We start from the raw sequence: 138,583 nt of genomic DNA on the forward strand, positions 1-138,583 counted from the left end.
TGACTCTATCTTGTGTCAACTTGACATCACACTAGACAGCACACAAGCCCTAGCTAACCTGGAACTCCCTATGTCGATCAGGCTGGCCTCAAACTCAAGTGCTGGGACCAGAGGCAGTCACCACCACAGGAAACCTGACTTTTTTTTTTCTTTTTTCTTTTTTGGATTTTATTTATTTATTTATTTATTTATTTATTTCCTGGTTGTCACTCTATGGACTGTAGTGAGTATGGTCTTGAGCTCACAGAGATCCACCTGCTTCTGCCTCTCCACTGGAATTGGAAACAAGTGGTTTCCATAAGAGGAATCATCCCTAAATCTAAATGAAAACTTAATTCTTCACAAGGTCCCCACCTCTGCAACTATGTGTGTTGAATTGTCCTTGGGCACAGGGACAGTGATGTGCCAATGAGGAAGCCCGACTTTTAAAAGCCTGTCTCCTTCTCTCCAGATCTCTCCACTTTCCTCTCAGCTTCAGGACATCCCTAACCACGAAAATACTCACTTCCATGTTTCTCTCCACAGCACCGGCCAAAACATTGACCAGGCTAGAATCAGGATCAGAGCTCTGGCGTAGTGAGACGGGGCTTCCTCTGGTCACCACTAACCACTAAGTGATACACCTCACGGCACCACCTCCACACAGCTCTCCACTTGGCTGCACCCATCATCAGGAGCTGTCAGATGCCCTGATGGAGAACAGATGGGCACAGAGCAACCCCATGCCCAGGGCCATGGCTGCCAGAGTAGGAAGTGACTTGTGCAGGCAGTGACTGTCACAGCGTACTCTCCCTAGATCTTCCACTAAGTACAGTGGAGAGAGAGATGACTTCAAACTAGTTCTGAATTCAAAATGACACTTAGCTCCCTTAGTGCTGCATATAAAGAATTAGAAGAGCAGGGTCCCACCGTCAGGTCTGCTTTTGTATTCATGATCAGGTCCGCTCTTGTATGCCTTCAGGGGCACAGGAGCTCACTTGGTTTCCTATAAACAGCACAAGCTCCATATCTGTTCTGTGTCTCTGACTTAGGGTGGGCAACAATGGAGCTGAGCTAAAGAGCCTGCACGTTGGGGACCTCCCTCCAGCACTGGGTGTGAGGCAACCAGAGCGCCATCCCAGCACACCTGCCATGGCGCCAGCTCTTCCATATGCCACATATCTGCGGGCAAAGTGTGAGACAATACTAATCAAAATAACTTCCCTGGGTCCTGGGGGTGGTGGAGGGAGGCATTGTGGGTGGAAATGACCAAAATACATTGGACACAGGCATGGGAATTTCAAAGAATAAATAATTTTTTAAGTACGCCTGTCATATACGGTCAGTTTTGAGGTTACAATGCAAATGGTTGCCAACGGTATGCAGCTAGCTGATCTTGAGATAGCTCCAGTCCCAAAGTTCTATACTTCACAGCTCAAATTACTTTTAGGAAAGTGTTTCCATTATGGCTCTTGTATTTGGGGAGAGTTTTTTTCAAAGAAAAAAGTTATCCAGTGACATTGACAGGGCATCTATGATTACTTCCTTCATGCTCAGGCCTGCACTCAAAGCTGTGGTGTGAGCTGAAACTGTGTCCATGGTCTCCAGAACACATGGTGGGGGAATCTCCCGAGTGGGCAGTCACACCTGCAAGTCTATGCTGCTCAAAACCAAGAACAGAAGCAGCACTTGGTGAGGCTGTGTTTCCTCAGCCTTCCTCTGACCACACAGAGTGGCTGTTGGAGATCGGGTGATGTGTAAATTCCTCTCTCTGAGTCTGCCTCCCTGTGTCTGTCTCTCTTTGTCTGTCTGTCTCTGCCCCCCCTCACATGTGCAGCCTTGACAAAGGCAGCCCAAGTCTCTCAGAACTTGGTTCCTCCTCCTGTGGAGTGGGCTTACTGTGCGCTCCTCACCACCTTACCTCACTGCACCGTCTTCCCTTTGTGCCCTTTCATGGGCCTGCTGGGAAGTAAAAGGAAATAATGCATGTGAAATTGCCAACCCAATGCCAAAGCTAGACAGCAGGGTTTCCGTGACAAACATAGCAACAGATACTTTCCTGGAGATGAGTCATGACTAATTTATCCAAGACAAGTTTCTGAGATGGCTGCAAGAGGCTTTGGATCTCAAGCTTAGCATTTGTTATGGGGTCACTACTCTCTTGGTCATGAAGTCCGTCCAGGGTTTATGGGCCACAGTTAAAATCTTGTTTAGTACATCATTGCTTGGGAATAATAAGTGGGAGTTGTCCAGATTCCCAGAAATAAAATTCTCAAAATGAAAATATATCATTTAAAAGTAGGGACCAGCAGAATGGCCTTGGCCAATCAGACTTTAGAACTGAGTTTATTCTCCAGGACCCACAAGGTAGAATGAAAAAATTGATGCCTGCAAACTGTCCTGACTTCCAGACACAGGTGCAGTAGCATGTGCACACCCATCAAACGCTGTGCTTGGGTACACACACACACACACACACACACACACACACACACACACACACTGGCATATACAGAGAGAGAGATGTGATGATGCCACTTACTCTTTTTTTTAAGTGTAAGTGTTTATATGTATGTGCACATATATTTTTAAAGGGTTATATATGTGGGTGCACCACATGTATGCAGTGTCCAAAGAGGCCAGAAGAGCATATTGGATCTCCTGAAACTGGAGTTACAGTTGTGTACTGCCATGTGGGTGCTGGGAACCAATCATGGGTTTTCTGTCCAAGCAATGGGTGCTATTAACCACTGAGCCACTGCTCTAGCTCCAAGAGAGATCCCCACCCTTTCTCTACTTCATTTTATAATTATTACTATTTTATGCATATATGCTTTTTCCTGTACTATGTCTGTGCACCACGTGCATGCCTGCTGACTGTGGAGGCCAGAAGAGGGCATTAGAGCCCCTGGAGTTAGAGTTACCAACAACTGTGAGCCACCATATGGGTGTGGAGTCAATGCTGAATCCCCTTGAAGAGCAGCTAGTGCTTTTAACCACTGGGCAATCTCTCTAGCCCTAAGTCAGTCTGTCTTAAACTAAAGACACTAAGTAACAAGTGCACAGCAGTTTCCAGCCCCACTGTCAATATTTCTAGAACCTTCCATAATAAAGTGTTGGGCAGTGTGGTGGCAGATGTGTGACTAAGCACAGATGAGCGGTGGATTGAAGGATGAACTGAGCTTGAGCTAAGAAAGCAAGGACTTGACACCTGGGTTACTAAGAGTTCTATTAGAACCCGCTGAGAGACATCAGAAGGGGCTGACCCTATCTGAGGTTATGTGCCTACAGGGGAAACATAAACAGAAAAACTCACCAAAAACAGGCAACTGGGTATTAATATTCGTTATTCACACTTCTTGAAGGTTTTCCCTAGGTGATGAGAACTGTGAGATGACATCAGTTTAGTAGTGCTGTGCACTTGCTAACAACAGAAGACTCTGGTGCCTGGCCCTTCCTCTGGTATGCCTCCTCTGTGACACCTGTTTGGCTGTTTGTGGCATTGAAGCCTGTGGCCCGACCTAACCCAAGCACCCTTAGTGAGGCTCACGAGAACCCCACGGGCTGAAGCAGAGTGGTCCTGGTAATCCGGGGACACCTGGCTGCTAAGACTTTTCCTTGGCTAGTCCATCTCCATTCTATGCTGACATAATCTGCCAGAAAGGTTGATGTCCCCTGACTCTGGAGTTCAAGGAGGTAAGAGCTTCATGCTTGGGAGATTCCAGGACAGGGACTCTGAGAGATTCCATGCCAGTGCCATTTCTCTGAACACCAGCAACTGGCTTGGGTTGGATGTGAGTAATAGGTCCTGCCAAACAAGGGAATTAGCACCATCCCAGTGAGGCATCCCTATATCCAGCTGATGAAAACCAGCTGCTGCTGCAGGCCACCCTGCTATTTTTAGCATCCTTACTACCACGCTGGCAGAAGCTCCCGCTCAATGGCAGGCAAAGGGCTCCACACGTGCAGACTGAAATGCCAAGACAGAAACACCCCCAGAGGGAGGGCCCAGCGCCTGCTTCCTTAAAAGGCACGGGACAGTCTGTGGACTGACTGTGAGAATATGGACCCCAGATGGGGACATGTTTCCATTCTCAAGAGTTCCTTGGGATAACAACATCCCCCCCCCCAAGAACCTCCCGTGGACAGGCTTCTAAAGGAAAACAGGATTTTGCTTTGAAGCCTCAATAGGGACAACAATTAGAAGCCATAGCTGTGATGTGCTCTGGCCAAAGGCAGGGAACCTGGATAAATTTCTCTAGGCATTTACTTTTTAAATCAAAGCTGTGTAGCCAGTTGGTCACAGTTTACAGCTAAACAGATTCAGTCCTCGGTGCCAGATTTCCCCAGGGCAGCCCCACAGAAAGAAAACATTTTGAATACATTCTGAAGGAAGGGTAGAACAGAATAATGGAACTAGAATAGAATTAAACTAGGTCTTCACTGGGGACCCCAGTTCTGAGCAAATGCAATGGGTGTGGACGTGCTATTTCCAGAAACGGCCAATCTTTTATTTTTGTCTTGAAGCTGCATCCTTACCCTAAGTATTTATCCCTTGAAATGGGAGATTTAACAAACTATTGGGCAGAGATGACAGGCAGGCACCTTTTTGCCAAAGCCTTCTTCGGCTTTAAAGAAAAACAGAAGTTGGGGGGTTTTTCGTTTTGTTTTTGAGACAGGATCTCACTATGTAGCCCTGGCTGTACTAGAACCCACTATGTAGACCTTGCTTGCCCACTTGTGTCTTCCACTCCATCAAGGGTTAGATCTCTCTAGAGAATAGTGAAGACCATCAGAAAGTGAACAGAGGACAAAGTGTGTCTGGAGGGTGGAGACAGTTCCTCTGGTACCCAGCTCCAGGGGTCCATCAATGTTTGAGTTCAGCCGAGACAGTTGGTTGATAGTCACATAAGGACTGGGTTCTCCCAGTCCCTGCGGAGGAAAACAGGAGACTCCAAAAGTCCTCAAATCCCATATCTCAGGTGTTCCTTTGACCAAAAATTGTGAAGTTATGTTTCTGATATTTTTATTTCTTTGAGGACTATCAAGATCATCAGCAGGGAAGACTACATCTTGGCCCACTGGATAGGTTAGCACAGTTTGTTAAATGACATGAATTGCTCTGTCACTAGTGTGCACCCACATTTTCACAGCAGTGAGGTCATGGACACCCTCAGCCTAACTCTCTTTTCAGAGCCCTGCTGGTTTCCAGAGTTATCCCAGGATTCAGGCTCTCTTGATCAAAGAAAACTACAAATCATGGGGGTGTTTTCAGATTTACTTATTTCTTCATATGTGTGTTGATATTTGCCTGTATGTATATATGTGTACCATGTGTATATCTCTTACCCAGTGAGTTCAGAAGAGGGTGTTGGATCCTCTGGAATTGGAGTTAGAGATGTTTGTGAGCCACCATGTGTTGGGAGCTGAACCCAAGTCCTCTGCAAAGAACAGCAAGTGCTCTTAACCTCTGAGATGACTCTGCCCCCTGGCCCCAGTCATCTTTTCTAATGCCTGGCTTAGGAAAGACCATGGGACCCAATCTAGGGTATCAGAATGCCACATCCTTGCTTCCAACTTCCCATGACTTTCCATCACATGGGAGTAGAACCTGTCAGTTCCTTCCTGTGGTTGGAAAATATGTGAAAACTGTTGCAAAGCTTTCAGCAGCAATAGAAATGCTTGAAAACCAGGTCTAGCTCCAAAACTGGATGGGAAATAAGAACATAAGCATCCAGAGCCACTGCCATAGTTCACATCACAGACAGGCTCTGGGCTCAGTTGCTACATCTGACATAAATGCGGCTTCTTGACAGTGAATTTCACCAATCACAAGGGATAGGGTGCCAGGCATACAGCAGGCTTTTGTGCCTGCTCAGAATATTTTCACCACCAGGGAACCCAGGACAGTCTTCTACAGGATGGACAATGTGGTCTCTCGTCATCTTGATTCTGTCTCCACTACTGTTTCTCTAGGTTCATGTCCCATGTGACTGATCCATCCCATTTGTGCCTCTGTCCTCAGCTCACCACAAGTTCCCTTGTGGCTGTGGTGGATGTCTCCGTTGTGCTGCATGGTTCACACCCCTGCTTCTCCTCCTAAGCACCTTCCTTAACAGAGTTGTGTGGGTCCTCCACCAGATGGAAAGCGTTAGCACACTCAGGTTAACCCTCAACCAAAGAACTGAGAGCAAACTGATAAGCATTCAGATTCCTGTTCCTCACCACATGTCCCCAGCTCGGCAATGGTTCAGTGCGGTCAAGTCCCAGCTGTTCACAATGCGCCTGTGTTGGCTTTCTCACACTGTGTTCTTGCTTCCCTGTGGTCTGTTTTTGTTTTGTTTTTTGTTTTTGTTTTTGTTTTTTGCATTCCCTATAGTTTTTTGCATCCCCAAACAGCTATGTGTGTTCAAAACAGGATGAGGGGTCTGTTTCAAGTAACCTGTTCTACACACGGCCTCTCTACTCACTGGACTAGATAGAGCAGATAGATACCAGACACACACGCTCTATCTAACTTTAGCCTCCAAAAGCAGAAATAACTTTTTCTCAGGTATATCAGCTCCACCAATGTTTTTGTGTTGTTGTGCTATTTCTGTTTCCAAGTCTCTGGAAATTTTTTTGCAAATACTGGAAATCCATCATTCTTTTGAAATCAAACATGTGCGGCTAGTTCCCTCTGCAGATGTCCAAACATCTTCCATGAGATGACTGCAATGCCACATGAAGGCTTTCCCAGACACTTCTGACTCAGGGCAAGAGCACGGTGTCTATTTTCCAGGCTGAATGTCGCTTAAACGGTGAACTCATTATGCAGCATCGCTTTCACAGCTCATCACTCACTACCCGGTGCCACAACTGGATTGTACAAGACCTCCCCACTAGTGTCAGCTCCATAGCAACTGAGCGCCCACACATAGGCTACAGAATTAATAATATATGAACTGAATCTATGTGTGGCCTCAGGAGCTCAGGACAATGCAACACTTGTGCAAGATTCCAAGCAAGTAGCAAAGATGTCAAGGGAATGCAATGGAACTTAGAGCAGCTACCAGTCCCTGGCAGCAGGGAAGGATGGGCCCACAGGCAGCATGGAAACTCAGACCTGTAAGGAAACAGAGAAGGAGCAGAGCAAAGAGCCTGTCCAGCACCATGATCCACAAGTGTTGCAACACACACACATACCACCAACCCTGCACCAGGCCTCACCAGCCCTGAACCAGGCCCCACCAGCCCCGCACCAGGCCTCACCATCCCTGCACCAGGCCCCACCAGCCCTGCACCAGGCCCCACCAGCCCTGCACCAGGCCCCACCAGCCCTGCACCAGGCCTCACCAGCCCTGCACCAGGCCCCACCAGTCCTGTACGAGGGCCCACCATCCCAGCACTATGACTCAGCATAGTCAGACATAGCAGCTCTCAAGTTCCCAGAAGTCACACCCAGCTACGTGGAATCCTGACACCCTGACTTCCAGGGAGCTGCAGGGCCAGCTGGAAAGCTCACCAGGTAAATCTGACATGAAACTATGAGCCAGTCCTTCCAAAGAAATCACTATGAGGAATAAATTCCAAATGAATCTCAATGGATCCAGATATTACCTTCCCACAAAAAAGGCTGGCCCCCTCTCATATGAAGTGTGACTTCTTTTTAATTGAGTACAAAATTGTAAAGATGAATAAAAAATAGAACACACTTGAAAGTCCTGCAGAGTTGTTGAAGGCAAGGTTGAGGCAGGCTTGTGCTCACACACAGAGGAGGACAGCCTGCAGGGCTGCAAGAGGTCCTCAGCCCAGGTCCTCACTTCCCCACAAGCCAGAGACACATTCCAGACCAGCCTGCTTCCCCAGGGCCTTCTGAAGGAAAGCCAGGGCAGCTCAGATAGCAAATGGCAATGGACAAGGGAGGATAGTGATGCTCTGTCAGAGAGAAGAATGAAAGGCCCAAGCAGAACTGGGAAAGGGGGGTGAACTTGGCTCTGGGAGAAGATACAAGATTCTCTGGCCTCAGGATGACAGCCAAGGACTCTGAAGAGCAGCAGTTGGGACCAATATTCTGGGATTTGGGGAGAGCTGCTGGGTTTTAATGCCTTCTGTGTTATATCATAGCTGGGTGAACTGGGCCAGCCTGACATTCCGACTAATCATCTGTACAACTAAAGTGAAGGCTTGCCCTGAGGGCTTCGAGAAGGTGCGTGTGAGGCACCCATGGCCATGGAGACTACAGTGCTACCAATGAGGGCAACTTGTGTGTCCTGAGCTCCTAGGACAACCCATGGTTTCAGTGACTCAACACAGTAGACACCCATTTCTTAAACACACACACACACACACACACACACACACACACACACACACACACACACACGGTACTCTTTGTTGCCAAGCCAGACCAGAAGCTGCCCCAAAGAGACTGAGGGGATGCTAGTGTCATGAACATGTCAGGGATCAAGAAAAGACAAAGCTCACATGGTCTAGTGAAGAACAGTTCTTGAGAGTGGAGCATGGCAAGAGGTCAAGGATCAGGAGGGACTGTGCAGCTCAAATCACATTGTCCCCAGCCCTAGCCAGCAAAAACAACCCCACAGATGACATGGGTCTCTTTGCTGTGTGGGAACTTATGTCACTCTGCTTCTGTTGGGTCAGAATGAACCCAGAAGCTACCACCAGTGTTTCATCAACTGTCACTATGGTCTTCCCTGAATTTCTGCAGTGGCTTCATGGCTGTCCCTGATTGTGCCTGGCAGTCCTGGCATACATCGCAGCCTGGGCATCCTTCAGTGTTCATTGGCTTCTCCAAGCTTCTAGGCAGATCCCATTTCATAAGCAAAACTAGCCTTCTTCCACCACCTCAGTGAACACTGTGCACTCCCACCAGTTGCCCAGACCACCCACGGACCTATCCAGTCTTGTCACTCCTTTGTGTATCTTCAGTCTTGGGTTTCCTGTTGTGAAGAACTCTGACCTTACATTTCCTTCTTGTCTGCCTCCCTTACCTCCTTCAGTATTATATCAAAGTTACCTCAGTGAGGCTGACAGTGATCCCTATAGAGATCTGATGACACAGTGATGACATCACAGCCTAGTGCTGCCACCCCTTCCGTTTCCATTCACAGTCCCCACAGTTACCATCATCATCCTCCCAGCAGCCTGTGTATGCATTTGAGGGGACAGATCCAGGGCTCATGGGTCCACTCATTTACCCTTCAATCCCAGGACAGCACGGGATGTGCTCCGCACCTGTTGAATAGATTGTATCAGCTGCTGATTATCTTTATTGGGCCAAACAACTATATGGGTTTGGAAGTTCCACAGAGACTTCAAAGTCTGGGGTGGCTAAGCCCTCCACTCTAGTTCAGAATGTGCACTATATGCAATGCAAGTTTGGTATAGGTTCCCAGAAGAGGTCAGCTGCTGGTCAAGGAGGCATTTCCAATACCTAAGGAGTGTTCTATGGCAAAGGGGTTCTCCTTCAGCAGCCTGCAGCTCTGAGCATCCCTGGGTAGATAGAAGGTCTATAATGGTAGTCAAGGTTTCCCTCCCATGAGAACACCGGGTCCTAACTACATAAGAACAGGAGATGAGCAAGGAAAACAAGCCTGCTGTAGTTATTATCCTCAGCACTTCCCATGTGCCAGCACTTTACAGAGGTATCTGTTTTCTATGTTCGCATGAGAACTGTATTTATAGTGCCCATCATGTAGTTAATGCTTCAGATGCATGTGGATGGATGGATGGATGGATGGATAGTGGGATGGATGGTGGGATGGATGGTGTGATGGATGGATGGTGTGATGGATGGATGGTGTGATGGATGGATGGTGTGATGGATGGATGGATGGATGGATAGATGGTGTGATGGTGTGATGGATAGATGGATGGTGTGATGGATGGATGGATGGATGGATGGATGGATGGATGGATGGTGTGATGGATGGATGGATGGATGGATGGATGGTGTGATGGTGTGATGGATAGATGGATGGTGTGATGGATGGATGGATGGATGGATGGATGGATGGTGTGATGGATGGATGGATGGATGGATGGATGGATGGATGGATGGTGTGATGGTGTGATGGATAGATGGATGGTGTGATGGATAGATGGATGGTGTGATGGATAGATGGATGGATGGATGGATGGATGGATGGATGGATGGATGGATGGTGTGATGGATGGATGGATGGATGGATGGATGGATGGATGGTATGATGGATGGATGGATGGATGGTGTGATGGATAGATGGATGGTGTGATGGATGGATGGATGGATGGATGGTGTGATGGATAGATGGATGGATGGATGGATGGTGTGATGGATGGATGGATGGTGTGATGGATAGATGGATGGATGGATGGATGGTGTGATGGATGGATGGATGGTGTGATGGATGGATGGATGGATGGATGGATGGATGGTGTGATGGATAGATGGATGGTGTGATGGATGGATGGATGGATGGATGGATGGTGTGATGGATAGATGGATGGTGTGATGGATAGATGGATGGTGTGATGGATGGATGGATGGATGGATGGTGTGATGGATAGATGGATGGTGTGATGGATAGATGGATGGTGTGATGGATAGATGGATGGATGGATGGATGGATGGATGGAGTGATGGATGGATGGATGGATGGATGGATGGATGGATGGTGTGATGGATGGATGGATGGATGGATGGATGGTGTGATGGATGGATGGATGGATGGTGTGATGGATAGATGGATGGATGGATGGATGGATGGATGGATGGATGGATGGTGTGATGGATGGATGGATGTGTGATGGATGGATGGTGTGATGGATGGATGGATGGTGTGATGGATGGATGGTGAGATGGATGGATGGATGGTGTGATGGATAGATGGATGGTGTGATGGATGGTGTGATGGATGGTGTGATGGATGGATGGATGGATGGTGTGATGGATGGATGGTGTGATGGATGGTGTGATGTATGTATGTATGGATGGATGGTGTGATGGATGGTGTGATGTATGTATGTATGGATGGATGGTGTGATGGATGGATGGATGGATGGATGGATGGATGGATGGATGAGTGAGTGGATGGATAGATGGATGGTGATGTGATGAATGGATGAATGGATAGAATGGATGATGTGACAGCTAGCTTTAAGCTTTAATTGTCAACTTGACATGACCCAGAATCCTTTGGGAAGAGCATCTCAATTGAAGGATTATTTACATTGGGTTGGTATATATGCACATTTATGGAGGACTATCTTAAGTCAACTGATGTGGGGAACTCCCCACTGTGGGCAGCACCGTTCCTTTAACCAGCAGTTCTCAAACCGGGGCTGCAACCCCTTTGGTGTCATATAGCAGACATCCAGCATATCAGATATTTGCATTACAATTCATAACAGTAGTGAAATTACAGTTGTGAAGTAGTAGTCAAATAATTTTGTGGTTGGGGTCACCACAACAAAAGAACTGTATTAAAGAGCACAGCATTAGGAAGGTTGGAGACAGGGAGCCCTGAAATATGTAAGAGTGGACAAATCAAGCTGAGCACAAAGAAGTGAATAGTTAGCAGGCATTCATTCGTTTCTCTCTACACATCTTGACTGGAGATGTGAACAGCTAGCCGTTTGAGGTCCCTGCCTTGACTTCTCCACAATGATGGACTATCACCTGAAATCACAAGCAGAAACAAACTCCTTTCTCCATAGGTTAGGTTGGTTTTTGTCGACGTATTTCCTTACAGCATTAGACATGAAACTATGACAGGTGCATGGCGATGTGTATCCACACAGCTATGTATATCCACACAGCAATGTATGTCCACATGGCTATGTATGTCCACATAACTCTCTGTCATGCATTTTTGACAAATTTTCATCTTGCTGAAGGCTTTTTGAGGGAGGAAGAGCACCATTGCCCGCTCTATGCTTTGAATCTGTCTACTCACCCCTGTAGCAGGCTTTGTCATCTCTGAAGTTCCGCTACCCAACAACAGTCTCAGGTCCTACTCAGTGTTTGTCTCTCAGAGGCTTATATGCCCTCTGCTTGTACAAGCAGCTGAACCCTGCCTCTTGTCTGGACCACTGCTCCTGAGAGAACAATGAATCCACAAAAAGCGAGTGGCTGCCATTTCCCCATCTTGCTTCCTGGGAGCCATATCAATTCCTGAGTTTCTCTTGCTCCTTGTACTGTACATGTGAGATGCATCTATCTCATTTCATTAAAAAGTAAGTTTATTTATATCCATTGAGATAAAATACTACATGGTCCCCTGGAGATAGGGAAAAGATCAAGATCCCCTGAGCAAATTAAGAGCACAGGATGAGGGGGGAGGGAGCTACGAGAATGAGAAGGGAAGAAGAGGAGGGATACAGAGGTCATGAGGGAGCAGGAAGTTTGAGTCAGGGGAAGAATAGAAGAAAGGATAAGTGATAGGTAGGGTTTTAGTTGAGGGGGGTGGTAGGAGAGGAAGGGAGGGAGAAGGGAACTGGAATTGTCATGTAAATCAATCTTGTTTCTAATTCAAATGAAAAATGATTTAAAAAAATACTTTACACATAAGGCATTCCTTTATGTATACTGACCGGTAGTTTTTTATTTTCATTTTTATTCATGTTTACTCTCTGGTAAGAATTAATATACACCAAATTCTGACATTTTCACCCTTCATTACCCTCTCTCACCTCCTCCTCCTTTCCCACTGAAATCTTTATTCTTTTTAACAATCCTTTTATTTTGATGTACTTTTTTTTTTAATGTGTGACTCACAGAATTTGATTTTGGTCAAGTGCATGAACATGAATGTCCCTCCTCTAGCACCATTAACTGCCTATAGTCCTTTCTGAAGGGTGGGATCTCACGACCCCCCCCTTATAATAGAGACTTATGACAGTATGTGGGGCTGCCTTGGTGTGCTGTCTTCCTTCAAAATCATCAAGGAACAAAAAAGAAGGTCTGTGGTCAAGTAAACACATCTGAGAGAAATGGTGCCTTGGGCCTTGCCTCTTCATTCATGAACCATCAATCCATGGGACAAATTTTATGGGACAAAACCAGCTGTCGGTTTATACCAGGCAACAGGGAGAATTTTAAATGGGAGAAGAACTTGATCTGCCTGAACCAACCCTTCTATGACAGTAACCAAACCTCTTGAAAGTGGGGAGTTGCCCACAGACCCCGATGCTCCTGGGAGCAGGGAAGCCCAGGGTGAGCATGGCTGGGCCTCAGCCAACCACCTGAATCTCTGTGGTCTGATTTTGTTGTTGTTGTTGTTGTTTTGTTTTGTTTTTCGAGACAGGGTTTCACTGCATTACAGCTCTAGCTGCCCTGGAACTATCTCTGTAGAACAGGCTGGCTGCAAACTCATAGAGATCCACTCTGCCTCCCAGTGCTGAGACTAAAGACATGCACCACCTCTTCCCAGCATAATCTGTTCTTCTAACTCTGGAAAAGTAGTGGGTGTAATTTTTCTCAGCAACCTTAAGCAGCCCAGGTGCAGAAAAGCAGCACACAGATGCAGGCGAGCAAATCTGAGTGGTGGGGTGGGAGTGCTGGCCGCAGCAGACAGGAAGAGCAGAGAGGGCCTCTCTGCAGTAGGGAATGACTCTCCAAGTAATGGACATCACCCAGATAATTTGTAGCTTACTTGGAACAGACCTTTCAAGGATGTCAGAAATATAGGGATCCCTTCCACATACCTTTGGTTCAACCATTGCCCTGTGCTCTGTAAATACAATATTGTCTATGGGTGATTTCCAGAACACTACCCACAGGCCTGGTGGCCAGTGGGTATACTGTAGGGGAAGCTGTAGCCATGTCTACTTAGGGGCTGGCTACAGGTGTGCCTGACCATGCTTGCGAGGACATGGTCAGGGTGACGTAGAGTGATACTTACATGGACTGCGTTTCTCTTTCGGTTTCACTTTGGTACTTGCTGGACAGACACTGCTGCCGGGCCGGCTGGCTAGGTCACTCTGTAAGTAAGGCTTTTCCCTATTAAATACCCTTATATTTCTACCTGACTCCATATTGGTAATTTCCCACTATAGTATACAGCAGGAATGACCAGTAGGCTCACTCTCCAGAAGAGACAGTCAGCCACCCCCGGGAGTTGGTATAAGATATCCCTGCTCCTTCACTCCACAGCAAGGCTGCAAGGTTCACAAGCTAAAGTGGTCCTCAGAATTCCCTTGTAGAATCAAACTCATGACCCTCACAGTGGGCTCTGTCTGACTAACAACTTTTAACCCTGGTCTCAGCTCCGCCTAATTTCCCACTCCCTTCGACTCTCTAAGAACCAGTCACACCTAACTCCTCAGGGCTGCTTCTAGAGGAACCCAAAATATGACACTGGATCATGATAACCCGTTTTAGGTCCACATCACATAAATCAAGAAGGAAGATGCAGAGCTCAGCCTGACAACTGGGCTCCAAAGTTCTCTGTTACTGGGGGTCCTTTTGGGGCTGGGGTTGAGTGTCTGGCAGTCTCATTTTGGCAAAGCCATTAGTCACCAGTGCTCCAATCAGAGCACTGATCTGAATCCACCAAGGTCTCTGCTGAGACAGCAGAGGACCAGGAAACAAGGTCCCGGTGACCTCATGAGGACAAAGCAGGACTTCTGCAAAGAACTATGTGCTTCCCTCATCTGTGCAGAAAGGAGGGCATTCAGCTGATCCTTCCACAAACCCAAGGTCCCCTCCAGTAAAACCAGAGACCAGGCCTGAGTCAAAAGTCCTTGGTCTTGGGAAATCTTGACAGTGAGCACTATAGACACAAGAGAACCAAGAACACAAAACCCATGACACATTCAATATACTTTATTAAAAAGTTTCTTTGTATAAATTTCCTAAAATTTAAACATTAAATCCCACCTCCAAACTCCAAGACAACAACAATAAAAAAAACAACCCACATTAGAGGAATGCCAAAAAAATATTCTCTATTACAACTTTCTTTTAATTCTTTAATCGAGGCATTTGTCCCAACAGTGCACACAGATGAAAGGGGTCAGATTTCTTCTAATTAGATCATTTTTCAGAGAATTTAGAAGAAGAAAATTGCTTAAGGTCTAATCCAGGAAATTGGGGGCATAAAAAGGTTAGACTCTTGTTTCTCCGTCTAAGCCATGCAACTACAGGGGAATGAACCAAGCAGAAATGAACAGAGTAGCTGTGACATTGAGGCTATCTATGTCCTAGACATTGCATTTGCCTGGCACAGGCATGGAATGAAACTCCAGAGGGAATTTGAATTTATAGGAATGTTCACATAAACACCAGCAGTGGCTAGCTGTTACATAACGGTCCAAGTATACGGTAGAACTGCCTGGAGCCGGAGAGCGGGGTCCACAGACACGTTTAGCACCATATTGACAGGTCACGTGCAGAGGCTTTCCTCCCGAGGTTGAGTGTCAATCAAAGCATGAAAAGGCACCGTGCTGGGGCATCTACCCAGAGCTTCTATAAAAAATGAGTTGGAAATGGCCGCCTCCTTCTTCTCCCAGAGGTACGTATCGCCCAAAGGCCATGCTTAGGTTCTGGTCAGGCTGATAAATCTGGGTGTGGGACGCATTGAGTGTGGAAGGAGGGAGAGAAGGAGAGAGAAGGAAATGAAGAGGTCACAGACATAAAAGACATTGTATTCACTATGGTACAACCCCACAGCCTCCAGTCTCTATCCCTTCCTCAGTGGTCCCTGACCTTTGTAGTTTCAGATTTGAGTAATCTGAAATCGGAACCCACCCTGACAGAGGCCAGCCTCACCTCCACTTTGTGCACTGGCCCTCCCTCGACTCTGACCCCAGGCCCCGTGCCATTACTTATTGAATTGTCCACTATGACACTAGACAGCCCAAGTGTCAACATGATTATTTATGGGAAGCAAAATTAGTTTATCATTGGTTTTCGGTTGTTGATCATTATTCTTTTCTAACAATCATGTATAGTGTGACGTTTCTAAGGAGACAAGGATGTAGTAATGCTTCTGATATACTTAGCTCTGGGTTTCCTAACTGCCAAAAATACACCTACTTTCAGGAAACAAGCCAGCCATTCCAATAACTAATTTCGTGTGTGTGTGTGTGTGTGTGTGTGTGTGTGTGTGTGTGTGTGTGTGTGTGTGTGTGTAAAATTAAAAATTGTATCTCTTTTTAGTGTTTCCCTGGCACATCTTATCTGAGGATACAGGTTTATACATACAGGTTTTCCAAAGTCACTGTAATTCAAGTATTTCCCGGTGGTGAGGTTATTAACCTGGATCTCTTCTCTTACAGAGAAAACAGAACACGAGGGACAGCCACTTACCAGGACTGCACATCTTTTCACATTCTCCCTGGGTCTTGAATCTGTTCTCATTGCCCCCACAGCCTCCATACCAGAATCTCTTGCAACCTTTGTCATTCAGGTCGTAGTACCATAGTAACTTAAATTCAGCACAGGTGCCGCTGTCTTTGGGCAGCTTGCAAATATCTACAAACCAAGACGAGAAAGGAGCATCAAAGGGACTGTGCCAGCAACTCAGCCCCCAGAGTCCGTATCGGAGCCTGTGGTCTGATCTCAATGCTATAGTAGAGAAGGGTTTCATGGCGGGAAGGTTTCAACCTACCGAAGCCTCGGTTTCCTTGCTATTGTACTGACTGACATACGAGTCACTCTCAGGTTTGCAAAGAATAAATAAAATCACACCAAGAATCTCAAATATGAGCCATCATTGAATAGCAAAAATAAAATGACTAACTTCCCCCACCCCACCCCCATTTCATTCTCCCAGCCATTTGCTTTCCAGTTCTTTCTATCTTCAGCGTCCAGAGAAGAAACTGAATTTTCAGACCATGGGCTTTTCTACTCCTTGGTAAAATGGCATTAAATTCTGTTAGAATGTACTTCAAAAGTAAGGTTGCACATTTCACAAAAAACATAGATTGAAAATTTAGATAGAATATAAGTGAGCATTTGTTTTTCTTTAAAAAATATTGTATTTTATGTGTGTGTGTGTGTGTGTGTGTGTGTGTGTGTGTGTGTGTGTGTGTGTGTGTGCGCGCGCATCAGATCCCCTGGAACTGGAGTCATTGGCAGTTGTGAGCAGGCAGACTTGGGTGCTGGGAACTGAACTCTGGGCTTAGACAAGAGGAGCAACCACTTTTCAACACTGGACCTCCTCTCCAGGCCCTCAACAGGTGTTCTTTATGATAGGTGTGCACACAACACACACACACACACACACACACACACACACACACACACACACACACACACACATGTGTAACCAGGTATCATTGCAGCCTCTCACATAAAATTAACTCAGAAAAGAAACTTCTCACCACAGCAGAAATGCCCCAAGGCAAGACTGTGTGGGAGCAGGAATTTTTTTCCCTCCAGTTAAGGAAGTTCATGTTTTGAATGTATTTGTCTGTTGTAGCCCAGCTGCAAAGGATGGCCAGATCTCCTGGATGCCTACAGAGGTAAGTTTACAGTTTGAAAACAGTGAGGCTTCTGTTTACAGAACTTTCTGGCAAACTCTGGAGTTCTCTGGGAATGATGTGTGCATGTGAAGTGCTTTAATCTAAAAGTCTGGAAGGCTAAGCCTTCTTTCAACAAAAGTCCTGGAGCAGATAATGTGCATGTCTGTGCGAGCGTCTACCAGCCCGACTCACAGCTCTCCCACCAAGTGCCACTTCCATTTAACCCTGAGCAAACCAGAATGCCATTGTTGTAGTTAGTACTTCTTTGAGCAAGATCAAGGGAGCTCATTCAGAAGTACTCAAAACACGACTGGAAGTGTGTTCCTTGGCATTTCTGTGGTTTTAAGAACACGAATTTGATCACCTTGGATACCAGCAGTGTTGATACAAGATTCTGCCAAACCTACAAGGCAGGAGTAAGTTTCTGAAGCCAGAGCCCCAGGTCTACAATGGAGGCTTAATGTTCCCCTGAAGTTTTCAGTGTGATTGTGACTAAGTTTTGGACCCTCCCTTTTAGTGTTTGTAAATCAAACACTGCAACCAGTTAAGTCACCTTCTCACAAGACATCAACAGCCTTGAGGACAAATGAAGAAAGCATCCGTACCTACTCATCTCAAGGTGCAGAGTTTAGCTCTTTAAATTGTCATTGACATAAATTTCCCCCATTACATCATCTTGTTCCAATCAGTGATAGATAGAAGACAGATAGACAGACAGACAGACAGACAGACAGATGGATGATAGATAGATAGATAGATAGATAGAAAGAAAGATAGATAGATAGATAGATAGATAGATAGATAGATCTATCCATAGTGGCATATGGCTAACCAAATGATGTATTGCCATTTTACATTTTAAATTTACTGTCTACCATACCAACACAAAACACTACCAACAACAACAACAACAAAAACACAGCATGTACCAACTGTAAGTCATATTTTTGGTATCAGAAGTGATCTTAGAATCAGTACAACAATAAAATGTTGTCAAGCATGGGATAACCATTCATTTGGAGCTGTATAATCGACCCAGTGGCACGTCCTCTGATAAAATACAATCAGCCCTAGAGACTGGTCATTTTCTAGGATAAGTAACAATTGTTACCAAACACATGATGAGTTCTTTTGGCTAGCTCTGGCGTTGACAGTTTTCTTTCACAAATATATTTACACTATTGATTTGTGTTTCATTTAGTAATATTGAAAAAAATCAATGCTCTTAGTTAGACTTGCTTTATTTAGAAATTTTCACTTTGGGAACGTGGATGTCAATTTGGAGGTCTGGTTAATCTATGGGGCCTCTGGTAGTGGATCAATATTTATCCCTAGTGCAAGAATGGAGTTTGGGAGCCCACTCCACATAGAGGGATACTCTCAGCCTAGACACATGGGGGAGGGTCTAGGCCCTGCTCCAAATGATATGACAGACTTTGAAGATTCCCCCATGGAAGGCCTCATCCTCCCTGGGGAGCAGAAAGGGGATGGGATAGGGGTTAGTGTGGGGGCAGGGGAGGAGGAGAGGGAGAAGGATTGACATGTAAAACAAGCTTGTTTCTAATTTAAATTTAGAAAAGGAAAAAAAGAAAGAAACTTTCACTTTAAGATGCATAGAAAGTATTCACCCCAGGGCTCCACCAGCCAAAACTGAGATGAGAATAGTTACTTACAACATTCTAAACCCAAAATTAACAGCCAGTGCACAGTCCCTGCTGTAACAAGCCTGTGGCTGTCAACACGGCACACTCAACCTCTCCCTGCTGTGTATTCTGTTCGAAACTCTTTTATTAGCTTTTGCCTCTCTGTTTGTGGAAAATGCAAAATTTCTAGAAAATTCTTGTTTCATCGAGAGAACATGGCTTGGAAGAACTCCTAGACAGCAAGATTTGGGGGTGATTTTTGCTTCCCTCATTTGTGTCTCAGAAGGCTATGTAAACAATAAAATCTTCACTCACGAATCTGGGTCAGGCTGTTCTGTGTTTCAGAGTGTAGCTGTGCCTTTGAAGCATGTGCATACTGGGTCTTCTTTGGCTGCTCTTTTTTTCTTCCTAAATTTTATTATTAGTGGTGTGTGTGTGTGTGTGTGTGTGTGTGTGTGTGTGTGTGTGTGTGTGACAGGAGGGGGGATGCCATGGCAAGAGTATTAAAGTCAAAGGAAACTATGGAGTAGGTTCTCTCCTTCCATGTTTTTATGGGTTGGGGCAGGGGATGAGAAAGTTGGGTTGTTACTGAGTCATCTCTCTGCCCCATAACCAGTATCTTGAAGGAAAATCTGGGAAACCCCAACCACAGAGATGTGGTTTCTTTTTGAGGTCAGTTAGTTCTCTTGTTGGGACACCCTTACCAGGGCACCCTAAGAATATAGCAGAATAGCTATGAGCCAGGCAGTAGACAAAAGTCTGTCTGCAGTCTTCGATACGGGCAGCAGAAACTGCTAACCAGCAGAGTCAAGGGTCTCTGCCTTCCCCTCCCCCAACCTGCATTGCACCTACCTACTTCAGCCTTCCAGTTTGAGCTTACATCATAGCATTAAATTCCTTCAAGGCGTTTTATACGGTCTCTCAGCAGCTGCAGTTGCATTGTCACAATCTGTATGGATTCCTGCCCTGTTTTCATAAGGTTCTATTGAGAAAATTCCCTAGTCTTCTGCCAGTTCTCTGGGAAGGCTAGGGACATTGAACACCATACCTCCGTTTGCATGTTAAATGACCATGGTGGCTCTTCAATCTAGCACAGTTACAAAGGCAGCTACAAATGCTTCTTAGGATAATGAAGAAAAGCACATGGTGAGAAGTTGCTCCCAATTGGCCAGAAAGCATCAAACCATCTCTGCACTAAGCTGACACATGCTCTTTGAGGACTATGAAACAACACCACACCTAAGTCCTCTCGGGTTTTTGAGTTCTTATGTTAGTGCTGGCATCTTTGGCTGACCCATCCTAAGTCAAATACGTTGAGCACTGCAGTAGTCACTTCCTCAAAGCTAATGAGCAAAGTCTCCATTCTGCTAATTGGGAGTGATTGAATGAGAATGGCTCCCATTGGCTCCTGTGTTTGGACATTTGGTCCCTGTGCTGGCTAGTTTATGAAAATTTGGCACAAGCTAAAGTCATCTGGGAGGAGGGATCCTCGGTTAAGAAAATGTCTCCATAAGATCATAAGCAAACCTATAGGGCATTTTCTTAATTAGTGATTGATGGGGGAGGGCCCAGCCCATTGAGGGTAGTGCCATCCCTGGGCTGGTGATACTGGGTTCTATGAGAAAGCAAGCTGAGCAAGCCTTGAGGAACAAGCCAGGAAGTAGTTCCCCTCCATGGCCTCTGAATCAGCTCCTGCCCCCAGGTTCCTGCCCTGTTTGAGTTCCTGTCCTGACTTCCTTTAGTGATGAACTGTATCTATAAGTGTAAGCCAAATAATCCATTTCCTCCATAAGTTGCTTTTTGGTCATGGCGTTTCATCACAACAACAGTAACCCTACCTAAGACAGTCCCCAGTTGCTTGAACAGTTCTAGAAAGATTAGAGCTTTGGTTTTGTTGGAGGAAGTGTGTCACAGGTAGGAGTTGAGGCTTTAAAAGCCCCCCACCATCCCCAGTGAGTTCTCAGCCTCCTGTTTGTGGATCAAGAGATGAGCTCTCCAATACTCCCGCTGCAGCAGCCTGCTACCTCTGCTCAACCATCATGAATACACTCTTATTCCTCTGGAACTGAAAGCCCCAAATAAATTCTTTCTTCCATAAGTTGCCTTGGTCATGGTGTCAATCACAGCAACAGAAAAGTAACTAATACAGGTGGTTATGGGTTCTCAGACTCGTATTCCAAGGATATAAGTCATGCCTGTCACTAACAGACACACTCTGTGCTCAAGTACCCAAGAGAGTGGTCTACAAGAGCAAGCCACAATGTGTTGTTTCAGGAACTAGGAACACATCAGAATCCTCGTGTTCTGTGGGGTCTAATCCAGTTGTCTTGTGTTTCCTAAGCAGTTTCTTACAGCTAATTCAATGAGTGAATGAAACCCTATTCTTTGCAGCACCACAGACCACAAGCCAACCCTACTCTCAACCTAAGACAGAGAGGATGTGACTAATAGAGCTGTGCATGCTACCCACGGGCTCAGAAGCAGCTCCATCTGGCTTCTTCCAACAGTCCAACAGTATGGTGACAAGCATTGTTCCTCTGCATTTGAAACAGACAACATGCAGAATGGTATGGAACTCAGCAGCTGAGAGCCCCTTTGGAACTTACCGCCATGGAAGTTGTCTGAATTACTCTCAGGCAGGTGACCTCAATTTCAAAGGATTTGCCATTCCTGAGAGAATACTTCCTGAGATCCATAGTGACTCACCTGTTTTAGTGAGGAACAATGGCTCTGTGTTCACCATGAGATTGATGGTTGAACTAGATGCTGGTCGTGCTGGCTGAAGAGCTGGAGGCTGAGTTTTCTCTATAAGAAAAAACAAATTGTAGGTGACTACTAGTTGACTCAAAACTAAAATGGATGGAGAATGCTAAGCTGCAGATGGACACTTGCCTTCTGGATTAATCTCTTAGGTAATGGGGTGCTGTTGAAACATAGAAGTCTGCCCTCACTATAGATGCTGCAATATACATGTTAAATGCATCTGTTAGCAGCAGGTGGAGGAAGCCCCTGACCCAGGAGAATGGTGTCCTGGAGTTAGGTGGGTCTTCAGACTCCCTAACCTGGAGCTACCGGTGGAATTCCTTTCTTCAAGAATGATTCCAGCTGGGCGTTGGTGGTCCGAGCCTTTAATCCCAGCACTTGGGAGGCAGAGAGGCAGGTAAATCTCTGTGAGTTCGAGGCCAGCCTGGTCTACAGAGCAAGTTTCAGGACAGGCTCCAAAACAATACAGAGAAACCCTGTCTCCAAAAAAGAAAGAACGATTCCACCATATGAACCATGCTGCACTGAGGAGAGATACTCTGCCCACAAGCTTGAGAAGAGGGGTTAAGAATAGAGGTATAAGAACTCAGAAAGACTCAGAAAGAAGAAAGATATGGTCTTGAGTGGTTCAAAGGGGCTGGACATTAAGGACGTGGTGGTGTGTGCATGGCCGTAGTTCCAGTCACTTGGGAAGTGAAGTAGGAAGATCATCGGAACCCAAGATTCCAGGACAGCCTAAGCAACTTAGAGACCCAGTTCTAATGATGGTGATGGTGATGATGATGATAAAAGGAATGTGAGCAAAGTGGACCACCCAGCTGAGTACAGGTGGGTAGGGCCAGGGAGGGAGAGACTGGTAGCCCACCCACTCTGTGTCAGACCCTTGAGTCAGATACCTCATGACTATGCACATAAAGAGCTCCTAAACTCTTCCCTGGCTCCCTAGGGATTGGCTTCACTGAACTTGGAAACAGCGTCTCTACCACCAAGATTCAAGCCCTGTTTCCCTAGGCGCCACCCTGGATGAGATGGGCTAAGGGTGAGCAAATCTGGTTTCCCCCATAAAGTATCCCAGGAGCCAAGGATGAGGGCATATTGCACAGGGAACTCGGTCTTCCCTGCTGTTGCGGTGTTTTAGACTTGCAGGGTGCAACCCAAGTGCCCAGGATGGACAGGTTTTACTTTTTAATTGGTTCAGTGCTTCACAATAGACTCTGTACATCATTGTTTTACATCCTATTTGGTGTGCCATGTAGAAATCAAGAACCAAGTACCCTCAAATCAACGGTGCACTTACCTGTATTGAAACTTCCATGGTAGACGGCTCTGACCTGAGACTGCAGATAGGAGACCACCACCACGTGGTACGTCTGTCCAGGCAGCAGGCCACTGATGACACGGTCAGTGACAGTGAGGTTTTGCCTTAGAACCAAGGACTGGTCGTGGGCTGAGGTTACAGTGAGGTCATAAAAATAGGAGCTAGAGGGCTCCAGCCTCTCCCAGTGGAGTCTGGCACTGTTCTCTGTGACTTCAGAGACCTGCACTTCTCGGGACACTCTTGCTGGAAGGGCAGAGCAGAGTGCAGAGTTAACAAGTAAAATTCCTCATGACACAGGACACTTCACACAGATACACAGGAGCTTCAGAAGAGGTCTGGAAGATGTCAGAAGACAGCTGTCCCAAAGCTTCCCAAGAAAGAGAACTAATGTCCCATTCATCAGTCATATCCTCCATCGGCTCACATAGCATGTAACCACACAGTAACAATGCCCTCCCTTATTCGTCAACAAGGTACATAAACAACTACTTTCGTTTTTCTATCAAAAAATCACTTATTAGGATGATAATAAGCCAGGCAATGGTGGTGCACACCTTTAATCCCAGCTCTTGAGAGGCAGAGGCAGGCACGTCTCTGAGAGTTCGAGGCCAGCCTGGACTACAGAGTTCCAGGATAAGCTCCAAAGCTACACAGAGAAACCCTGCCTCAAACAAACAAACAAAAGATGATACTTTGAAATGTAAGTTCCAGGGTGCTAGCAGAAAGTTAGATATACAGTACAAACCAGCCCTGGGATTTCAAATGTGAAAAGTCATAACGTTTTAGGATGTGAAAACAACTGGTTGTCAAGAGGTCTCTGCTTTCCCTCTGCTCACAAAATGAAGATAGTTTCTTCTTTATGGAGAGCACATATATTCTAGACTCATCTTCCTTTATAGCAAGTGAAATGCTGTAGAATCTTCCTACATCTTCTTTGGAAAAAAAGGTAACAATAATACTCCCTGGGTCTGGTTGACTAACCCATCCCTCATTAACAAAGTCAGGAATGAAAGAGATTGCTGGTCAGACTCTGAGGACAAGTGTCTGAGGTGTGATTTCTCAGCTTACTGAACTAACTCCTGATATTGCCACAGAACTCAGTGTGGGACCCCTTTCTGTGGCCACATCCCTTTTGGAAGGAACGGAGTGATTATCACTAAGCTCCAGCTTAGATCTTTCCAAGTCATATTAGAAGGGGAGTAAGTTTGGTTCCAGAAAGAAAGAGGAAAAGAAAGAAGGGAGGGAGGGAGGGAGGGAGGGAAAAGTAAAAAGAAAAGAAGGAAAGAAAGAGAGGAAGGAAGGAAGGAAGGAAGGAAGGAAGGAAGGAAGGAAGGAAGGAAGGAAGGGAAAGGAGGGAAGGAGGTAGGGAGGTAGGAAGGAGGAAGCCACTCTGCTGCCTGAGCAAAGCAACAACAGCAGGCTTTTCCTTCCTCTCCCACTCAGAGTGCCAGGACCCACATTCCACATGTGACCAAGGATAGCTACAGATATGGCCCAACACAAAATCATAAACTTACTTGAAATATTGCAAAATGTTTCTTGTGTAACTCGATTACATAGTTCTCAGGCTTGAACTTTGTAGATAACAGCGTCATGTGGCAATGTCAAAAAGTTGGACAGATTCCTGACCAATTACCCATGGGAGGTGAGGCCATGGGACCCAGAGAAGAAGCTACTGCTCTGTGGTCCTAGTCCAGTGTGATGCCTAACTGCATTCTATGTGCTCATCTTTACATCCTCAGGCAAGTGTAGCTCTCACCCTCTTCAAAGATGCTGCCTTTGCAACAGACAGAGACCATTGCAAGAAATTGCTCAAAATGCAGAGAACAACTGATAGTGTGGTACCCAGCCCTAACTGATGTATCTACAACACAACCTCTGCACCTAAGGCTCACGGAACATTATGGAAGACGGGGACGGAATACTGTAAGAGCCAGAGAAACCAGGCCTCTATAGCAGGGAAACTACACCCAGGGAAGCAGGGCTGGCAGTAAAGGAAGGAGTTGCCTTCATCAGGACCCCAGCAGCCTTGAGAGGCTGTAAGAGGAAAAACTGCTTCATAATACAGAGAAAAGCAAAAGCGATGTGTGGACAATCCTATGAAACAGCTAGTATCTCCTAAAGTCATCAGCTATGACAACCTCAGACCAGCAGCTACCCTGTAAACAGACTTCCCAGGCCATGATCTCGAAGCGGTAAATTCATACATAGAAGATGGTTCTCTAATGAGGTTTTCTTACCCATGGGCTTAGTAGTGGCCGGCTTGGTGGCAGCTGGTTTGGCCTGTGGCCTGGGGGTCTCTGGCTTAGTAGCAATTGTCCTTGAAGCAGCAGCAAGGGGTCTCGCTGCTGCAGGCTTGGCTGCTGCTGTCTTTGCTGCTACCGCAGGTCTGACTGTGGCTGTATTCGCCGCCACAGGCTTGGCTGCCACATGCTTGTTGGCAGAAACTGGCTTCACAGCGGCTGGTTTAGCAAGGGAAGGCTGAGCTGGGACTGGCTGAGCTGGGGCTGGCTGAGTATGTACTGGCTGAGCAGGGGCTGGCTTAGCAGGAGTTGCTGGCTGAGCAGGGCCTGGTTTAGCAGGGGTTGCTGGCTGAGCAGGGGCTTGTTTAGCAGGGGTTGCTGGTTGAGCAGAGACTGGCTTAGCAGAGATTGCTGGTTGAGCAGGGGCTGGTTTAGCAGGAGCTGCTGATTTAGCAGGGACTGATTTAGCAGGAGCTGCTGGTTTAGCAGGGGCTGGTTTAACAGGGGCTGCTGGCTGAGCAAGGACTGGTTTAGCAGGGGCTAACTGAACAGTGGCTGGCCTAGCTGGGGCTGGCTTAGCAGATGGCAGATTTACAATTGCTGTTGGTTTGGTTGTTGTCACTGGCTTCATTGTGGTCACAACTTTGGATGTAAGACTTGAATTAACATTATATGGAGTGTTTCTGTTAAAAACAAATCAAGCATTACCTGTACCCATACTTCTGCATGTTATATGAAATAGAGAGTCATAGCCCTATGATCTATAGGAAAGTTGTGGTTTTATCAACATGTAGGTACTGGTTTCTATACATCTTACATAATACTGCATATACCACATTTCTTACTTTTAGAATCTACCACTAAGAAAATATTGAATGGCATACTAAATAGAATTGTTCAAAATTATTGTAATTGCATCAATGATAAATAAATATAATATCCTAATTTCAATTGATAAGAAAAGGTGGAAAGTAAAAGGGAGTATACATGTTCAGCAATGTTTTAATTTAAACATTAACTGAGTCATGTATGTCAAAATCAGTACTATTTGTTTGCACTATAAATTATTCATTAGTGAGGTAGCTCGCACTATCAATCCTAGAACACTGAAAAGATGAGACAGGAGAACTGCTGTAAGTTTGAGATCAGCCTTGGCTACAAAGTAAGGTCCAGGCCAGCATGGACTGCATAGCAAGACCATGTCTAAAAAAGTCAAAAAGAACAGAGAGGGAGATTGGGGAGAGGAAGAGGAGGAAAAGGAACGGGTAACACAATGCAGCAGACCCTCAACTCGGCTCACACTGGCCACACTTAAATCTAGTGTGGCCATATTTTGACACATAAAAAATGGTTTTAAAAAAGTAACAATGTGCTAGGACTGACTTAGGTCTCAAGAGACCTTATACTTAATCCTTTTTCTCATGAAAACCCTCCTGGTCAATTTTCTAATAAGCCCAGGCTAGGCCACTGAAAGATGAGAGGTCATGTGGAGCGAAGATGGATCTTCCCATCGAAGACCAGGCTAGAACAGCCTGTCCACAGCTGAGAAGCATATGATCACAAACATAAAGGCGGACAGTAGATAAAAACCACTCAGCTGAACCCAGTCAGAAATTTCTAACCCACAGGACTGAAAATTCTTGTTTTAAATGTCTAAGTTCTGGCCACTTTGTTTTGCAGCACAAGCTAACCAATACAAAAGAATGCTTAAGAACTCACATTACTTTAGGGAAGTCATACTTCCATATTTCATTGTCTCCATCCACGAAAGCCTGGGATTGGTTGGAGACCTCTACTCTACAGCTACTCTTGTGCTACGATATTTGGTGTGACAATTATAATTACTTACACATGTTTGTGACCAAACTTCACACCATTCTTCATTGGTTGGTCCCCTTGGAACCAATCACACTGTTTCCTGATATCTGGAGGCAGGTAAAACGCATTTTCACCTAGAGGGGGGAAAAATCAAACCATAGAAATGAAAATTAGTGTGTTAATGAGTTAGTTATATAAATACTTGAGTGACTCAGTTGAAGATAGTGGGTCCTCGATGTGAGAAAGTAGACCAGAATAAATGAAACTTTAAGTAGAAAGTATAATAGGTTCCATACATTAACATCAAATTATAATCCAGATATGTTGGTGTTCTCTAAATGTTTTATTGGGTTCACTCTTGTTTCTCCCTGGGTAAAGCTGAGGGTTGCCTGTGCTTCATATTTTCCCCTGAATGTTTTTTGGCATAGGCATTCCTAATGTGAAGAGGGTCTTGTTCATGGACTTCAATTTTCTCTTCAGTGATGAACATTCAGCATTGACAGGCTTTCTTGTATTTTATAGATAACCCTCTTTGTTCAATATGTGGCCTGTGCTAATTCACTGTGAACTACCCCAGGCCCTGGCAAATACAACAAATTATTTGTCCCCATGTAGGACGCAGTCTCCAGAGATTACAGATCTAGAAACAAATGACCCATAAGTCACATAACTGATGCCTTAAGTCCAGTGTCCAAAGGTGGGAACTTTTGGAAATTAGTTTTTAAGATAAATGCAGAGCAGTCACTGAGATAATGAAAAGGAAATGAGAGGGAGGGTGTGTCCCACTCAGAGGCAAGCATGGGCTAGGCAGCAAATCTAAAATCAATGAGACCCCTTCTAGAAGCTTCCCTCAGTCCCCCCAACAGGATAGACTTCCTATGGCACACCAACATACTAGGTCACCCATAGTCAATGTGTGTTTGGTCCATTTGCAAACTAATTGTGAACTCTTTGGAACACCATCAATGCCTCATGAATAGAAAGTACCAGTCAAACAGGCAGAATAAGTGAGCAAAGGAGACTAGAGTTGTTGCCTATGTGTGCCTTGTGGACTCTAGCTCCTAACTCAAGGCATAGGGTAGTCACACACACACACATGCACAGGCACACACACACACACACACACACACACACGCACACACACACACACACACACTATATCTGTATATAGTATGTGTGTATATGTATATATACATATGTGTATTGAATGAATATATATACACACACACACATACATACATACATACATACACACACACACACACACTATATCTGTATATAGTATGTGTGTATATGTATATATACATATGTGTGTTGAATGAATATATATGCACACACACACATACATACACACACATATATAATATATATATATACATATGTATATATATATATATATATATTTATTGAATGAATGAACAACCTCATGCCAACACATAGGTGTGTATATGTGTTTTCTGTGACTGTTCTTCCAGCCTTGTAACCAAAGTATGGGCCAGAGTATACTACATGTGGTATAGGACTTACTGCTGACAAAGGATGGGAGCAGCCTCCCAAAGCGCATCAGAGGCTCCTCGTTGAGCTCCGTTGATTTGTCCACAAGTTTGAAGAAGACATCATTGGGCTCACTGGCAAAGCTGTACACCTCCTTGACATTTACCTTCCTGCCAATGCCCAGAACCACGAAGAAGTAACCCTTGCACTTGGCCTGCAGGATGACTCTCTGGGCCTCTTCCAGCTGCTGCCTCTGCATATCACCAGTCAGCATCAGCACCACAATTTTGAGGTCCCGTGGGTTTGGTGCACTTTCAAAGACGTTCTCTATAGTGTATTCAATGGCATTGCCCAGGGCCATGGTTCCCTGCAGCTGGGTCATCCTCCTGCTCAGGAAGTCTAGCAGCTTTTCCTTGGCACCATAGTCCGTCAGTGAGAATTCCACCTTCACAGGGGGCACACTAGCATTGTCCACAGACTCATAGGTTGCCTGCTGCACGACAGCCACTCTGGTAAAGTGCTGGGAGGCTTTGGGGTCTGGACTCAGGTCCAGCTGCCTGACCACATAACTTATGTACTTCTTCATCTCATTGAACTGGAACAGAGTGGTAGCCTCTGAGCTGTCCAAGATGAAAGCCAGGTCTATGTCCACATCACTGCCTGCTGCCCTCCGGTCCCTGAAGGAAGGCCTCCAGCTGCCAAATCCACAAGATGGGTCAATATTGCAAATGTCTAGGAAAAAAGCACAGTGGCATATTATCTCTTGGTTCCACGAAGCATCCTCACCTTCTGGGAGTCAGGTGACTACTCTCATCACATAAGACAGAAACTTTGCCGGGAAGGATGGTGCACATCTATAACCCTGGCACTTGGGAGTCTGAGGCAGCAGAATCACCAGGCTGAGGCAGCCTGGGATACATACTAAGACTATGCCTTACTGCCCTAATCATGGCCATATCTCAGTTTCTGTCCCCTCATTTCACTAGATGAAACTTGCCAATGACCTAAAGTCTTCGTAGTGCTCTGTGAAACTAAAGCACTCCTGTCACTTGCCATTCCTTTTAAAGACATGTGTTCTAAAAATACTTTTGAGCCAAACATGTAGGCTCTAGATTCCAAGATGAGAACATCCTTGCATGGCCTTTACATTAGTAAATATAACAAGGCTTCATCAACTAAGCTCGGCATCATCATTCTTCATCCATATGTCCCTCTGTGGTCATAACTTTAGTGGCTGTGGCTGGACAGATCCCCAAGCCCAGAAGAACAGCTTACCCAAGCAAACATGGCAGGTGAGGACATTCTTCAGGAAGTCTGTGAGGTCACCCCTTGCAGGTAGAACCAGGGCGTGTCCCACCGCTGTGTTATTGATCTAGTTCAGACAAGAGAAGATGTCGGGATGGACACAAGTGTATGGAACCATTATGCAAACGGGGAGTACAAAAGCAATGAGATAGCTTCCCCTTGGCCCAGCACCTTATTATCTGGACTCTGGGAACTTAGATAACTGTTTAGGCATTAAGTAAAGGATCTGGTACATCCCTGATAAATGGTGGGAGCTAAAATATTATGGTGGTGATTTTAGCAGTGGCAGAATCTAGCAAACACTGATCCATCCCTTCCCTGTTCCCTCCAGTGTAGACAGTGACAATGAGAATACCACTCCTAGGAGATACGAAAGGCCCCGCCTATCCTAGTGGCGGGCATGTGACATCCATGTAATTGGTCATGGATGTAATGAGTGAGGGCATTCCTGTCTGATCTATGGAAACCATAGGAATTTCACATGCTTGTGGGTCACTCAGCTCACACTAAGTAAGATGAACAAAAAAAGTTCCTTCATAAGAACTCATGGCCCAAGTTTAATGTTGAACTCCAAACCCAGTGTCTGACGCCAAGCCAGCCTACTTTGGCAGAATAAACCCTGAGGGATGCTGGCACTGATGGAGCTGTAGCTTGCTGACACAGGATGTGGTGATCTCATCTGGCAAGACACAAGAGTCCATATCACCCAGCCTCACTTCCCAAGAGAGACACTCAAGGAGACGCAGAGAGGGGTAACATGCCATGGCTGTAAGGCAGTGACAATGAGGACTAAGGACACCTAATTCTGGTCAGGGGCTCCCGGCCTTTGTATCTATCGTCCATGTGTCTTGACTGGTATCACTAGAAGTGGCTCTGAATGAGCACTACTTGTCAGTTACAATTAAACACCAAAGTGAGAATAGTGTGTGTCTTCTCCATAGGCTGGCCTAGAGGCCTAGCTAAGGAAAGGTTTTCACAGTGGTGGGGATCTTGAGGCCACTCACTGAGAGGCTTTTGGCCCCCATGACCAGCTCTGGGATAGTCTCCTCCAGAACAGAGTGGAGTGAGCTGTATCCAGTCCATGGGCCTCAGAGTCTGGTGGCCCAGCAGACTGAACTTGAGGCCCTCACTAACTCCAAGATCTTCTTATCCAATGAGTGGGGGTGAAAGTACAAAGCTTAGCATTGTGTTATAGGAAGCAAATGCCTACAACAGGGTCATATGAAACTCAAATTGAGCCATGTGGTGAAGAGCCAGAACTGTCCCCCTCTGGTGAGTGACAGAGTTCACCCACACCAACAACCTCTACTTGCCCAGTAAGGATGCATAGCCTTGCTACCTAGCCAGAACGATCAGCATGTGTGACGGGACCTGAGGGAGTAAGTCCAGTCCTCTGGATATTGCTCTAGTGCTGACGCCATAGGCTGTTCTGTTGACCCAGCCCCACTAGGATCTTTTAGAAGCCATAGAACACAAATCCTTCATGGAGAACATGGCATTCCAGAGAGCCTTCTCAGGAATAAGAGGGAGAGGTACCAAAGCATGGAGCACAGACCTGCAAGGCATTGGTGAGCGCTTGGTCCTCCTGGCTTGTAAGGAACAGGGGTGTGATCCCTGCATCTGAAAGCTTGAGCACAGCCTCCCGGAGCTGGGGGGTTGCTCTTGTGGGCTTATTGCTGAAGAAAACGGCCACTTTTCTCATCAGAAATCCACTCCTCACGCGTTTAAATGTGTTCCTGGCCACGAATGACATTGCAGTCTCCAGGCTCTGCTGCTTAGATGTCAAGGCCACTTGGAGATTCTGAATACTGTCTAACAGAGCAGACTTCTTCTTGGAGTCAGCAAACCGAATCTCTGTGGTCACCTCATTGTTATAGGTGACCACAGCCACTCGGGCACCCCTCGGACAGTTGCTCTCAGCAATGGTCAAATCTCCCACAATTCTCAGGAGCACGTCTCGCATCCGGCTGAAGGTGTCCTGAGTGACCCCCTCAGAGGTGTCCAAGGCAAAGGCAAGTTCTGTTGGGAATACAGGGCACTCCAGGGGCCCTGTGGGAAACGGGGGTTTCAGAGAACAAACTTTACTCACACAACGAAGCCTTCTGTCCTCAGAAGAATGTGAAATTACCGATACTCACCATAGCAACAAGCTACAAAGGAAACAAAGAGGAGAGACGATGGAAGTCAGGTCTGCTGGGCGAGTGTGAAAACATGATGTGCGTGCATAGGCAACAGAAGAGCGAATACTTACGGCATTTGTCTTTGATGTTTTGAATGAGGGCGCATTGCTTTGAAGGAAAATGAGAGTGTTAGAGAGAGCCGTTGACAGGTGAGTAAGACAACAGTTCACTCTGAACACTTGCTACTTACATCCACAGAGTCGCCTCGGTTGCCCTTGTGACCCTGTAAAACCAAGCAAGGACAGTCTGAGGGAAGGGGACAGGAGAGGGGAGTGGGAACACAATTGAATCATGAAATGTACACATATGAGAATGGCCTGCACAGTGACAATGTGCTAAGAATTATAATAAAGAGAAAAAGGAAAATAAAAGTTCACTCCTTAGCCATAGGAACATGATGGGAAGCAATGGATACTGCATAACCTTGAGCTTTTACAGCCCCTCTGCTAAATTAGATCCTATCGTTTGAGTAAAGGAAGACACTTTTTTTTAAGACACAGTGTTCTCCCTAGGAAGCCAGCTGGCTTTGTAGAAGCACCCCTCACACCTGGAAGCTTGCTGTCCATCCGTGTAACTCATGAATCTAGCCACTTGGGCTTCTCTCAGTTGCTCTTGGCAACAAACAGCTTCTCCTGAGAACACAGCTTCCTCTCCTATGCATGTTCTACACAGCCTGGTCCCTGTGAAAAGTACCTCACCTCTGCAGGATTCTACCGTTGGGCTCTAGGGACAGACTCACAACTGCCCTCTGTGTTTTATCCCCATGTTTTGTCAACCTGATGGTCAAGCTTTGCTGGCTCCTTGACTGTCTTTTCCTAAAGCAGTTTCTCTTGGCTAATGACCTAAAATAACTGTGAGCCACCCCATTAAGTGTGTCAGTCCTTAGTCTTGCACCCATCACACCCACAGGCTCAGCCTTCTTCCCTTGTCTTCAAGCAACCCAATCCCTCAGAGTTTCCCCCTAGGAGTGCTTATCCAGCTGCTGGTTTATCTTGTCCGTTCTTCCTTGAACCTCATGAATTTCAATAGAGGAACACACTAAATAGTGGTATCAGTCACAAAGAGTCCTCCTGGGCCCTGGGGTTGGATTCTAAACAATGAGTCAGTGGCCCCCTTGCGAATTTTATACCCAACAGAAATGTTCCCCAAACCCAGATTTGGTCTAATTGTGCAACTTGTGCAGCTTCTACAAGATATAAGCAAATGTGTTGCGACTTGTTCTCTCTGAACAAGCCTAGAGTGAGAAATTATAAAGGCCATTATTATAATATTGTCTGGATCAAAGTGGCATACAAAACAAATTTATAGCTCATTGGTAGAGTGCTGCCTGGTATGAATGGGGCCTTGGGTTTAATTCCCAGTACAAGAAAACATTATTTGTTTTCTTGTTTATGGTTCTAGTAACAAATCCAGGATCGTGCTCATGACAGGCACGTGCTCTGTCACTCAGATACATTCCCAGGCCCCAGAACACATTTTTCAAAGTGTATTATTTCAAAACTTCAATGTACTTTTCTCCATCATGCTATTAGAAGGGAAGAAGTTAAGAGGTTTAGTTAGCAGATCTTCACACAAATACAGAGGACTTTTTGGAGGCAAGAAGATGACTGGAAATTTCCGAGATCAGACACACCCGCCACCCTTCCTTCCACCCAGTGACTTGTTAGGAATTGAATGGATACTTACAGATGGCCCTGGGTAGCCAGGGTCTCCCTTCTGTCCGACTATCCCTGGAGGTCCTGAATTTCCCTACAGGAGGTAGAAGATGGAATGTTCTTAGCTCCTAGGGGTGGGAGGGTGGGAGGAGGAATCCATTCCAACCTTCCCCTGTGAGAAGTCTTTCACTTCAACAGGGCTCAATGGTCTCCAAACTTTAGGGGTAAAGGACAAATGACCCCAAGAAGCTCCTTTGATCCCTTACACTGTATGTTCTGGCAGGTTTGGCATCCCTTTCTGTTGCCACGAGTCTGCTTATTCCCACCTGCAGCAAGGTGTGGCCAAACTTACCCTTCGGCCTCTGATGCCTTTAGGTCCTGGTGGTCCATCTGCCCCTGGCTCACCAGGGGTACCCTGGGAAGACAGCCAAGAAGTGACACATCAATGTCTGCCACAGAAGGTCCTGCTGAGGGTCCTTGGGGCAGGACTCCAACAGGACATCTAAACCATACTTCCCAAATATTTCACAGGTTCTCTTCTACAATGGCTCCAGTGTATTGGCACAATTTGTAGAGAGCCTGGATTTACTCCACCACTGGGGTCTCTGCCACATGGTTTATGGCATTTACAGGTCCCCAATTCTTCCACTGTTCACATAGCCTTAAGCACCATGGACAACGAGCACTGCCACATCCATCCGTACAAAAGGGAACGTGTTAGAGAGCTCAGACACTTTCCAGTGTGGCCCTGTCGTAAGTGGCTGACCCAAGACTAAAGCTGAGATACTCTGACTTCAGCTCATGGGAAACCCCAAGCCTATCCAGAAGCACTGGTTATGTATGCTCCATCGCCCAGGGCACTCACCTTTGGTCCTGGATACCCAGGGAATCCTCTTTCTCCCTGTAAAAGACAATAAATGCCTCAGTATAGGGTCCCAACTTAAAGCCACTAAAGTCGATTTTGATACAAGATCTGAGAAGCCATCCTTGGTGACTCTCAACAACAGGGTTTCCCCAGGAGCTCAGCAGAAACATACCTTTTTGCCTCTCCGTCCTTCACTGCCAACCCCGTCTCTCCCATCATCTCCCTAAGGGAAACAGAGAGAATGTTACTACAAGCCATTGCACCAGGCACCTCACAACTACCATGTCACACCATCCACACCCTCAACAGAGGGTGAGTGCATGAATGTTTTCAGACCAAAGGGACTAGAGAAGAAAGCTTTCCATCTCTGTGCACTCCACCACAGGTATGAGCAAGGTCTATAGAGATGCTTGGATCTATGTGACCATTTATCTGTGAGGCTCTTTCAAATAAAAAATGCTGACCTTGACTTCTTGGACCTTCTGTTTTATTCTCCGGTCCCCAAGCCCTTTGTGTCCTAGCCTGCCACCCATTCTGGACAGCCCTTCTCCAAACACCTGAGCACTGTGTCTCCAGGTCTGTGCTCTCCATCATGTGAGACACTAGGCGTGAACACTGTTAATTATCCCACAACAAGAAGAATGCGTTGGAAAGACAAGAAGAATGCATTAGGAAGACATATTGATTCTTTAGAGCTTGGGACTTTAATCATCTGGTGGCTGGCCCTTTCACAGAGTCTTCAAAAAGAATGACTCATTTTACAAAACTCCCCAATGGCCTCTAGACTTCCTTCTTCATCCACAAAGCTGCCAATGAAACAAAACTCACTTTGCAATGAGCAGCTTTCATGATTTTTACCCACATTCCCACTAACTCAAGCAGGGAACCACAAGCCTCTCTGGGGCCTGGCTTTCTGCACCTGTCTTCACTATCAGTGAGCCCTGAAAGGCACTGGGGTGGCCTTACCGTCTCCCCACGGGGTCCACGGTTCCCGATGCCTCCCTTCGGTCCTGGCTCTCCTGGCTCACCCTACACAGGAAGAAAGGATGACACACTGAGTGGAGGCTGGCTCATGGGGACCCATGCCCCACAACTGCTGCACTGATGTACTGAGGGGGGTGCCTCATAATTCACCTTTTACATTTCCATGAGATCTATTTTTAGTTGTAACAAGCCAGGCACAGCAAGACAAGGGCCACACGCTGTCTCACGCATGAAGCAACAAAGGTTGACGTCATGATAGAGTGGAGGCCCATGATCAGTAGGGATACAGGGGTGGGGGACAGAACATAAATGAGTAAAAGGTGCCAGCATGCAGTTAGGCAGGAGTGGAATGTTCTAGTGGGCACTATGGGATGACTGCAGTTTAGATAACTCTCTCAGCAGAGAGAGTTTCAAGGGTCCCAAGACAAAGAAATGACCATTTCTCTGACCTTATCATCATATGTATGTATGAAATTATCACATTGTGCCCTATAAATAGGTACTGTTACATTCATAATTTTAAGATGCTAAGTGCAGTGACTGATGAAAAGGCTCAAGAAGTAAAATGCTTTTGCTACCAAGCCTGACAACCTGAGTTCAAACCCTGAATTCCATGTGGTGGAACAAGAAAACCAAATCCCACCACACTGTCCAGTGACTTCCATGTACCCACTGTGGTATGTACACTACCACACACATGATGGATGGATGGATGGATAGATAGATAGATAGATAGATAGATAGATAGATAGATAGACAGACAGATGGGTGGATACATACATACATATGATTTTAAAAATCTTTTAAAATTTCAATAAAATACTGACTATATATACTTTTTTTTTGCATGATCTCACTAGATAGACTAGGCTGACCTGAAACTTACAGTAATCCTCCTGCCCTGCATTCCCACCAATATAGTACTGAGACTATAGGCATATCCACCATAAGTGGTCATGTATCTACCTTTTTCTCATTTTGGGGGATTGTTTTGAGACCTCTATATAGTCCTGGCTGTCCTTGAACTCACTATTTAGACAAAGCTGGTCTCAAATTCACAGAGATTTCACCTGCCTCTGCCTCCTGCACACTAGGATTAAAAAGTGTGCCCCGCCGCTAATGTAACATTCAGGGGGAACTGGGGTAGGGTATTTGTGTTTGTGACCGCTGATGCACAAGGGTCAGGCTGAAGGGGAAGCGGTGGGGGTGGGCAGGCAGCAGGGAGGTGGCAGCATCCAGTTCAACACCGGCCTGTCCTCAGCCAAGCGATAGGGTTCTACACACACCTTCCTCCCCAGCGGGCCAGTTCTGCCACGCTCTCCAGGAGCCCCAGCAGTACCTCCACTTCCCTGTAAGGCAAGGAGAGGGGTGAACATGAAGCACCAGCCATCCAGACCAAGGTTCCTGGCTGTCCCCTGTCAGAGGTCACGGGTGACCTGTCTCATCCACAAATCCCAAGCACTCAGTGACATTCAGCACTGCCCACTGAAGCCCAAGGAATCACAGAGCGGCTCCTGCGGACTCCACACTGTCAGCCACTCGTGCATCAGCTCCACCAGTCAGCACACACTCCCGTTGTCACACCCAGATGCTTACCCGAGGTCCAGGAATTCCTTGCTCCCCAATCAGGCCTGGGGGACCAATGGGACCAGGAGGGCCCTGGAGAGTAAAAGGCCATGTCACAGGTGAGTGCTATTAGCTGAGCCTATGAAATCCTACGAATTCTCCGTAACCAAAGAGTAATAACAACACAAATGCTAAGCAACCAATGAATGGAAAAGTGGTTCTTCATCCATGTGGTGGAATATTACTCAGCCATTGAAAGGAATAAAATTCTGGCACGCACTAGAACACATCCGGAGTTCAGGGTGACGGGTGTGTGGGTCTATAAGAGTGAGGGAAATGACAAAGGTGGAGGGTGACAGGTGGGGTTGATAGGGTAAGGGGCAACAAAGGTAGAGAGCAATAAGGAGGGGGTAACCACAACATGCCTCCTTTGCGAGGCATTTTATTTAAAATAAACTGTTTTGAAGTTCTTACACAATATGGTGAACGCTCTAAGTGCTGCGGAATTGTTAGTAAAGGTCGAATCTGTGTTAAATGACCATCATTTAAAACCAAGGGACAAGGGAAATACTACAAGGCATGGGTCACACCAGGGTACTGACCTGTGAGCCTCGGGTACCCTGCTCTCCCTCGAAGCCTGGCTGGCCAGGACCGCCCCTGTTGCCCTTGGAGACAAGACAAGCAGGTAAATAACCCAACTCTCTGTTCTGGACTGGGCAAAGGGTACAGATGGCTGGCGACAGTAGCAACGAGAACCTGCTCGAGGGGCAGTGGCTGTCTCTCTGAGCCTACACGGTTGACTTGCCTGTTCCACAGGACAGTTTTAAGAAATAAGGATATTTTGGACTGAATCCTCTCTGGCACAGGCACGAAGACCAGACACAGGGGCGAACGGGGCAGAGGGCTGCCCAGAGTTCCACCTGTCAGCCATTTCCCTTCCTTCCACCCACTCTGGAAATCACTCGAAACACTGTCTCTTGTAGAAGAGGCTGAGTTTGAGACCATGATGGGGAAGAAAGCAGAGACTTTGGGACTGTTGGCCAGGGAGAATATCTTAATCCCTGGGTTGACAGTATCCAGGAGTCTCCTGGGAAACTGGGTGACAGAGAGACAAGAGACATGGCAATCCAGTCCAGTGACTCACCTTAGCTCCTGCAGGTCCCCTTCGGCCAGAGCCACCCTGCGGGAGAAGCCATACGACTTTGAGGAGGCAATGGGGGACGTTGGGTCCTAACAAATGTATCCCCCCCGCACTGTAGTGCAAGCCCCATGCCAGCAACAAGCCCCTGAGTCTAGGAGGCTGGCAAGCTCACACTCAGACCTTCCATCCTTCCTTCCTCCCCCACCTACAGCAGGGTCTACTGCTATGCTGTGCCTGCTCGTTACTCCAGTGGAAGTTTGGTAATGACTGCTGGCCTGCCAAGGAAAATAATGGCTTCTGGCTGCAGAATCCCAGCCAGTTCCCAGAGAAGAATGGCAAGCAGGAATTTGAACCTGCCCATGGCACTAACTTAGCAGTGCTGGGATGCTTCACTGTGGTGGAGGGAGTCCTGGGTTCCCAACCCTCCTGGCCAAACACAACAACAACAGCCCCAGTGCACACATGTGAACCTAAAAGTTGGGCTCATGTCTTGGCAGCTTCTCCCTGGGTATTCCAGAGGTGAGCCTTAGTTTAAAAAAAAAAATGTGGGCTCACTGCAGAGGGACCCAGGGTTTCCCCATCAGGAGACTGATCCAGTGGAGGTTGTGGGAGGAGGTCTGTGGGTGCCCTAGGCTATCTTTGCAAGGCCAAGAGTTTGGTCAACCTAGGAGCCACATTCTCCACCCCCACCCCCGGGGCAGGGCAGGGGAGGGAATCAGCCCTGGAATCCACAGTTCCCACTCTGTAGTCACTACAGTGCTGTCCTCCTTCTTTGGGTAAGTGTGAATATGAGGACCACTCCTGCCCCACATAGAGTAGCAATCCAGTCTGCTCCTCCTGAAGGAACATGCTATTCATCAGAGTAGGTGTTTCACTGCTCACTGGCAGCCTGCAGAGGCCAGAGGAGGAGGCTGAGGAGTGCTCTGACTCCATGGAGCCATCTTGGTCTGTGTTTGGCATAGCAGGGTCCTCAGGGAAGGGACAAAAGGCCTCTCTATTGGTCCTCACCCTGAGGCAAATTTACTGTGTTCCATCTCCTGCCACTCAGTGGACCCTGAGTTGAGACTAAAAAAGGCCCTAAATTCCCACAGGAGTTGAATATGACTCTACCCCCGCCCCAGTGAACTTTCAGTCATGTCCTAAAATCCTTTTGAGAATTGGGTTACAAAAGCTGATTGCAACAGCTCTTGTCCCTGTGTGGCTCAACCATATCAACCAACCACCACACCCAGACTTTTACACTTTTACTTGCAAGCTCAAGTTCACAAGCCTGTATGGTAAACATTGGTGGACTGAGCTAGCTCTCCAGTCGAAAATGTTTTAAAACTTTTTAAGGTAACAATTTAATTTTTGTTTTAGAAACTTATAAGCCATTTGAGTGCAAGGTTGTCACCCCTCAGGAAAGCCCCATGCCTCAGAAACTCCTGTGACTGTCAGCTGCTGGGCTCAGATATGCTGGGGACCCTGCCCTGCTCTGCCCAGGCCAGGCCCACCACCCCCACTAACTTCCTGGGCTCCCTGAGGACTGCGACCTCCTGACCACTGCCTCCTCCTCAACCAGGATTCATTCCTCTTCTCCCAGCTACCCAGCTATGGGGACCCTGCTCTCTGCTCGCCTGGGCCCAGGAAGCTTTCAAGTGGCTGGCTTCACCTCAGCTTCCACATGTCTTCAGTGACTGAATAGGCAATGAGCTATTCAGGGACACACATTCCAGAAATGTATCAAAAATACAGTGTGGTAGACGCTGCATATTGCACCTAGTTTCCTTATGTGAGTAGAAAAAAAAAAAAAAAGCAACAAGTATCTGTTTCTTCAGCCTTCTTCCCCTTGGGCCCTCACCAGCCAGCATTAGCATTTCTGTTTGGATGTTTTAGCTACTTAATGGGTAAGAGTTGACCAAATACCTGAAAACAGCAAAGACCTTGTGTCTTATAAGCATTTAGTGTTTTCTATGAAAGGAACAAACAAAAGACTGGAGGAGGGAGAAAGGGCAGAGGGAAGGAGAAGCGACTGGTGACAGAGGAAACTAAAAATGAAATTTTTCTATAAGCAACAAATTTGGTGGAAAGATCATGTCTCGCCTCCTACTTTCCCCCACAGGAACACAAGCATGAAGGCCCTTGCTAGCTATGCTCCATGAAGTCCTGGGGCCTCCCTGACACCTCCAGAACTGTGAGCCAAGCAAACAGTCTAGGGCACAGCCACATTAAATCAAAAGCCAAAACCTACTCATTTTACATTGCTGCAAATCGTGATGTTTTTAGTGCTGTGTCTGTACAGTACAAAATATAGATGGTTTCAGAAATAGCTCTAACACACTCCCGACTAAAGAGCTGCTCCATTAGTAGAGCATCAGGCACTATGCATCAGTCTCTTGCCACTGAGCAGCCTGAGCAGTGCACAGCATCCTAAGATACTCACATCCTTCCCAGGATCTCCCGGCCTTCCCGGGATGCCGTCTCTGCCTGGAAGACCCTGGTATGGGAGAAAAAAAAACAGCATGAGTTCTCACCTACAGAGAACATTACACCCCAGAGTATGTTGCTGGAGACACTGAGGGGGTCTATTCCCAAGGAGGGGTCTGTCTACAGGAGGACAGACCTCCAGACACTCTTGGGAAGCATCAGGCTTAGGTTCAGAATCACTCCTTCAAGACTTTGGCTTCACCAGTGTCCACTGCACAAGGCTTCAGGGCACAACCGCTGCCTGGGAGCCCCTCTGGTGCCCAGTTCTGCAGGGTCTTCCTTCCCAGGCACACAGGTGCCAGCCTTGGGGGACAATGCTGTTGGTCTCACAGACTCTCTACAGCTTATGGGGGCTGCAGTTGGTGTGGTGTGAATCACCCTGAGGTTTTCTGCCCTGTGCACAGAGGGTCTGTGGGTATGGATCACTGTACCATGGGGCCGATGTCACCCGTCTCTCCTTTGGGTCCTCTCTGCTGGCTGTCCCGTCCTGAGTCACCCTGAAAACAACAGGGGTTGGGGAATGAGTTCCATATGAGGGAAGCTGCAGCCATTGGAATTCTTAGCAGCAGCATGAAGGGAAGTTTCTCCAAAACAGTCCTTGAAGCTACATCCTGCCCAGCTAACACCCAGAGCCTAACCATGGCCCTGATTGGGAGGCACAAGTTCTTCCCTACTAAGGAGAACATTCAATTTCACTTTCCATCCTCTACCATAGAGGTAGGTGACCTGTAGAACAGGCCATCGCAGCAGTGGCCCTTTGCTTACAGGGTTTACAAACCATGAACCACAGAGAGCTACATAGGTCCATTTTCCAAAGCAAGTGCAAAGTATCCAGAGGGCATCTTAGGAAGAATCTTGGACACACACCTACCAAGTGACTTACTTATAAATGCTTGTTGTAATAGAAACATATCATCCCCAATGACCCCCAAAATTGAAAGGAAATGATAAATTTCATATTTGATCAGCACATTTTAAAGCAATTTCAAAATGTAAACCACTCCTTTCTTTTCCCATAAGCCTTCTCCCATGAAGTCCACAATAGAGAATCCTCTTACCGGGTCACCTCTAATTCCAACATCTCCTCTCTCTCCTTTGTCTCCTTTGGGTCCTTTGTCTCCCTAAATCAATTACACAGTGGAAGTTAAAAACTAGTTGTTTCTGGTAGAATTATTAGAAAGGTATTTTGGTGAGTGTTTGAGATTTATAACATGATGCTATAAGATGTATATAAGCATGGGACAATTGCTATGGTGACGAGAACGATTGTAATTATTGCCCTACCTCTGTGATCAAAGCAGCTGATGTGTCCTACTCTGACCAGAATCTCTAATACAGCAGAGTTTATTAATTATAACCTTCATGCTATTATATATTAGACCTCTGGATCATTCATCAAAAGCACATTCCCTGTTTTGTAAGTCTCATAACACCTGTTGCCATTTCCCACTTAGCATGAAGCTGGAAAAAGTCACTTTTTTCTAAGATATATTTTCTTTCTAGGTGTGTATGTGTGTCTATCTGTGTGTGCACCTGAGTGCGCTGTCTGCAGGGGTCGGAAGGGTGCATCACATCCCCCAGAGCAGAAATTGTAATATGAAACACCCAACCTGAGTCCTAGGACCTGAACTGGGGTCCTCTGGAAGATTAATGCGTATTTTTAACCACTGAGTCATCTCTTCAGCTCCCAAATCACATCAAAATAGTTCTCATGGGTTTGGCTAGTCCACAAATGTTTCCTGAGGAGCCGCTCAGGGCCAGGCATTAGGACTCAGTCTCCACCCTGTGGAACATGTCTTCCAACAAGGATATAGCATATATGGTGTCACAGCTGAGAGGGGACATCACTCTTACATCTACACGCAAACCCATAGAAAGAATATTAACTGGTCCCCGGAGAAGGGCATTATGTCTTCCCCCGCCCCTGGAAACAGTGAGATAAGGCGACACCTACCCTTCTTCCAGGACTCCCCTTTTCTCCAGATGAACCAGGTAACCCCTTGTCTCCCTGTAAAGACAATGAGAGTGTGTCATGAGAAGTGACGGCTCCTACAGACTCAGCTGCCGGTAACTGGAACCTCAGGAATAGACGCAGCTGGGACTTGGGAAGTGAAATTGCTCACCTCTTCACCATCCAGACCATCCAAGCCAATCTCTCCCAGTTCACCCTGAGGAGAAAGAGGCAGATGACAAGTGGAATGAGTTATTCCGGAAAGGGAAAAGAAGAAGTATTGCGAGCGTTTCATTAAAACCAACAAACTTTACTACCTTCTCTCCTGGGAATCCTCGAGAACCCTGGAAGGGAAGGGAACAAAGGGAACATGAGTGATACAGGGCCAGTCCTCAGGACAGAAGCCAAAGGATGCCCCCACCACCTGCATCCGAAAGCCCCTGGCACTGAGAGTTCTATATTAAACATGCATTCTGGCTTCCTCTGTCATCACCAAGTGGGGTGTTATAAAGTGAATTTGCCTAGAGGTGAACACTTGGGTGGTCTTCATCTCTGGGAAGGAGAGGTAAATCTGCAGACACAAGGCCAGCTTCATAACTTGCAGTATGCTAGCCCTTCCCTCCCACCCCTGCTGTGCTTGTCAGCAAGCGGCTGGCCCTGAAATCCTATGCAGTTCCTTGCTGCACCTCTTTCCCAGGCTCCTCCCAGCCAGCCTGCTGCACCTCATGACTGGCTCCCAGCTGCTAAATGCTTCCATAGGAAACCACTCCTCCACTCAGACTCCCTCCCAGCCATAGCCTGTGCTCTGGACTCCTGACCCACACAATGCAGAGCTGCCTTCAGTAAGAGACCCTGGCTGGAGAAAGCCCAGCCCACAAAACTCCCTCCCCAAGGCACATGGAGAGGTCCTCCCTGCATGCACTCCCCTGACTTTCCTACACCCCAATCCATTCTGTACCTTGACTCCTCTCTGGCCTGGGCAGCCCTGGAAACCTTGTGTCCCATTCACACCAGGTGGGCCTCGCTCACCCTGCAAAGAAAACAAAGGCATTTTGCAAGTTGGAGTCTCTTGTCTGGTGTCCCTCTGACTCTGTCTCGGAGAATGGCATGCAACATGGAGAGGGCTTCACTGTAACCAGGCTGTATGTGCCAACATCCTCAGTCTCCTAGCTCCTGGCTGAGAAAGAACCCACAACTTTCTGGGGGAAAATAGGCTCTGGGATGGTAGCAGCACCCAGGGGCTACTGCCTGCCTGGTTGAATATTGGTGACCCTGATATCCAGTATGGGTGCTGGGTCCCATAGACATTCTTCCCCTACACCCCCCGACCATTCCTCTGTGTTGCCATGGTTTCTAGCTGTGCCATGGCAACAGGGACTCCCTTATCTAGGCTGGATACCTGGAGGCCTCTTACTCTCCCAGAAGCCCCTCCATCCATATCCCAGAGATGGGTCTTATTCTAGGGTCCCAAAGACTTGCCAAAGCCTTGCTACAAAATAGCTCAGACTGCCCATCATCCCTCTGCCTCAGTCTCTCAAAAGCTGGGATGAGGGGTGCTTACCACAGTTTCTGCTCCTCTTTGTTCAAGTGGCACTGGGCACACCACACTTGGTGGCCTCTGTCTAACCTTCCTGCACAGTTCAAGTCTCCACCTGTACTCCATGCCTTAGAACCTCACTGCTCATAGCACAGAAACGCAAGGAAAATGGTTCCGTACGTTAGGAAATCATTTTTTCCATAAGGAGAAAGGCCCTGTCCACCAGAAAGGTTACAAAATCCACGGTCCGTTCCCAAGTTGGGAATGATGGGAGCCAGTAAAAACTTGAGGGAAATGGGAGCTTTTACTCACAGGTCCTCCTTCATCGCCAGGGTAGCCTCGGTAGCCATCTTCCCCAGAGATACCCTGAAATAAAGCACATGGGTCCCCATGTCACCTATGTTCTGCCTAAAGTGCCTCAACAGTCTCTTCACTGGACAGGGCTGTTCTGCCACTCAGCATGGCAGTAGGGCAGTAGGCGTTGCCCAGAGCTGAGAGTGCTGTGCACTGTCTATTCAGTGTTGATTCTTTCCATCGGAATATTTCAGTCTCTTTCTTTACCAAGAGAGCAGGTGGCACTCCATCAAAGCAAACATTCAGGGTCCCACTGACCCACATTGTGAGGCTGTGAGTGGGTATGCATGGGTTTTCACACTGTTTTATGAAATGACAAATTCAGTTGTCAAAGAGCAGATTCCCCCACCCAGTGGAAAAAGGGAATGTGGCTGGTGCTTGGGCCTTCTCCATCGCCAGCAAGACACACCATTGGGATACCAGTACCTGGGAGCACAGAATTGGCAGCCCGGGACCCTTCTCCCTCTCTCATGTCCATACATGATATTGGAGAAGTCACACAGCCCAGTAGTGTCCGAGCCTGCAGTCTAGCCCTGGTGTGAAGAGTACAGCCACCATACCTTTGGCCCAATGCTTCCGATGGGCCCTCTGTCCCCTCTCTCTCCAGAGCACTTGCATGGAACCCCACAGCAAGCTTTCTCAGCAATGTTGTCCTGCCAAGAAAAAAAAATAGATAAATATGAAGAAGAGAAAACAGAAAACCACCAATGTGCTGGTAATAGTCCCAATCTGAAGCACATGAGATGAAGCTGCCTAATGCCACTTGCTAAGGCTGGCTGCTGCTGAGGGCTCAGCTCACGGCATAGGGGGGATGCCCTTGTTGAAAGAGAGAAGCACAAACAACTGTGATCATTCTTAGCCACGGTGTCCTAGACTAGGCCCAGTTTCCAGACTTTTCCAATACAGATACTCAAGATTTGTGTTTTCAGTATAACCTCCGTATATCTAAACCTCAGATATAAAATCCAACAAATACATTGAAGCTGACTGAAGTAGAAGATTCATAATTAGAAATCCATGGCCTGCCTTCTCTGAGCCAAGGTCAGACTCATGGAAATCAGTACTTACTTGCCTGGAGGAGTCCCTGAGCAGCCATGGGTGGCAGCATGTGGGAACTTGGGCTCTGAGCCACAACCACCGCAGTGTGGGTCACCAGTGTCTCTAAAGCCACCAGCCACCCTGCACCCCTTTCCACCCAGCCCGTGACCTTACGCATCCCAATGTGTTTATATTTCCATCACTGAACTAGTGCTGATCTTGCTTGCTCTTGCAATGAGCTCCCCACAGCTTTCTTTCTGCCCTGTTCTAGGCTGAACTGCTTCCACTCAATAAAAACAACCTAACTTTTTTATGACAGAAAGAAGTGGAGGGGAAGAAGGGACAGAGCTGGTCCCTCCCACTCTTACAGCATTAGTCACTATCTGAGACCCTTCCCCCACCACCACCACTCCCCATCCCAAGAGGCACCTGTTCTCACTGAGAGAGGAGCCCAGAAGGGGAGGCAAGAAGAGGACTTTCCCACTTGGAAGTGGTCTCCATCTCTCCTTCCCTGTGTATTCTTGATTCCATCATGTAGATACGGCAATAAAACAGGTCTCGAGTGAATCAAATGGCACTGGCATGTACCCTTCCCCCAGTCACCAGGCCATCAAGACATCCCTCTTTACTGTCTTGAGATGCCAAAAGTCTAAATTAGTCTGTGTGTAAAACTGTTTAAAAGAAACAAAGACTCACAAGCTGCTCTGCTAGTTCATAATCCAAGTCAAGCAAGTTGAGTCTCAGAGGCCTGTCATACATGAAGCCCCGCCCAAACTCCAACTGCTGCGTCAGCCGCTCCAGGTTGGCCACACGTTCAAGGCCCACCAAGATCAGAGCTCGGACACCTGCGAGAAAAGAACCATTTAGAACACCTGGCTTAGGTGTTAGGGAGCCAGATGTCATTTTCTCCTGACTCTGGTTTTGCTCTGTTATCCCATTTGGGGGAGTTTGTTGTTGTTGTTCAATTTACATTTGTTTATTTTGGGAAGGTGAATACAAGCACCACATTCACACCAAGACCTAGCACTAAAGTGTCCCTTGCTCAAAAATAACTTCAGTTCCCTTATGTTATAGCCTAAAAGCAGAGAATGAAGGGCCAAGATGCCATGACGAGAGCCTCTGAAAGCCCACACCCCCAGGACTCTGTTGACAGCTTTCTCTCAGCAAAGTGGCAGGTCTGCCTTGGGCAGTGGGGAGGGGCTCACTTCTCACACTCAGGAAGCCTGGCACTTACCTTCTTGCCGGAGTTCCTCTGATGCTCTGTGTAAGTCAGCCAGGTCTCCGTCTGCTCCATCCGTGAAGTGAATGACTACCTGTAAGCAACAAAGGAGTTCACCCTACTTCCAGGGAGCATCACAGACAGTCGGAAGAGAACTGAAGTGAGTTCGAATCCCTAATCTCAGTTGAGGAGACTGTAGGCCAAGGTTAATGGCTGTGTGCTGTCAGTGTGTAACATAAAGGAATGTGCATCCATTCTGATTTGTCTTTAAAAACTATTAACAATGACAATGAAAGTTTATCTCATTCTCATACCTACGAGATAGTTCCTAGAAATTGCGTGTGTGTGTGTGTGTGTGTGTGTGTGTGTGTGTGTGTGTGTGTGTGTGTGTGTGTGCTGGAATGAACTGTGTTGAAATTCTGATTTCCAGTACCTTAGAATGTGACTGTACTTGCAGGCAGAACTAAGCTGAGTAAGACAGCTGGGTGGCCCCTAATCAGGTCTGACTGGTGACCTCCTAGCAGGAGATGATTGAGCCACAAACAGCCAGAGGGATGAGCCTGTGAGGACCCAAGGAGAGGCTGCCACTTACAAGTCAAGCTGAGAGGGCTCAGAGCAGGGCAGCCCTGCCCTGGTCTTAGCTCAGGCCTTCCAGCCTCCAACACTGTGAGAAAGAAATTCTTGTGGTTTAAGGCACTATGCCTGTGGTATTTTGTTTGGCAGCCTTAGCAAGCAAATACAACATAAGTACACATAATATATGTGTCTGTGTGTGTCTCTCTGTGTGTATTGTGTGTATGTGTAGTGGTATATATGTGTGTGTTGGGTATATGTGCAGTGGTGTGTGTGTGTGTGTAGTGTGGTGAGTGTGTTATGTGTATTGTGTAGTGTGTATATGTGTGTGATTGTGTTATGTGTGTTTGGTGTGTTATGTGAGGTATGGTGTGTGTATGTGTGTGTGTTATGTGTATGTGCAATGTGGTGAGTATGTGTGCTATGTGTATTGTGGTGTGGGGATCTGTATGTGGTGTGATGTATATGTTTGTGTGTGTGAGAGAGATGTGTGTATGGAGAGAGAATACAAACAGACAGCATATCTTATCTAACAGGGCTATAACTAAAAATGAATCCATCACAAATCCAAATCTTCTCAGCTGAGCTACTAATTTCTAGGACATTATGAGCTTAACAGGATCTAAAAGTGGAAGAAGACATGGGGAATTATGGTCAGTCTATAAGAGAGTAACTCTCCTCCCATACACTAACAACCCTGTCTCACCCATAGTGATACACATCAATCACTCAGGACTGGTTTCCAGAAGTGTGAGGAGCTTTCAGTGCTGCACACGGAGCTCCTAGCCCTGGGCTGCTCACCTTCACGCTGTCAGGCGAGGAGGACTGCCTGAACTTGTTCTGGTACAGCTTCAGCGTGTCAGCTGTGAGGATGTATGGGTGCTGGCTGCGCATGTTTCGAAACTTCTCAAACAGCTCTGGCTGATACTCAGCAAAGTCAAAGGCCTCCACTGGCCCGGAGGGTGTGTTGGCCACCACCGACACCCGCACGGTGGGCAGCTGGTTGCCACTGCAGCTGATCCTTTGCATCTGGCTGATTCGATTTAAGATGGTGTCCACCTTGGACTCAAGGCCCTTCTGACTCACAAATACATTCTGATCTCTAGATCCATCAAACCCCAGGATGACTTCCAGATTACAGGCTGGGAAGGAGAGATGCAGATAGGGAACAAAATGAGATCTTCCACGTGTGAGCTCAGAGAGGCAACTAGTTCTGACTCCCTCTGCACCTCTGTGGTCACTGTCAGTAACCAAAGTTGTGGCCACTTGGATATATGTTTGCTCTTTGGGGAAGTGTTAGTTATTTGGACACAATAATGTACATTTGGTATTTAAGTATGTCTCAAATTTGTGTTTTAAATGGAAAGTATCATAGAATACAAATGCCCCAACACAGGCAGCTGATCCAATAAACATATAACTGCAAATCAGAGGCACAACTATAACCCTAGCACCAGTCCACCTGGGAGTTTTGTGAGTTCCGGGTCAATCTAGGTTCCAAAGCAAGCTATGTCGGAGAAAAACAAAAACAAAAACAAAAAAAACGTGTTTTTAAAGATAAGTGAGCCTAAACTATCTAGGAAATTAAATAGTGGGAGAAAAAGTGAAATTGATGAGACTTTGACTCTTATCCTGGGAGAACCTTCTAGAACAGTGGGTAGGTAAGCACAGGGTCCTAAGTAAATGTCTAAAGCAACCATGAGCCTGAGAACCCACAGAACAGTACCAGGGACACTCAGTGTCAGCAGGAAGGGTGAAGTTATACACCTGTTTATTACCTTTGGAAACATCCGTCACTCCAGGACAGAGAGTTTCATGCATGGCGTCGTGCAAAGTCTCCAGAACCGTCTCACTGAGTTCGGATAGCTCCTGCACGCTGCCCACCCGGAAGGCTGTGGCACTGTTGGAAGCTATCTTCCCCACCTCCTCAGAGTCGATGTTTCTCACGCCAATAGCAAACACCTTGACACCTTTCTGGGTGAGGGCCAGGCTGGCATCCTGAGCATCCTCCACTGACTTCCCTCCCGTGATCACGAAGGCGATCTGAGGGACTCGCTCATCCAGGCGGCTGCCTGCGCCAGGCACAAAGTGATTGAGCCGCAGGTGCTGGATGCCCACCTTGGTGTTGGCATGCCTCCCTCCCTTGTAGACCACTTTGTTGATGGCATCAATGATCTGCCTTTTAGTGGAATAGTCCTTCAGGAAGAATTCATCCGTGGGGTCTGAGTTGTACTGGACCAGACCCACTCTGATGGAATCGCCCTCTTCATAGACAGTGTCCACAATTTCAGATGCAAAACGGAGCACTTCCTGGAAGCTCTCCCTCCTAAAATTGATGGAACCATCCAGCAGGAACACGATGTCTGCCTTTTTCTTCTCTATAAGCGAGTACAAGGAAGATAAGGGGAGTTCAGGTCTCTAAACTCAGAGTATGAGCACGCAATACAAATCAAAATAACCAACATTTCCACTACTTAATTTGTTAGGAGAATTTTCACTCTATCCCATGCCCCAGCAGCTCCATCCTGCAGCCAGTACTCTAAAAACTGGAAGATAAACGGCAAGCCACCTAAATGAAAGGGAAAGGAGGCATAGGAACTCATGAAACCAGACCTGGTCACCTGACTACATGGACTTATGCTGAGAGTTTAATAGGGACCTGCAAGCCCAGGTGTTTCCAGGAGTGCCACTGATTCTTCTGTCCTCTGGCGGGAATGAGGAGAGATGATTTGGGGGCAGAGCAACGAATGGCTGGGGGAAGCCTGCTAGAACATAGGAAGGAGACCCTCTAGACTTCAGAAGGATAGTAGCAGGAGGGGCCACTTCCTGGTTTTAGCCAACTAATCCAGAATAGACCAAAACAGGATATTGGAGTCAGTGTGAGGATCGCAGGATGTGCCCACCCAGCTCAGAAGGAGACAATCGAAGAAGAAACGGGGACTGTGGCTCCCTCAGAAAAGCCACCCCTGTTTGAGTGCAGTGAGTGTCTGAAAGACTATCACCCATAAGAGGAGCAAGGCAAGGGGTCTGCAGGGGTTGGATTAGAGTCGTACAGGTGAGAACTTGGAACGGAACATGGAGAGACTGCTGTAAGTAGGCAAGTCCTGGTGACCATACCATTCCAAGGAAGGAAGTGTACCTAGACCACAATAGGTAACCCACCATGAGAGATGACCTGACTCCAAAGCCGTGTGCAGTGGAGCACTGGCTGACTCCAGCAGCCCTACGGTTAATCTCAGGAAAGACAGAGGATTGATGACCATTTGCTTTTGGGGACATGTTTCCCTCTCCAATTTCAAATGAATTATTTCCCCAATATTTAATTTCTAATACATCTGTAGATACAACCCTGAGAAAATCATTGCAAAGAAAGCTAGTTATCATTTCATTTAAAACAGCTGACACCACAGTCTGCAACCAAGCATCAAACAGCTCGTACCTGGCCGTGAAGGAGGAACTATTTCTACGCTGGGAGGCCGAGGAGTGGCCCCAGATGTTCCAAATGAAAACATGACCCTCTCTTCTATGTTGGGCAGCTCTCTGAATTCCCGAACCGTGAAGACCATTTTTGGGTCATTGGTGATGGTTTGCAAGTCTGCCCTATCAATGTTTCGGTCTCCTATCCCTAAACTCATGATCCCTGACGAGCTTATGATTTGGGCATGCCTAGACACGTCATCCTGGGACTTCCCACCCAGGAATAAGACCAGGTGTTGAGGCACCCCATCTTCTATCCGGCTCCCAGCAGACTTCACAAAGAGGTTTCTTGCCACAAACTCCAGGGCTTTGCCAGTGTTCAAGGGAGACCCTCCTTTGAACCTCAGACGCCGTATGGCATCGAGCACAAGCGACTGTGACTTGTGGGTCTTCAGGTAGAACTCGGGGAAGACATCATTGCTGAACTGCACAACCCCAATCCTCACTTTACTGGGGCCGATATTGAGTCTTCGAACAATCCTGCTGATAAAGTCTCGAATATGAGCAATGCCATCAGCCTTGACGGCATCGGAGCTGTCAATCAGGAAGACGATATCAGCAGCATCACTTTCAGTCACTACAGACAAAAGGAAAAGCAGAGTTCAATTCCTGTACAGTCCTGCTCTGACTTTCTCACTACCTCAGCTTCTGGAGCTGGTGCTTGTCACACCCCAAGCAACCCAACACTAAAGTTACATTCCAACACATGTGTTGGGCTTTTGAGACTTAATCATTAAAAGTTGTGTTTTCCAAGTTATGCTTGCCAGCATACCTGATGATCTGAGTTCAAGATCCCACAGAAGGAGAGCAACCACTCTCAAAAGTTGTCCTCTGACCTACACACACACACACACACACACACACACACACACACACACACTTTTTAACAAAATAAAATGCCATTCTAAATGCAGGTAATCACTACTTCTTCAAGTATTTTAAGTCATTCAAAAACTTTATTTCGGTTTTGGCCTTGTGGCTTGGGTTACTACTAATTTAAAACCTATGGGGAGTGTTGAGAAACTAATCCTATATTACCATAGCAACTGAATCATGAATCATGAGCAGAAACCACCAAAGAGACTGTAATCATTGAGGGCAACATTTTGTCATATGAAAAGAGAGAGACACCTGAGGTCAACTCTTCTCACTTGTCCACAGTGTACACAACAAAGATGAATCCTCTGTGGCTTCCCGGCATTCACTGCTGCTCTGCCTCCATCCATGGGGAAAGGGTTACCACAATGTGAGGCTGCATGCCTGCCCAGAGCCATGTTAACTCTCCCCAGATATTGGCTTTCTTGTATTCCTTGATTCTTGTTAAACTGTATTTTAATGAGTCTATAGCATTCAATAATTTTTTTCTTTTTACTATTATTTTCTCTTTTCTCCAGAACTTGGTTTTTAACTAGTGGAAAACTCTGTACTGTAAAGTTTTACTTCGTGCTGTTTTTTTGTTTGTTTGTTTGTTTGTTTGTTTGCTTGTTTTGTTTTGGTTTTTTGTTTTGTTTTGTTTTTTGAGACAGGGTTACTCTGTGTAGCTTTGGAGCCTAGCCTGGCACTCACTCTAGAAACCAGGCTGGTCTCAAACTCACAGAGATCCACCTGCCTCTGCCTGCTGAGTGCTGGGATTAAAGGCATGTGCCACCAACGCCTGGCTCTGTGTTGTTTTGTTTTTTGTTTTGTTTTTAATTTAACAAAATTACCTGAAGACTGTTGGATTAGATTTATAAGAAACAGAAGTAATTTTGTGTCTAGGTTTAGGTCCCATGCCCATGTTAGCTCATTACAAATATGCAAATATTCCAAACTAGAAATAAATCCAAAATCTGAAGCAATCCTAGTCCCAAGCATTTTTAATTAAAGAAAGTCAACTTGTATAAAATCAATCAAAATATCTTGGGAAGGATGAGTTGAAATTCCAGATGCCTCTCAGATACCCTTTAACTAAACTGCATTGCCCCTCAGTGAGTTTTGGCCTGGTTTTTGCCTCAATTCCAGGCTTTTACAGTGCAATATTACAAAATGAAGTGTTGAGCTAATTATGAAATGAGGCCATTCACTGAGAAATAGGAAATTGGGGAACTGGCCTGGGCCAAAGTCTTGGGCTCCCCTGCTAAGCACAGCCCCCCAGGACCTGAGCATCAGACAGAGTCTGACTGTGATGAAGGTGAAAACTCCATGCCAACTATGTCAAACATAAGTATTGTCTAAACCCCAAGGACAGCCCACAGCCCCTATTCTGGCAAGAAAAGTGGCAGCTACACATTTCCAGTCTTCCCCAAGACCTTCGTCCTTCCAGACAAGACTGATGACAGCAGCCATCTGCAGAATTACCTCTAACTTCTGTGTAGCCCCAGATCCAGGCCAAAGTATCCTTTGCCTTAAGCCTTTCACAAAATTCTCTTCAACAAGCTCAGACCCTGTATGTCCTTTAGCACCACCCTCCCTGTGCCACACTGAGGGACAGAGCCACCTTGCTAACAGTATGTCCTGGTCTTCCCAGGATGGTTGGAAAGACTTCATGAAAGCAAAGAAAGACCTCTCCATTGTCAATCCCCATGTGCTTTTTGTCAAGCTGACATAAACTAGAATAACTCTGGGAGGAGGGAATCTCAAGTGAGGAATTCCCTCTATCAGACTGGTCTGTGGGCAACTCTGTAGGAGCATTTTCTCCATTGGTGATTGATTCGAGAGAACCCAGCCCACTGCGAGTGGTCCCACCCCTAGGCAATTTTTCCTGGATGGTATACAAAAGCAAGATGAGCAAGCCATGGAGAGCCAGTCAGTAAGCAGCGCTCCTCTATGATTCCTGCCTCTTCTTCTTGCTTTTCTGCCTGACTTCTCTCAACTGTGATCCAAGTTGCTTTTTGGTCATGGTGTTTATTTATCACAGCAACAGAAGGCAAACTAGGACACATTACTACAAGTGGCCTGGTATATTTTATAACAAAACTAGTGCAGGAGGTACACCACACTTTCTTTTTCCATTCCTGTCACTGGACACATAGGTTGGTCCCTTAACTCTCTATTTCACAGAGTGCTGAAGTATACACTGTGATGTGTTGATCTAGAGTCCTTCAAATAAGCACCCAGAAGTAGTATATCTGGATTGATTACAGACTTCTCTTCAGTTTTTTTGAGGAACCTCCATACAGGCTTCCATAGTAGCTAAACCAGTTTGCCTCCCACCAGCCATGCTCAAGGGTGCCATTGTGTCTATATCCACACCAGCACGGGTGGTTATTCATTTTTTGTTTGTTTGTTCATTTTGTTTTAGTGGCCATTCTGTCTGAAATAAAATGGAATCTCAAGAAAATGTGGTTTACATACACAATGGAATTTTTTTCAGCCATAAAGAACAAAGTTACATTGTTTTCAGGAAAGTAGATGCATCTAGCGATAAAAAAAATGAATTAAGCTAGTCTCAGAAAAATTATTATTATTATGTTTTCTCTCACTTGTGGTTTCTGGGTTTTATAAACATATATAAAATCATGCAGGCAGGTCTATATAACGTGAAACTACTAGAAGTTAAATTGTCTCAGACAGCTTTTCTCAACCTGGGGGTCCCAACCCCTTTGGTGGTCAAATGACTCTTTCACAAGGGTCAACTAAGACCATCAGAAAACACAAATATTTACGTTATGATTCATAATAGTGGCAAAATTGCAGTTAAGAAGCAGCCACAGAAATAATTTTATGGGTGGGGTCACCACAACATGAAGAACTGTGTTAAAGGGTGCAATATCTCCTGGTGTGAAAACTTTATTTTTAGAAAGTCATGTTAGGAGAGCAGCCCTGGCTCCTGAAGGGGTCTTACCTGAAGGGGCATACTGAGCACTGGCCAGGATCTGCTGGATCTGCTGGGAGGTCAGAGTGGTGATGGGCGTCAGCAGTTTCTGCTCCAATCTGGGGAGCTCCCTGAAGGTGCTCACCGAGAACACATACTCGGGGCTCAGGGAGATCTTCACCAGCTCTTCCTGGTTTGTGTGCCTGGCTATGGTGATTGGGGCCACACCAAACTGCTTGAGTTCCGCAGCTGAGTCATCCACCTCGTCATCAGACTTCCCTGATGACAGCAGGACCAGGAACTGCGGGACGCCCTCCTCTATGCGGCTCCCCAGCGGCCTCTGGAAGATGTTCTTCAGCACGTACTCTAGAGCATTTCCGATGTAGATCTGTCTCCCGCCCTTGGGCCTCAGCCGGCGGACAGCACTCTGCACTTCGTCCTTGCTGAAGTGGGCATTCAGAGGAAACTCCATCTTGGGGTCCTCACTGAACTGGATGACCGCTACCCGGGTGGTGTCAAAGCCTATGTCCAGGTACTCAACCAGCCTCTCAATCAGGGTGCGGATGTGCTGGAACTCTGGGCTGGCGTTTTGGGACCCGTCGATGAGAAAGACTACATCCTTCTTGCTGCCTGCACCTGCAAAGCAGACAGGACCGTGGCCTTCAGCTTCAGGGGCACCAGACTTCAAGCACTCTGAGCCACTCCCTAGTCTGTCATCAAATCTGTGTTCAATGGGCAAGAGATCCTAGTACCAGGCGCGATAGTGGAAACACCCGTCCAAAGAGCCAGTCCTGTGTGTTTTTACATCTAAATGTCCGGTGAAAGAGAAACCAGCAAGGGACTTGGGAGGGTGAGCCTAACGGAAGCAGAAACCAAACAGCTGTACCAACACCAGGGTGGGGGTGGTGCTTTGGGAAGGAGGCATCAACTGTGACAAGAACTGTCCACAGGCCCCATACAATGGTACTGAGAAGGAGAGGGCAGGAGAGACCTGCACAGGGCATATGTAAGTCTTTCAAAGGTGAGGAGCTGCGGGAGGGCAGTGGGGCACTGAGAGAGCTGGCCTGAGTAACACACATTTATCACGAGAAGAATCGTCTGGTACAGTGGAGATGGAGCAGGGTGAGTGAGACGGGAAGGGGGTACACTGAGCAGGTGTAAACAGAAGGGCAGGGGAAGCAGAGATGGGCCATCCTAGAAAATCAAGATCACTCTGACGTGTGGGGAAATCACTGGGAAGGACCAAGCAGAGCCTCTGAACACTCTTTCCAATTCTCTGTAATTTCCCTAGGAAATGGGACGCAAGGTCTGAATCTGGGAGTAAGGCATGGGGGAGAGAAGGGTGGAGGAAGCAGGATGGGAGGGGGAGTGGAGGAGGGGTCACTCTGATTGCGGAGAATGAATAAAGCAGGAGCCAAGCTGCGTGGAAACGTACGTCTGGATTCATAAGAGAGGGACTCTGTACACACACACACATGTACTCACGTGTGCACTCTCACTCACAAGAGCCCTAGGGCCTCGAGGGACAACCTAACACTCCTGTGTCCAGCAGAGTGTGGAAATGGCTGCATTTCCCTACTATGTCAGAGAGAGAGAGAGAGAGAGAGAGAGAGAGAGAGAGAGAGAGAGAGAGCTTTCCACAAATGTACATGAGTGTGAACATCTTCAAACATTTCATGTAAGAACACAGGGCACATAGCTCTCACCTGAACCCCAAGGAGAAGCTGACCCCTCAGGGCACACAGGAGGCAAATCCAGCCTCTGACTTTCTTTTGCACACATTACTCCCCCTTTCTTCCCTGGCCCCTCATTCCCCCCTCTCCACACCATGAAAACACAAGGCCACATCTGCCTCCTTCTGCCCTGTGGCCACCCTGCCTGAGTGCCCAGGAAGCACAGGCCCTGGGCCAACATAGACTGAGGATGAGGGCATCTTGGCTTCTTCCCATCTTAGCTGCCATGGCTCAGACCTTGTCCAGGGTCATTGCACAGAGAACGGGAAGGCCTCTCCACAGTTGGGACACCTCTCAGCCCCAAGCAAATTTCACCCATTGGTGCTATAGATAAAAATATAGACTCCACCCCTCTCAAGAGAGTGAGCTTCTCCTGATGGCAGAAGGCTACTGCTTTCAGGTGCCACTTAGGCTAGACACTCAGCAAGGGTCGCCCCCAACCTCCTCTGTAGAGCCTGGATCCACATCAGAGCTTGCCCTCTTTGATTCTTTAATTTGGCCACAAACATGAATCTTAGCTTCACTATTTGATGCCTTAAAAATAATAATAATAACAATAAGGCTCCTAGTTTTTCATACAGCTCTACACTCCGTGGCAGCAGAGACGAGACTGAAGATGCTTTGTAGCACACAGTCCGAGCAAGTAGCCAAGGTGATTATAGGGAAGAGAAATTCACAGAAAGCAAGCCCAACCCCCTCACCTGCACTCGGCGAGGGCAGAAACACTGGTTTCAAGGTGCTCAGCTCTTCACGATTGAGCTGGATCACCCTCTCAGAGACGACCTGTTGGACCGTCCCAAGCTCCCTGAAGGTGGGGATGGCCACAGCGAAGTCCGGGATGAAGGAGATGGTCTGCATCTCAGAGATGTCAGCGTTCCCGATGCCAATGCCAATGGGCACTGCCCCTCCCTGCTTCAGGACCACCGAGGGGCCTCTCACATCATCCCCTGACCTTTCGGCTGTGAGCACAATCAACAGCTGGGGAACACCTTCTGCTATCCTGCTCCCTGTGGAACTGGTCAGGATATTCCTCAACACAAAGTCCAGCGCCGCCCCTGTGTTGGGGATCCGGCCACCCAGCAGTGTCAACCTTCGGATGGCATTGATGACACCCTGTTGGTCCATGTAGGAATTCAGGTAGAATTCAGACCTGGGCTGGTCACTGTACTGTACCAGGGCCACACGCACCCGGTCAGGACCTATGTCCAGGCTCTCCACTACCCTCTGCACAAACTCCTTTAGCAGGGGGAAGCCACTCCGGACACCCTCGGAGCCGTCAATCAGAAACACCACATCCTTTTCACCTGAAATTGGAGGAAAACACCTAGTGACTCACACAGGACTGGACACTATAGACCACCATGTTGGGTGACATAACAGACCCCCAGGAAGGTACACTCCCAAATCCTTCTTTCTGTGAAGAAGACTTTGAGAAGGTGATTAAGTGACAAGTTAGAGATGAAGAGGTGTACTCCCCAAACAGGCACAAGGTCATTACAGGAGGGCGGAGGGGACTAGGGTGGGTACCATTCTGAACATCTACAGGATGGAGAAGGGGTCATGAGCCAGAGAATTTGAAGGATTTCTGGAATCTGGAAAAAGGAGAGAAATGGGTCCTCTCCCAGGCCCTCCAGCTAGAAGGCAGCCTTCCCCGACAACACCTTGACTTTAGCTCAGGGAGGAGGGATGGTCAGGAAGGAATTCCTTCTGTTGTAAGCCATGATGTGTGTGGGAAAGCTCTGAGGCAACAGTGGACGATGAATGTGCCCATAGAAAAGGCTCCTTGCTTTAACTTTCTTAACTGCAAACAGAATTGCAAGGTCGGGTGTGGTGACCTTTATGTCAGGGCTTAAGAGATAGAGACAGGAGGATCTCTGTGAATTTGAGGCTAACCTGATCTGCATAGCAAGTTCCAGGCCAGCTAAGGTTATGTATGAGACCCTGTCGTAATCAATCAATAACTCTTAACCTTGAAAGATAAACTCAAGGAAGTAGCTGGGAACAGGAAATAGTTGAGCCAGCAGGGCCAAGCATTTTGCAGTTGTGAAGACTTCAAGTGCTCACTGCAAAGCACAAGAGAATCTGCGGAAGGAATGAGTGTGAGAGAGTCCCTGCATCAGAAAAGAGCCCGAGTCTCAGGTCTCAATCACAAGGGACATATGATCAGTATGTGTATAGACATGCATGCTCCAGTGGCGCAATCGGTTGTTAGTGCTCGGCACTTATACAGTGGTGTGTGTATAGACATAGAGTGTGTGTGTGTGTGTGTGTGTGTGTGTGTGTGTGTGTGTGTGTGTGTGTGTGTGTTCATTCTATCAACAGGGCAGGCTGCCTTCTAGCTGGGAAATAACCCATTTCTCCTATAATATACATATATATCATGGGATATATTTTATGACCAAATGAAGCATAGTTAAATACCAACTTAAGGGACTATGCATTCAGTCAGAAATTTTAATGCCTCCTCCATGGTGGAATTGAATTTGTCTGCCTTCTCTAATTTGTCTTTACTTTTTGACAAATGTAATTAAAAGACTTACATCAATGATATTCACTTAAAGCATGTCACTTGACACTTGATGTCAAGATGAAGGCTGTTTTAGCTATAACTATTGTTATCTAAACCTCTATAATACATCTTATTATGAAATATTCTAGTGCCTTTAAAAAGCATTCGCCCATATCCTTCCAAGGCACAGCTAGAAAATGAGAGAATACTCCTATTCTTTTGTTCCCCCCGGAAATGGCCTGTAATTTCTATGTCTTCTGTAAACCCTGGGAGGACTTCATCTGAGAACCTGGATCCAACAGCCTCTGCTAACATTTTGAAGCTAGGGACTGGGCCTCAGGGGGCGGGGTTACATGGATGCACCATACCTGATACAGGCCCTGCACTCTGTGCTGCTTTCAGAAGGCTCACAATCTGTGGCTGGAGGTCCCCAATCTTAGGAAGCGACTCTGCCACCAGGATGAACGCAGGGGATGGCACAATCAGCTCCAACTCATCAGGATTAGCGTTCTTGGCTTGAAAGATGAATGGTATCACTCCTCTCTGCTTCAGGGAGTTTGCTGGCCCTGCCACAGCATCTGTCGACCGACCAGCCACTAGCAGGACCAGAAACTGCTGCACGCTCTCCTCGATGCGGCTGCCGGCGGACCTCACAAAGATATTTCTCAGTGCGTAGTCTAGAGCATAGCCCAGGTTGAGAGATTTGCCCGTCTTTAACTTCATCCTTTTCAGGAGATTCAGGATTTCAGCCTTACTCTGGTGGTCATTGAAGCGTGACTCCACCTTGACGTCATCACTGAACTGAGCTATCGCTACTCGGGTCCCCTCTGGCTTCACATCAAGTTCCTCAATGATCTTGTAGAGAAAGTCTCTGATGGTAGGGAACTGGCCCACGACATTGGCTGAGCCATCAAAGAGGAAAAGAATGTCCCGCTTGCCCTCTACAAGGAAAGCAGATGGACACAGTAAGTGAAGAGACCCTGACACATGGTGTGGGGGTTCACCAGATTCATCTGGCATCACTTGGGAGGAGGATGAAGACCCTGCCGTGGCCTCTGCTGTTCCAGAGCAGCACAAATTTGCAAAGGAACAGCCCTGGGCTGGCCATTCTAAAAGCAGACATTCTTGACAAAGCAAGCTGTTGGAAAGCCTGCCTGTCCTGTTCTTGCAGCAGGTTAGACCACTGAGAACAGCCGGTGTTTTCACGTTGTCACAAAGGGAACTATCAAAACTGTGTTTTGTTCTATATTTCTGCTGAAAACTAACCTCCATCTCCTGTGACATAGACTGGTTACAGACTAACTTTCCATGGACACCTGGGTTGACAGGGATCTGCTCAAACTCAATCATGTTTTCCGTAACCTTATGGTCAAGAGTTAAGACCCAAAATACTGTCAATGCTTTTGGGGGAGGAAGGTGTCAAATCTCTAATAACATTTCCAATCTACCAAAACTGAACCACAGAAAACGTGAGTGACAGCCAAAAGAGGGCTGTACCACACCATGTAAATATCATCTTCAACTGTTCAGAGAGAGACTTCAGTGATGCAGCCATAGGTTCAGGCTTGCTACCCATCTGGGTGACAAAGAAGGAAAATTGGTGGGGTCTTGTGTGCATCACTGAGGGCCGTACTGATCTGTCACAGTAACAGTAACATGAACTCACTGTTGCATAAAAATGCACAGATAGCTTTTGGCACATGGCAGAGTCTGAATGTAGAATGTCACCTAAAGGAAGGATTCGAATTTTAAAGGCTGCCAAGGCATTTTCATGTAATAGAGTCAACCAATCAACCCCTCTTTCTCTGTCTCCTTCCTTCTCACCTTTCTCGTGGATTTTCACTCTAGAACAGTGATTCTCAATCTGTGGGTCACAACCCACTTGCTGGGTCACCTAAGACCACCCTGCATATCAGATCTTTACATTATGATCCATAACAGAAGCAAAATTACACTTATGAAGTAGCAACGAGGTAACTTTGTGGCTGGGAGGGGTCACCCAACATGAGGAACTACATTAAAGGGTTACAGCATTAGGAAGACTGAGAACCATTGACCTAGAATGTTCGCTTTGTTCAACTTCCAAATAAATCCGAGACAGCATGAACAGGGCACAGCTGAGTGCTCTACACTTAGAGTCTAAGTTTTCTACAGCAGTGTCTTCAACTGGTCCAACCAAAGTGAACCCACTTGCCATCCTTCCCCTCTGGGGTGGCATTGGTCACTGCTGCCGGGAGGACATCTGAGGAGGGGGAGGGGCCCACACTGGCGGGAGGTTTACCTGGCTGGGTTAGTGGAACTTCCTGCACACCTCCGCTAATATATGTGGTTAGGGGCTGGATCAGCTGTTGAGGCAAATCTGGAAGGGAGCTGAAATCGCCCATGAGATACACCAGGCTCGGATTAAAAGCAATGTGCTCTAGCTCAGCCTTATCCGCCCGGCTGGCCCCCACACAGAAGGTCAGCACGCCCTCGCGCACCAGGGCATTGGCAGCTTGCAAATAGGCATCGTCAGAAGGGCCCGCCAGAAGCAGGAGCAGCAGCTGAGGCACACGTTCCTGGATCCTGCTGCCGCCTGCCTCCGTGAAGTGATTGGCATGGACATAGCTCAAGGCAGAGCCTGTGTTCAGGCCCGAGCCCCCCTTGAGCTGCAAGCGCCTCAGGTGAGCAAGCATCTCTGACTTGGTCTGGTAAGTGTCTAGAGAGAACTCTGTGACGGGAGTGTCACTAAATTGCACTAAGCCGACACGGATATTGTCACTTCCAACATCGAGGCTGTTAACTAGGTTGGTTACAAAGTCACGCACGTAAGGAAAATTGTTTTTTCCAACGTTGTCGGATCCATCCAAAAGGAAGATGATATCCCGTTTGTTTACGTGAACTGCAGTGAAGCACAGAGAACACAGTGAGACACACCCCTGACAGGGCTTCCCCATGTGTGCCCTTCCCTCGAGGGCACGCATGGCACAAACAGAACACAGAGGAAGTCAACGTGGCAGAGCGTGTCATCCTGGTAAAATATGGCAAGCAGCTGCATATTTTCCTCTTGTAGTGGCTGGAGCTTGTGAGGCACACTGATAGCCGAGTGTGTGAAACCGAGATTGCTCACGGACAGACAAAGCACTGGAGTTAGAATGTGTACAACCAACAAAATCACCAGACTCCTGAAGCAGCATTCCCTCCCTGAACTGAGCTCCACGAGGATGCTGTCCTGTCTGTGTCACTGTCTCCAGGTGCCTGCTCACAGGATGGTTGCCCATGCATGCTGAGCCCTCTGGGACTCACTTGACTGCACAAAGAGGGCTCTTTCCACCCAAAGCTCAAGAAACACCAGTCCATACGGCCCTGGGAACATTGACTTCCTGCCAATCAACATACATGGTCCTCTGACTGGGGTCCTCATCCCCCTGCCACTCTCTACTGCTCTCCTGTCTTATTAAGGGTCATATTGGTACTGGACAATAGGGTACCCAGGGCAGATACTCCAAGGAGGTGTGGCAGGGTCATAGGCGTGATAGCTAATACAGTGTCAACTTGACAGAATCTAAAAATTGCCTAGGAGGCAAACTTCTGTGCATGTCCATCAGGGAGTTTTTCTAGGGCCTTTGAGATGGGAAGATTCACCCTAAATGGAGATGGCATCAGTCTGTGGGCTGGGGTCCTGGACAGAATACAAAGGAGAAAGTCCGGCTGAGAAGCAGTATCCGTCTGTCTCTGTTCTTGACTGTGCACATGACCAGCTACCTCAAGCTCCTGCTGCCCTGCCTCCCCCACCATAGTGGACAGCACCCTCAAACTGTGAGCCCGAATCAACTCTTCATCCTCCAATACATTGTTTTCGTCATGTGTTTCGTCACGGATATCAGAGACAGTTAGGTGACAGTAAAATGCAAAGAGATTATATGCCGTGTTAGGTGAAAATTCTTTGCATGAAGAAAAGTTTATCCGTGGGTCCATATGTAGGTATTCAACTAAGGCTCAAAAACACTTGGAAAAAATGTACTGAATATGATTATGCCCCGTCAGCATTTCTTCCGATTGGCCATAATGCTATATATAAGAGGTTGTACACAAATTGCATTTGAGCATTTCACCATCGTAACCAAGGCATTTGAGCATCTGTGGACTTCTGTATCCATGGGTAGAGGGAACTGACCCATCCGCTATGTATCCTGAAGGACACAGTTAGAGCTTGCTACTCCCCACCCATGCCTCACTTAATTCAGACTAACTGGATCCTGTGTTCATTCATCAAATTTAACTTTGGCTATAAAACAGAGGATTCGGGAGAAACAGACAGAGAGAGGGAGAGAGAGAAAAAGAGAGAGAGAAGGAGAGAGAAGGGGGAGCTTGAGAACTCTCAAGACAAGTGGTCTGAGAAGCAAGCAGGCACCCATGCAATAGGTTCATGCACTGTCCAGTCCTTCAGTGTGAGGTCTGTGAGGAGGGCAAGCTGGATTCCAGGATATTCATCTTCTCTTCGTTGCGGACGGAGGTTTGTGTTTCCCTAGTTCACAGGCTGAGCTTTACGGTGTCTTTAGGAATAGCTCTGCACTGTCAGTCATATAAAGTGAGGGACCTGAAGGACCATGGGCTTGGTCTTCACTCCCACCTATCAGTACACTTTCCTGTTGAAGGGAACCCCTCATCCAGAGAGGAAAGAGGGGTTAAACACTGAGGGTACTACATCTCCTGTGAGCAGAGACACTGTCATCTCAGGAAGGGAAGGTCCTTGACTGAAGGGAGGTGTCTAGAAAGGGTCAATAATGAAACAGAAGGGATGTCAATCACAGGACACAGAGTGACTTCTGTGGCCACAATCCCTGGTGGGTGGCCTTGTGGTGCTATAGCTTCAAGTCATATGCATGCATTTACAGAGTGACATTTCAACTCTACAGTTTCAACCCTGCAGTACTCTGTCAATTTAACATCAGTATCCCATTGGGCATTTCTCAAAGGTTCTGCCTTCCAGCCCCCTCCTGCATGTAGAGAGCCCAGCTACCATACCTTCTGTGGTTCCAGTGAGGGTCCTGAGGGGCGCCAGCAGATTGGGTAGCATGCTTAGCAAAGGAGCAGGGCGGAACTCAGCAGGAGTGAAGACCAGGGAGGAGTCAAAAGCGATCTCTTTCAGCTCGTCCTCATCAGCGGCCCTGCTGCCCACGGCAAAGGCCATGATGCTGCCCCGCTTCAGCTCCTGGGCCGGCTGGCTGACCTCATCGAGGGACTTACCACCCGTCATCAGCACCAGGAGCTTAGGGACCCCCTCAGCTGCCCTATGGCCAGCTGAGCTAGTGAACAGGTTATTTCGAACAAAGTCCAGAGCCGAGCCCGTGTAGAGGGCTGAGCCTTCCAGGGCCTTCATCCTCTTCACAACCGCTATGGCATCCCTTTTGGTGTGGTAGGTATTTAAATAGAACTCGGGCTTGACAGTATCTGCATACTGAGCCACTGACACCTGAACCAGGTCTTGTCCGATTTCCAGCCTCTGGATGACTTTGGTAATGAAGTCTTTGATGGCATTGAAGTTGGACTGCCCCAGGCTGGAGGAACCATCCACCAGGAAGACTATGTCCCTCTTGTTGACTTCCATGACTGTAGATAGCAACAATAAGAGGTGAGCAGAACGGCCTCAGTGATCAGGTTCAACAGTGACACTGCAAAGCCTCCTATGCACACACAGCTCTCCCTTGCTCTGGTCAAAGTCTCAGGGGGGAACTGTCACATATGAGTGATGGGCTCTCCTCCAACCCTGCCTACGTGCAATGTGTTTAAGACATAGCTTCAGAAAAGAAAGTTACTTTTAGTTTCACACGCCACCGCTAAAGAGGTAATTGGCTCTTTACCGCTACAAACATGGATGAGTAAAGCCCAGGTCTGCTCAGAAAACTCTTTGTATCACTAATATGATCTCAAACCCACACACTGCCAAATGCAAATTCTGAAAGAGAATGGGCATTCCTCCCCTACACACATGCTTTTTTCCTTGGTTCTGTATTATGTGGCTTCCTTTGGCAGGCAAAAACAAATGTTTAGTGGCTTTTCATAAACCATGGGAAAAGAAGCCAGTGTCCAATCCCACCAAGGGCAGCCATAGGTTTTCACAACACAGCCCAGGGTAGAAATGGTAGTCAGTGGCATACCATGACCTGAGTGACTTAGCCAAAGCACAAAAACAAGCGCCTTGGCCAGAACTCCATTGGCAATGACTGTGACTTTGCCCAGCCACTGTCATAAAATATGTACAGCCTACCCAAGGGATGGGACAAGTCTCTACCAGACTCAATGCCCACTCCTGATGTCTCAGGATGCTGCTAGACTGTGAAAATACTAGCTGAGCTGAGTTGGAGTAGGAATGTTTACATACAGCCCCTGGTATCCCTTGTACCAGACATCTGCTATGACAAACTAATTTTATAATACCCAGCAGAAGAAAGAAGGTTGGGAATAAGGGCAAGGATCAAGGAAGAGCTTCCTGAGAACTAAGACACCTCTCATGATGTATCCTAAAACACAGCTCATTCCTAGTCACGGGGACCAGAGACTGGGATTATGGTGGAGGGGTCACTGGCATTGCCGTAAGGAATGGTTTTAGTATGACTGTGCCTCCTGTATATGTGCCTTTAGTATATATGACTGTGATACATATATACATATATATATATATATGTATATATGTATCACACATGTTTGCCACACATCTCTCACCCAGCAGACTGGTAGACAAATATCCAAGGAAGGGAACCTCTGAGAAGTGTCATTCTGCTCCACAAGTACACCTCCAGGTTGTGTGGCAAGTCACACTTGCTACCTCCCAAGTTTCAACACCTCGCTATACATTTTACCAGTGGTCCATGGGAAAGACAGATGTCCATATGTGGGGGTCATGGAAACTGTGGAGCATGGGCTCGGCTTTGTGGATTTTACAGTGTGCCTTGGGGCTCCCAGTTTCTTTGACACAAGTTCTCTTTGATTACAGAAGAGGTCACCTGGTTTGTGTTTAAAGTTCTAGAAGCTGATAACCTGGGGACCCCTGGAATGGCACTTTGCAAATATAATAATCACTTCGGGGGGAAGGTCCCAAGCCACTCAAAGAACGATAGGGTTCCTGTTTGTCACATGCTTCTGACACCAGCTGATGAACCTTTGCAGGCTGTGTCCTTGCTCTGGACTCCTATTTCTGTGAGTTGGGAGTGGGGGCTGCTTTATGGGCCATCTTACACACAGTTCTTAAAACTCATGATTCTCGGGCCTCTTGGGATTCTCGGGCTTCCTGTTTGGGATCCATCTCAAGGGTGCACCAAGGCTTCCTTTGCTGATCTGACAAGGCCAGGTTTTCTCTCCCCCAGAGCTCTGATGAGCCATTTTCTCTTAGGGAGTGACCTTGAAGGTCCTGCTAATCTCAGCCATGAATGATCTTCTTCAGCACTCACTCTTGGGGCTGACAACAGGACAACCCCAGAATCCCTTATCTCTCCCTCAAAATATTAGGAGTTGGGAAAAGACATCCTCAGTCTCCCAATTAATATCATCAACCAGATCCTCTCAAGAGCCGCCCTTTCCCACCATTGACTCCTGCCCCCTGTCCTTGGGGCATCAGTTTACCCTCTTGCCTCTCTCTTTCAAGCTCTCTGAAGGACTTGGGAACCCTGTCATCTGAAGTCCCCAATGCTCACAATGCTTGTGTCCTCCCATCCACCCCACCCCTGCTTCTAGGGTCACAGCTTATGATCATCTATAGAGCACACACACCCCGGAAATCTTGCACAACCTGCCACCTGCGTCTTCTCTTCCAGACAAATGACACCCCCACTTCCTCATCCAACAAGTTCTCAAATCTGACCTTCAACCCTTCCTCTCCCTTGGTCAACCCTTCTCCATCTCACAACCCTCACCTTGAGCTAGTCTCTGATTCACTAGCCCTCACTTTCCATGCACCCCACCCCTCCCCCATCAAACCCTCCTGGCAAAGCCTCCATGGTGCTCTTCTCCCCTGTCACCCAAGCACACGTGTATTCCAATCGCCCAAGCGGAAGTCTGTGTTCTACCCATGGGTGGCAGCACCAGCATGCTGCAATGGAATACTCCCAGGAAATTGGCCTCCCATTCTCCAAGAGGACCACCTCATGACACTGCTCTCTGCTCAGTTCCCCTCCACTGCCAGGGGAGAGTCTCAACTCCCACCTACAACTGTAGTAACTGCTGGCTCTCCCTCCCGCAAGCCAGTTGCTTCTCCAGCCAGTCATGACACTCTGTTTCTAAAACACAGAGCAGTGGTCTGCTTCCAGTGCAAGAAGCTCAGAAGACCAGAACTTTCCCCTTCATTGTTTCCTTAATCACCAGAGCCACTGCAAGGCAGTCTGAGGCACAGCTGCAGCTCAGACCGCAGCCAGGCAGGAGTCTCAGACATGCAGTCACCCTTTCTTCAATGTTTCTCTCAGAGCATCCAGCTCAGGCTCCTGCACCCTGTCCTATCAAAATAGGAGGAACAGGAGCGAAAGCGGGCACAACAAGCTGCAGCCTGATTGGCTTCTGAACCCACGGATACCAAGAGATTTCCCGGGAAGAAGTTCTTATGTATGGTTAGTTCTGGTGCCAAAGTCAGGTGAAGATGTTGTGGCCCTGAGCTTTCTGTCACAACTGGGTTATCACCAGATCTCTGTCTGAAATTTATCTGAAGGAAGCTGTCCTAATTCTGGCTGGATTTCACACTGAGGAAGTGTGATGAGTTTTCCTCCACCTCTACTCTATGATTAGGCCTGCTAGTTAGCAAAGCACAGAGGTCAACACCATACATGAGCCATTAAGGAAGCTTTTCATTGAGACTTTAAAGTGTTCTGCTGTTAATTTCATACAATGGCATGTTGACCAAAACATTTATTTGTGAAAACACCATTATCCCTTTTGCTAAGAAAAATTAGCCAGGAATCCCAGGGATACAATGGGTACAGCTACTTATGACAACCATCATTTCAAAGGTCCAGGCTCTCTCTCTGTGTTATATATCAGATAGTTATATATCAAACATAACTAGCCAGACAAATATTTTCACTCAGAAAAATTAGGATCACAGACTACAGATGCCAGCCAGAGTCTCCCATGAGCCTTGGCCAGGTGTTCATCTTCACTGTCTGCATGCTGTTGAAGAACAATGAGGAACAGGGTCTTGTGTTTAAGGACTGATCTGAGAGCATCCCTGTGTGAAGGCAACACGGGGACGTGGACTGAGTGCTTGGGGATAATGAAGCCTTTGGTAGTGTGTCGCCACTTGCTGGATGGTTTCCAACTGGCCTGTCTAGGGTCATAAAACTGACACCATCTGAAAGAGATGGACTCTCGGACGATCAGCCTTTCTGGTGTCCCCACACCTCCTGTGTTGAGTGTGTCTCTCTCACATGATGTTGATCGGCTGGCATTCTTCAAATGACTGCAGGTGGCTGTGCTGCTGTAGGCCCGCGATTTGAGCATACATGATAAACCTGTCACTCAAAACAACTCCTAACTTGGAAGCACAGGACCACAATGGTCTATGAATCCAATAGGTGCTCAACTGAGCCTTACCTTCAGAAATGTCCCTCTTGTGTTTACCACACTGACACAGGAGCAGACACTGCTCCCCTTTGTCACTTTTGGGAAGACACTATTGACGAGTGTACTTTTAACACACCAATAATGCCTTTACCCTGGAGTCGCGTTCTCAAAACTGTGGTGAATCCCTCAAGCCCTTTTCAAGGTGACTGGATAATAAATAGGTAAAACATTGATGCCCAGTAGTTGAAAGCAGCAGATCTGTTACATTAGCCTAAAGAGCACATTTTGCTTACAGCCCATGTTCTAAGCGAGCCTTTCATTCATTCTTCCATCTTTAGATTTTTCTGAACAATGCAATGACCATGCATGGCCCATACAACACTCAGCACATTACAGAATGACTGACTGGCTTGACTGGCTGTGGTACTTACGGGTTCTCCCAAGGTGAATCACTCCAGTGCCCACCTTCCTTTTATGACAATCACCATACAACACACCCCCATTCCTGTAAAGATGGCAAGAAAGGCATACATACCTTGTGTGACAATAGTTGGCGGTTGCAAGACAATGTGCCTTTGGGCCACACCAACAAGGTACGGCAGTAATTGCTCCTGGAGGTCCCCAAAGCTACGGATATCCGGGACAGTAAACACCAAGCTGTCATCGGTAGCTATGTGTTGAAGCTCTGCCCTGGAGGCAGCCTGGGCTCCAAGGCCAAATGAGAACACACTAGCCTGCTTCAGAGCTAACACCCCATCCCGGATCTCATCACTAGAAGGCCCGGCACTTATGAGAACCAGCACCTGGGGGACCCCTTCCTCTGCCCGGCTGCCACCTGTCCGAGTGAAGTGATTCTCCACCACAAAGTCAAGGGCCAGGCCTATGTTGGCCAACTCCCCCCCAGCAAAGCCGAGCCTTTTCACAGCATCCAGAACCATGGCCTTGGAGGGGTAGGCATCCAAGGAGAAAATGGTTCTGGGTTCATCACTATACTGGACCACCCCCACTCGGATCTGCTGATTTCCAACTGAGAGTCTCTCAAGGACATTTACAAGGAAGTCTCGAATGACAGCAAAATTGGCACTTCCGGTGTTGTCTGAGTCATCAATAAGGAAAACAATGTCGGCTGAGTCTTGTGCTTTAAAAGAAAGAAATGCAAAAAAAAAAAAAAAAAAAAAGTGAAAGCATTAGAACAAGTGACCACATGCATCGTCTGACGTGTTTCCTTGGAAACCAATAAGAAACACGAAACACAGACAAACAAAACACAATGTCGGTGAAGGAGTGTGGAGTCTGGTTTAGTTCTGCATTCTGAGTGGATAAGAGGCAACTACTTAGGAATCGTGGTTGAAATAGGGCAGTCAGAACAAATTTTCATCCATGATACCTTCAGGTTTAAACTTCAAAACATCATACTCCAAGGGAGAAAGCAATATTTTTGACTTTTCTTCTAAATTTGGAGGGAAGTATAATTGCATCTGATTGCAGGAGAGACGATTAGGTTGTCACAAATCCAAAGGTTATTTCTAATTTGTGCTCATTTCTCATCAAAATAAAAATTTTGGTGCAAATGCACAGCTTAGGAAACAAAAGCCCGAGTTTGTGACCAAGTGACTGATAGCTCCACAAATGTATTTAATTCCTTAGATAACTATTGTTCATTTTGATTCTTGAAAATCAAAATGGATGACTGCGCACGTCTGGGACCCAAAACTCAGACACAGTTAAAAATCCCTTGACATGCGATGGCTCCTGTGCTCGTCTCTCCAGTGCATGGCTGTGTGGGATCCAAACATGGGGCTGGGGTCAGAAATGCTTGTTTTGCATTGCCTCTATATTCAGTCAAATAATGAAGAACGATGTTAAGCAGAGTGACATGAAACCAGTCATGACATAATTATCCAGTCTCATTTTATGACATCCTAGTGGATTACCTGGCAGGACCAAGATTGGCTAAACCAAAATGAGTTGTCATCGCTGAAGGACATAAAAATGGCTGCCAAAGACCTCTTTTTCCCATTGATGGGAACTTGAGCCTTCTATTGCATTACTGAAATGGGGACTACACAGGGGTAAAGGGGAGTGATGGGTGAGTCTACAAGCCAGGGCAGGGAAGTCCAACACTTTAACTTGAGCACTTAAATCAAACTGTTCCCCAGCAAATGTGTTCATGCTTAAGGGTGTTCTGAGGCCAAGAAGAGCCTCTGTGTGAACATGAATATTCATACTCCGGGGCCCTGGAGCATAATTATTACACTGTAATACAAGAAAAGACCATTCATTTGGATTTCTGAGTGCCAGTGAGTGTTTTATATTTAAATTTAATTTTTCCTTATGCCAGAAAATCTGTTTATGTTCTCACTGGGGAAAGGCCCACAAAGCTCATTTCACAAAACCAACGGGTTTTTCTCTCAGGCAGCTTTCTTGTGAGAGCTGAAGCAGGGAGTGCCAGGCTTCAGTGCGATCTGCCTTAAAACTTAAAACTCCTTGACCACACAATCAGGGGATAATCCTGAGAGATTTAATCCCGGCAGATGCAGTAATTTGGAATGTTGCTATCATTGTCCTCCCTGCAAAATACAAGAGGACAATCACTTTCTTCCTATCAGATACAAGAGGACAATGGCTTTGTCACAGTGACTGAGATCTTATGTGTTAGCAACTGTCATACAATATCAGCATAAGACTAGACCTTGGTTTGAACTCCAAAGTATTCAATCTTCAGCCAAAATACAAGATTCCTGAAGGATCTTGGGAGGATGCAGAGCCAGGGAATGTGAGTTACACAGACCATAAAAATGGCTCTCACCATTGCATGGAGGACACCATAAAAGGTTTCCAGGTCTAAGCCAGTGACCTCAAGGGACACAGAAGGACCTGTCTCTAATAATTCTATCTACACAATAAAAGAGAGTTAATTATGATCAAGATCTCCAGTCATAGCAGAGCACAATTCTATCTTCCTTACTTCCACTCCCAGTATTCCATACTCTTTGGGAGCCATTTCTAAGGTTGTAAATACCACAAAAGAACTCTCTGGATGGGAAAGCAGGCTGAACATCGTCAGCAGTTGGTCATAAAATGGTGGATAATTTGTCATCACTGAGTCAAAAACCGTGATCCTCTTACACACACAATAATGGAACACACAGAGCATGCTTTGTTAGCCGCGAGAGCCGAAGCCTCACAGAGACCCAGGAGCCCCGGGTTCTTGTGTGCAGCAAGGCGCACCAACGGCCAACACCAAGTCCACGAGAAATCAGACTGGGGGCTGTATGGCTCTCTGTTTCATGTCTCATGGGTCACACCCTCCGTGGCACCTTCTATGGAAAGTGTTCGAGATGTCCAAGGAAAAGCCCTAAGCCTCAGTAGCCTGAGTGCCCAGGAAACATCCTGCTCCTATTTCCTATGAAAAACACAAATTTTGAAGAAAATATGTGCTGGACTCCTCAGAATCACCTTCAGCTTCTGATTTAGACTCAAGGTCTCATATCTCAGTTGCAGTCACTTTCAAAGGGTAACACGGGGACATCTTAAAACACAGCCAAGACTAACAAGAAGAGCAGGGTGCATTCAGAATGGTGGCCCTTAATGCTTTCCGTGCATGGGCTCTTGCTTTAGAATCAAGAAGAGACTACAGGGCAGCGGTCCCTGCAGCAACCTTAGTCAGACCACAGACGTGCCTTTTCCTAAACTTTATCCAGGGCTCTCGATTAGGAGCCTGGCTACTCATTTTATCTTATGTTAGTCTTGCTATGGGACACGCAGTGAGACATGGTGTGAAGGAATTGCAGAGTGAGGTTAATCAGGAAAGAGGACACACTCATTCTCCACCCTGGTGCTGCCAGTGGCTAAGACATAAAAGACAGAGATGTTCTCTTGCCATAAAAACAAAGGTTTTAGCTGTACAGAAATATGCAGTTGGTAGACTCTTCGCTCTTGCAATGGTCATTTTGGGTTTTATCCATACATGATGGCTGCGTCATCTGTTCCTGTTCATTAGTTTGCCAAGGCCTTGACTTTGGAAATGTGCCTTTGTCTACTCATCACGTCTTTGAGTGAGTGAGTTACCACACCCGTATCCTAAAAGGGGTGTGTTAGAGAATCTTGGTGGACACAGACAGCTGCCCTGGGTTCCCCCTTGTCCTTTCCCCACATAGGAATGTGATGGGGGGCGGGGAGATTTCTAGAACACACCTTTGTATCCTATAACCTGGCAGGATGACACAATGCTGGAGGAGAAGTCCCCTCACTGAAAACAGGGAACCCCAGTAGTATGGATAAATGGGCCAAGTTGTCTTCTTCCTGTCTTTGGGTGGACCTTGGTGACCCCAATCCTCTCTCATACCAGTGCTTTCTGAGCTCTCTGCTCCTAGGTGGATGCCTGCCCATCTGGAGGAGGCTTTCTCCTTAAGGAAGGTAAAGTAACTCTGGGATAGTGTCAGAATATGAGTTTTAAAGTTCAACTGTCAGCTCTTTCAGAAACAGTCTCCTGGGTACAGGTGGAGGCTGTGTCTGAAGGAGACTGAAGAAGGATAGTCAAGCCTTTGTTTTTAAACTTGAGAACATCTCTTCCCTAAGCCCGCAGAATCTCTTAGGCACTATGTTGCTTTAGGCCAGTATTTGCTAAGCTCATAGGCACAGAGCAGCAGGGCAGGGAGCAGTCTGGCAGTGTAGACATTACCTGTGATGTCTTTAAGGCTTTCCGTATCCCCAGCCCTCTCTGAATTCACGGAGGAGTGTATACAGGACACTAAGTTCCCTACTATATCATGAAGTGAGGTAACGTTCTCTAGGTTGAAAACATGCATACTGAGCGGTTCGCTGGCTATTTCTCTTAAGGCTCTTTCATCTGCATCCTCAACTCCAACTGCAAACACGTTAACGTCCGCAGACTTAAGTTCCGCTGAGGGCAGAGCGAAGCCGTCCTCTGATTGTCCATCGGTTAACACTATGATAACCTGAGGGACTCCAGCAGCGGCCCGGCTTCCAGAAGCCTCGGTGAGGTGGCTGTGAATTATGTATTCTAATCCTTTTCCCGTATGACTGCTTCCCCCAATGTAAGACATGTTCAGAATATGAGAGAGGACTTCTTGCTTAGTGTGGTACGTATTTAACAGGAACTCGGTATGTGGGTTTCCGTTGAGCCGGACCAGAGCAAAATGGAAATCATTGTCTCCCACAGCTAAAGACTCTACAACATCAGACAGAAACTCTTGAACGAGCAGGAAACGGTCCTTCCCAGCACTCCAAGAGGAATCCACTAGAAACACTATGTCAGCAGCCGCACCGTTTCTGACATCTTTAAAAAAAGACATTGGTTCAGGTTTTCTCACTGGCACAAACAATGACCTCCTACAGATGCACTTCCTCCTAGATAAGCTAAGCAGATCCTCTGCTACTGCCAAGTAGTACACCAGGCTTGCAATGAAGGAGGACTTACCTTCAGAGCAGAGCCAAGAAAGGGGATACAGCTGCTGCTACACCCAGCAGTAGTCCAAGTCCCATAGTGAGTAGTCCCAAATCAGGGGCCAGCAGAATATTCCAGAACAGGAGAAACAGCTCAGCATGCCTTTGAGCTGAGACATGACTGTTTGTGACAATCTGACTGCCCCCCCACCCCACGTCCACCTGACCAGACCAAAGGGATTTCATGTCATTGGCAAACAACCATCACTGGCAGCTCGCTCTTCCGTGTGGGGTAGAAAGTGACCCCGATAGGGATAGAAATAGCCCATTGGTTCAAATGTGACAAGCAGTTCTATAAGTGGAGAAAATCATGGCTACTTAGAAGGAGAAGTCTTGTTTTTCTTGGATTTTTGAACGTGAAGAGGAGCTCTCTAGCCAGTTACTATATTTTCAGAGCATAGCAGACTGCCTATACTCTGAGCAGTAACACACTTGGTCAAGGCTGATCATTTCCCCCACATTTATAGGAACCCTGGGGCCAAGCCATCAGTGGCCCTGGGAGGAACCTTCAGAAGCTGCGGTCAGGCTGCCTCTGAGACTCTACTTACCTTAGGTTTCCCTGGGAGGCCCTAAGTCTTGCTGGTCTCCCACTGAGGAAGGCTACCTTCCCCTCCATCTAAGGAACCCAGCCCTGTCGAAGGCCCAGTACCCCTTGGCTATGACAAGGAGGCTCCCAACCCATCAAGGACTCCTGGGTCCAACACAGGAAGCTTATCTTGCTACCCTAAAATTTTGAAAGCAAATTCTTGATGGGGCATTAGGGTCTGTTGTTTAAAGCTGTTTAGGGAAACATCGTTTTTAAAGAAACAATAGTTCCATGTATACCGTCATTCTGTGTCTGGAGTTAGAGATGGGAAAGGATGGGTGTTGTTTTGTTTTGTTTCTTAAGAAAATAATTCTTATCACAATGATTGTCTTCTTCCTGCAAACCAGTACCAGGGATGTGGAGAAGTCCCCCAGATGGTGAGCCATGGGATGGAGACACTGCTAAGACCCAATGTAAAGATAATTCTGCTCTCAAGCAACTCAGGATTTGAAACTGGAGTTTTAAAGTCACCTTGCCCTGACACAGCGTCTGAAAGGCCTGCAAAGCCTGTCCACACCCAGTGACATGCACTGCTCTGTCTGTCATGACTCTCGACACTCCCAGGCCTTATGTCAAGCTCTGGGTGGCTAAGATCTAGAATCAAGCAATCAACACTAGTATTTTTTTTTTAGTAAATTTAAACCTTACCTGATTGTTGTTGGGCATGAGTCATGGCAATGCCTGAGAGGAGGAGGCTAAAGAGGGCCACTAAGGGCAAATGCCGGTGTTTCCTCATTTTGAATGTCTTAGCACCAACCGTGAACCTAAAGGAAAGGACAGGGTGAAAAGAAAGATCAGTGTTTAGCTCTCAGACTGCAAAATTTCCCAAAATCCGTTGCTTTCTGTGTCATGTTAGGCTTCTGAACAGGTTCGTGTGTGATTCATTCTTTGAACAAGCAGCAAATGGATAGATGATAAGAAGAAGGGAGTAGGGACAGACAGGAAGACACAGACAGACACATCATAATGACATCCTGTTGGCAAAAGCCTACAGACAGCAGTAGTCCCTCAAGGTTTATTATCTAGTAATGTTACAGTTCTCTTATGATGGACTCTGATGCTCCCACAAGGATGGAGCCACATAGTACAATTCTCAGAATGTGTCCCCATCATTGAGTGACACATGACTGCATACCACACACACACACACACACACACACACAGACACACACACACAGACACACGCACACACACACACAGACACACACACACAGACACACACACAGACACACACACACACACACACAGACACACACACATACACAGACACACACACACACACACACACACACACACACACAGACACACACACACGCTGCAGACTCCGCTACTGCAGACTAAAGTAGAAAGATTAGAAATTTACAAACACAACAACACTCTGAATAAGTCCAAGGCCAACTTGAGCAATTCACTGAGATCCTTTGTCAAAATGAAAAATGAAAAGAGAGCCAGAGATACAGCTGGTGATAAAGCATTTGTCTATCGAGTGTGAGATCGCTTGGTTCAGTCCCCATTTCTACAAATAAGCTGAATGTCAAGAAGGAGAGCATGGCAAACAAGAGGTAGGTAGATGGATCTCTTCCCAAGGGACCACCGACTGTGTTATTTATTTTAGAATATATGTATTTATGCGCCTAAGTGAGGGGGGGCGTGCCTGGGTGTGTGTATGTGTGCATTCAGGAGCCACTGGAAGTCAGAAAAGAGTGTCAGACCCCCTGGAACTGGATTTACAAATAGCTGTGAGCCACCACCTGAGTGCTAGGAACAGAACCTGAGTCCTCTGCAAGGGCACTCAGTGCTCTTAGCGCCATGTTTCCAGTCCCAGGACCTCAGACCCTTGCCGATAACAGGGCACAGAACTCCTTGTGGTTTGGCTTCCCACTTGGAAGCCCTGGACATTTTTTAAGCTTGAGGACAATTTTATTAGAGTTTAAGAATAAAGCCATAGAGCAAGAAGGCTGTGTATCTCAACTGATGCCAGAAGAAGGGAAATGGAGACAAGGAAAAGAGGAATCCAGTGTTTGCAATAGTAATGGACAAGCACCCACTAGGATGGGACTTAGCCTCTGACTAGTATCCGAAAGGGGGATCGAGGCAAGTTAAAAGAAGGTCGTCCCTTTCTGAGTCCAAACTGAGGAAAGTGAAAGGTCAGAGTCACAATGCTCTTTCTACCACAGTGCTCTCTTCCATGGTCTCCCTCTACTGTAGCTCTCTCTACCATGGTGTACTCTCTACCACAGTGCTCTCTCTGCTGCAAGTCTCTGCACTGAGAGGATTCTGGAAAGGAAGCATGCACCATTTCATCATAACCCCACCTCATCTCAGGCTGGCCATTCCCAAACACCATGTGAGAGGAATAGTTCTGTTTTCTTAATGGACCTTCAGAGTACTCTCCTCGTAGTCTAGAACACTGTATCCAATTGCTAAGTAACGAGTTAAGTGGGCACCCTCTTCTGGAAAGTAGTGTGAACTAACCCTGTAAACAAGACTCTCTTGCTCTAATGACTGCATCCGTCAGCCGCAGTTAGGAACTACATAACTAAGCCTTCTTCCAAATTGAGGCAGGCAGCAGCTTGAAGAGCACATGCTCCAAAGGAAATGGACTGCTGAAAGAGGCTCAGGAGCAAAGGGCTCCCGTGCACAGATAGTGACAGGTGACAGGAGACAGGATTGCAGAGGCTGTCTCTTTTCCACAGGATGCTTACCTTTTCCACAGGAATAGGCTCTGCCCAACCAAAAGCAGTGAGGCCTGTTTACAGCTCTGTCTTTTCCTTCCTTTCTAGCCAGCATTTTCCCTGCTGTGTGCCACCCTCCAATCTCATCATCACAGAACAAACCCGAAGAGATTTAGTTTGCATGGCAATGAAGCCAGAGCTGAAGGCAGACTGCTCATTACCTGGTTTCCCATCACGCACCAACCAGTGGCTGCAAATGTGACTTCCAGGTAAACAAGTTCACGTTCAGAATGTTCAATAGCCCATGCCATCAGGCTTGCCAATACCTTCTCTTCCCCCTCAGGCTTCACACCAGCCTCCTCATCCTCCTGTCTCCAATAATGAATCAGCTTAAGGCTGGAGTCTTCCCTCAAGACTCCTGCACAGAGCTGCCCGGGTGTTTCTGTCTAAGCTGAGGTTTCCCTACCTCTCCTTTTCTTCCTCATGACCTGAGGCACTGATCCCTGTCATCGGGGACCCATGGCCTTTGATGATGGGACTCAGCATCTCCCAATGAGCAACTGGGAAGGCTAGAAGGCCCAGGTGAGCAACAGTACTTCAAACAGGCCCAGGAGAGGGACCAGAGCCAAATACGTCATTAATGTTAGTTCAGATTCTCACTTATTTTTCTTTCATACGGAGTTTGAGAACATGCTGTTTGACCCTGGGAATCATCTAGAATAGTCTGTCACTAAAGCAGAACGTCTGTCTGGTTTAAGAAACTGAAAACATTTAATCTAGGAACATTGAGCTTGATTTTTACTATGTTAAAGTTAAAACCTTCCTTTTCAATTAGACAGAAAATGTATCCTGCTGTATCCTGCAAATATGTATTGCTTTTATTGGTTGATAAATAAAGCTGATTTGGCCTATGGCCAGGCAGAATACAGCCAGGCAAGAAATCCAAACAAAGATGTGAAGAAAAAGAAGGCAGAGTCAGAAAGAGGACATGTAGCTGTCAGGAAGTGAGATGGGAGGTAACAAGCCAGGAGCCTGTTAATTTAATTGAGAGAGCTAGTCAGTAATATGCCTAAGCCATTGGCCAAACAATTACAATTAATATTAGCCTCAGAATGATTAATTAATAAGCAGCTGCAGGGACCAGGGGGAGGAAAAGAAAACATCCTGCCACACTATTAGGGTTTTTAAATGTCAAAAGAGGGTCTTCCAGTGAACTAAAAATCTAACTGCATCCATCTTGCATCAGTGTGGACAGTAATTCAGGACCTCCCTTCCCATCTGCTCTCTCCTGGTTTGCAAATGCATGACAGATTTTCAATTTTAAAATCTTATTCTATTAAAAGTCCAAATAATTGTAAATTGCTTCTACATCCCCTACCTTGGGAATAGTTTGAGTCTGCCTGTGGGGGACAAGGAGAAAGGAGAACACCTATGGGTATATGAGATGTGTGATGTTGTTTGCACAACAGCTTTCACCACTGTGTGGTTAGGACAAGATTCCGGGAGAGAGACCTGCAAGGTGTAAGGGAAAGAGGATACCAAAAGTTGGGTAACCTGGAATAATCTGTTGTTTCCAGAAATACACAACCTGCCAAGATTATATTTAAAAACTATTTTAAAAAAACAAAACTTTGAGCTGACATAGCTGCTGTGGAATTTGAGTCAGCTGCCAAACCCTCCTGAAAGTAAGGCTCAGGAGTGGGTGGCTGCAGTGGGAAATCCCATCAAACTTTTAAAGAATTAACCCAAGTTCTGCCCAAACTTTCCTCAAAACACTGAGGACTTCCAGACTTATTTCATATGGCCATCCTTATCTTGAAACAAGGACATGAAAAGGTAACACCAGAAAAGAAAATTATGTACAATATTCCTGACATATACTGATGCAAACATGCTCAACCAAATTCTAGAAAACTAAACTCAAAATCAATTTAAAATGAGGACACATCAGGTGGGATATGTTCCTGGAATGCAAGGATGGTGTGAAACATAGACAGATAGGTAAGTAGATAGATAGATAGATAGATAGATAGATAGACCGACAGATAGATGGATGGATGGATGGATGGATGGATGGATGGATGGATGGTGGGAGAAATTATATAATCATCTCAGTTAATACAGAGAATTCATTTGACAAACTTTAACACACTGTCATGATATAGATAAATAAATCATTCAACACACTGGGACTTGAAGGAAACCATTATGTAATAAAAGTGATAACCAGAAACCCTCAGCTGAGCATCATACTCAATAGAAAAAAATAAAAATAAAAAACACCCACTTGGGGGCACAGCTCAGTGATAGTGCACTTGCCTAGTATATGGGTGAAGCTTAATCCCACCCTCACACAACAAAAATGCCTGGTTAAAAGAGAGAGTTTTTCTGAATCATCAGCCACTGGACCTTCTCTCTCACTTTTTAAGAGAAAATTAAAAGTCCTGCTCAGAGCAATTAGGCAAGAAAAGGAAGCTAAATGCACTCAAATCGGAAAGGAAAAAGTAAAGTCATTTCTATATGAAGACGGCATGCATGCTGTGTTGTGAAAGCCGGGTGTCCTCAAGCAAAGGACTGAAGCTGGACCCTGACCTCATGCCACATCAAAAAAAATTAACTCCAAATGAATGAAAGACCTAGCTGTAGAGCTGGGGAGATGATTCAGGCAGTAGAAGCTCATGCCAAGCCTGACAACCAGGAACCCACACAGTGGAAGGAAAGAACTGACCCCTTTGCTTCTCACCCACATACTCACACACACACACACACACACACACTTTCTCACACACACACACACACACACAAATACACTCACACACACAAATACTCTCACACACTCACATACAAATACATACACATACTCTCTCACACACACACACAAATACACATACTCACACACATTCTCTCTCACACACACAAATAAGTATATGGACAGACACAGAGAGAGAGGGAGAGAGAGAGAGAGAGAGAGAGAGAGAGAGAGAGAGAGAGAATATTTTCAGGGCCAGCAGGATGGCTCAGCAGGTGAAGACAATTGCCATCAACCTGGGACCAACATGGTTGAAAAAGAGAACCAATTCTTTCAAGTTGTCCTTTGACCCCCATGCCTGTGCTGTGGCATACAAATAAATAAATGTAACAAAATGTCAAAAAATATGTAGGAGAGAAAAAGAACACGGGGGTGAGTTGGGAAAGATCCTGAGAGGAATAGAGTATGATCTAAATACTTTGTGGGAAATTCTCAAACAATAAATAAAATCATTAAAATACATATAATATTTTTAAACACCTAGCTGTAAGACCCAAGACAATAAAACCACCCAGAAGAGAACAGGGAGGAGCTTCATGACACTGTATTTGTGTGGGTGTCTTGAGTAAGACACCAAAAGCCAGTCAGGCAGACATGCTTGCAAATGAGACTACATCAAACTTAAAGACTCTGTCCATGGACCAGGGCTGCGGCTCAGCTGGTAGAGTGTTGGGCCACCGCCCCCAAGCCCTGGCTTTGATCCGTGACATCCCATATAGCAGGTGTGTTTACACCCCTGTAGCAACAGCACGCAGGTGACAGAGGAAAAGGCATCACAAGTACAAGGTCATGCTCAGCTGAACAGCAAGAAAAAAAGAGAAACAGGGAAAAATAATTTCTTTCTAACAAATAAAACAAATCAGTGTAATGAAAACACAACTCCCAGAATTAAAAAGATATTTGGAATCCTATCTGATTAAGGGTTAGCATCCACAGTTCATAAGAAGATGCACAACAATGAAAACTCTCCTGTTTAAATGAGCGAAGGGCATGAAAGGGGATTTCCCCAAAGGAGATTCACGAAAGCCCAATGATCATGTGAAACTATGTTCAACATTACTAAAATTAGGGGAATCTAACCCAGATCCGCAATGAACTATCACACCCATCGCAGTGGCTGCTACCCAAACTCAGAGGCAGAACTGACTAAGACACAGGAACTACAGCTCCCCGTAAGATGTAAGCAAGGATGAGAAAAGTGCAGCTGATAAGGAAAACAAGGTCCAGGGTCCTCAGAGATTAAACAGAGAATGGCCATATGATCCAGCAATCTACACATAGGTATACAAATAAAAATATCTAAATAAAGCAAAGTGAGATATTTGTATAGCCACACCCACTGCAGCCTTATTCATAATACCCAAGTGATACTAAGATAGATGAATAAGAAAATGTGGTATTTCCATGCAATAGAATACTATTAGACCTTAAGGATACAACTGTCATATGCTACAATGTGATGAACCTTAAGGACATTATACTAGGAGCCAGTAACATACAGAAATAAAAACAACAAGAAGAAAAGCGTGTATGAATCCCTCACACGAGGTAGCTAGTGTAGCCAGACTCTTAGAAACAGTGAGGATCACCTGTGACTCAAAGCCTGCCCTGTGGCTCAGACTCTGAGATCTTCAGGAACTGAGCTCAGCCGCCACAAAACCACCTGTCAATCAACTTCCTCTTGCCAACTTGTCAGCCGTGGGAAGGGTATAATGGCATCCGGGAAGCTGTCCACACAGTTCTTTCTGCAATGAAGTCAGATGGTGGCAACACTACAAATTCCAGCCCCACTCTCTTGGCTCGCATGGCCATTGCCTGTTAGACTCAGAAACACACGACTCTGAAAAGCAATCTGCAGGGCTCAGTGCTGCAGCTCCACGGTGTGCCCGTGACTTCTTGAGGACACCTCAGTGACGGCAGTGGGGCTCAGAGAACATATAGAACCCTGTCAATCTTATGTTCCATCCTAGCTAGGAACCTTCTATACTTTTTTTACCCTTCTGAACCATTCTAGCGTTTCCTTCATTTAAAAGGCTAAAGTAAGCACAATGCCTGTGTGTGTGTGTGTGTGTGTGTGTGTGTGTGTGTGTGTGTGTGTGTGTGTGTGGTGTGTAGGTGCAGGTACACATGCATGCCTGAGGATGTCATTGTTATGTGTTTCCCTCAACTATTTTCTGCTTCATGATTTGAGACAAGGTCTCTTAATGAACTTGGAGTTTACCAGTTGGGCTAGACTTACTTGCTAGCAAGCCTCCAGGAATCCTGCCTCTGCCTTCCAGAGCCAAAATGGCAGATGTACACAGCCACACCTGGCCTTATATGTGAGTCTCTGATAAAACTCAGTCCTCAAGTTTTCACAGCCAGGACTTCATTAGCTGAGCCATTGCCCCATTCTTCAAGTAGCTATGTGTAGGGGAATTAGAACACAAGAATATACTAACACCTGGCTATGAGGCAGTAGGCTATGGGATCCCTGTGGGGAAAGGTGGGGCCTGAGGTGAGGGCTGTCTGACCACTGTTGGGTCTGAGTTAAGGACAGGAAGTGCTGTGATGTCTCTGCAAACCACATGGACAGGGAGTTCAGTGTGTGTGAGTCATGTGGAGAAGTTTTACTAATGGTTTGTTAACCATCCCTGCCCCTCACACAGGGGACCCCTTTGAATATACTAACTCTGCCATGTGCTAGACACAGAGTGAGTCACCCTAGAGCAACCCCTAAGGGAGTTCCTTGCCTTCAGTGCTCCCTAAGATTTGAGTGGTGATGCTACGATTCTGTAAAAGCTTCTGAAGCCACCAGCTAATCAAGTTTCTCTAAGGAAATGGCACTCATGTTATACGAATGACCTGAGCCAAGGTGTTCATTTTCCCAGCATTCATCTTGAAAGAGCAGCTTCCTAGGTACCAGCAGCTCACAGAGGGACAAAATAAACACAACTCAAATAGGATTTTTTTTCAGAATCCATCCAGGTATTGAAGGAACTGTAAGGATGAGGGAAGCCCCTTCACCTCTGAGAAGCAGGGCAGGAGCTGATGACCTGGGTTGATGAGTCACTGAGGTTCCCCCGGAACCAGGTAAGCTGCTGGATCCCCACGTATGAAATTGAAAAGAAATTGTGTCCATGGTTTGCTGGCAGGAAATCAAGACTCTAGGATGTAATGAACCACACAGTATAGCTAATGGTAAAAATTAATAAATATTCGACAGTGAGGTCAGAACCCCTTCACCAAATGACCGCCCCCCTCAGAATGACAGCAGAAAGAGCTCTTGCAGGAAAAGCAGCTTGCATCTCCATTTCAGTATCTAAAGTTGTCAACCACCATCTCCCCAGATGATGATCTGGATTGCCCATCTTAATGAAGGGGAACAGAGATAGCCACACCCGCTTCTTCTCCCACTCCTCTCCTCATCACTCTCTGGACGGAGAGAGAAGTGGGCTGAAGAAGTAGTCAGTGGGCATCTAACTCAGAGGCATTTCCCGCCTCCTTCCAGTCATCCAGTGGCTGCTCACCATCCCCACCATGTTAAAGCTGAGAAAGTAAAACCAGGTGAGGAAAGCCACAGAGATAAAAACAACACAGGGCCAGCGTCCAGGCTGAAGTCCATGGCTCCAAGCAAGGGAAGAAGCTCAGGAAATGGTACAGGCTAGGCAGGCTTTGGCAGGACCTCCAGGAAACTCCCTGAGTCTTGGTGGGGGAAGAACAGACATCCTTGGTGTTGGTGAATGTCTAGCTCTGTTCTTCCCAATATGAAAACATCAAAGTCAGGCTTGGCTGCCTGGGACCCTCCAGCTGGGTGGGGTGGGCTGTCCTTTGTCAGAGACTCTATGCCCTCGAGGCAACAGACTCAAAGCCCAAGTGCATTATTAACTGTCCTCAGCTTTCTGGTTAGCATGTCTAAGTCCTGTATTTCACTGTCTCTTTTTCACAAAGTTGAGGTGTCTTTTTCCCATGTGGTTGCTGCCCACTTGAAGTTTCTGGAGACTTCTTTTTTTGTCAAGGTTGCCCTACTTAGTCTTCAACTTGGAGTCATAATTGTATTGCACAGTCTTTCCCAGGCCATTTTGCAATTCTGAGAAATTAGTTTTCATTAAGCCTCCTCAAAAGCATTTTCATTTTCCAAGTCTGGAAATCTTTTTTAAGAAACACACACACACACACATACACACAAGGAAATAGTTTGGAAACAAAGACTTAAATGCATCCAGAGCTCCCATTTGGAAGTCTTGAATTTGATTTGTCTCCAGGCACCACATTATAAAAACAGGCTGCTTTCCTATAGAGTTCTAAGGCTTCCATTAACACCTCACTGTCCTGCTTAAGCTGGGGCCACAGCCATCACCAAAAGCCACAGCAAGAACCTAGCTGTGTATCCCCCACTGTGGAATGAAAACTGAAATTTGATTACAGTTGGGGTGTCTGTTTACTGTTGCCTTTACCACCCTTGTATTTTGACTAAGAATCAAAGTAGGGTGATGTTTCTCTGATTTCTTTCTCATCGCATTTATCTCTGTATATAGTAGGGCCACTGATTTTTTTTTTTTGAGTTAATCTTGTATCCTGCCACTTTGCTGAAGGTGTTTATCAGCTATAGGAGTTCCCTGGTATAGTATTTCAGGTCACTTACGTAGACTATCATGTCATCTGCAAATAGTGAAAGTTTGACTTCTTCCTTTCCAATTTGTATCCCCTTGATCTCCTTTTGTTGTCTTATTGCTCTAGCTAGAACTTCAAGGACAATATTGAAGAGGTATGGAGAGAGTGGATAGCCTTGTCTTGTTCCTGATTTTAGGGGAATCACGTTGAGTTTCTCTCCATTTAGTTTGATGTTGACTGTTGGCTTGCTGTGTATTGATTTCATTATGTTTAGGTATGTTCCTGTTATCCCTGATTTCTCTAAGACCTTTATCACGAAGGGATGTTGGATTTTGTCAAAGGCTTTTTCGGCATCTAGTGAGATGATCATGCATTTTTTTTTCTTTCTCAGTCTGTTTATATGGTGGATTACATTGATGGATTTTTGTATGTTGAACCATCCTTGCATCCCTGGGATGAAGCCTACTTGATCTTGGTGGATGATTTCTCTGATGTGTTCTTGGATTCGATTTGCCAGTATTTCATTAAGTATTTTTGCATCAATGTTCATGAGGGATGTTAGTCTGTAGTTCTCTTTCTGGAGAGATAGCTCAGCAGTTAAAAGGATGTACTACTGTTCTTGCAGAGAACCCAAATTCTGTTCCCAGCACCCACATCGGGCAGCTTACAACAGCCTGCTCCAAGAGATGCAGCACCTTCTTCTGGCCTCTGTGGGCCACTGCACCTATAAATCTAAGAACCAACATGCCTGGTTCTGTGCCTTTTCCTCACCCTTCCTCACACTCTTCTTGCAGAAATCCCATGGTGAGACCTGACAGAAGAGGGAGGTTTTACTTTATCACTGACACTACTTTGCAGAAATCTTCAGAAGCAAATGATTTGGAACTCTCTCTCTCTCTCTCTCTCTCTCTCTCTCTCTCTCTCTCTCTCTCTCTCTCCCTCTCTCTCTCTCTCTCTCTCTCTCTCTCTCTCTCTCTCTCCTCTCTCTCTCTCTCTCTCTCTCTCTCTCTCTCTCTCTCTCTCTCTCTCTCTCTCTAGGAATGTATCAGAAATTGAGTTTTTTCCATTGATTTGACAACTATGTCTGTTTGAATTCTGTGACAAGGTTCAACAATAGAAATTTGAACCTGCATCTTTCCTGTGACTGAAAAAAATCTTTCCACATTTCTGATCATACGTGGTTATGCATGAACAAACACCCTCCTTGTCCTGTGCCAGCACTGAAGAATGCCAGCTCCTCCTGGTGGGACCTAATAGGGCAATACCCAGATGTTCAGCAGGCATCATAGGGTGCTATAGAGAGGAGATAAAGAAACAGAGGGTATGGCCACCTCTAACAGTGAGCCCTCCTGTGGAGGACACATACTCAATCACACACACACACACACACACACACACACACACACACACACACACACAGAGAGAGAGAGAGAGAGAGAGAGAGAGAGAGAGAGAGAGAGAGAGAGAGAGAGACCTTAGCTCTTTTCCTTGTCTGGAAGCAGCACTTAGGAGGTGGAGGCAAGAATTTCAAAGAATTTTAGGAGTTCAAGGCCAGCTAACGACATAGTGAGTTGGGGCCATTCTGGGCATCACAAGTCCCTGTCTCCAAAAGTGGGGGACAGGAGCAAACTCCAGATTAATTGTCCAGATATTTAGAAATGGGCTTTAAAAACTATTCTTAGAATCCAAGAAAATAACCATAAAGCCAAAAGTTCTTAATCTGCCATGCTAGAGACCACCATGAAACATAAAGCATTCTATGATCTGAACTGTGTGGTAGCCAGATGAGATGCTATGCCCAGCTAATTATAACCATTAGGCGGAAGCTGCGCGGGCTTTGACAGTCAGAGAAAGAGCCTGCTACAAAATGCTTCACAAGCAATTCTACAAGCAGCCACTCCTTCCCAACCCACAACACAGGCCACAGTTGGATCTCGCTAGCAGCCCGTCCCACATTGATCCCATTTCTCCCTTTGCTGGCAAGGGACCTGGGTTCCACCAAGCCTTGCTCAAAACCACGTGTGCCATCATGGGTTTATGAAAGCAAGTGGGCACAGCGTTCTCACGGACTAAGGAAACGGTGAGTTTTTGCTTGCTTTCAAGTGTGAGAGGAAGAACTCACCTTTAAGTAGACAGAGCTCTCGTAACAGTTTGTCTACCTCCTTATTGTCTCTACCAGTAACCTCCCCCAGGGTTACTTTTTAGGAGTGAAACAGGACAAATGGTGTGAACTGGCAGGGATCCCTGGACCACTGTGTTCCATCTGAATCCTCTGCATCTGACCTGGCCAAGGTCTCTGACTTGCCACGTCCCCTGCAATGCCAGATGGGTGTAAGCTGGGCTGATTCTAGATGCCAGTGCTGGCTGCTGACTCGACTAGAGAAGATTCCAGAAGCGAAAAAGCTAGTTTTCTGGAATAGTTCCCCCTGAGACCTGAGTCATCTCCAGCTGCTGGTCAATTCTGAAATTAAACTGACCCATGAGTTCTTCCTTCCAGCTGCCGATTCCCAAAGCGCCGGGGCTGTGGAAATCGAAAGAACAGTGCACACTGGGGAATTCTACACAGATGGCTCTCAATGAGGCTTTCCCTGGCCACTCCAACCTCAGCAACACCTCTTGATATTTTGTGATTGTTCAATTGAAGGAGAGAGGGTGGGACGGTGTGCAGCTATACACAGCCAGACCCTGCAGGGTGAGTACCACGCCTCTGGATGGTAGCTTGGCAAGCCAATCTGTATTTGTCTCATTTATCTCCCTTTTCAAATGTTCAGTTTTGTTTTGCCCCCCCCCGTTTTTTGTTTTTGTTTTTGTTTTGTTTTGTTTTGTTTTTTGAGGCAGTTTCACACATATCGCCAGCCTGGCCTAGAATTCAGTTTATGCTGGGACTACAGACATGCATCACCATTTCTAGATTACGTGGTGCTGGGAACCAAACATTCTCCTCACTGAACCACATCCCAGATGCTCCAAAAAAAATTATAAGCAACAGTGACCTCTCTGCCACATCAGCTCCAAAGAAAACCTGGAAAATACAAAATCCCCTTTCTTGCCATGGTACTGCTTAAGGCTTCTCCACCCCACCCATGCCTGGGTGCATCAGGCAGGTATAGCGCATTGGGCAGGGCTGCCGTTATCACTGTCCCTATCACTGTGGCCACACACCAGCAGTTGGGCTCTCTGAATAACACATCCCATGTCCCCAAAGAGAATGAAGAAAGCATTCACAAAACAATGTTCTTTCTAAGATCTCAATAGCCAAACTCAAGTCATGGGTTTGCCAACCAGAAGGAGAGGGCCTGGGTCTTCTTCATTTTTGTCCTCTGATCTTGAAGCTTGGCTCCCTGAAGTGCATCGAACCTGATTGACAAGTCTGCGAACATGTTGTGGGCAACTAACAGAAGGTAACGGTGTTCTGAGATGGAATTTAGTGTCTCGGGTTCTCTCAGATAAATAATGATAAGTCAGAGAGTCATCAGTATATACTAATCGAAAAGTATTTAAAATGAGATGTTTGTGTGAATTTCTTTCAAATATGTCTGGGGAGGAACAGCAAAGGGCAGGTTGTGCACACTTTAAGAGCTACTGGCTCAGTGGACTTTAATACCTCTTCCAGTGTTAAAATGAAAGATTACACAGTGTGTGTGCAAGCATGTTTTATTCCACATGCTCTCCATGGAAGCTCTTGCAATTTAGGTTCAGGGAGTGTGTTTCCTTTAAAAGTTACCAATGGCTCGGTGCCCCTGAAATGGAATTACTTAAAAGTGGGCAATGTGTTGTTTGGAAGCATACATTTCATTTCAGTATGCTCATAGACAAGCAAGGAAGAAAAAGGAATTTTAAACGTATGCCCATCAGAGACTGTACTGAAGCCGCTGTAGGCCAATCCTAGCTGCCACCCACACCTGGGGTGTGAATTGGCTGACTCCCCACAAGCCCTGAAACCCCACCCTGGAAGGACTGGGAACTTCCATTTTCCTGACACTTGGGGATACACCACCCTCTAGTGAAAAGAAATGAGAATGCACCCCAGAAGCAGCTATGGGTTCACTCAGAGTTTCCTTCCCAAAACAGACCTGTGACACTGGGGTTACAATTTTGAAAGCTAACATAATTAATTCCTAAAGAGTGTCTCTTTAAAACATCAGGACCTGGCAGGTGTTTCCCTGGAACAAGACACTCACTCTAGATGGCAATGGTTTTTATTGAGAGTTATCTCTTGGAGATTTAAAACCCTAGTGAGTACAGAGGAGCTCTATCTAGAAGTGGGAGAACAGAGAGAAACGTCCTCATCCACTTTAACATCATGTTTTAGAAGCTAAGGCAAGCCTGGAGAGCAAGGCTCAGCAGTTAAGAGGACCTGGGTTCAGTTCCCAGAGTCCATGGAAGGTTGCTCACAACTGCCAGCAACCTCAGCTCCAGAGGGATCCAACCCCTCTGGCCACTGCAGGCACCTGCACTTGGGCCCATACCCACATACTGGCACACACGTGCACATGATTAGAAATAATAAAAAAATAAATCTTAAAATATGAAGCATCTTGTGGTTTTGGTTTGCTAAAGCTAAGCTACTCACAGGACTTTTAAATGTCAGGTCACACCTCGAGTCATCGACTATTTATGGATCAGTTGTGTGTTTTTACTGCCCGTCTGCCACAGCCAGGACACCATGTGCAGTCCCTGCCTGTAGGTCAGTGTAAAAAAGTCTTCTTGGTACACAGTGTCACATTTAGCCCTGGACATCACCTGTTATCCTTCCCCAAAAGACACCCAATCTGCAGCTTCCTCCACAAAGAAGTGGCAGGGATTTCACTTTTTTTTTTCTTCTAATGTAGTTAGCGAGCCTTCTAAAACATCTCGTGCAGCAGAACTGGCAGCTCACTAATGAATTTTAAATCCTAAATGTGGAATTTCACATAAAAAGCAGGGGTGACATAGAAAGATGCTCTGTTTTAGCCACACTTTCTCCAAGTCACCAAATGTCTGGAAAGAGCAAGGAAGCAAGGGAGCCCTGGGTGGTAAATGCTTCTGCCCACTTCCAAGGAGGGAGGTGGTCTCAGGAGGAGACTGTGTCCTTAATTAAAGCATTGGGGTCTGCAGGTTCCACTCCAAAACTAAGTCAGAGATCACAGCCTCAAGAGCTAGTTGGATAGAGGAATAGCTCCCACTTTATGGTTAGTGACAGATTACAGTGTACAGTGTAGGGCTCACAAAATACACTTCCAATGTTGCTGCAGGATAAAGCCAAGTGCAGACAGACAGCTGTTAATCAGAACCATGCTTATCTTGTCTCGGACACTTCATGAAGGTCCCGGGCTTGAGGGGCTCCACCAGAATGGGGTGTGGACACACTTCCAATGTAAAATACACTCTTCGGCCAAGGACACCTCAGCCACCCCCTGGGAAGGTACTGTGGCCACACCCTCTAATTCCCAGACTGGAAAAATCCAGGAGAGCCACTCTGTGCCACCCATCCTGTCCATCTTCCCCGCCCAGTGTCTGCTGAATGAATGGCTTTTCACTGCTGGAAGTGAAGGCTGGAGAAGAATTCCCTTTGTGGCAATGGGAAGCTTTTGCCTGATCAAAGACTCCCAGACATGGGACCACAATTCCCAATGTTAAATTTCTCTAGAGGAAATTCTACACCCCCATCCCCTCACCCTCAGCAGAACCCCACACCAGAATGGAGCAAAATTCAGGCTATCACTGCAATCACTCCATGCCCTCTAGATGGCCTGGGTGTAAGACAGACCCACACTAGAATAGCAATCACAGTGTCAAGCCCTCCTCCCTGAGGTGGGCCTCAATTCTTTCCCCATGAGTTGTGTATCCTTATGAAGATGAAGCCAACTGTCCTACTCCTTTGAACAGAATGTAACAGGGGGTCAGTCTCCTCTGAGAGGATAAATCTGTCAGCCTATCCCACATGTAAGCACAAATTCATCTAGGGTCCCCTATTACCAGAGGCCCCTTGAGCCCCATGGCTCCAGCAACGGAAAAGCGTGCTGCTGGAAGCCCAGCCTCTCAGGTGGGCACTGGCAAGTAGTTCCGCATCAAAGAGCCTCTCCTTCCTCACCTAGAAAGCCGAGGAATGGCTGCACTGGAAGCTTCCAGCCCAAAATCACCCAGAGACGAAGGCAAAAGTCTCAGTAATGGCAGCTACACAACCAGCTGGTTCTACATTATTTTGTTAAGAGCAATATAATTTTTATTTTATGGCTTTTCCAAATTTCAGCTCCTTTCAGTGTTTGGAACTGTGTCCCCTGAGAAGCTGGGAACTATCTTCAGGTTCCATGAGTACCCTTGAAGCTCTCAGACCCTAGGGCTTTGGGGAGGGAGAGAAATGGCCACCTTTGGAGTATGAGGCACCCCTTCATGCACATAACAGCTTTTTCCTGAGGGCCAGACCAGCCCCTAAGTTTGTGTGGTCTTTTGTGAAATCCATATCTCTTTAGCCACTGTCTAGTACTCCAATGAAACCGTCCCGATGACCCCACCCTGGCATTGATCCTATAGTAGCTTGAAATAGGTCCCCAAACAGGCTGGCAACTATCCATGAACACTTTCTATCCTCAGTGAAAGAGGACCAGAGCCCCACCCAGTATCCTCATGGCAGGGAATAGCCCTTGGGCCTCCCAACTTGGCACAGGCCTCCCATCTGGATAACCCAGGCCAGCCCAGCCCTGAGCTTTGCCTTATCCACTGGGAAAGTTGCCCTCACATCACATTTCTCCTCCTTTAGGTCTGAAATCCCCTTAAGCACCCCCAAAGAACAGCTCCTGCAACAGTGACTTCAGATTCCTGAAAAGATGTAGCCCTGATGGTCACAGCTGAGTAGCTCCGGCCCAGCCCTGAGCCTGGGCACAAGTATCTCTCCAAACTCAGAAGACAGTAGTTTGCACGACCAGCCTCCCCACAGCAGAATCACTTATGAGTATATGCATACCCATGACCGTTGGAGAAGCCAGAGGGATCCCAGGGAGATCCCAGGGGCCCTACGCTCCCAACAGATGCTTCTACAAACAAAGCTGATTCCAGCTGGCCCGGGGTAGAAGAGATGGCTTTCCACAAACCAGCAGGCAGAAAGCAGCCCAGTTGGGGTGCTCAGGGTGCAAGCAGGAACACACCAGATGTTCCCAGCAGACCTAGACACAACTGGGCAACCAGTGACCCAGGTTAAAGAAGCCCAGTGACCACAAAGGAAAGAAGCAGGGGTGCACTCTTCTAGAAACCTAAAGCATGTACAGAAAACTGACTGACAGGGTGACCATAAGAGCCACTAACTTTCACCTCTGGTTGAAGTATTTCCTTCATGCCACAGGAGGGAAAAAAAACAAAAAACAAAAAAATCACACTTACCCTGAGCAAACCTGAAGACGCGCGTCTCTGGGCTTCCAGACTCAATCACGCTTCACCAGGATGCATATTTTTCTCTCGTACTGAATCTCGTTTTCTCCCTGAGACCCTTCCGCACAAGGAAAGGAGGCTCCAGAGGACGCGTCTCCTCTTGCAATCCTTGCTGGAGGCTGGAGCCTGGAGAACTGAGCGGCCTTTGGTGAAAGACTGAATTCCAAACTGGACAGGGTCCAGGGGTACAGTCAGGGCTTCCTCCTGCTCCTCCTCTCCCCCTCCCTCCTCCCCTGCCTTCTCCTCCTCCTCCTTCCTCCAGACCCCTCTTCTCCCCTCCCTGCTGTAGGACGGACCCAAACTGTAAATGAAAACCAGACCCTGGGCTCTGTTGCTTCTGGCCTGCCCTGCAAGCTGATGTCACCTTTGAGTGCCGTCTTTGCCCTACAAGTGTTTAGCTGGACTCCTGCAAACTCTAACTCTGAAAAGAGGAGGAGGAGACGAAAGGAAGAGATGGACCATGAGCAAGAAGGAATTGTAACTCTCAGTCACTGGTTGCTGAAGTAAAATAACATGTGGTAAAGATGAGAACCTAAAGGGCTGGGAAGGCAGGTTAGTTCAGTGGTCCTCAACCTTCCTCTTGCTGTGGTGACCCCAAACACATCATGGTTTCACTGCCGCTTTATAACTGTAACTTTGTTACTGTTGTGAATCGCAATGTAAATACCATACAGCAGATCTGATATGCGACCCCCAAAGGGTTCACGACCCTCAGGTTGAGAACCACTGCTTGATGCCTGAGTCTGAGGACCAGGGTGCTGCCCCTAAAACATGTATTAAGAAGAAAAGATGCCAGTGTGGTGGCCCATGCTTGTCATCCCATCACTGGGGAAGCAGAGACAGGCAGACCCGAGTCTCACTGACCAGCAAATCTAGCCAAATCAGCAAGTTCCAAGCCACAGAGACCCTGACTCAAATGATTAAAAAATAAATAAATAAATAGAAGCTAGAGGGGCTGGAGACACGGCTCAGTGGCTAAGAGCACTGGCTGCTCCTGCAGAGGACCCAGGTTCAGTTCCCCGCACCCACATGGCAGCTCACAACCATGCAGTTCCGGGGGATCTGACACCCCCTTTTGCCTCCATTGGCACCAGGCACGCACGTGGTATACAAACATAAATGCAGGTAAAACACTCATACACATAAAGGAAAGATAAATTTAAACCCACTTCAGTAGCTTTTTTTAAAAAAATACATAATAAATTGACCAGTTCTACCCATCACCTTGTGGGCCTGGCCTCTGGCAGGAAAAAGAATGCGTTTTGGAATTTTTCTGTGGGTATCCATGGTTTCCCACCACCATCTGAAAGGAAAACAGGAAATGCAATCTCCCCCCTCCACCCTCACCACACCCTCTCGTTTCTTCTCGAAGTTTCTGAGACCTCTGTTAATAATCTCTCTTTTCAAATATCAAACCCAGTAATTAGCGTCGTCTCCTTGGCTTGCCGCTAACCAGAGCGCTGATGCCAGAGCAAGGGGCAAGAGAGGGAGAGCTCTATACATAATGATTCTGATTGTGAGGCTTGGCTTCCTTCTCCAACTCACACTGGGATGGGGGTGGTGGGACGGGGGTGGTTCGCTGGCCAGAGCCTTTGGAAAGCTCTCCAGTCAGAACATGAGTTTCTACAGGGTGTTGTGCCCTTCAAAGAGCTTCAAAGTACACCTCTAAACGTCTCTCTCTCTCTCTCTCTCTCTCTCTCTCTCTCTCTCTCTCTCTCTCTCTCGCAAATTTCAAGGACTTCCCTCACATGAAGTCCTTTCAAATAATACACACTGGGAGGAGGGGTGCCCATGTGCACTTAGATGCCAGGGAAGAACACTGGTCACTCGCTCTCTGCTTTATTCCCTTGAGAAAGGTCTCTCACTGAACCTGACACTTGGCTGTCAGCCAAGCCCCAGCAATCTTGTCTCTCCCCACTGTGCTGGGCTGAGGCTACAGTGGGGAGAGGGGGACACACTTGGCCACACCTAGCTTCTTAACTGGGTCCTGGGTATTCGAACTTAGGCCCTCGTGTTTGCTTGCATAGCAAGTGCTCTCACCCACTCTGCACTCTCTCCAGACCCCATGATAGTTTGGGTTAGCTGAAATTATGCTCCTGTTTCACGGGTGAGTAGAGCCATATTCCAACAGGACAGGTGACATTGTTATGATGCCCACTGAGTTAGTAGCAGAGCCTAGGTCACAGGCGTGTGAAAAGTTAGAAATCACAAAACATCGGGAGATACCTGAAGAGTATATTTTACTAGAAGAACCCATCAAAGCCATGTGCAGAAAAAGGAAATCATTAACTCCTTCCATGTGTTACCTCCTACAAGAAGAGGGGAGAAGGGGCAGCACCCCAGAAAGCATGCCCAACCCGAGCTCCACAGATTCCTGACACGCTGAAAAGGTGGCTGCTCTGCTGCTAGGGACTCACTTGCTGGGTGTGGGGGGTGGGCGGGTAATGGGGATGGAGACCTGAATAGGGTCTTCCTCACCGGCCTCCTTTAAGTGAAAACAGAAGCAGAAGTTCTAGGTGTGGAATCACACTGCTCACGTGACATGGGGGGACAGCATTCCCTGCTCATACTCCAATCCTCTCTCCACCCTGCAGGCATGTATCCTGACCCCACTAAACACCAAGGTGCTTGCTGCCTCTCTCTTGGTTCTCCACTGAGGAGAACCATGGCTGATGCAAATGACAACTTGTAAAGAACATACATCCCAAGCAGCTCATTCCACTGAAGTTAACTGAACCAGCTCAGGATCACACATGTGGTTCTTTCTGTCAAGTCCAAATGCAACTGTGCTTTTCCAAAATAGCTGCTCACGAATTATTAGAAATTAGTCTCATTTAAGTGGCAAGGGTGCTAAGCCAGATATAGCCAGGGTTGTTAAAGAAGCAAGTGCCTCTGATCAGCAATGCGTTAAGCTCTTTACTATGTAACGGTTACCATGATCTAGACCACTCCACATGTGACTATAGAAGCTTCTGGATCCTGGTGGCAGTCCACAGCAAACCTCCCTTGTACCAATTAAGAGATCCTAGTCCTATGTTTCTCTCACCCAACCATCAGTATTAGGGATTCTACTTTGCTACTTGGTCCCAAGAAGAGACCCCTGTTGCCTTTCCTGAGCCACATAGAACAAAGAGTGAGCAGGTCCATGTCCCAGGCTCCCTTGCACTCTGGAGCTGGATGGAGGTGAGGTCCACTTCCGATGATCACTGTGCTGTGTAGAAGGTAGACCAGGGCACCCGTGGTTTTACTCTGACTGGCCTTGTTTCCACAGTCCCTCCTGGAGTCCTGCATACAAAAGGCAGTGGCCACTGGTTCACAGCCACACTCTCAAGGGCCAGTGCTGTGGATTCTGGGAGCTGCACATTCTGGAGATAAGGTGGGTGTTGTGGTCAAAGTGCTAGAAAGGCCTCCAGTAACCGGAGCCCTTGTCTAATCCCTCCTCCTGAGTGCAGGTAGAACCGGAGTCTTGGTCAGCTTCATCTGCACTTTGACAAGGGAAGTTGCTGTACACAGCCATGGTGGTGGTGGGTGTCATTTCCGCCATCACTTCCGGTTTCGCAGGGCTGTCTCTTCTTGGCTTCTCTGGTCTGAATGTCTGTCTGCATCCTTTCAAAATGCATATGGTGAACTTACAACTCCCCGGGGCAATTTTGTGTATGCTGTGAGCTTATTAAGTCAGCTTTAAAATAGTAACAACAGCAGAATTGCACCTGAGAGGCTGAGAACCTAGTAGTTACTCCATGCTTGAGTCAGAGTAATCCCCCAATCTCTCATTGGTTGTTTGACAACTAGTGTTTACTCAGTCTGTGCAGCTGGGTACCTCAGACACCAATCTGGTGTCGGAAGCCAGGAAGTTTCCCAGAGAGCCAGCTGCTGGCCCCTAGTTCACAAGGAAACCTTGGCCATTGGTTCTGCGGTTCTGCTATCACTGAAGGACTCAGGGGCAACAATAGGGTGAATTAACTCTGCAGCAGATGGCGGGGAGCAAGCACAAGGCGAGATGGTCTTCCCACTACCATCCCCATTATCTGAACTGATTCCAGAAGACACCTCTGACAATCAGAATGGGCCTCCCCACATTAATAACAAAATCAAGACACTTCTTCATGTGAGGCTCCCTAGTCAAGAGACTCGTGTTTGTGGCAAGATGACATTATAACTAACCGTAGTAAAGACCTTTGGGAGGTTCAGACCTCATTTAAAACACCGTCTGTGGGCAAGGAAGCCAAACATCAAGGCTATTGGTGCTTTGCTCTCGAGCTTCTGTCCCCAGAACTGTGGAGATGGAGACTTGCTGCTTCAAGCTGAGTCTCTCCCCAGTGACTATGATTAACCTTAACAAAGTCAGCTGCTGTCCTGTGACAGGTCACATGGCAAGCTAACTTAGGAGTCTCCAGGAGCTCCCAATAGCCCAGAACAGTAGCCTTCAAGGGAGCCTGGCATAAACCCTACAGTCACCACAACAGACTCCTGAAACCTACCATAGGAGTCGTTGGAAGACCATAAGCCCAGAAAGATGTGAACTTTAGTCAGCATCTAGATGCCAACCTACTGAACCCAAGTAGAGGACCCAGCCAAGCCACACCCGAACTCCTGACCAGGATACCAATGCTTGTACTGTGTGACAACTTGTTACACAGCCATAGATGACTAATGCAGGCCTGAGGTTGGTTCTCTTGGACCAGTTTATGTGGGCACAACAATCCAGGCCATTGCCTCAGGCCAGACAACCTCCAATCATGACTCACACTCCAGACTCTCATCAGATACCACACCCCATACCCCCCAGCCTGAACCCCATGGTACCCACCCAGCCCACCTACTAGACTTCCATGGATTAGCCTCAAGAATGCCCTGACTCTCTAGGATCTCCTCAGTCCACATTCTAAACTCCCACGAGGTCTCTTCAGACCTGTTATAATCCCTCAGCCCACACACTGGCCACCCACATCCCCAAGCCCCTCATAAAATTCCCTCAAGAACACACTGGGATCACCTCAGCCATACTCTGGCTTCTTGTCCTGCCCTTGGCCTCCTGCATCCACCTTCATGAGGTGGGCACCCTCCCTCCACAATCACTTGCACAGGGCACCCTCCTTCAAGGGCATTTGAACATAGATACACCATCTTGGAGAAAAAGAAACTCCATCCTCTGGATTTTAAGAAACAGTCTTGGTCTGTGGGAGTATCCCAGTGTCCCAGTCCCTTCCTGGCTTCTGGGAGATGGCAGAAGCTGTAATGACTGAGTGAACATGTAAAATTCATATTCCAGCACCCAGAAGCCCCTGGGGGTACTGCTCTTCACCCCCTCAGACCTGGCTTGCAACTGTGGGGTATGTTCCTAAACCTCAATCTTGTTTCCAATTTTCTAAAGTGGAGCAGATGCTAGTACCACTGGGAAGTATCACTGGAGGGCTGGCTCAAGGCCTCTCCTTGGAGCTTCCTGACCAACTCCACACATGAACCAAGTAAGGCTCATATTACCCACATCAATCTTCTTCCTGCCAGGAACTTGACGGGGCAAGTGAGTGACATCCAACCCCTTCCACTCTCTGCTGCCCCTACACTACCCACCAAACACCATGTACAGTCCTGTTTGAAGGCACACTTATGGAAGGAGTTATCGGATTATAGATAATCCAGGGCTCTCTTCTGCCACACAGGCAATACTGTTCTAGCAATGTTGAATAGAGCAATCAAATGGCTTCTCCCTTTAACCAGTGAAACACAGAAGGTGTTGAAGGAAGCCATGCTGGCAGCTGTGCCTTGGCCAGCTCTTTCCCTCCATCTCCTTCAATGGGAAGGTTCGGGAGAACCCTGTCCTCTTTCTGCAGACCCCCACCCCCCTCCCCACCCCAGGGCTACCTCCACCAGGATGGAAGTTTAGGGTCCAATTAGAGCCTCAGGTTTCCTCCTGGTACACAGCTGGCCTCCAGCCCCCAGTAATGTGATTCTCAGAGCTGCCTGTCTGCTGCCCTCTGGAGGAAGCCAAGCAGAGAGCAAAGAGTAGATAGGGGACAGAATGAACAGCCTTCTTTGACTCCAGACATCAGTGACAGACCTGCCCTAGAGTATGGTCTTAGCTCTTTTCATCTTGTCTGCCTTTAGTCATAGCAGCCAAAAAAACAAACAAACAAACAAAAACGTATTCATTTCTACAACAATTTAAGTCAGGTTCCTGACAACAGCCAAACATGTCCTGCATGATGCACACATAAAATTACTTCAAAGAGGACAAATTACAAAATGTGTCCTGGGCCAGCAGGTCAGCAAGGCCAGTACAATAATTCCGTCTGTAATTCTGTAATTCCTTCTACAAGTGTTCCATAAAACATTCCTCTAAGCAAAATAGCCAGGGGTGGAGATTTTGTCACTGACATGAAGGCCCAAAAGATAAACTAACCACCAGATGTCCCCCCCACAATATCAACCCAAGACACATAAGGACCTGGAGCCTGTGTCAGTATGTTTGTCAGACATTTGTTTCTGTGACAAAATACCTCAGAAAAGCGACCTCAAGGAGGAAGTACTTGAAGTCAGTTCCGGAAGTGACAGCCCCTGGCTAGCTGGTTGCATTGTTGCTATACTAAGGCTGAAGGACACTGTGGGGCAAAGATGCTCACCTCGAAACCTCATGATAGGACAGAAAGCAGAGCACAAGAGATGGGAAAGAACATGGAGGGGGTATATGCTTGTGTGGCGTGCCCCAGGGACTCACTTCTTCCAACTGTGTTCCTACCTTCCAGAGTCCTGTGATCTCCAATAGTCTAATAAGTTATAACCCCATCAATGGGTTAATCCACAGATGAAGGTAAGGCTGTCCTCATGATCCTACTTACTTCCAGAGTCACCACCCCCCATACCTCCCTCACCGGGGACAAAGCCTTCAATATATGAGCCATTGGAAGAATATGGCATATCCCAAACATAATATGTTGCTACAATCAATCTTCGACCTGAAGATTGTGAGAAAACCTCTCTGACAAAACACATTTTTTTTCAAAGAAAAAAATTACCGAGCCTTCTACATTTATCTCAAATTAGTAACTTGGGGGGGGCGCTTTAATTCCTCCTCTGGGGAGAGGGGAAGACTGTGTGAACCAGAGGTGCCACATCAGCCCTGAGCTGGCTCTAGGAAAATCTTGCAAGATCACCCAGTTAAAAATATAACAGTCTTCCTAGAAGTCTGTAAGCTGTAAACCAGGTCCAGCTGATTAATTTCAAGGCTGTCACAAGCCTGAATATGAGAGGAGCCAAGAAACCTGTAGTCGATTTGCAATTCAAAGATCTTAGCAAAGATGTGTTTGGTTTTATAATTATAGGACTACATGAAAATTCCAATTTGACTCTTTGCTTTTTTTCAGTTTGAAATGTAAATTGCCACTGGTAAAAAGCAGGTGAATCCAGTCTCTCTTTAGTAATCTGTCTTAGTTGGAATTTATATTGATGCCACAAACACCATAACCAAAAAGCAAGTTGGGGAGGAAATGGTTTATTTGCTTATACTTTCAGAACATAGTCCATCACTGGAAGAAGTCAGGACAGGAACTCAAGCAGGGCTGGAACCTGGAGGCAGGAGCTGGTGCAGAGGCCACGGAGGGGTGCTGCTTACGGGTGCTGCTTGCTCCCCAAGACTTGTTCAGCCTGCTTTCTTATAGAACCCAGGACCACCAGTCCAGGGGTGGCACCACCCAGATGGTCTGGGTCCTCCCGCTTTTATCACCAATTGAGAAAATGTCTTACAGTTATGTCTCATGGAGGCATTTCCTCAGCTGAGGCTCCTTCCTCTCTGATGACTCTAGCTTGTGCCAGGTTGACACAAAACCAGCCAGTACATAATCTCGGGGTAGAGTTGGACAGCTCCTCACCATGGTTTCACTGTCATCTCAGCTCCTGCTTCTAGTCCACAAATGTGCCCCGAGGGGCTCTGTGTGGAGACAGAGGAGCAGAAGGTGGTACCCAGACAAATCTCCATGGAGATTTCCCTCCAGGGCCTATCTTGATGTTACTTGAAGGGGACCCAAGAAAGGCCAACATCCCTGCTTAGAAAGACCAGGAGTGAGTGTCTGTTTTTACATCTTGGAGCGATAAAGGCTGTGGGAGCCCTGACCTTGGAGAGACTTGAGAAATTGCATTTGTGGAGACAAAGGGCAGATTTCCCAGGAATAAGAAGTTTGGGTTATTTTTCCAAAACTCAGCTGTGACTGAACGGATGCAGATTTGTTGGAGGTCTGTGCAGGAAGGATGCAAGACCCTAGGTCTACAACCTAATAATGTCAAGAGCAATAAAGTCAGAGACACTCCAGGGAGCCAGACTTAGGAACAGCAAGTACAGATGGAAGAGGGCAGATCCTACACTGACAAGGGAAGTAGACGGGGAGTGAAGTCATGAAGTCGAATTGCTGCAGGAACAGGGCTCCCGCCTCAGGCCACCCCCAGTGGAAATCACTCAAGATCAATAGGCACATACAACTTCTGTGTTTATTCGCCAAGGTGCCAGAACAAAGTGCCTAAAGCAACAGAAAGTGGTCTTCTTGCTGTTCTAGAGGCTTCCAGTCAAGGGTGTGACAGAGCCTTGTAGTCTCCAGAGCATTCAGGAGAGCACCCTGTCATTCAGGGGAGCTCTCTGCCATTCAGGGGAGCACTCTGCCATCCAGAGGAGCACTCTGCCCGCTGCCTCCAGCTGCTTGTGGCTCCAGGTGCTTCTCAAGCCATGAAGCTTCTCTGTGTGTCTGCCTCCTATGGGACTCTTCTGTTTCTGTCTCTCTCTCTTCTCATTCTCACAGCAGCCATACTTGGTTAGACCCAGCCCTGTCCACAGTGGCCACATCATTACTTAGTTACACACACGGTGACTCGGCCTCCAAGCAAGGGCAGACACTGTGAGTACTGGCAGTTAGACTTTAACACATCTATGAACAGAATTCAATCTATAATGTCCTGGTGGCATAAATACAGGCTCCCCTCTGGAGGACTTAGCCTAAGGAAAGATATAAGTTGGGAAAATAAAGCCCTATTCCCACCCAACTAGGGACTTCATTGTTCAACAAATTTTTCCATAAATGCATAGATTCCAACTAGCTTTCCAGAGCCTCCTCCCTAATATGAACAACAAACCATGACCTCTAAGAAAAACCCCTAAGAGAGTAACACAAATGTAAATAGCAGCTATAAAGAAGAAAAATAGAGAAAGAAAAGGAAAGAAGAAAGAGGGAAGGAAAGGAAGGAAGGAAGGAAGGAAGGAAGGAAGGAAGAAGGAAAGAGAGAGAGAAAGAATGGCAAGAATGGAAAAAGGAGAAAGGAAGCAGGAAAGAAAAAGGGAAGCATGGATGTGGCAGTTTGAATGACAATGACCCCCACAGGCTCATAGGGAATGGTGCTATTAGGAGGTGTGGCCTTGTTGGAAGGAGTGTGTCACTAGGGGGTGGGTTTTGAGGTCTCAGATGCTCAAGCCAGGCCCAGTGTTGTTGTTCTCTCTTCCTGCTGCCTGTTGCTCTGGATGTAGGACTCTCAGCTACCTCTCTAGCAGCATGTCTGCCACCATGATCCCCACCATGACGCTGATAATGGACTAACCCTCTGAACCTGTAAGCCAGCCCCAGCTAAATAAATGTTTTCCTTTATAAGAGTTTCTGTGGCCATGGTGTCTCTTCACAGCAATAAAACCTGAACTAAGACAATGATAAAGAAGAGCGAGAGAAAAAAAGGGGAAAGAACAGAAAGAGGGGAAAGAAGGAGGAAGGGAAAAGAAAAAGGGAAGAGAAGTAGAGGAGATGAAGGGGGCCACACACCCTGCTCCAAACCCTTTCCCTGCCTTCTTTCAGTCATCAGGAAGCCTGGTTGCAGCCCCAGCTGACAATCCTCTCCTGCTTCCTCACAGGAGGGACCCTGACTGGCTACACAGACCTGAGTCTGCTTCATAGCCCCCCCCATGTTGTCTGACTGTGTAAAACTCCCCTCAAAAACCCTGCCATGCTGTTGTTTGTCTGTCTACTCATGGAGTTAATAACTCTTCTAATAAATATCTTGCCCCCAGTAATCCATGTCAATGACCCTTGAGCCCTGCATCTGAGATCTTTGACTTTCTGTCTTAAAGTTGATTTTCACAAGTATCTTGTCTCAATAAGAGATGACTCTTTAGGATTTTGTACAAAATATCATGGATCAAAATGTATACCTGACCCTCTCCCCAGTAACTCTGGAAGGAGGGAGACAATGAGCAATGCCTCCAAATGCCTGGGAAGTATTTGAATTCAGTGTTCAAACAATTAATCAAATGTTCATGTCAGAAGAAAGATACTGTTAGAGAAGTCCTCAAGAAATTATTGTTCATGACTTTTGCCACAAGTCCACTAAAGGATGTACTCCAGCACACTGAGATGGAAACCAGAGAAGAGGGGAGAAGTTGGGCCTGGGAGAGCTACTGGAAAACAGCGCTTCTCGGCAGATGCAAGAATACCCTGTGTATGCGGCAGAAGACCAGGTCATTCACAAGGATAGGAAAACCAGGGCAGAGCTCCAAAGGAGGCTCAGGAGCTGGGGAAACAAGAGAAAGGGTTTGGAGAATCAACATGGGTTCATATATAGGCATTAAAACCCATGGTGGGGGTCATGGTTCTCGGGGGCACACAAGCTGGATTTACTTAACCAAAACTCGTGACACACTTATGAGGGAGGGGAGCATGGCTGACACAAGACAGAGACAATCTGGTGTCCAGAGCAGGATGACTGAAAGCCTGGAGGGACAGACTGATAGGGGCCAAATCCGAAGCATTTGCCAGGATAGATGGCAGGGTTTGAAAAGGATAGAGGCTTGGTCAATTTGGGTTTATTAGAAAGAAAGAGTGAAGACGCCATATCCTTTTCAAAAGGAGAAAAAAACAAAGTCACAATGAAAATCCAATAGCTTAGTAACCCTTTGATACTGTTTTCAACTTCACAAAGATGATTAAAGGGTAGAAAATTGGGAATGGGTTTCCTAGCAACAGCATCAAGTGTTTTGATCCCAAAGTACTACTTTTCAATTTGAAGAAATAGACTTTTGGCTTAAAGTTTAAAACTTTCAGGCATAATTTAATATACAATGGCTTTTCCCTTTTCATTATCATTTACAAAGGCAAGAGAAGAGAAGACAGAGAGCCCAACACATTCTCAAAACCCACAGCCCCACTTCAGAGCAGCCTCAGAGGGTGACTATGAGCAGTGGTCATGGTATGGTTGATTGTTGATGTAGGCCTTTGTTTCCCGGAAGTCACCCTATCAGATGCTAAAGCAATGTGGGCCTTCTTATATTCCTCATCAACTTTTATTCTGCATCTACTATTATTAAAAGATAGATTGTGTTTCCTCAAAGTAATTCCAGTCTCTGCCCCAAATGATATGCAAACCTCGATGCTGGAGAGTTGTGGGAATATCTGTAGGTCCCTTGGGGTGCTTCACAGAGTTTGCCGTAGTCACACACCAGGGAGGCCAGTGCTGCTGGTTAACCAGCTGTGCTAGTCAGAAGCTCATCATGTGTAAAGCCCTTGGAAGGAGTTTTTGCTCCTTCAGAGACTAACGACTTGAAGGGAGGTTCCCACAATGTTCAAATGTCACACCAGGTGGTACATGCTATAACCCCAGCACTCGGAAGCCCAGTCAGGAGGGTCAAAGCCACCATTGACTGTGTAGCAAGTTCCATGCCAGTCCCTAGAGAGGTATGTAGGGACTGAGGAAATAGCTCAGTGGTAGAGCACTTGGCTAGCATGCTCAGAAGCCCAGCACTACAAAAACAAGCAAAACAACAAACACAAAATAAAACCAGATATCTAGAGAGTTTGCTCAGTGGTCAAGAGCTCCTGATGTTCTTGCAGAGGTCCAGGGTTCGGCTCCTGGCACACACATGGCAGCAACTCTTGTTCCTCAGGATCCAACCCTCCTTTGGCCTCCATATGTACCAGGCATGCAAAGTGGGACATATAAATACATGCAGGAACTCACATCTACACATAAAACAAAACTAAATATGATTTTCAATAGTGAGACCCTGAGTCAAAAAAAAAAAACAGACCCAAAACACACTATTAGGCTGAGAACATACTTTATCATATCTTCCATTCCTGTCATCAAAAAGGTTGTTGAACTCTATTTCCAAGATAAGACACAAGTCTGAAACAACAAAAAACACCAGAAAACAAATGATTTTACAAATGTCCACATTACTATAGACATTTACTCTTTATTAATTCTAAAGGAACCATCACATTATATTCCAAATAAAGTTCTCTACCTTGATTATCTAAAAGATAATTTGAGAACTACTCCCCCAAAAGTGCGACATCCTATCATTGAAATTCACAGGTTTTGTTTGAAAACATAGGGCAGCCATCAATACACCAAAAGAGCATGGCCTTTGATGGGACCAGTAATGTGTGTTCTCTCATCCTTGGCCCTTTCCACAAACTGCATTAAACACTGGCTCACCAAGGGCACACAGCTCCACCATAAAGCCCATCTGAAATTCCCCCATGGTCCCTACTCTCCAGCTAATAGGAAAGGGAGAAGAGTCCCCAGAGGTAGTGGGGTTCATTGTCAGTCCCACTCTTCTCTCTTCCTAGGAGAGGACATACCCCTAGTCATCACTGATGGCCCAAACTCACCTTGGTGACCCCATGATGTGCTAGAGCCCAGAACTAGCTCAACCAGTAACAAGTGATACAGTGTGGTTCTAAGACTGCATAGCAGATGTCTCCACTCTCCAGGTCTCTCCTCTCCTGCACTAAAGTGGCTCACGGTGGCTGCTTCTCCAGCTCAGCAATGTGTAGACTCAAGCTAATGAGAGCAATCCACTAGTGCTTTCCTATGATTCGAGGAAGAAGCAGATGTACAATGTGGAAAGCCTGCAGCATTATGGGACTGCATGTTTGCACAGTGGAGCTGATGGACAAGCTGGATGAGAAGAATGACTGCAGCTCCTGTGCATTGCTGGAGTGTAGAGGACCGTTCCCTAGAACACAGAGCTCTCCTCTGACTGTGCCCCATCTTGTCCTCAAATGTATCCGGCTTTGTGCTCCTCAGGTTTATACCCTACCCTGTCTTTTCACTCCAGAGTATGAACTGGGTGCTTTGAAACCTCTAACAAAAAAGACTTATTTATTAAATAAAATGACCCCTGCCCTCTACTAAATAATAATTTCCTAAAGAGCCTACATAGCACAGTACAGTCAAATTTAAAATAGTATATATGGTAGGCTGGGGATATAGGTCAGTAGTGGGACACTTGTCTACCATGTATGTGAGCTTGCCTGAGTTCAATCCCTAGTGCTATAGTGTGTGTGTGTGTGTGTGTGTGTGTGTGTATGTGTGTGTGTGTGTGCGTGTGCGCACATATGAGTGTGTCCACAACCCCATTCATTGGCCAGGTCACAGCACACTGGCTATACTTTTTTGTAGTGGACATCTGAGATGACTTTAGGAATCTTGAATGTCACAGGTCTAGGAATCCTTCTGTTATAACCATTTCTTTAAGATAGGAATATGGCAGGTTCAAGACCATGCGGATTTGGCAAGTGAACAACTCAAGGCTCAGCTTTGCACACTGGTCTTCACATCTGAGCTTCCAGGTACTGGTGAGGCTGTTCCAACCAGCCTTCCACCAACCACACAGTCAGACCGCTTGTCCTAAAGGCCTCTCCTGATGTTGAGGGGTCTGCCAATCACAAGGACAGTGCCTTCCCCAGCCAGACCAGGATGGCTTTATCTAACCTACTGTCCTCTCTCATATCCCACAAGATGCTGCCCATCCCAGCCCCTGAGGTGTCTGTTTGACAGGGAGTGTCCTGTACACCATCCTGTTGCACTCGGTTGCTTCATCAATGGCAGGTCATCAGGCCTACTGAACTTCAGGCTGCTCCTAGCTTGGAGTTCGGTTCTGGTGTTACCCAGTACCCAGTAATACAGGTCCTCTTTCTGCCACCAGGAGTCTTCTTAACTCATCATTGTATTCTCAGATTCTGAGTCTCTGTGACAAGCTGTGGGCTCTAGCAGGTACTCAGAAATCTGATCTGACTAGCTCTGTGCACTCCAACAAGTGACAATAACCACCGCCACAGTATGGTCAATCAGGCAGATATATGTGGTCAACCAAATGGATATAGGTGATCAGCCAAGCAGATGTGCACAGCTGGCCAAGAAGATGTAAGTGGTCAACCAGGCAGATGTGCATGCTCAACCTAGCAGGTGTGCATGCTCAACCTAGCAGATTACATAGTCAACTAAGCAAATATATGTGATCAACCCAGCAGGTGTGCATGGCAAACTTAGCAGATATTCATGGCCAATCTAGCAAATGTGCAAATGGATGTCCATAGTCAACCAAGAGAACGTACCTGACCAACCTAGCAGATGTGCACTGTCCTACAAGTGGGTGTACATGGTCTAGCAGATGTGTCTGCTCAACTAAGCAGACGTGCATGCTCAACCAACAGATGTACTACTCAACCAAGTAGTACAAGATCAACCAAGTAGCTAAGTTGTGCATGGTCAACCAAGCAGATGGTAATGGTCAGCATAAAAAATGTGCATTGTCAATGCGTGGATGTTTTTGAGCAGCAAAGAAGGCCCTCAGCCTGCTGTTTGGTCTAATGACCACAGCCTTGTGCCACACCCACCTGGGTTCAGCTACAGAATTGGAGGACATGATCCTCGAAGCCTCCTGAGAGAGTATCGAGCACAGAGCATTTATGTCACAGATGAGGAAAGTGTGGTAAGGAAAAATGAGGGCTGGACCACTGTAGCAGTCCTCTGGAGGTTCCAAAGCTTCCTAATCTTTTTCTGTGGCTTTCCTTGTGGTGTATCAAAGTCTCAGCATTAACTATTTTAGTTTCATCTCGGCTGCTGTACTAAAACACCATGACACAAAGCAACTTGGAGGAAATGTTTTATTTAACTTACAATTGTGGGTTACAGTCCATCATTGAGGGAAATCAAGGCAAGAACTTGAAAGTAGGCCTGCTTGCGATCCCACACAGCACTACCTCTGACCAAGGAAACTGCTTCACAGCTAAAGAAACATGGTAGGAAGGTGCTATTTACTGGTTGTCAGGGAGGCCCATGGTAGGTGGTGCCATCCCTTGACTAGAGGTCCTGGGCTCTATAAGAAAAGCAGGCTGATCGAGCCAGTAAGCAGCTCCCCTCCATGATCTCTGCATCAGCTCCTACCTCCTGCCCTGTTTGAGTTCCTGTCCTGACTTTCTTCAGTGGTGAACAGCAATGTGGAAGTGTAAACTGAATAAGCCATTTTGTCCCCAACTTGCTTTTTGGTCATGCTGTTTTGTTGCAGCAATGGAAACCCTAACTAAAACAGTACCTGAGTAGTCATTGTCCCAAAGAAGAAAAGCAAATGAGTCAGGTCAGGAGAGTATGCTGTGGGCAGGCATCAGGGTAGCAGAGCAACTCCAAATGAGGTGCCCCAGGTTGACAGGCACTAGGTTGACTAAGACGCTAAGCAGTGGTGAGAATATGGAGAAACAGAACTCATAGCCCTGTGGTGGGAATAGAAGACAGTGCAGACACTTCAGAAAACTAGTGCAGCAGCTCTTCACACTAAGTCCATTCCTAGACATCCAAGAGATGTGTGTGTGTGTGTGTGTGTGTGTGTGTGTGTGTGTGTGTGTGTGTGTGTTCAGAGGCTTGTACACAAATGCTCATAGCAGCAATATTAATAACATCCAAATAACATAAATGCCCATCAGGCAGTGAGTGAATGGCCAGCAAGATGACTCATCATGCAAAGGTGCTTGTGGTCAATGATGACAACCTGAGTTCAATCTCAGGAGCTCACATGGTGGAAGGAGAGAACCAACTCACAGGCTGTCCTCTGACCTCCACACATTTGCCATGAAAAGTATGCATACATACTGTTCTAGTTTCATCCCTGTTGCTGTGATAAAACACTGACCTAAAGCAATTTAGGAGAGGCAAGGGTTATCTGGCTTACCCTACTGGGTCACTGTCCATCATTAAGGGAAATCAGGGCAGGAACTTGAGGCAGATAGCTGAAAGGAGAACTGTTGAGGAACACTGTCTGCAGGCTCACTCACAGGCTCATGCCTACCTACCTTTCTTATACAGCCCAAGATTATCTCCCTAGGGAATGGTGCTGCCCACAGTGGTCTGGTCTCTCTGCCTCAATTAATAATCAAAACAATCCCCCAGAGACAACCTGATAAAGATAATTACTGGATTGAGACTAGGCTGGGATAAGTTGGCATTTAACACTGTCTAGGACACAAACACACACACACACACACACACACACACACACACACACACACGTACAATATATATATGAAAAGTTTCTGTGATGGACGCATAAACAAAATGTAACAGTTATATAATATGATGTTAATCCTCTGTAAGAAAGATGGTGCTTAAAACCTGGGTAGATGATACTTGCTGCACACATTGTCTGAGAAGGTAAATCTATAGGGACAAACAGATGCATGGTCACACATGCTGGATGCAATGAAGGAGAATACGATGAGATGAGATGATGACAGGAGACAAAGTAAAGAAGAATGACAGGGCACCGGTCATGGTCATCAACTAAGCAATGGAGAAGCACGGGGCAGGTACAAGACAGACGCATGAGCAAGCACCCAGGATGGGGCTGAGTGTGACCCTGGTCTCTCAGTGATACATCGTGAGATTTTTGAATTGACCACCCACTCCCGAGCTCCATTTATGGTAAGAGGAGAATAATACCCATCTTTCTGGTTTCACAGGGTTACCCTGGAGACCCATAGGAGTAAGTAGACATGTTTCAAAGATCAGAGAGTGTTCTGGCAGACTTAACCCATATGGAGCTTTGGAATGACAGAGCCACTCAGGTTGTTTTCAACCTAGAACACCTTCCTCCTTGGCACCTTGGATGAGGAAAGTGCCACTTGCCAGGGCAATGTGGGGTCTATGTGGTGCTCCCAGTTGAAGCTAAAGCCACTCTATGTACTGTGATGAGATCTTGCAACCCTAAACAGGATATGCTATCCATTATCAACCCCAGCTAATAAGCAGGGAGACAAGAGGGAATGCTGATGGATGAAAACAGCCCTAGAAAGAGAAAAAGCAGGAATAGAGACTCCTTACAGAAATTGCTCCAGGACAGGGGACCATCAGTAGCTGTGTGGGTGGATGACATAGCAATGAGTAACTGAGGACACCCAGGATCGCATCCCACCCTCTCAGTGTGGCCACAGACAGGGAGTGGCTGGAGCCCTGAGTGGGGGGGGTTGATGAGGCATGTCCAACGGCCACTCATAGGAACCGACACAGGAGTGTCCTGTTCCAGATGCCACCTCAGCCCTCCCTCAGGCAAAGTAAATGAGATACTCACTAAAGCCATTAGGGGGGCAGCCACTGATTCATGGTTTATAAGCACCAGTGAAGGGCTTTTTCCATTGGCTGCCGTTTTGGATGGCCAAGAAGCTGTAAACAGCAACCGTCACCATGGGTGAGCCTCCCCACCTCAGAGTTTCCTCAGCTCACCTCTCCGGCCATGGGCATGGTGACTGGGCACCCAAAAATTACCCCATCGCTTCTTACCTGCACAGCTTGCACCTTCAGTTAGTGCTTAGAAGGCACAGGAAGCACCTGTCAACCCCGTTGCTGAGCTGCTGGAAGACGCAGAGGGTGGACTGCAGCCCATTCCCTGGAGAGACTGAAATGGATTGGGCAGGAAGGGTGTCTTCCCCAGGGGGATTGCCAGGTCATTAGCCTGGTTGCATCATTGCTTCATTCATTCAAGCCACCCTATCTGCTAGACCCTGCCAGGAATGAAAGATATAAATTACAATCAAATACACATGGCTCAGCCAGGAGGTGGTGGCGCACGCCTTTAGTCCCAGCACTCGGGAGGCAGAGGCAGGTGAATCACTGTGAGTTTGAGGCCAGTCTGGTCTACAAAGCTACACAGAGAAACCCTGTCTCAAAAAAAAAAATGCACATGGTTCTTAGTGTGGGGGAAAAGCTTTCTGATTCTTAGGACATCCTTTGTAGCCTTTGTCTCCTTCACTCTCCCAAGGAAATGAATCCCTCCAGGTACTCTGTATAGAGATGCCTGGCAGTCATGCCCTATCGTGTTCCGCAGACCAAAGGAATCCCAGTTGAGGGCGACTCTTATAACTAATCCTAGAGTTGTTGGGACGGGGACATGTCACAGTTCTTCACTGTGGTTAAGACCAAGAGCTTGTGCAGCTACATCACTGTCTCCCACCACCCCCATGTCCTTCTCTCCGTTCAAGAAAGCCCATCTTCAACCACCCCTAGGCAAAGCCCATGTGCGAGCCTCTCCCAGAAGTTGGTCCTTGAGCAATGGACCCACATCCCCAGAGACAGAGACGAGCCCAGCACCAAAGCCTGGCAGAGGTGGAGTGCGGGGCATCTAGAGTGTGTGCTCTACAGCTGCAGCCAACACAAATCCCTCCCACCTCAACACCCTCTCCTGCGGCCCTCCCTCCTCACCAGTGTCTCCCACTGCATCAGCCATCTTCAGGAGCGCCTACTGCTGGCTCTGCTTCCAGGCAGCAAGACATAAAGTGAGCCGGCTCTGAATTAAAGCCCAGCTGCACAGGCTGCACTAGCCAGGTACCCCATCTCCCCAGGTTTCAAGATTCTATAACATAAGCATGATAGTCCGCACTGGTCTGGAAGGCTACCCTGAAGACAGGCTGAGTGTGATAACACAGTGAAGAGGTTGGCCCCTCAAAAGTGTCTGAAGATTCCAGCCATTCCTCAAAACAGTGAAGGACAAGCAGTTAGCTCTAAGATACCTATCAGACTGGTCCTCATAGAACAAGAGTCTGTGTCTTCGGGAATCTTCTGAATGGCCATACCTCCACCCTTTAGGATCTACAGGATGCCAGCTAAGATGGACAAATGACTATTTGCCTCCATGATCACGGGATTCCTACCCAAGCTCCCTGAGGGCAGCTGAGCCTATTGTCATACTGTGGGGTGGTACTGGCTACCCTCAGGAGAACAGGGCTTCAGACCTCCTGCTCACGACTTCCCAGAAGGAGTGGCATGTAACTCTGATTCTGGGAGCCCCTGGAGTATGGAATTTTCTGAGGTGTCCCTTAGAAGTAAGGTATACACCTCCTACTTCCCACATTCCAAACCCATCTCTGTGTCAAACATAGGCAAAGGCTCCATCAGTGCACACTATGGAAGTACCTCCTGCCTGGCTTTAAGCATCGTTCAGGCCAGGCTGCAAAACATACAAAGCCCATGTTCTACATACCTAACATACCAACACACATAACAAAGCCCATGTTCCAAATACCTAACATACCTACACACATAACAAAACCCATGATCCACACACTGATGCTCCAGACAAGAATCACGCCTAACTTTCATAAGCAATTGTCCCTCCTAAGTCTAAGTGCCTCTCTCCCTGCCCCCAGGTATTTCCAGCCGATCTCTCTTGACTTGTCTAACTGACTGTCTATAGAGATAGGATCCATACATATAGTAAGGAGTCGCTGATCACTTTAGAAATGAAGGGTTATGAATTATGTAGTAAGTGGTTTATTTTTAATTAAATGCAGCATTTAGAGTCTGTGAACAGGAATTCCTGGAAAGAAGATGTCTGCAAAGGCTGAGTGACTAATTAGAACATCAGTGCCTGGAGAGGTTGGAACGCTAATTTACCCTGGGCTACTTTGTCCCTTGTCTACTTCTGTGTCAAATCTAACATCCTGCTAAACTTAAAGACCTTTGGAATGTATTAACTTTAACAAAAATCCTGTTTTCCACCAACCAAAGAGCTAAGAGTTTGGCCAGGCCACATCTGAATCACCCTCTAGCTGAGATCTCTTTCCACTATGCCGTAACCACCTACTTAATGTATCCGCCAATGTAGTCCACCAAAGACCCTTGGTTTATGACTTTCTTTGTTATGGTACTATAAAAACTTCATGAAACTTCTTCTATATAGGAGCATGGCATTTGGGGTAACCTCGATCTGTGTTCCCAGGCATGCTTACTCAAATTTGGCTCTAAATTAAATCCTTATTCTCTTGGAGGTGAGACCTGTTGTCTTTGGGTCAACAGTCCTCATAAATCAATTCTGAGCAGTCTCTATTGAGATGTTTTCTCTCTGAGAGGGCTGAGGGAGGTGTCTCGTTGCTTTCTGGAACTGTGGGAGATTTGGGGTCATATATACAAGGTTCCATAGTTCAGACATGGCCATGTCCTCCCTCCCTTCCATGGCACCAACACCTGACATACCAGGGAGCAGGAGGGTCAGCTTTTATTGCTCTCATCCCTAAGGGGTCCATATGACATCCAAACCCACCCCTCCGGCCATACACACTTTCCAGCTATATGTGGTGGCTCTATGTATGCTTATGTATGTCTCCTATAGATAGGTGGGTGTATGTATGCTTATGTATGTCTCCTATAGATAGGTGGGTGTATGTATGCTTATGTATGTCTCCTATAGATAGGTGGGTCTATGTATGCTTATGTATGTCTCCTATAGATAGGTGGGTCTATGTATGCTTATGTATGTCTCCTATAGATAGATGGGTCTATGTATGCTTATGTATGTCTCCTATAGATAGGCAACTCTGAGGCTTCTCCTTTCTTGTCACAACTCCTCAGCACAAGTCCCTGCCCCATCATTAATTAAGGTGAAACTGGAAACATCAAGGTTCCAAATGGAACATCCCATCCGAATACCCTGCTTGGCACCAGCCCAGGCAGCTGAAACTCAGGCATTGCCAGAAAAGCCAGAGATCTCACTTTAGTGTAAAATATGACTTTCAGATGTCTCGGGAAGTGTTCTTTGAAACAAACACATCCTGCAGGTCTCTAATTGTGACCTTCCCTGGAGAAAGGAGACAGCTGGAGTCTGGAAAATGGAAGACATGCCTGTGTCTGTCACCTGTTCTTCAGCTAGGAAGAGGGAAGCCAGAGCGGGGTGGCTCACATGTCCCTCTCACTTCCAGGTTTCTGATCTCTCTGCTTCTCCTCCCTGCCCCCAAAATATCCAGACTTGAATTTTTCATTCCCTCTTGGTATCATTTTATTAGAATATTAACTAAATTATAAATGTGTCTGTTCAAATGAGAGTCTGGTAGTGAAACTTTAACCAACTACCAGATTCCGGCTGTTTTCCATTGACCCATATATTAAAATAGCAGAAGCCTTTGGTCTCTGGAGGGTTCCGGACAAGTCAGGATCCAGTAGAAATGACGCTCCCGTTGTGGAATTTCACTAGGCAACAGGCTCCAAACAGAACACGCTAACACTTCTGAGGACAAATGCAGTCCTTCTGGCCCCTTCTCCCTCCACCACTTTCCTGTATCCAGTTTCTTTACTCTTTTATTTTTAACATTACCTCTAAGTGAAAACTCACTACTATAATTTAAGTAGCACCCACCCCTTACAACGGTGCTTTCTGAGTCAACACATTGCCTAAACTTACCATGCTGGTCCCTTCTTTGGAATATGGCTGTTTCATCTCAAAATGCTCACCTAAGAGGAGCAATGAATCCCTGCTTTCTTACCAGGGACTGGGTGTTCCAGGGATGGTTTAGGGATCAGTTTTAGCAGGAGGCTGGGAAGGATAACTGGTCAACCTCAGAAAAAAATCCCAGTCCAAGTGGGAGAAAAGTCAATGTCAAGATCCAATGGAGAGTCTGTGAGTTGGCAATGTGATTCAGGCACTAGTGGAGACCATAAACTTTGGTTACAGATGTGGGCCCATCAGAGGAAGCTTCTGTGCCGCTGTACCCACTCTGCACGACACAGAACACAAATATAGATGTTCCCCAACTCATAATGGAGTCATACCCCTAACACACCTTCACTCAAAAATAGCAACTGTAGAAAATTAATTTAGTACCCTAACCTACTGAAAATGCTCCCTTAGCCACACAGCCCACAGCAGACGTCATTTATGCCCCTTGTGGTCACCAAATTAATTGATCTTCATTCACACCATTGCTCAGAAACACCAGAAGATCAGAGCACACATCATTAGTCCATGGAAAGGTCGACAGCAGAGTCTGAGGTTCAGTGTCTACTGAATGAGAGTTATGTATGCATGAGTCATCATACAGGGAAACAACATAAATTAAGGAGTAGCAAACTGGGGACAGCCTCTACCTTCCAGTAGCACGTGCCCTGGTCTGCAGAGCCATCTCACCAGCCTTTGCCCTTTAAATGAATACAAATTATGAAATGCCCCCTCCTCCTTGCTGTTTATTAACCCTCCTTTCAGTGTCAGAGTGTCTACAAGCATATGGCACCACGGAGCAAGAATGTGCCAAGTAGGAAACAAGAATGTGCCAAGAGTACAGGAAGTGCCAGGAGCCACATGGTAACCCCCAAAAGATATGTCCAGACCCTGAGCCCCTGAAACCCAGAATATGACTTTATGTAATAATATAATAAAACAGAAGAATCTTTTAGGGTACTATGAAGGATTTTGAGACAAGATTATCTTAGATTACCTGGCTCCTAAAGCCAATAACTAATGTCCTCGTAAGAAATCAAAGCATAGTGCTGCTGGAGAGATGCCCCAGTTAAGGGCACGTACTGACCTTGAAGAGGACTGGGGTTCGGTTTCCAGCATGCTCTTGGGGGCTCACAACCATCTGCAACTCCGGGGATCTTGTGCCCTCTTCTGGCCTCCATGGGTACTACACTCCTGTGGTACTCATACATTCAGACACATACTCATATACATAAAACTAAAATAAACTTTCTAAAAAAAACTAAAAGTATGAGGGCTCAGACACAGATAGAGGGAGAAGCCATGTGCAAACAGAGGCATAAACTAGAGAAATGCAGCCACCAGCATAGAGAGGCACCACCTGGAGCCTCTGTGAAAGGAACATGTCCCTTCTAGCCTCCCTGATCTCAGCGTTCTGGCCTCTTGGACACTGGAAAACACATTTCTGTAGGCTTCAGCCACAGGCGTGAATTGAATTATGCTACAAGACACTCAGAGGGACCCATCCCTGGAAGGAGTCTCAATTGTAGCAGAAAGGACTGGGTGAGTGCCACTGAATTGGGTGTAATCTAGACCCCCATGGTCCAGTATTCACCACTGTGTTGGTTATATTCCTTGTTGCTGTAATAAAGTACCTGACTAAAGCAGCTTAACTTTTCAAGCTTACTCTTATTTGGCTAACATGCCCAGGTTATACAGTCCATCACCACTATGGAGAGGAAGGTATGCAGTAGGAGCCGGGAGCAGCTGGTCACATTGCTCCCACAGTCAGGAAGCAGTGGAGATGAATATTTGTGCCCAGCTTACTTCTTTTTTATTCAGTTCAAGGACCAAGAGCATAGACTGGTACCCTTCACATTTAGGGTGAGTCTTTCCTAGTCCTCTCTCTCTCTCTGTGTCTCTCCCTGTCTCTGTCTCTGTCTCTCTCTCTCTCTCTCTCTCTCTCTCTCTCTCTCTCTCTCTCTGAGATTTGCTTCCAGGGTGGCTGTGAACTCCAAGAAGCATCTGGATTTGCCACTACAGGTCTTTTTACTTTGTGAGAAGACAGGAACCTGACTGTCACTCCTGATTCTCAAGGTGACCTGGGTCATTGGTCATTTCTGATGCACAGGCTGCCAGAGCTACATGTTGTCACCAACCATACAGTGGAACATGAGCTGATTGAAGCCCCTGTCTCCTCTGAGTTCATACCAGGCTTCTTAGTCTTCTCTGATGAGCCTTGGCCCCAACATCACTGTACATAGCATGCTTGGGGTGTGGAAAGAAAAGCCCTGTTGGGTTTGGACTTTGGGGTCATACCGAACTCAGCCCAATAAGCCTCTTCCAAGTAGGAATGGGGTTCCAGTGGAACCAATGCCCTATTACAGTTTATTTTTACATTTTAAACTCAAAAGAAAATACATAGAACAGCTTCAGTTTTAGGAACTTGAAGGGAAGAAAAAAACTCTTCCATTCCTCTAACCTCAAAAAAAAAAAAAAAATCATCCTTTAGCAAAGACGTCGGGGAAAATCAAAATCCTAAACATCACACCCAGCAATGGTGGCATTTATTAGCCAAAACTCACAACTTGGAAGCAGGAAGTGAGAGAGGCATAGAAAAGATAGGGGACATACGGCCTTCAGAGAAGGATATGTGTGAGTAGCTGCCTGGCTGCCACGGTACCCAGGAAGCCACAGATGCCATAGAGAAAGATGTCCTCCATCAGGTAACAAAGAGCCTCAGCCAGGCTCCACACCCCTGCTACAAGGAGATGAGTAGTCTATTCCCTGGGCAATGCACAAAGAGCAAAGGTACAGAGACACGGTAAAGAGCACTTCAGAAGAGGCCAACTGGAAAAAGAGAGGAAAGAAGCTATGGATGCTGGGCACAGAATACCAGTCCCGCCCCCTAGCCCAGCACACCAGTAGCAATGCCTCATCCACAGAGACAGGTAGGTGGCCATTTTCTAGAAAAATCAGCCATCCCCAAATAAAACAGCCTCAGAAACCACCTGCTGCTAGCCCCTAATGAGCATACCAGCTGGCCTCCAGGTCATTGTAAATGTTCAGGGACTGTCCCACACCCATCCCAAGGCCTAGAGCTTTTGTTGCTGATGGCAATTTTTGAGCCTATTAATTGCCAAAAAAGAAATTAATCTAAAATACCTCTGCAGTCAAAGCCTTGCAACATGACACTTGTCTGGATCCCCAAACTTAAAACAATTAATTACCTAACGTGTAACAGCTCTGAGTCTCCAGGGCACAGGTGGGCATGGGAGTGGCGCCCTCAGAGGGTAACGTGCACATTCAAGCTGAAGCAATTTTCAGATCCCTAAACAATTTTCTGGAAAGTTCCCTATGGATTCCCTCATTTTTCTTCTTTCAGTTCTCTTCACACACCAGCAGGAGCACTTTCAAGTGGATGTGGACTTTTCTCTCAGAGTAACAGGGTCTGAGGTGCCACACTCGAGCAGCCACTTAACACCAGCAGCCGTTTACACTCAGCCACAGAGAATTCTGCAACCCTGGCGAAGCACAGACACCCTGCTCTGGGCAGATGACCATGTTCATAGCACAGAAGCACGAATGTGCCCACAACTGGCTGTGAAGGGAGACCCTTGGGTCACTTGCCAGCCAGTGTTAGGCAAACAATGGTGCCTGATGGAATGGCATGCTAAAGAGCAGTGATGGGCAGAAGAAAAGCATTTGAACCTGGGCAGCACCAAGCTAGCGGGTGTGGCCAGGCAGAAATAGGCACCATTGACTCTGGACTTAGATTCTGGCTTCTCTCAGGGCTGTGGCACCTGCTCCCCCCACCACCACCATGACCTGAAGCTCCCTGAGCACAGGCTGTTTGCTGAATAGGACCCCATTTGACTCCCCAAAAGGCCCTGGATCCTCACCACCCCTCCTTGGAGAAGGGCCTGGAAGCAGATGGAGTATGGTGTCTCTGTGGAGTGGCCTAGGGGAGGAAGAAGATGGGCAGAAAACTCCTGGTTGGGCCCCAGCACCCACCCCAGTGCCTGCTCTCACCCGGCTTCAGTAAGTGCCACGGATGCATATGGGACCCATGCCTTGTGACGGGGAGGTGGCCGGGAGAACACTATATTTTTGTCTACAGGTTGAGCAACACCCAGTCCTAATTTCTCAGTTAAAATCTCCACAGATGTTCCTTTTGAGTGGAATTGCTGCAGCGGTGCAAGGCAGCTGAAATGGAACAAAGGTGTTCAGGGGCACGCAGGGAGCCCACATTCCTCCAGGAAAATACCTGTGGGCAGATGACCCACAGGGGGAGAAGTCCTAGAGCAGGGTTCTCTGCTTGAAGAGGGAAGGAAGCGGGGAGGGAGGAAAAAGGGGAGGGGAGAGAGGGGAAGGGGGCAGGGAAAAGAAGGGAAGGAAAAGAGGGGAAGGGGAGAAGATGGTAGTTAGGGGAGAGGGGAGGGGAGGGGAGGCAAAATAGAGCAGAAAAGGACAAAGAAGGACAGCATGGGTGCCAATGTAACTGTAAAGCTCAGCCATCCCTCTGTAAGCTCTGGGCTTTGGACAGACAGAGATCAGATGTCCCCTGACTGAGAACAAGTGGCATGTATGGCCACAGGACACTTGCTCAATGTGCAGTTAACTGCAACAGGCTCCTTTGTTCTGGTCTATAAAAGTTGAGGCCTAAGGAACTGAGTTATGCAAGCAATACCCTGGAGTGGGGGGAGCCAAGAAGGACAGAGGGGAGAGGGACAGAGGCAAAGAGAGCCTGCAGCAGCCGTGGGAAGGATAACTGGCCAGGCAGAAGCTGGCCGGGGAGCCCTGGCTGGGAGGAGGCTGAACTCTAGCACAGTTCCAAGAAGGGAAGTCCTCAAGTCAGTTTTACATTAGAGGAGCCTGTGGTTCACAGGAAATGGCTGGGGACAGGGTCCCATACACACTCACTCAGTCACTCTGGGCTAGAAACAGTCCTCAAGAAGTCCTTAGAGAAGCCACTGGACATCTCAAGGAACTGACCCTCCAGAGCAGGCAGTGTGTGTGGCCAGCCAGCCCCAGACCTGACCCCTCATCTGCCCCTGCTGCTGCTCTCTGCAGCCCTTATCCTGGCTCCAATCCTCCCCCACTGCTGCTCATAAAGACCCACCTGGGGAATCCCCTAGGAAGGTCTCCCCACCCCACAGTGACATCGCAGCACCCAGGAGCACATCCCACAGCAGAAATGCTCTTCTTCATGAAGCTTGTGTCCCCTGGGCCAGCTGTCTCCTCACCCAGAGGACAGTTCTTCAAGGCCCAGAGTCTGCCCACTGTACCCTTTGCTATGCTGTGGCCAGACACAGTGCTCAGAAATCTGTGTAAGGAAAGAATGAATGGGCCTAGAGCAGGCTCCGTGGTATATCACATGGCCGAAGCAGCTCCGGGTTCAATCCCTAGCACCAGGACGAAAGATAAATAAATGAAAGTGTTGACTGAAGGGACCAGCTCCCCATTTCGGCAGCCATAACAGCTGAACACGTGCTTGCCTGACCTTGCCTTGGTCACTAGGAGGTTAGGTGCCTGCCTCGTGGCAAGGAACCAATCAGAAGTTAGTTAGTGCTATGCTTTAAGGCTCTGGGTGTGCTTTATGGACAAGTGCACAGCAATGACACGCAGAGCATAGCAACCACCCTGGGAGGGCCTATGGGCCATAACAACCAGTTGACCAATCAACACAGGGCAAGCCCTCCAAGCCTGGAGCCACACCAATCCTGAGCCTGTGCGTACCCCTAGACACTCCCCTTACGCTGCCCTATAAGATCTCTATGCAGACGCTTTGAGCTGTCTTTCTAGCCATCCGCCATGGCGGGTGGATGAAAGGCCTGAGCTAACATGGGGTAAGCTCATTAAACAACTATAATAAAGCCTCGTGCAGTTTGCATCAAGCTTTTGACTCAGCCTGGTGTTTGGGGTGACCTTGGTCCTGGGCTGAGATCCTGGAGGCCTGAGCTTCCCGGGGTCTTACACTGACTTTTTTTTTTTCAAGACAGGATTTTTCTGTATTGTTTTGGAGGCTGTCCTGGAACTAGCTCTTGTAGACAAGGCTGGTCTTGAACTCACAGAGATCCGCCTGCCTCTGCCTTCTGAGTGCTGGGATTAAAGGCGTGTGCCACCAACACCTGGCAAGTGTTGACTTTTTGACTTGTCAAATTATCCCAATTAAAATGGATTTCAAAACTCTAAGGAAACCTTAACTCATCATGTTAGAATATGAAACATGCAGACTTTTCCTTGATTACTATCACCAAAAAAATCATTTTTATCTTAAGAATTTGAGGTGAAGGGATGGAAGAAATGGTTCAGGAATCAAGAGCATGTGCTGCTCTTGGAGAGGACCTGAGTTCGAGGCCCAGCGCCCACAATGGGCAGCTCAAACTACCTATAACTGCAGCTCCAGGAACTCTGACACTCTGGTCCCCTCCAACATCTGCACTGACATGAACACACTCTGGCATAGACATACATACACATACACATAGTTAAAAATAAATCCTTTTTAATCAAGTTGTCTTATAAAATGGCCATGTGAACCCATGGGGAGGCTAGCAGCTTCATTCTTGTTGGCCAAGGGTTTTCGATATACAAAACTGTGTGTTTATTTGTTTGGGGGTTTTATAAGCACCCAAGCTAGTACTGGGCCAAGGTTACCTTATAGGGCTGGGGAAAAATTACCCCAGGCTCAGGTTGGAGGGGCCACAGCAAGACAGAGTTGTGACAATTTTATTGAAAGCCATCAGACTTTAAAAAAAAATGTGTATGTACACATACATATTTATTTAGATATTTTTTAGTCAAATGAGTGCTTTGCCTGTGCATATATGTCTGTGTACCCCGTGAATGCCTGCTGCCTGAGGAAGTGCTGAGCCTCCATGTGGGTGCTGGGAATTGAACCTGGTCTTCACGGGAACAAGTGCTCTTAACCACTGAGCCAACTCTCCAAGTCCCCAGACTTTTTATACCTTATCAGAAACAGAATATAGTGGCAGTTTCCAGAATGAATACAATTGTAGTTGCCAGGACACAATGACATTTGCAAGCTATGCAGGCCTGGTACACAAGATTAATGTCTAAGACCAATTGTCCTGCCGAGCTTCCGTGCTTCCTTGACTTCTAAGGAAGCACACAGGGAAAGAAAGTAGCCTGGATGCTTCAGGTAGTGCCTCAGGAGCCATGGACTCTAACCTAAAAATCTAGGATGGATGCTGGACAATTTCAAGATTCCCCAAAGGTTTTGGTCATTTTTATTTTCTTTTTTTTGGTACCTGCTAAGCTTTCCAAGTCAAATAATTCCTTAATTATGGGTGTCCGAAAGAGATTTAACAAGAAGTCATGAACCCTCATTTTGAGCTAACAATGCAGAATTCAGCTGTAGTGAAAGAAAGTTCAATATCGATGCAAGATTGTTGCCAGAGACTTCAAGGTGTAGCCAAGATGAATCATACGGGTCTCTTAGGTACATACACAGCCAGGGCTCGTAGGTAGCTCATTTAAACTGCCTTCACAAGAGAACAGAAAGTCCACAATTTTGTGGCCAGCAGTTTTGGTGTCAGGTGAAGGATGCTTCCCGGTTCATTTCATAGACACACGGCCCCTCCTCACCCCATCCTCATGTGGCAGAGAGGGAACTGAATTCCTTGGGAACTGTGAGTGTGTTGATGAGGGCTCCACTCTTATGACCTTGTCTATACCCCTAAACTCTGCCATAGTCTTGGGGCTAGGGTCTCAGCACATGAAATTGAGAATGACACCATATTCTGGTCAGAGTGGCTGTGACTGTTAGCTTTGTCAATTTGACACAATTTAGGATCATCTGGGAAGGTCTCAATGATAGATTGTCTACACTGGGTGGGCCTGTGGACATGTCTGGAGGAAGGTTGTCTTAATTGTGCTAACTGATGTGGAAAGACAGTACAGTGTGGGTGGCATCATTCCCTAGGCATGGGAATGGTGTATAGGAATAGCTGTATAGGAATAGAGAAATTGAGTCTAAGCACATGAAAGCAAGAGTTAGGTGGATTACAGGCCAAAATTCAGCCAAGGGTCTTCACGGTGCTATAGCTACGGGACATGCAGGATAAGGAGCCAGGCCCTCCTCAGAACTTACATGTTTCTGAGCACAGGTGTTTCTTCCTATTCCTAGGGGATTATTTGTTTTTTACATTTTTTATTTAAATTCTTTAATTACTACTCATATTTACATATCCATCCCCCCATTCCCTCACCCTCCCATCCTCCCATGTTCCCAACCCAACCCTCCCAACTCACCCCCCCCCCGGACTCCTCCTCAGGGATAGTGAGGCCCTCTACCAAGGACCTTCAAAGTCTGTCATATCATTGGAGGGGGGGCTTCTCTCTCTTTACTTCAGCATTGAGCCATACTACTGGAATTCAGTTGTGGAGAGGGAGGAGGGATGAGCAAAGGAGCCAAGACGGGGCTGGAGAGACCTGCAGAAACAGTGGACCTGGTCTCTCCCCCTCCCCTTTCCCCCTCCCTCCTTGCCCCTCTCTCCTCCCACCTTCCCTTCCATCCTCTTCTCCCCCTCTCCACCCACCCCTTCCTTCTCCTCTCCCTCCTTTCCCTTCCCGACCCCTCTCCTTCCTTCTCCCCTCCTCTCCCCTCCTCCCTTCCTTTCATCCTCACACCGCCCCCCCTCCCCCCACTCTTCCCTGTTTTCCTCCATTGAGCGTTGCCTCCACATGCCACTCCTCCTCTTCCTCCTCCTCCAAGACCTCAGCTCAGCCACTTTCTCACATTTCTCATTCTCAGTGTGCCTGGGAGAAACCCACGTGGAGCCGAGACTTGCATGGAATCGTTGACATCTCATCCATTTCCCAACCCCCACAGAAAATTCCCCTAAGTTACATTTCCGCCAAAGATCATGAAAACAGATTTTCAGGAAATGCTAGTGCTCGCTGCTCTGCTCTTCCAGCCAGAGCCACTGCAGTGCTGCCAGGAGGATGGCTTCAAGAGGTGGCAAAAGCTGAGTGGGGCAGGCCAGAGGGGCCTTTGCCCATTGCAAGGCAAGGCCTGCTGGCCTCATCAGCCTCTCCTCAGAGCCCTCAGCCAGCAGACACTATCCCGCCTTCGCTTAGACAATGGTCAAGTTCATTCCTTTGATGCCAAACCCCACGGTATCGTCTGAGTGGCATTCAGCTCCAGCATTGGTTCACCAGTGTGTAATGGCAAGATGCTACACTCCGGCCCTGCTCCATGTCCTGAGAGAAGGGCATGAGCAGGTGAGGACTGAGCCCTCAGCGTGGCTTTGCTGAGGGGTGGAGACTATACACAATGGATGAGAGAAATAGTTGAGTATGCCTTGGTGTCCCAGACAAGGGCTCTTCATCTGGTTCTGGGTCCCAGAGACTTTGCTTTGCCCTGTGTTTAATTCCCACCAACTAATGGGTTTGAGTTTTACATTTAATGATAGGTTCTGTTTGGAGTTAAATTTGAATAAGATGCGGTGTAACTTTTGATTCATTTTCTGGGGAAGAGAATATTCTCCAGGAATAGTCTCTATGGTACCATCTGACGTCCACTGATGGTTTCTGCAGATTGAGTCCATGTTCATACTCACCCTGAAAAGCTGTGGGAGCATTCAAGAGCAGTGAGTGTGATAGCCCATGGGAGTCACTAGGACTGCAGAAGAAAACTCAATTCCCCTAGGCCTAGGATAGCCCTTTGCAGCCCCCAATAATTTCTTCTCCTCCTGGTTGGCCCCACACAACCCCTCCAGACCCACCCAGATCTGCCAGAGCTATGCACTGCACACTCCACACTGCCACCCTTAAGGTGCAAGACCTGTGCTGTGGGGGTTAGGACTGCGGGGCACTTGGCAGGGTGACAGAGAGGACAAGAAATCCTAAAGACAGTACTGGGGAAAGACGCACTTGGGTTCCCTGCCAAGCCACAAGGTCTGATGTCAACCCCCCTGGTGTTTTCTGAGCCCTCTTGCAGGGGCTGAGGCCTTATGTCCTTAAAGAAGCCCATGCTGTCTATGAAGCAATGCATTGCCCTCCCCTGGTGCTGCCGATGAAGCCCGTTTCCTCTTCAGGCCCCTGCAGAAAAATGAAAAACATCTGGGAAACATCTGCAAACTCAGACTTGAGTGCACTTAAGGCTCTGGGTCCGCACTGCCCCTCCCCCAGAATTAAGGCGCTGAGTGGAGACAGGCCATTTTCTTCACAGTAGTGCTGGGATCTGCCCACCAGGGGAAGAGGCCAACCCTCACAACAGTCCCTCTGCCCTAGTGTGTCCCCTGTACCACTGTGGGACAAGGACAAGACTGGGTGAGAGATCGAAAGCTGGCTACACTTTGACCTTGACTCTGGGATCTCAAAGGTTGGAGAGGGTCTGACAGGCCCTGAAAGGGGGATAGCTTAGGCAGGAAAGAGCACATATTACCTACATTGTAACGATGACTAGACACCAGAGAGGTCTCTCTGAGCCCAAGCAACATCCAGACATCTAGACTACGCATTTACTGTCCACCCAACCAGCTTGACTTGGGAAGGAAATGTAAGAATACCCAACTTTACTAAAGTGACCAGTGTGTTCTACTTACAGACAGTCCAAGCCGCTCCCAGGCTTTTTTGGAATGGAGGCATTGAGAAATCTTGAGTGATCTGGGCGATCCAACTAGCTGAATGTTCAGTGGGACAAGGGAATAAGATACTGTCTGTGCTTGTGCCTCCAGAATCCCACTACTAGTCTGCTTGCTTTTCTGAATTATTCAGGAAACGTGTAACTTTTACCTTCCTCTAGCTCTTGTCTAAGCGTACTTTACTTAATACATTGGTTTTTCCAACATTTAGGGTTTCCTTGCTTTCTCTAGAGCACCCCCCACCCCCGCCCACATGGTTCCTTGTCTGCTGTGTGTCTGCCCACCATGCCAGCCTCAATGGTATGGATTTCTTTCTTCTCTCCTCCGTTCTCCTCCTCTGGGTGGAAGCTGAAATTTACAGCTGGCCTGCCCCCGGGATTTTCTTTAAACTCTAATAAAGTCGTCATTGAGCTTCTGTTTGAGTTCATCTTTAAATTATTTTATAAATGATGCATAAAACCCCAAGAAGAGACCCTCGTTTCTCCTGTATCCAGAGGAAGGAAAGATGGAAGGAAGGGAAGAAGAAGAAGGAAGGAAGGGAGGGAGGGAGGGAAGGGAGGGAGGGGAGGGACGGGGACAGGGATGGGAAAGAGAGAGAGAAGCCAATAGCTCAGACTTCCCAAGACTTCTGAAATTCACACAGTTTTTCATAGACATTACCTCATGGCACTCTTTAGAAAGCCCTCGGGGGACCGTTCTGGACAAGAACTGCAGCTGTCAGAAAAGCTGGACAGTGTGTCTAGTGCAACAGAGCAAAGCGGATGTGTGGTGCCAGGCCAGGGCTCTCTCCTCTGCTAGATTCTAGACATCAGGCAGACAGATACCCCCAATACCCCAATCTCCCTTTTCCCTTCTGTCCCTGCACCAGGGCCTGAAGCTCTAAGCCTGGGGGCTCTTCTGGTGCTCAAGACCACACAGTTGGTACACTGGTCAGACAAAGATGTAGGGTATCGGGGACCCCTGAGCATTTTTATCAACAACAGGCCAAATAGGGAATGCACAGCCCACTGCCTAGCCCTTGGCAACTCCACAGAATAGCTAAACAGTCACCAAGAGGCTTCCAGTAAGGCCACAGTGGCCATCTGCTTATTTACACACTGTGACGGTATGGCTCTATTAGGAGATGTGGCCTTGTTGGAGGAAGTGTGTCACTGTGGGGTGGGCTTTGAAGTCTCTTTTGCTCCAGCTTCACTTAGTGTGACAGAGTTTACTTCCTGTTGCCTACTAATGAAGATGCCTGCCTGCCTGCACTCCGCTATGCCCCCACCATGTTGATAATGGACTGAAGCTCTGAACTGTATGTAAACCACCCCAATTAAATGCTTTCTTTATAAGAGTGACCATGGCCATGGTGTCCCTTCACAGCTGTAAAAATCCTACCTAAGACACCCCTGCTATTCCATCTCCAGTCTCATCCCCAAATCACCTCCCAAATAAATGACTTAAACTCCCTTTTCCTCTCAGACTGGCTCTGAGAAATCCCCAGTTGGATTATCCATCCACACTAGTAAACTGGTCAGTCAGGGCTGGGGACATAGATCCATTAGTAGAGCCCTTGCCTAGCAGGCACCGAGCCCTGCTTCCATCCTGAGTGCTGCATTGAGCCAGGTGTGAGCGTGCAACCTGCAACCCTAACACTCAGGAGGTTGAAGCAGGGGGGCCGTGAGGTCAACGTTATTGAAGCCAACCTGGCAGACACGAGACCTTATCTCCAACCAGGAGGAAGAAAGGGGATGAGGAGAAAGAGGAGGGAGAGAAGGGGAAAAGGAAGGGAGAGGAAAACAACTGTCAATCAAACAGCTGTGAGAAAATCCTCACGTGCAGATACTAAGCAGGCCCACCCCTGTTTTAACTTCAGGAGATCTGGCACATTCAGGGCAATATAACCATAGACAGAGCTAATGTATTTTCTGTAACAGGTAAATAATATATGGAGCCCGTCGAGCCAGGACATTAGAGAGCCATGCACAGCCACACTGACCACCCTTTCCCCCCTCACACAGTTTCAGAGACAGATATGACTATTAATCACAGAACCCTTCTCTGAAGCAGGATCCAAGCTCAGAGAGTACCAAGACCTATTAGCCATGTCTATCCCCCAGCAAAGTACACTGGACATAGTGACAGGCATGGTTCTGGTTGCCATCCCTGCCCACAGCCCATGGGCTCAACAGGCTCACAAAGCCATCAGCAGATGTTCCTGTCATAAATTCCCCAGGTCCCCAAGACAAATTTCCCCCTTTGCCAGAGCCACATGTGCTGAAATACAGGCTCCAAAGTCCCCGGGTCTCTCAGCCACTCCATGTAAGAGATAGAGAGGCAGGATTCAGAGCAGTTAGCATGGAACCTGGCCCACCTGGGTGAGTGAGAAGCTAAAAATAGGCATGACTCACATTGGGCTGGGAGGGTGGACCACAGTTCCAGCAAGAGCACACCCTCCCCCCCCCACCTCAGCACCACCTAAGGCAGCCAAGGAGCAAAAGCCTATGTGTACCCTATGTACAGCCCAGCATGGGCAGGACACACGGCGCACGTCTTTGGCACCAGCCTCCTGTGAGTCACATGGTCTGGGAGGGCCCTGGGGCTGGCGCCTCACATTCTGCTGAGCGTATCTGGATCCATCTGGCCAGGCGCTGGATCCTGCTTGGAGTCCCTGGATAAACACATCCCGTCACTTAGGAAAACAGAATTCAATTTTCCTTGTTGATGAAGCAAGCCTCTAGGGGGTAGTTAGAAAAATGTATGCTGGGCTAGGGGAGTGTAGGTTTGCCAGCTAACTAGAAAAGGAAGCCTGGGGTCTTTGCACAGCACAATACAGAGGAAGGTGAGCAAGACAAAGCGAGAGAGAGAGAGAGAGAGAGAGAGAGAGAGAGAGAGAGAGAGAGAAGAGCCCCATTGGAAGCGTGTTCATGATGACCAGATTTTATAGTTACAGATGCTCAGGTTTACACACTGGCTCAATTCCAGGGCTGTTTCCAAGGTAATTGTTTGGAGTTTAGGATGGATTTTCCCATAGAAACTGCTCACTGACAGTGAAGTTAACCCATTGACAGCTTTCTCTAATGTCCAAGGATCTGAATACATCATGGCTTCGCTTTTCGAGGCCGTTTTACATCTTATGGATCATGACTTCTGTGGAAAATTAGTGCTCATGAATAAATCAATGGTTTCTCTCTTGTTCCTCTATACCCCCCACCTCAGTGAATAAAACATAGCATGGGTTCACAGGGACAGGTAAGCGGAGAGAGATGGACTGAGCTGAGTGTGAATGCCAAGCCATAGCTCTGATAAGACAGTGTTTCTTAGCCGCAGTCACCTCACCTGCAAGCAATCCCTATACATGCTCTTGTCCTTGGAATTATTAAATGGTAGAAAATATATAGTGCCCAAGGAATAGTGCTTGGTCCCAAACAGCTCATGACAAATGCTGACTGTTGACTCTGCTTTTATACAGAGGAGAGAATTCGAGGGGAGTTTCAACTTGTCACTAACAAAGGGATGAACCATGTCTATTGTGTTCTTAATCTGATCATCATGCCTGATGATGGCATTCTCTAAAGAGGGTCTGATGATGGGCGGGCGGATGGATGGACGGACAGACGGATGGGCATATAAACCGATGGACATGTGGATGGAGATCATATACAGCCTGTCTTCTGAGCCCCTGCCTCTAGCTTGAGTTTAGTACCCTCCTCTTGGACCCTTATCAGTTGCTTTCCTCCTTGCTGTGACAATATACCCGGCAATAATTACTTGAGGAAGGAAGAGTAGATTTTGTCTCACAATGGGGGTGTGCTCCATTGTGATATATTCCATCATGGCTGAAGGAGCTTGGTCAGGTCACATTGGACTAGTCACATTGCATCCATAGTGAGGAAACAGTGACCAACCAAGGCTCAGGCTGAGCTGGCTTTCTCTGTTCTATTCAGTCATTGACCCTAGACCTGTATAGTGGTACTGCGCACACTTAGGCTGTATCTTCCCTCCTCAATTAGCCTAAGGGAGCTAGGACTGTCTAATCCTTCACAGGTGTGCCCAGAGGCTTGTTTCCATGGTGATTTTAGACCCTGTCAAGCTGAAGTTACTAACCATCACAAATTGCCTCACTACTCTGCCAATGGCCTTCATGCAATTGAATCCCATCTACTAGTCACGACTATCTGACCTCGGCTCTGAGGTGTCATCTCCCTGCTCTAGCCTTTCTCTAGGCTCTTTGCCTCACCACTGGTCCCCAGGGCCATGTCCATGGGGGCATTTTTCATGCCCAATTATCTCTTTATTGCTCTTCATCACAGCAATTACCTCTGATGTCTCTCTGAATGTCATTCTCCCATGAAGTTAGCTCTCATTTCCCCACACACCTCAAGCCTTTGTCTCTTATCTGAGAGCCAAAGTCAAGCTGAGTCTTCCTGAGGGTTATTGTCATGTTCAGATCCCATCGGCACCTTAAGTCCAAACCTTGTACATGTTTACTGCCTCAAGCATTTTGGCTGCTCCCCCTCATTGGTCTCCATTCCTTAATAACTGTGGTTCCCTCTCAATAGCAGGTTTGTGGGAGTCTTAGAATCCTGCCCCTTCCTTTCCTCTGAGTCTCTCTATCTGATTAGTCAGGAAAAGAAGGTGGCCATATTGAGTCTGCACACCCTTCCAGTTTGCCTGAGTTCAAGTTCGTCTCCTGATGGCTCTAACTCACTAATCCCTTTATATGAAAAACAAAAAAAAATAAAACAATACAAAACAAAAACATTAACAGCATCAGCCAACAAACTCTCCAATCACAGTAGCCAGAGTGCTATCAGTGTCTCTTTGGTAGTGTTGGTTGTCTATTGGTGCTGAAAAGAGTGACTAAGAGCAGCCCTCATTCTGTCACCACCTGAACTCCTGTGTCTCCAGCTGGGTGGTTTTCTGCTGCATTGGTTGTTGGCTGGAACAGTCACCCTGGGGACTTTCTAGATGTCTCACCCACATCTGAAACCCTCACACTGGGATCACTAAGCAGAGCATCTGTCGTCTCTTTGTAGTCTGAGATTCCCTCTTCTCCGTGTGGTAGCTCAGAGCTTCCAAATAGTAGAATGGCATCAGATATAAACTCTGTGTCCATAATAGAAACAGTATTATTTCAGTCACATTCTGTTGGTTCAAGGGAGAACTAAACACGAGGTGGTTTTGCAAGGCTGAGAGCACCAGGAGGTGTGGTTTACTGGGGCCATCCTTCAAGACTAGATTCCATACAGTCCAGAGTCTTGATCAGCCAGTAGCCTCTGCCATATATAGCCATCAGTATTTCTTTATTGTGGTATTCAGAGTCATCCTGACAGATGAAATTCAGAAAGAGAGAGTTTAAGTATCTGTTGAGAAGTGAAATATCACTTACACTCATTCCGTTGTCCTAGGAAGTCATTTGACTGCAGGAAACCTTAGAAGTGAGACTGTGTTTACTTCTATATTGGCCTAACCTGTCTTCTTGTCTGCTTCCTATTTCCCACACAGAAATACAGCCAATATTAGTGAGCACAAGTAAGACCCTCCCATCCTATGGGTGATCATGGTCATTGGGCCACCCTCTCCTGAAAGGCAGTGTGCTTGTAAGTTCTGTCACCTTGATACAGCCTAGAGTCACCTGGGAAGAGAGTCTTAATAAAAAATTATCAAGTCATCCTATGGGAGTATCCATGGAGAGTTGCCTTGATTGTTAAATGGTGTAAGAAGACCCAGGCCACTGTGGGTGGCACCATTCCCTAGGCAGGTTATCCTGAGCAGTATGAAAGAAGAGAATGCTAGCTGAAAATAACAAGCAGGCAAGCAAAGATGCATGCATTTTTCCTTCAGCTCTTGATTGTGGATTTGATGTGACCTGTTTGAAACTCCGGCCACTGTAAAGTCTCCACAGTAACGGACTAAAACTTGGAATTGTAAAACTATCTTAAGTTGCTTTCAGGCAGGATTTCATCACAACATCAGAAATGAAGCTAGAACAGGCAGGATGGTCTCCAACCTTTGTGCTTGCTAGACTGAGCCTGGGGACCTTCTGACTCTAAAATTCAGTAAGCCTCCCTCAGCCAGAGAAAAGTAAAGTCTTAGTAACTGCCAGATACCAACTTCCCATCTTCTCTCCCAAGTTCTGTGGTGTTGGCCGAAGGGGAAGGAATTCATTCCACTCAAGGGTGGAGGCTGCTACTTGTATGAGGGCCACAGTTCCCACCTAGTTAAGGAGAACACACAGTGTCATTGTGGGTGGCATATTTGGTCACTGTGGGCAGGTCGATTGGCCACTCTGGGCAGGTCGATTGGGGTGCTCTTATTACAACATGGGGCTGCTATTGGAGCAAAGGCAGAGAAGCCACAGAGAAATCCAAGATCAACAAGACACTTGACCTATAAGTGAAGGTGGAACGGGTGGGATTAACAGGCCAAAGGCACAGGAAATGACTCAGGATCAGATGCCCAGGCCATCTAGGGAAAGGACATAGAAGTCCAATGTGCCTGGATTTGGGTACTGACTCCATCACTTCCCAGCTGTGGGTCTTCGTCATGTTTCTCTGAAAATTATTTTCTCATCTATAAAATCATCAGTCACATTAGCTTTCTCACAGGGTTCTTATGACCAAGACAGAGGAGGTGCCAGGCTACCAGTGGGTGCTTGGTCAATCAATATAATCATGGTGGCTGTTATGTGGGAGCCCAAGGATGCTTTGAATGGATGTGAAAGAGTGGATGAGGTCCTGAGTGGATGTGTCTTGTTGAAATGGTTGATTACGGAATGTTTATACAATCAACAAAGGAACTTGAGAAAGCTTAAGCAACCCAGGAAAGTACTGAGTCTAGGGAAGTGCTGGAGAGCTGAGATAAGAAGGGCAAGAGCATGGAAGTTCCTGGAGAGGTGGGCACGGTGAAGGAAGGTGCTTCATGCTCTGAGTACCTCCAGTCACGTAAAAGACAGCCTGACTCAGCAGAGTATGTGGCCCTGGATTGGTGGAAGGCAGGCAGGGTTCTTTGGGGAGGGAGAGACCAAAGGCAATGAGACAGGGCCAGTACCTCTGACTATGGGCCTAAGCATCAGTAAACTAGTGTTGCCTGGAAAGGGAATGCATTTTTTCTTTGAGGCCGCAGGCACAGCCTGTTTGATATTGTGTCATAGAAGCTTTGCTGAATACACTGAAATGCTTGGCTTTGCAGCTGCTCCTGGGGAAACATGACAGGACCTGGCTTCTAAAGGGTCCACATTCAAGTTTTAAGCAAATAGATGTGGCCCTCAGATAAGGCAAATTGCAAAATGGGTCATGGGTTAGCCTGTCCTGAGAAACACAGCTGTGAGATAGACAGAGGTAAGTGGATGAGTTCAGCATTCCAAGTCCAGATGTTTCCAGAAGCCAGTACGGAGCAGTGGAGGCTGCAGGACAGTGTGGAGGGCACAGTGAGCTAGGTCGTGGTCACCTAACCACAACAAGGAAGTTACAATGCCCCAAGCCTATCATGCTCAGTAAATACATAAACATACAAATAAAAGATGGAGCTTTGTATTTTGTGACGTGTTTCTCCCTTTCCTCTCCCCCTCCTACTGTCTCCCTCCCTCATCCCCCACCTTTTTCTATGATCTCATCGTGTTCCCAGACTGTCCTTAAGCTTTTGGGCTCAAGCAATTCTCCCACCTCAGCCAGCCAAGTAGGTGGGTCTCTTCCATGCCACTATGCCCAGGGTCAGCTGTTTAAACCTGAGTGGCTCACTCTGGATTTGCAAGACAGTGGGTGAGTGACACATGGCAGATCACGAATGGAAGACTGCCATGGACACAACTTCCAGTCCCACCATGATGGCCGACTGAGCAGGGATGCTGGAGATGGGGGTCCAGTCACCCTAACTCTGCAAGGACAAAGGGAGGACTGTCTGGTTGTGCTCCAGGGGAAAGTGAGGCAGGCAGACTCCTGCCCATGTCTTCCGCTAAAGAGGCACATTCTAGTTAAAAGTTTGGGTCTCCCCCTGTTTTGAAATGTTTATCGTGCAAAAGTACAAACATATAGTAAAGTGAAAGGAGCCTCCGAGGAACCCCACCTCTCCTCCGCTGGATCCACACGGGTACTTCCCAGTGCTCTCTCTACCCCATGACCGATCTGTGGCCTGCATGCCATATACGGACCTGTGCAGGATCCTGGAAGGTTCTAGTACATTAGCAGGATGAGAAACAGGGGGTATCCTGGGATTCACACAGATTCACATTTGAGCTTCTCTTCCCATGCTTGGCAATGATGGGAAACCTTCCCAAACCATTGTCTTCTAGCTTCTGGGTGGGCTCAGACACACAGGCTCTGGAGGAGGTCTGGGGAAGACCGATGAGGAAGACTCTCTCTCTCTCTCCCCTCTCTCTCTCTCTCTCTCTCTCTCTCTCTCTCTCTCTTCTCTATCTCTCTCTTTCTCTCTCTGTCTTTCTGTCTCTGTCTCTCTCAGTCTGTCTCTGTCTCTCTCTGTGTCTCAGTCTCTTTCTCTCTCTCTCTTTGTCTGCCTCTGTCTCTCTCTGTGTGTCTGTCTCTCTCTCTTTCTCTCTCTCTCTCTCTCTCTCTCACATACACACATTCGCTCTTACTCTAGATCTTTCTTGCTTTCGTGTGTGTGTGTGTGTGTGTGTGTGTGTGTGTGTGTGAGAGAGAGAGAGAGAGAGAGAGAGAGAGAGAGAGAGAGAGTGTATCTCTTTCTCTCCCTCCCCTCCTCTCTCCTGCTTCCACACCCTGTGGAAACACCTCTGCATCTTGGGCCTCCAGGTGACCTTGTGGGCCTGTCCTATTGTTCCTCAGACCTTGGCTACAATGAGTATCTAACTGGCAGATGGTCTGGGTCTTTTGGGAAGCCTGGCAGAGGCAGATAACTTTGGCAGAGATGTGTGACGGGCAGAGCCCACAAAAGAAGAAAAAGAAACTGGTGCTGGAAGAGAGAGGCTTCTGGTGGCACAGAGTCCGTCCTGTAGAGAGAACCTCAGCCCATGATGCTGTGTGAGGCATGCAAGCAGCCCTGAGGAGAAGCTGCACTGGACAGAAGCCACGAGGCTCCGTCTGGCCCCGTACTTGTAAAGAAACACTATTGTGGAGCTGCTTGCAGAAAGGGCTGAGGCTTGCACACTGCACCAGATGCTGAAGGCGCTGAAGCAGAGGCTGCCAGCCAACTCCCACCCCCAGCTTTCCAGCATGTTCTTTTGGAAGAAAGATCTAAGTGGTGTTCCGCCATATCCGCCTCAGCAGACTCATCCTTGGGGGGAGGAGAACGCTTAAGTCACACATCTTGATTCCATCCTGAAGGAACTCCATGTGAGTGAGAAGTGAACAAGAGGGGGGTGGGGGCTCGCCTTGGGATACTGATGTATATAATTTCAGTGCCAAAAGTCTCTTTGCTGTGGAAGTTTTTAAATAGCTGATGAGCCGCACGAGACCACAGCGGATGGGATTGTTAGGGCCCAGCTGGGATGAGTTAAATTATCTACACAGGACAGAGAAATACTTAAAGCAATAAATCTCCCGCAGTCGTCAACGGAACATGGGAAAGTTTCCTATAAAATCGCCATCAGTTACCTGCTCCAGCATGAGGCCAAAACCTCCCACTTGGATTTTGGATAAACCAAAATCTGGTTCTCAACTGCATATGACTTATGCACAGTAACATGTACTTGTTTGAAACGCCTAGCTCAGTGACTCCGGACACTCTTGTATATCTGAGACTAGCAAGTGCATTAAAATCCACACCACCACCTCAGCAAGATGCAAGACACATCCTGCAGCCTAAGAGACTCTTGCAAATTCTGCAGCAGCTGTTCTTGACCCTAACTCCAGGCAGCCACATATCTAAGCTGAAAATCAATTTGCTCCTCTTGAGACTCAGATACACAGAACAGTCCTCTATGACACCTATTGTCTCCTTCACATGGGACAATGTCTATGGGGCTCACTCATCTGTTCTGCAAACCCTCAGTTTGCTTTTTCTGTTGCAACATAGCCTCTGTGATAAACACATGTGACAATGTGTGTACCTGCTTATTTGCTGATGGCCACTTGCTGGATTTACACAAACACTGTGTACAAGTTTCATTTCTCTCAGAACCCACTTATATTTTAACTGTTTTACTTTGTGATAATTGTTAACTCTTGTGTGGTAAATAACAGAAATCTACAAACCTTTGTGATGAATAAAGTCTCTTTATTCAAGAAAACACCAGGGCAAAACACGGGCCAGAGCGAGGTTACAGGAACCCAGCAAGCGCAGCCAGAAAAAAGGGCTCGGGTCTCCACGAGCAGTCTTTAAGAAGCTTCCCTTATGTCACCTTGGCTTTCCTACACCACACCCTTATGCGCGAGTCCCGGGTCCACCTGGTACCTGTCCCAGGGCAGGGCTAGGGTGTCTCCCTACAATTCCCCTTTTAGTCTAAAAGAGGATTAAAACTTAATAGTGTAAAATATCCAAAACTAACAATCATAAAGGTGAAATACAAGAAGATACAATAATCTGCCATGGTACATCCTATGTCTATTCCAGATAAGTCTTAAAGTCATGTGGAAAAGGTGTCTAACTTGAACACCTTCTTCCAATCCCGACTCTAAACAATAAGAAGGTCATTCTTAACTAGACTTACACTACCCTAATAAACAATAATGGGGAACGGGGCGTAGCATCTTCTAGGTTACTTCCTGCTGAAATGGGACGATGGTAGCCATGTGGGGGCCCTGTGGAAAAAAATGCTAGTACAGAGAAAGTCTCTAATGAGTTATGTCTAGTCTATGTTACCTGGTTTCTCCCAATGGCAATGTCTTACGTAATGCACAGCTGTGGTGTGTGTGCAGGGAGTCTGTCTGGGTGTGTCTGGGTTTGTGTGCGTCTATATGAGTGTGTCTGTGTGTTTAATTGTTAGCTGCTTCATTGCAGGTGTAATTCATGTGAACACCACTTGGGTCAAGACATAGCTCAATCAAAAAGCTTCAAGGAACTCTTTCCCATTAGTAGCCTGGGCAGCTCTATGAACGTCTGTGTCTTAGTTAGGGTTACTATTGCTCTGATGAAACACTGTGACCAAAAGCAACTTGGGGAGACAAGTATTTATTTCATTCACAGTTCCATATACCTGTTGATCATGAAAAGCAGGGAGGGTCAGGCGGTGGTGGTGCATGCCTTTAATCCTAGCACTCAGGAAGTAGAGGCAGGCAGATCTCTGTGAGTTCAAGGCCAGGCTGGTCTTCAAAGCAAGATCCAGGACAGCCAGGGCTGTTACACAGAGAGAAAACCAGAGAGAACAGGAATTCAGACAGGGCATGAACCTGGAGGCAGGAGCTGAAGCAGAGGCCATGGAGGAGTGCTGCTTACTGGCTTGTTCCTTATGGCTTGCTCAGCCTACTTTCCCAGGACCACCAGCCCAAGTATGGCACCCCCTAGAATGGGCTGGGCCCTCCCCCATCAATCACTAATTAAGAAAATGCCTTCCAGATTTGCCTATAATCTCTTATGGAGGCAGTTTCTTAATTGAAGTTCCCTACTCTCAGATGATTTTAGCCTGTGTCAAGTTGACATAAAACTACCCAGAATGCTCTGTAAACTTTCACTCCATGAATGACCCATGTGTCTGTCTATCACGCCATTAAGCCCATCATTTTGACTCCGATGGCTCTGGGTAATCCCTAACACTGTAACCTGCCCATCTATCTTTTTATTTAAATTAGAAACAATCTTATTTTACATGTGAATACCAGTTCCCTCAGTTTCACTTCCCTCACTCTTTGGAAGGCCCTGTGACAGATGAAGGGCAAGTTAGAATCAAGAAGGTAGCAACAGCTGGTCCGAAAGACCCCAACTCAAGCCTAGTCTGATACCCACCAGCATGAATTTAAAAATCACTCTGGCCACACACAGCTCTGGGACAAAGAACAGATGAAATGGTCGATCATGATGACCAGTCTCTGGAAATTGTTATTATTACTAGTTTCTATTATCTTGAACAACTGTCTGGTTTCTAAAAATTGTTATGGATTATCCTGCTCCAGAACACCCAAGTTTTGAAAAAAAGTATAAGTCACTCTGTTCCCAGAAAAACCACTAGCTCTCCCATGGCCTTGCAGGTGTAAAAACCAAAATAACATTCCAAACCCCTCGTGGGCAAAATTGTAAGTTCAGTTCCCAACCAATCAGTAAATGACTCATGTATGTTATAGCCAATCAATATGTTGTCATACTCCTGCCTAGTGACCAAAAAGACATAAAAACTGCCTGCTTTGGAAACTCCTGGCCCTTCTCTTCCCAGAGAATGACCCCAACACGTTGGAATAAAATCCTTTTGCTTTTGCATTGAACTTATGTCCTGTAAGTGACTCTGTGGGGTGCATCTCCCGGAGTTGGACTTCACTTTTGTGTCCAACAGGTCCAGAACCCAACCATGTTGAAGACACCAAGGGAGTGGGATCGATCTTTGAGAGAGAAAAACAGAAGATCGGTGGATTCCCACCTATCCCAGGAGTCTAAACAGGACTCCCACCACAGGTGCTGGACACCTGGCACCACAGCTGCAAGTTTCACTAGCAGACATGGCCAGTGGGCTGGGACAGGTCTAGTGACCAAAGAACCCAAAGAACGATGCTGTCGGCTCTGTGTTAATTGCGCAACACCTTGGTCCTTAGAGCCCATGCAGTAACCGAACCAACCAGAAGAGGGCACCAGATACCTGGAAAAACCGCCAGCCAGCTTGGGTTGACCTGTCAGTTAAAGCCTGCATCCAGACTAGAAGGAAATCAAATAGGCAGGGACCAACATGCTGCCCCTGAAGCACTGGCTTGTCTGGTCGCCTTCCCCTAAGGATAAGCAGGTATCTGGTGAGGATGAAGGAGGCTGTTTGGTTGCAGGGAAGAAAACAGAAGTGAAGGATGGTTGTTGAGATACATATCCTATATATGGATCCTTGGGCCTGGGTGGGAGTGGAAAGGGCAACTCAAAAGTCATAAGGGACGTGTCCTGGTACCTGAAAGAGTTCAAGTGACTGTGCCTGAGAACCTATCTCAGCATCACTAGATCAATGGCCGCCAGCTACTTAGAGACCTCAGTATCCCCATGGCCTTTGAGGGAAATATGTGAAGAGGCACAGAAAGCTCTTGTCTCAGACTAGCCTGGGTGGAGTCCTGCTCCACTACATACTGCCATAGGCCCTCTGGAAGGTCACAGCCTTCCTGAGCCTCAGATCTTCCTCCAACATTAAAGTACAATGTCAGAAGCACCGGCTGCCCACCTGCCTGCTAAAGAAACTGAGGAGTCACAAAAGGGACGGGAAAGCAGGGCCTCAAACAGTGTAGGGCTTAGAGCATCTCTGTATCATCAGAAGCCACTGTGAGCATCACGAAGTGTAAGCACCTCTCAGCTGGGGCTGCAACAGAGAGGATGGACTTTGCCTGATCCAGAGTGGTACCCTGACTTGAGGTCCTGGCTGTTGCTCTTTTGATGCTCACCACCTCCTAGAGTTCAAAGTCCCTTTTCCATTCCCGAGGAGCAGGCCTTTCTCTTAGGATTAACAACACAACTGCCCATGTCTACAGCTGCACTACCCCTAATTCACCTGATCTAGAATTAACAGTAGAGGCTCAGGACTCTACTTACTGAACAATTGCTGAGGCCAGACACGGGTGCTGAAGAGCATGACTGTAACCACGTGGTGCTGGGGAACCCTGAAAATCCCCATACACTCACCCTCTCCCCCAAATGCCAGGAGCCCATGTGGCCTATGGTATTGTAGATTGCCTAGGATGTAGCTGACAGCTCACACCACCGCTACTCTCTGGAGCTTTTAGCTCACAAGCCTGGGTCCTAGTAGCCCTAACAAGCCTCTCGTCAATTGGCTATTTAAAGAAACACGTGATCATGAAAGGCAGAAAATAAGATTCACTTCTTGTGGCCACACTGTGGGGGAAGAACAGAGGTTCAATGACCCCTGAAAGCCCATCTTCAGGCACCTTCGTGAGATTTAGGTTTAAGCACTTATAACTAAGCAGTCCAGTCCCTATCAAGGTGGGTGGTCATAGTCTGGGCTCCGGTCTCCCAAAAGGTGGTCTGATCAACTGTTCAAACTGAAATCTCTTCCGAGGAGGTAATGTCCTTCCTCTGGCTGGCACTGGGGTCCCAGCCTTTTGCTTCACCCAGCACGAGATTCCTGGGAAATTCCTATCTCTTGGGGTTTTGTATTAGTGTGATCTCGAGGAGGGCGGGGAGGCACGAGTGTCTAGAATATCTACACTGCTGCCAGGATAGCCACACTGCCAGCTGTTTTCTAATTAGAAGCGCATATAAAGCCCCAGAGTCCCAAGAAATCCAAGAGCAGAAGTGTTCCTGGAGTCAGAAACTTCAATCTACCTTTCTCTACTCTCT

The 138,583-nt window shown here is 47.0% G+C and overlaps 1 protein-coding gene across 1 annotated transcript; it reads right to left on the reverse strand.

Moving 5' to 3' along the window:
• Positions 1-14,773: 14,773 nt before the first annotated feature.
• LOC103164567 (collagen alpha-3(VI) chain) lies at positions 14,774-92,249 on the reverse strand. The gene is made up of 44 exons (XM_035441118.1): positions 92,072-92,249; positions 75,287-75,402; positions 73,268-73,885; positions 69,119-69,721; positions 64,063-64,647; positions 61,337-61,936; positions 59,424-59,996; positions 57,248-57,850; positions 54,844-55,449; positions 50,983-51,597; positions 49,322-49,921; positions 48,345-48,685; positions 46,986-47,064; positions 46,448-46,596; positions 45,274-45,366; positions 44,672-44,725; positions 43,781-43,852; positions 43,140-43,166; positions 42,995-43,039; positions 42,826-42,879; positions 41,930-41,992; positions 41,303-41,368; positions 40,828-40,881; positions 38,409-38,444; positions 37,867-37,929; positions 37,295-37,357; positions 36,985-37,047; positions 35,681-35,743; positions 34,887-34,937; positions 34,715-34,750; positions 34,202-34,264; positions 33,881-33,943; positions 32,385-32,417; positions 32,266-32,302; positions 32,153-32,164; positions 31,570-32,063; positions 29,985-30,081; positions 28,743-29,441; positions 27,247-27,349; positions 25,395-26,080; positions 23,134-23,397; positions 21,780-21,878; positions 16,274-16,438; positions 14,774-15,525 (listed from the first exon to the last, which is right to left on the reverse strand). The coding sequence occupies exons 2-44, from the start codon at positions 75,372-75,374 to the stop codon at positions 15,512-15,514; spliced, it is 9,792 nt and encodes a 3,263-aa protein (XP_035297009.1). The 5' UTR covers positions 75,375-75,402; positions 92,072-92,249; the 3' UTR covers positions 14,774-15,511.
• Positions 92,250-138,583: the final 46,334 nt, after the last annotated feature.

Source organism: Cricetulus griseus, chromosome 2, assembly GCF_003668045.3.
Source record: "Cricetulus griseus strain 17A/GY chromosome 2, alternate assembly CriGri-PICRH-1.0, whole genome shotgun sequence".
NCBI lineage: Eukaryota > Metazoa > Chordata > Mammalia > Rodentia > Cricetidae > Cricetulus > Cricetulus griseus.

What these genes read in the sequence shown, in the direction of transcription:
- LOC103164567 (XM_035441118.1), bottom strand. Translation starts at nt 75,374, where the DNA reads ATGAGGAAACACCGGCATTTGCCCTTAGTGGCCCTCTTTAGCCTCCTC. An exon ending in CGGGTGACATCGGCCCCATG is followed by an intron (nt 40,882 to 41,302) that starts GTACAGTGATCC and finishes CTCCCATACCAG; the next exon opens with GGTCTTCCAGGCAGAGACGG. An exon ending in CTGGGTATCCAGGACCAAAG is followed by an intron (nt 34,265 to 34,714) that starts GTGAGTGCCCTG and finishes CTGTCTTCCCAG; the next exon opens with GGTACCCCTGGTGAGCCAGG.